This window comes from Hibiscus syriacus, unplaced genomic scaffold (assembly GCF_006381635.1).
Source record: "Hibiscus syriacus cultivar Baekdansim isolate YM2019G1 unplaced genomic scaffold, ASM638163v2 tig00111366_pilon, whole genome shotgun sequence".
In the NCBI taxonomy this organism is placed as follows: domain Eukaryota; kingdom Viridiplantae; phylum Streptophyta; class Magnoliopsida; order Malvales; family Malvaceae; genus Hibiscus; species Hibiscus syriacus.
Genome location: NW_024063071.1, coordinates 1,692,092 through 1,834,939, shown reverse-complemented (window position 1 = coordinate 1,834,939; position 142,848 = coordinate 1,692,092). Strand labels below are relative to the sequence as shown.

The following is a 142,848-nucleotide window of genomic DNA, read 5'->3' as shown; positions in this document are numbered from 1 at the left end:
ATTTTCCAGAAATCTCTTCTCTCTTTTCTTCTTCATTTTCTCTTCTCCACGTGTGAAGCCAAGCAAAGGTGAGTTTTCTCTTGAGCTGATTATGTGCTGAAATTTAAGTTTAGTTTTGATTATTAGATGCTAAGTAAGATTAAGGAAGGATTAATTTGCTTTAAAACAAAAAAATGAAGAGTTTATGAGGATTTAAAGATTTGGAGTTTTTGAATGAAATATCGAAATAAAGTTTATATTGAGAATTGAAAGTTGAATTTGACTTGTCATCAAGTTAATTAAGGGATAGGAAGTGTTAGAATAGGAATTTGAACATGTTGCAAAACTAGAATAATTTTTGCAATTACATAGGAATGACTAGATTTGAAGTTAAAGAAGTGATTATAGAATAGAAATAAGTTTAAGTATGTGTATTAAAGTTAGGAGTATTAAAGGAAGTGAAATAGGAAGGTTTGAGTTGAAAATTGATGATTTTCGAGCTTAGAATACAATTTCTGGGTAGAGGGAACCGATACCCTATGAATGGGAATCGATTCCCCCTCTTGAACGAAAAATTCCAGTATGTTCAGGGGGTATCGATTCCCCTGGGGGGGTATCGATTCCCCCCTAAATGAAAATATAGAATTTGATTCATTAAACCGGTTTAAGTTATTAACATCAAGTTTAAAGTTTAGGCTTCTGATAGTTGTTTTGAAATGATATATTTATGTAGATATTGAGCCTAAACAAGTTCCAGAATAATCAAAGGATTATAATCGAATCAAAGCAAGGCTAAGGTGAGTGCAATTTAAATTGTACTTATGTGTTTGATCAAACATTGGCTTGCGATGAGTCAATGATAGAGTTACTATGGTAAGAAGTAACTTATATAATGTTATGTGATTACTCTGTGTGCATTAGTACATAGAAATGGATGTATGTTTATATGTTACATGATTTACATGCTTACATGGAAATGCAGCATATGATATTAGATATATGTTTACACATACATGTGGTATGTGATAGAAGAGAAGAAACATGTGATTATGAGATCCATGATTACACGTACATGTGATACGTGACTGAAAAGATAAGATATGTGTTTATAAGAAAAAGAATATGAATAAGTAATGTGAACTGTTATAAATGATAATGCCCATGTTATGTGATATGAGAGCTAGGGGTATAGTTGGCATGCCAAGGGTCGAGGGTTTACCTATGTTCTTCGGGACATATGGACTGTTTACCTATGTTCTTCGGGACATATGGACTGTTTACCTATGTTCTTCGGGACATATGGACTGTTTACCTATGTTCTTCGGGACATATGGACTGATTACCTAGGTTCTTCGGAATCTATGGACTGGTCCTTCGGGACATTTATACGAGCTGTTGTGACAGCATAGTGGTGCACAACCTCAATGTACTCACATACCTTAAGTTCTCAAAAGTATACATGGTCCTTACAGAGAGTAGATAAATAAATTGATTTGCTACTATGTATGTTTTGTTGTGAAGTAGTATATGTGTTCCATGGTATGTAGAGAAATGTTCGATATATGTAGTTATACGATAAAAAGGTACTAAAAGTACTTGTATTATCTCATGTTATCAAGTATACTGAATTATATGCGACTCGATTGAATTCATAGATTGAATGTTTATATTTATGAGAAATGCATTATTATTATGTTTTTGCTTCACTAAGTCTATGACTTAGCGTGTAAGTGATTTACACGTAGGTACTGAGAAGCAGAAGGATCAAAGCTAAGTTCATAGTAACAACATATCTCTGCTCAAAGACCAGATCAGAAGTAAATTACACAGTATGTATTATTATGTGATAAATAGGTTGGCATGTAAATAAAGTAGGTAAATTAGGTATTTATGCTCTGATCGAGTTTTGTAATATTTTAAACATATTTATATAAGTACAAATGCAAAGAAATGAACTGTTAAGTTTTTACGAGTGTTATGTACAATTTACGAAAATCACTGTAGCAGGTTACTGTATTACTGTTCATATCGTATTTCACCGTTCATAAACACGTTTTTATCTAAAAATTTTATACCAAACATAATTGAATAATACATGATTGTATTTTCTTAATATAAATTCAAATGTTCAGTTATTTTACAAGAATAAAGGGTTTTAAAAATGTCAATGTGACATCTCGGACTCGTATCCAGGTCGGGTACGGGTTGGGGTGTTACACTCTGGCTCCCTGCGTTTGTTGTGGCGCAGTCTCGTCTCTGATCATTGTAATTTTGAACTTCTTTGGCTTCTTGTTTCCAGATTTTGTCCAATAATCAATCGCATTCAAGTATTCAGCCAAATGATCGCTCCATCTCTTTGTAATAATATCTCTCAAATCAGACAGTGGTATGTAATTCAACATGTTGTCATATACCATTGTCTTCAAGGATGGGAGCTGAAGCTCGACGAGAAGCCAATGACGATGTTCCAAAACAGGGATAAACACCTGCAATCATAAATAATTACGCACATCAAATAAAATTTATGAAAACCTTTAAAATATTCAAAAAATAAATACTAACATTATCGACCTCCCACCACGCAAGATAAAGTTTAGCTTTTCCATTAGCCAACTTATATGAAGCATCTCTCTGATCCTTCAAGTGAGCTGCGTGAAAAGACGTCGGCACAATAGTCCATCGAGTACCTATTTTCTTCAATTTCCTTATTATTAGAAGACGTGACACCCATGCATCAATGTTGTTTTATAAAAAAATAAATATACTAGTAATAACTTGTTTATATGGTATTATTTGTGTGTTAACTTACATCATTCATCGTCGTATATGGGAGTAACTCTTCCCAATCCAACATGCGGATCCTATTCCAGGTAATAACCTTAGGAATATCATTTGATCTTTTTATCGCATATGTCCGCATGCTGGGGAAAGCCTCAAATATCCAAATCTACAAACAATATAATACACAAACATTAGTAATTGTTAAATAATTAATTATAATTTTGGAAACATTATAATATAGAAATTCTTACCTTAAAGGCCCAAGTAAAGCCTGTCAAAGTGTATTTAGAACCATCACTCCCCAAACTTTTTCGGTCCTCAAAGGCAGACGACAACTTCTTCCAGGTAGCTTTTCATAGATATGAACCCCACGGAAACAAGTTCCAAGCATTTAGGTCCTCTACCAATAACATTAGGTCCTCGGAGATTGGTTGTCTTCCCTCTTTGCCTAAAAAGCCGACATGCAAAAGTAATAAATGGCATACTCGGACAACATCAAGGTCATTCATCTGAGTAAAACCATCTTTATCAAATAATATCTTCAAGTCGTCGACGTGTATACTCGGCTTCGACTTTGCCAGCTCAGGAAAAACCCGATATAACCATGATGGGCGGGCGATATGACTAGTGTACCGACCTACATCATCGTGTCCGAAGCGTAGACCGGTGATTAAGCAAAACTCCTCCCGCCCAAAACAAGTATATGTCGGTGCCGGAGGAAAATGAAACCATATCTCCTCATCACCACGTTGTACCCTCGGGTAGATCGTTAGTCATGGTCTGAAGAAACAAATGTGTCAACATAGCATCTCCACCTGTATGTTGCACTTTCAGCCATGGCCCGAAGCAAGTATCCTCTAACAATTTTCTTTGTAGAGGTATAAGCGTCGACGCAATTTTAGTGGCTAGGCTTAATTTATTCCTTAAGGTCAATGCAGCCGAAAAAAATTTCTACAAAAACAATAAACATACTAAGTTAGATATACCAAAAACTACAAATTATACACTATAAACAGACATGATATTAAACAGTGAAAACAAAGCCAAATATGTTTCAAACTAGCACGGTATTCACCCAAGTCATTATTCCATCATAGTTCACAAAATACATCAGATAACATTCCAGAAGTAAGCACTTATATAAACATTTAAAAGGACAACATATAGGTTTAGTGCAGGTTCAATGACAACATAAAGAGTAGTAGTTTATTCTTGAAACTTAAATTAGCAACACTGTAAAGTTAGTATTTGTCTTTATTTTTTTGTTGAAGTAATACAATTCATTCAAGTTTCAATTTGGCGAATAAAAGAAGTTTCTGAAACTTAAATTCGCAACGCGAAAATGAAAATCGCAACGCGATTTTAGTTTCGCGTTGTGAATTTGGTGTTGCGATTTAGGGTTTCTTCAACAAAAAGACAAAACAAAGACAAATACTAACTTAACATGGTTAAAGACTAAACAGTTTAACAGTATTGGCAGTAACCGAATGAATTTAACAATCTCAGTGAAATGGTTAATCTAATAATAATACAAAAATTTCAAAATAAAAATAAGAGATTAAAAAAACTAATCATCGGTGGTTGATTTTCCATTTCTGACCGTGAATGGTTGTGAGGGTTGATCTGAGAGATGGAGATAGATGGATTTCGTCAGAAATGGGGACGGATTTCGTCGGAGATGGGGACGGATTTCGTCGGAGATGGGGACGGATGTCGCCGTAGAGAGTGAGAGATGGAGATGGGACTGAGTTGTGCTTTAGGGTTTTAGGTTAGAGATGATTTGCGATAATACTGTTTACATTTGTGTTGCAAAATTAATATTGTGTTTCGCGTAAAAACATTTGACTTTCGCGTTGCGAATTTGACTATCGCGTTGCGAATTTGACTTCTGTGTTGCGATTTACGTTGCGAATTTGACTTTCGCTTTGCAATTTACATATTCACGTTGCGAAATTGGAAACTGGGTTGCGAAATTGGAATTCGCGTTGCGAATTTGTTGGTTATTTTGGCAAATCCAAAAAAATTGGTTAAATTCGTATATTATAAGGCATTTTTTATCACTGAGGTTATTTTCTCTTCTATATATGATAACCGATGTCTTCGCTACTTCAAAGGACATAAAGAGAGGTTGGTAATTCTTCACATATTAATGTTGTCATAATAGGTTGTGTTGACGAAAACGGGTAAAGAAAACGAAAGAACACGAGAATTTTACGAGGTTCGGCAATGTGCTTACGTCCTCGGTGCCTAGGCGGCGCTAGAAGTTTTATTCAATGATATTTTAGGTCTAGGTTACATCTCTATTTATAATAGAAAACCCTGGTACATAATTACAAAATCAACCCTGTACCGTACCGCGGGGGCTGCGCCCCCACACCCCCAACCCACATAATTCGTAACCCCACAACGAGACTTTTTATGAGCCATACATAACAAATCTCCACCTTGGCGAATATCCTGCCCCTTGGAAACTTCAATGTGGGTTGGGTTACCTTGCTTCTTTAACAACTCGAAACATTCAACAAGTCCAAGCAATGCTTGAACTTGTCTGTCGTAACTGGCTTGGTGAACATATCAGCGGCATTCTCATCAGTATGTACCTTCTGAAACAAAACCTCTCCAGATGCAACCAACTCTCTGATCTTGTGGAACCTTACATCAATATGTTTAGTTCTAGCACGATACACCTGATTCTTAGCCAAGTGAATAGCACTTTGATTATCACAAAGCAACTGAACTCCACCTTGTTGAACACCCAACTCCTTCACTAAACCAGTAAGCCATAAAGCTTCTTTTGCAGCTTCAGCCGCTGCCATGTATTCAGCTTCAGTTGTAGATAGTGCCACGACAGATTGAACAGTAGACTTCCAACAAATAGGCCCTCCACCAAGAGTAAACACATACCCTGTCGTAGATCTTCTATTATTCAAGTCACCTGCATAATCTGAATCCATATATCCTACAACCAAAGGATTATCCCGCTGACTCCCAAAAACAATTCCATGTCCCACAGTACCCTTTAAGTACCGAAAGATCCACTTGACTGCATCCCAATGTTGCTTACCAGGTTTAGACATGTACTTACAAACTTGACTAACAGCATGAGCTAAATCAGGACGAGTACATACCATCGCATACATCAAGCAGCCAACAGCATTAGAATACGGAACCTTTGCCATATTTTCAGCTTCCTTATATGTCTTAGGACACTGTTCTGATGAGAGCTTAAAGTGATTCGCCAATGGAGTGCTAACTGGTTTCGCGCTGCTCATCGCAAACCTTTCTAGCATTTTCTCAACATAACCCCGTTGAGATAGCCGCAGTTTCCTTGAGTCTCTGTCCCTGCAAATTTCCATTCCAAGAATTTTCTTTGCAGCACCTAAATCTTTCATATCAAATTCCTGACTCAATAAAGTTTTCAAACCGATAACATCATCCATGTTCTTCGCAGCAATCAACATATCATCAACATACAGTAATAGAAAAAATAAAAGAACCATCATCAAGGCTCTTAACATAGACACAACAATCATACTCACATCGGTTGTAGCCAATCTTGATCATATAGGAGTCAAACCGTTTATACCACTGTCTCGGAGACTGTTTCAACCCGTACAAAGATTTCTTCAATCTGCAAACTAAATGCTCGTTTCCAGGTTGAGTGAAACCTTCAGGTTGCCGCATGTAGATCTGCTCCTCTAAATCACCATGCAAAAAGCAGTTTTAACATCCATCTGCTCTAAATGCAAATCCCAACTAGCCACCAATGCAAGTACTGCTCGGATTGAAGTGTGCCTGACCACAGGAGAAAAGATTTCATCATAATCAACTCCTTTCTGCTGTGAAAAACCCTTCGCTACCAAACGAGCCTTGAACTTCTCCCCCTCTTTTTCTGTTACTACTGGTTTCTTCTTATACACCCATTTGCAACCAATCGGCTTCTTACCCTCAGGAAGGGGAACTAACTCCCATGTGCGATTGTGATTCAAAGACTCCATCTCCTCAACCATGGCTGCCATCCACTTGTCGTTTTCCTGACTAGTAACGGCATCATGAAAAGTAACTGGATCATCACTGCTAACAGTAAGTGCAAAAGATACCAAGTCTTCAAACCCAATCTGTTCGGAGGCTTTATATTCGTCCGTCTCACCCTGTCTCTGGCGAGACTATAATCCTGCAAATCATCCGTAGTGGAACCACCAGAAGTCGGTTGAGAAGTTTCTGGTTTCTCAACTGGAAACTGCTCGAAATCTACCACTGTCGTGTCTTGCTTCTGCTGCAACATATACTGTTCATCAAAAACGACATCTCTACTAATCACAACTTTCTTCGCAACTGGATCCCAGAACTTGAATCCTTTGACACCTTTCTTGTAACCCAGAAAAATGCACTCCTTCGATTTTGCATCAAGTTTGGATCTCTCATCAGCAGGTACATGCACATAAGCAGGACAACCAAAAATCCGTAAGTTATCAAAACTAACATCATGACCAGTCCATACCTCTTCTGCAACTTTCCCAGCCAGCGATGCCCTTGGCGATCTGTTGATAAGGTAACACGCCATGTTAACAGCCTCAACCCAGAAGTGTTTGGGAAGCCCCGCATTCAACCGCAAACATCTGGCTCTTTCATTCAACGACCTGTTCATTCGTTCCGCAACACCATTCTGTTGTGGTGTCTTGCGCACTGTAAAATGCCTCTGAATCCCATGCTCCTTACAGAATTGTAGGAACTATGAATCTGTGTACTCCGTACCATTGTCAGACCGCAAACACTTGATTTTTCGTCCTGTTTGGTTTTCTACCTCAGCTTTCCACAGCTTGAACTTCTCAAAAACTTCAGATTTCTGTTTCAAAAAATACACCCAAACTTTCCGTGAAAAATCATCAATAAAAGTAACATAGTACCTAGATCCACCCAAAGACGATGTCGTGGAAGGCCCCCATACATCAGAATGCACATAATCAAGAATCCCTTGAGTTGTGTGCTTCGCAGTCTTGAAACGGACTTTAGTCTGTTTACCAAGAACACAATACTTGCAAAAGTCGAGCTTACAGCTTTTGACACCATGCAACAAGTTTCTCTTGTGTAATTCTGCCATACCACGTTCACTAAGATGAGCAAGGCGCATATACCACAATTTTGTCGTATCATCACAGGACTCAACAGAGTGAACTCCACCTGCAACGGTACTCCCTAACAATCTGTAGATATTCCCTGCAGTCATCTTGCCTTTCATCACAGTCAATGCTCCTTTAACAATCCGAATGGTTTCCCTATCCTCGTCAGCCTTAGGGATAAAACCATTCTTGTGCAAAGTGCCCAAGGAAATCAAATTCTTCTTCAAGTCTGGGATATGTCGAACACCACTCAACATCCGAACGGAGCCATCGTGCATCTTAATTCTGACATCACCAATACCAACAATATTGCAACATCGATCATCACCCAAATAAACCGAACCAGAATTAACCGGCCTGTATGTCGAAAACCATTCCCTATTTGGCGTGATGTGATAAGAACATCCAGAATCAAGAATCCAAGCATCCGTCAATTGTGTCGTTGAAATAGAAAGCATATCACCCTCACTGCAATCAGAATTATCATCCTCGACCACGTTCACAGACTTGGATGAGCCATCACGCTTCTCATCAGTCTGCTTTTTCAACTTCGGACAGTCTCGCTTCATATGTCCCGCCTCCTTGCACTTGTAACAGTGAATCGTCTTCTTATCCCTGGATTTAGATCTGGAATTCCGCTTCCCGGACCCTGCCTTCTCTGGCTTCCGTCCACGATCTCGATTACCCTTGACATATAAGCTATCGGCTTGAGAGCTTTCCCCTGCATTCTGCTTCCGCTGGTTGTGAGCCAACAAGGCTGCAGTAATCTCCTCAACATTGATAGTCTCTTTCCCATATGTAAGAGTAGTCACCATGTGTTCGTAAGAGGAAGGTAACGAACACAACAGAATCATCGCTCTGTCTTCATCCTCAATTTTCACATCAAGCCGAGCCAGATCAGAAACGATTTGATTGAAGACATTCACGTGTTGCGCCAAATCGTGATCGTCCTGCATCTTCAGCCCATACAGCCGCTGCTTCAGATACAGTTTTGTCGTTAAGGATTTGGACATAAACTGACTTTCCAACTTCCTCCAAATTTCGTCTGGAGACGATAGATGCATGACGTGATACATGACCTCGTCCGCCAAGCATAATCGTATGGTTCCTGCCGCTCGCTGCTGCAATTCTTCCCAATCTTCCTCATCCATCGACGCCGGCTTTATAGGTCGCAAAGCCTTCAAGATCCCTTGCTGCGCCAATAGATCCTTCACCCTCGTTTGCCATAATCCGAAGTTACCCTGACCATCGAATTTCGCGACTTCGAATTTTGCTCCTGACATCTGATACCAATTGTTGACGAAAACGGGTAAAGAAAACGAAAGAACACGAGAATTTTACGAGGTTCGGCAATGTGCTTACGTCCTCGGTGCCTAGGCGGCGCTAGAAGTTTTATTCAATGATATTTTAGGTCTAGGTTACATCTCTATTTATAATAGAAAACCCTGGTACATAATTACAAAATCAACCCTGTACCGTACCGCGGGGGCTGCGCCCCCACACCCCCAACCCACATAATTCGTAACCCCACAACGAGACTTTTTATGAGCCATACATAACAGGTTGAAAAAGAGATCTGGTTCGCATGTGATTTGTATTTAATTCAAGCAATCAGTTATGGAATATAAGAGTCACATGACTGCCCATGTTTAATCATTAATGTTGCTTTTATTCAATATTTCAATGAAGGTTTTTACGTTAACTTCATGCAGAGTGTTTTTGAAATCTGTGTACATATCCATATATTCACCTGCATCACTTGTTTGTAGAGTTGTTTGAAAACTATGAAAACAGAAAACCTTTGGTTCTTAATGTGTCCTTGAATTCTCTGCCCTTCCTCAACCAGCCTTTTCTATTATTGATTTTCCAACAGTATTATTGTAATGAGTTTCCCTGGATCTGCTGCTGCAGAGTTGTTTCCCTCTGCATGGCTCCGGTGAAGGATAGCTTCATGTCAGGCTCTCTTGACCACAGTGTGAGGATTTGGGATCTCCGTGTAAATGCCTGTCAGGTTGGTTTCCGGTTTCCTTTGAATATTTTTGTTGTTGTTGCAAATGTTGGGTACTAAGAAGTGATTTATAAATTATGAAGATAAATTTCTTCCTTTAAGAAACAGACGTGCTTAATTGGGAGAAATGTTCTTCCTCCTTAGTCCATTCCCAAAAAGGCACAAACAAGGCAGACTGAGGGAAATTCAGTCTAAAAATGAACAATCATCGTTATCCAACTGTTTTGCTATACTATTGGTTTTGTGTTATCAATCCGCATTTCTTCATCTAATCTTACACAAATGTTATTTATGCTTACTCTTGTAGTTTTCAGGGAATTTTACACCTACGTGGTAGACCTACTGTTGCACATGACCAGCAAGGCCTTGTATTTGCTGTGGCTATGGAAGGAGGAGCTATTAAATTGTTTGATTCACGCTCCTACGACAAGGTTTTAAGTTTTAACCCATTAAGCACTTGCAAGTGTTCTGGTATATCTGTATCATGAGTTTGCCTTATTTCCTTCCTTTTGGGGATTATAATTTTGACAAGTTCGATTTATTTCTTCTAATATAGGGGTCCTTCGATACATTTTTAGTCGGCGGAGACACAGCTGAGGTTTGCGATATCAAATTCAGCAACGATGGCAAATCAGTGCTATTGACAACCACGAATAACAACATTTACGTTCTTGATGCATATGGAGGAGAGAAGGTTAGTTACCCTACTTAAACCAGTTCTACACCAGAAGTTGTTTGCTGAAAGGCCCCAGCTCACCTTTTTCTTTAGATTTGGTTTCTATCTTATACAATGTCTTGATTTAGTACTTAGATGCAAAACTTGTGCAGCAATGTTGGTTCAGTTTAGAACCGTCTCCCAATACAACTATAGAGGCAACCATTACTCCGGATGGTCAGTATGTGATCTCAGGTACCAATTCCACCTCGTTGCACCTCGAGAAGAATATATGCATTTGTGATTATGTTTGACATTAAGTTTACATTGAATAATCACGTGAAAAAACTAGAATGAAACTGAGCATGTTTCTCTGTACAGAGATACAAATTGTTGATCAGCTTTTCTTTATAGTTTGTTTGGAAACATCGTAATTTAGCTCAATTTTCACCAACTGAAGGGTCAATTTGTATACTTTTATCTTATGTACTTTATACACACACACATATATCTCATTTAAGTTCCTTTATAATAGAGTTTGTATCAATTTAGTCTCTCTACTATTAAGTGAATCAATTTTTCTTTCTATTGTAAAGATTGGTTCAAATTAATCCTCTACTATTAAGTGGATCACATTTTTACAGATATAAAATGACATTAAGGTTGGATACACGAGTCAACGTTTAAGTAATAGAGAAACAGAGCAAGTAGTGCTATATAATTCGGGTAAATAACAGAGTATGTAAGTACCAACAGGATGCACAGAGCGTAAACAGAGGTGCGCAAGGCATCGGAAGAGACGCGTTAAGACTCTACGACATGTCCACTATACCTAACAGGTCTCATGTTGTAAAAAGCTAAGTGTAGCAGAATGCTAATTTTACATAATGCAGGGCACCATCATATATCAGAGTTGTACAGAGTATATCAAGATTGAGAATAGCATATCAAACTATGACAAGATACAAAATTATATTTTTAACAGAGCAATGTAGAGTTATTGAATTACACAAATAAAACATGAATTTTTTACAATGGAATAGTTAATATATAACATACAAATAAAGTAATTAAAGTGTATAACTAAAATGTACTTTGTGAAATTAAAATAAATAAAATCGTCAGCATACTAAACAATTACTCATATATTATATAGCAAAATGTATTCCAAACTCAATACAAGAAAAACAAGAACAAAAACAAGCCCTAAGAGGCCTCACATACTGGAATATGAGATCATAACCCATCTGGTAAAAGCATTAAAAATAAGTTTTTGTTATGAATGCAACAACAGCACAAATTCCGACAAATATTCCCAGCAGCAAGGAAGCTTGTATCAAGTGGATTGCTCATTTGAGACCTGCTTCTCATTTTTCTGCCAATCAAAGTCAAATTCAAATCTCAGTTTATAGACCTTTGAATCTGCACAACATCATAACAATGCTTGTCTAGCACTGATGCAAATCAAACAAGGATTATCACTAATGGCGTGCAATCATTCACAAGTAATAAATTGTTAAGACCAATTCAGACAGAACTGAAACTTAGAACTGATAACAGACAGAAGGGAACGCATCCTATGTTGGTAAGTGCCGTCAATGATTTACGAGGCAATGTACCATAGGACAGAAAACCATGTATCAGATTTATGGTACCAGCAAAACTTTCACTCCCTTATAAAACCTTCACCCTTTCTTTCTAATTAACCATTTTTTAAGGTAAGGGTTCTAGTTACTTGAGCTAATGTGACTAAAGACAACCAACAATGATAGAATAAAGATGACAAAACTCAAGTTGGAAACAAAAAATTAGAATTATAATTGCAACAAGTTTACACACACTTATACATGCATAAACCCGTACATGCACAGATGAAAAAACTTTTAATTAGGTTAATTTATAAAAGAAAGAATCAAAGAAAAACTCAAGTGAATGAACTCCTTTTGTTCCCTAATTCCAACTAAAGCTTCCACATGTTTCACAAACCATAAAAAATAAATACTTCAAAACTTTCTTTAATTCCGGGAAATCAAGATTGTAATCTGACGTTAGTATTGTTTTCAATCATAATTAGGAAGCTACTAAAATAAATTGGTGTGTCACTGCGAGCACCGCTCAAGATCTTGCAGAAATTGTTTCAGATGAAGTAGCAGTAAATAACCTTAAGTTCCAAACCATGTAGCAGCAGACTAATTTCACCCCCAAAAGGACCCAAAGACTCCCAGTGGCATTATGTGATGGCATATGAAGATTTAACTTGGCATCAAGTAACAAAAACTTTGGGGGAATTTCAGAGATGTGTATATAGATTGGAAGGCAAAAGCATGTTATTTTGCACCCTTTTTCTTTTCATTTTCCAGAAGGCATTTATTAGAATGAATATTAAGTGGGAACAACTCAAATAAAAGGTAAAGCACCTAAACAGCAATAATATTGTTTTACATATTAATACTAGTTCCTACAACAAAGAGAAAGAAATATAACCTAATCAGATCAAATTCTTCAGGAGAATTTTCATAAAAGCAGTGTTTTTTAAGGTGACATTAGTGATTTTAAGAAGAAAGCAAATTCGAAATACAAAGGCCATCCATCCTAATGAACGTAAAGCAGCAGCGAAGAAAAATATTACTACGATAAACAATGAGCTAATGCTACATCCTACAAAACATGCTCCATGAATTTCGCATGAAATTTTCCAGTGAACCATTCATTCAAAGTCAAAGCATAAAAATGATGATAACCCAATATCAAAATAGTAATGAAAAAAATGGGGTTTGTTGAAATGATCAGATACAAACACAAAAAAGTGGGTGAAGTAGAAGAGATTACGGATTGAGAGTTGTGCCAGGCGAGGCCTCGGTAAACATTAACAGAGAAAGTGGCGGTCAGATAAATGGTAGCTAACCCTAGACCAGCTGTGAGGCCTTTGAACGCCCAATCTCCGGCTTTGCTTCCCAATCCCATCTTCTTCTCTCTCTTTCAACTCCCTAATTCGGCGTCGGAGGTTGCGTACTCTGCCCTCTGCTCAACTTCAATTAAACCTCAAAACACGGAGGTGGGTAGCCGATCCGACGTGGGTAGCCGATCCGATTTGAGGTGTCATATTAAAATCACTTAAACGACTACCATAAAAATATCAAAAAATTAAAATTTTTATTAAAATATTTAAAATCATAAAATCATTTATGAATACAAAAGTAAAATTTATCAGTATTCATAAATAAAATAAATTTTAGACTCATATGTAAAATAAATTACAACTTATATTCCTGCTAATTATATGCACCGTACTCCGTAAGCAACGTCGGATAAACTCCCTTACTAATGTCAATAGCTGCACATGTTTGATACTTTTAACCTGAAATAGTAAGTCAAAGAGTGAGCTTTGGGAAGCTCAGTAATACAATACTACCAGTTAATGCTACACGACATGCAGATAAATGGAAAACCATAAAATTTCTTTATTTAAAACAGACATATACAGGTTTTTGGGATAAGCTGGGGTTCCAATGGTAGTTCATCGAGTAAAAGCCATAAACGTCTCAGTTCATAGGAAACATTCATGGTATCAAGTTTTTAGAAGATCGAATATGATGTCTAGTGTGTTCCAACCAAAACCAGTGAAAATATATAAATCTTTTTAAAACTTTAATTATTTACAACATATTGTCAAAACCATAGTAGAACTCACCAACCGAACACCGTTATGCAGTTTCTCAGAACTGCATCCATAAAGGCTTACCCTAAAAACACAATAAAAGGAGTCAACCTAAGGGAATACCTTAGGATTTATGGGCCTACCCAAGGGTATCCTTTGGTCTGTAAGGATTTACCAGATGGATCAGGGCTGAACCTCCATACTCTAGAATCCTACCATATAAAAATCCAATAGAAATCAATTTTAACCGTAAACCGTAATATCTGGATCGTGATCCAGTAAAATCTCGTAAACATGACAATGAAATAAACCATATAAATTTCCTCCACTCGTACACCATATATATTTCCATGATTAACCCAAGGGAATGCCTTGGGATCTGAGAGCCTACCCAAGGGTCACCTTAGGTCCGTAAGGATTTACCAGTTTGATCAGAGTTGTACCTCCATACTCCAGCCCACCCAGGTAATGTCCCAATAAAACAGTTCGTGTATAACTAGTGAAGACATGAAAGTTCATAAACCAGTAAATTCCATGATTCCATAAATCAGGAACAATTCATATTTTTCAGTGAAAACCGTAATCGAAGAACACATACCATATTATCATGGTTCATAAACCAATAAATCAATAATTTCATTAAAACTTATTTTAAAACATATAAAACCATCATGTAGTACATGTGGAACACACTAGAGGATCCAAATATTTTTCAGAAGCACTTAATAGTTATTAGGAAAACATGAAATTTATTTAATTTGATCGGATTTCAGGAACGAGATCCTATTAAAAGGAATCGATTACTAATGGAACTAATCAGACATTTAACGTTGATACTTTAGAATCCCGCTATAATTCATGTCCATCAGGAAGTTGTTCAGGAACCTTTATACAGAATAATTATAGATTCAGGTTTACTGAGAGTGATTACATTACTCAACAATCAGAGGTATTCATGATTATGAATTGAATTATCGGGATTTTAAGTCCAATTGAACCAAAAGGGGTATTCAGGATCCTTTGAATCTGAGTTACTTGTGTTTTCATATATGACCGAAGTGATTTGAGCTGATAAGAGAAAAACGAAGATTCATGACATTTACAATCTATGTCGATCTATCGGATTATCGAAATAACTTGAGCTGAACAATTCTCAGAACTAATGCATGTCAACTGGTCAATTCATTGCCCTTCCAGGGTATTCACTCTTTAATACCAACAATTATTGTCCATATATCATCTTCAGGATCATCACTGAATAGATCTTAAGGAGATGAACATATATTCCAATGGTCTTTATTTCATTTTCGCATTGCAACAATATCAGGAATTGTCGATGTACTTAATTCGTAGTTTATAACCCATAGGGATAATACATCATGTAAGTTTATCACTCATACTCATCCAAATCACTTACTTAATCCTCAGTCATTAAGGTTACTTAGTTCATTTAGTAGTTAAGTCTATCCAGGTCACTTCAGAGTTTTCCAGAGTAATTCGAACGTTTTTGAATTTCGGATACATATTGTATTTCCGTTCATTTCAATTTGGTCATATAATAAAGTCATTTTGGTATTCAAGGTTGATTTGTTCATTTCAGAGTTAAGGGTATTAGTTATTCCAGGGCTTAGAGGTACTTTAGGTCATTTTACACTTTAGGAGCATTTTGGTCATTTTACACTTCAGGGGTAAATCTATAATTCCAATATAGATCCAGAATTTAATTCAATAATTTCAGAGCTCAAGTGTATCAAGATATAAGTTCTCAAGTCGTATCATTATCATAGCCATCTATTGTTCTTAACACTTTAAACGTATCATCGTTATTTCATTCAAATATATCAATGGCATACTTTCGATAAATTAGGCTTGAATGTATTCTAGTTCCTTTTGTGTTCAGGATATTTTGCTCATTTGATCATTAGAGGTTATTATAGTTATTACGAAGCTCAAGGACATTTCATTAATTTCTTTCAATTCAATCATATACAATTTTTCTGATAATTGATCCAATATATCATTTCAGAGTTTATTTTTCACCTTCCGGAGAAGCCTTGGTCTTTTACAATACAAGGGCATTTTTGTAATTTTACCTCTTACGGCTATTTTAGATAATTTCTTATCTACATAATTCCCGACATTTAACCTTTAACTATATTAATCATAGTTTACGAATCCCGAGATTGATTGATTAACTCATTGAACTTAAATTGTTTCCGATCGGTCTATAATTTCTCTTATTTGAACCTTTTGAGTCTTATCTAATGATCTATCTTTATTCTAATTTACGTCTGAGTCCGATGATAGTTATATAAACTTAATGGACCAATCATTCCAATCAAATATTTACCATCTATCCATGAGTTCTGAATAGCATATAAAAGGTAGTAGAGTATTACCTCAGTTTCTATGCCATACCGATCGACCATTTAAACTTCATTCGATCTCCCTCGAACTTGAATTCAACTTCCAATAATTCCTCAAATACAAAGCAACCAAATTTATGTCAGAAATTGAACTTAAATGAGAAACCAACTTGAATCCGAAGATAAAACATTGAAAAACAACTTACCGGGTGCGAATTTGGCAAAACGGACTTCAGATTCAGACTCAGGACGTCAAAAAACATAAAATGAGACATTTTTGAAAAAGTTAACTTTTCGATCAAAGTCAATGGGTCAAAGTTCAAAGTTAACTGGTCAAAGTCAACGGGTTGACTCGGACGAGTTGACTCAGACGGATTGACTTCGAACGAGTTGACTCAGATGGGTTGACTCGAACCGAGTTGACTCAGTGACTGGACTGGACCAGGTCGGTTAGGCAGGCGGATCGGGTCGACCCGGTTCTGAAAAATTCTCTAGACCAAAACAAGCCCCACGCGCAGGTGGTGACGACGGAGGTCGGGGTGGTCAGTCGATTCTGCCTGGAGCAATAATATACTTAAATCAATCCAACAAAGCCCAATATTCAATCCAAAACAACTTAAAATGTTCAAAACTACCTCGAAGAGTTCACTCATGTCGGCGACTGGGCAAAACTGGCGACATTGACGATGGTTTCGGTCGGAAACACATGGGGAACACCGTGCTAGAGGCAGTGAGGTGAAACGACCACCGTATCGACTGTAAATCAACGAAAATTGTGACGAGGTTTAAGTTTACCGGAAGAGCTTTGAACGATGATTCGCGCTAATTAACGGCGAGTTACACCACGATGGACTATGGGTTTTAGTCGCTGGGGAAAGCTAGTTTGACGGGTGGCGATGGAGCATTGTGATAGTGGCCAGAGCGAGTGAATCGAGGACAGTCAGTGTTTTGCTTTGGGCAAAAATTAATTTGGGGATTTAGGGATTTCATTTCTAATTTGGAGGAAAATTGGGAATTTCATCGGGGGAGGTGTATATTTTTCACTGCTCCATAAAAATGGGTAAATTCAAGACTGGTTCCTAAATTTACTGTATTTTCTAAATCTATCTAAAAAAAATTTAAAATAATAATTTGACCCCTAGATCTGGGTGTTACATTTAAAGTCTGCTTAAATAATTATTGGTTAAACTTTACAATTAGTCACCGAACTATCATAAAATGGTCTCTTAGTCACTAAGTTTCAAAAGTTCCAAAATAAACATTAAAGTTTTAATTTATTATAAAATGTATCAAATCATTATTGTCGTTAATTAAGATGACATGATATATTAACTTTTTCAAGTTCAGACATCAATTTTATCCTTGTAAAGTGAAAAAGGGTGGGCACCGTCGGATGAATTTCAAAGGTTGGTGCATAATTTCAAAGGTTGGCACCAAATGGTGCTTGATTCAATGGGTTGGCAATTTTTATTGAAAATAAAAATGGGGAAATTATATTTTAGTCCCTATATAATTTAGGGTATTTACTAGATTAGTCCTTAAGCTTCAACTATAAATACCCTAGCCCATTTAGCTTCAAAATCATCCCAAAATTATTTATTTCTCCCAATATTAAAGAGTTTAGAGAGTTCTCTTGTGAGTAGTGATTGTTTTGTAAACACCTGTAAATTTTCTTTCTTTAGTAAAAGATCTGCAGCAGTCCGGAGACGTAGGCAAAATTGGCTGAACTCCGTTATCAATTTTGGGTATTATTTATTCGCTTTTATTTCGCATTCTCACTAATATGGTTATAGGGAAATTACTCGTTTTCGTTTATTTCCTAACAACTGGTATCTAGAGCTTTTGGTGGTGAATTTTGTTGGTTTTTTTGCGAGGTTACTATTCATTACTATTCACATGAATAGTGAATTTTGTGAATAATAAAAATTTTATCTGTGATATGAATTTGTCGACGGAGGTGTTCTAATACATGGTGGTTCGCAAGAATTGTTAGAAACGATCCAAACGAAGCCAGATTCGAGTGGGAGCGATGGTTATAGACGAAGGGAAGGTGAAATTTGAAAAGTTTGATGGTGCAGACTTTGGCTTTTGGAAGATGTATATTGAAGATTTTTGTACCAGAAAAATCTATATCAACCTCTTTCAGGAAAGCAACCAGAGGACATGAAAAATGAAGATTGAGCTCTTCTCGACAGACAAGCCCTCGGAGTTATCCGTCTGACGTTATCCTGCAATGTGACTTTCAACATAGCAAAGAAAAAGATAATGGCGGGTCTTATGGCGGTTCTCTCCAGTATGTATGAGAAACCATTAGCCTCAAACAAAGTTCACTTGATGAGGCGATTATTTAATTTGTGGATGGCGGAAGGGGCATCAGTGGCTCAATACCTAAATGAACTCAACACAATCACATCCCAGTTGAGTTCTGTGGAAATTGAATTCGATGATGAAGTTCGAGCTTTAATTCTCTTATCATCTCTACCAGACAGTTGGAATGCTACTGTTACAACAGTCAGCAGCTCGTCAGGAAACAACAAATTAAAATTCGACAATGTTCAGGATCTGGTATTGAGTGAAGAAATTCGACAGAGAGAATCGGGTGAAGCATCAAGCTCCTCAACCTTGCACACGGAGTCTAGAGGGAGAACTTCATAAAGAAATTCAAATCGTGGCAGATCGAAATCCAGAGGGGAAAATCAAGAATGGGAAAGAAAGATGTTAACTGTTATAATTGTGGCAAGAAGGGCCACTTTAAAATATATTGTCGAGCACCGAAGAAAGATATCGACAAACAGGAATCTGCCAACATGACAGATGAGACAGGTGATGCCATGATTCTAAGCGTCAACAGTCCGATTGAATCATGGATCTTGGATTCAGGGGCATCTTTCCACTCTACCCCAAACCAAGAAATCATGGAAAACTATGTCAGTGGTGATTTTGGGAAGGTTCATCTAGCTAATGATGAAACCTTAAAGATCGTCGGAAAAAGGAGACATTTGATTAAAGTTGCCAAACCAGACCACCTGGAAGCTGAAAAGAGTCAGACATATTCCTGGCCACAAAAGAAATTTGATTTATGTAGGACAACTTGATGGAGAAGAATATAGTATAACCTTTTCAGGCTTGTGAATAGAAAATTACCAAAGGAGCACTCGTCATTGCTCGTGGTAAGAAGACTGATACTCTTTATAACCTCAAATTTAGAGAATGTCATTACAGTAGCAGATGCTGATGGAAAATCAAACCTATGGCACCAAAGGCTTGGCCATATGAACGAGAAAGGGATGAAGACACTTTTGTTAAAAGAGAAGCTGCGATATCTAAATAATGTAGATGTCGGACTATGTGAGGATTGCATCTTTGGCAAACAAAAGAAAGTCACTTTTGCAAAGATTGGTAAGGCAGCCAAGGCTAAAAAGTTAGAGTTGGTTCATATTGATGTATGAGGACCATCTCCAATTCCATCTCTTGCAGACTCACTATATTATGTCACCTTCATCGATGATTATACAAGGAAGGTGTGGGTTTATTTTCTAAAGAAGAAATCAAAAGTCTTTGATACCTTCAGAAAATGGAAGGTCATGGTGGAAAATGAGACTGGTTTGAAAGTCAAGCGATTGAGGTCTGATAATGGAGGAGAGTATAGAAATAATAGATTTCATAGATTTCTGCGCAGACAATGGGATCAAGATGGAGACAACAGTTCCCATAAAACCGCAGCAGAATGGTGTAGCAGAGCGCATGAACAGAACTCTGAATGAACATGCCAAAAGCATGAGGATATATGCCGGATTGTCCAAATTGCTATGGGATGAAGCTATCAACACTGCAGCTTACCTGATCAACAGTGGGCCTTCAGTTCCTTTGGATGGTGCCAGAGGAAGTTTGGAGCAAGGAAGAAATAAACATTTCACATTTAAGAGTGTTTGGTTATATTTCTTATATATACATAAATTATGCTGAAAGAAGCAAACTTGATGCCAAGTCCAACAAATATGTCTTTTTTAGTTATGGTGGTGATAAGTTCGGTTACCGGTTTTGGGACTATGAAAATCGGAAGATCATCAGAAGCAGAGATGTCATTTTCAATGAAAATGTGATGTACAAAGACAGGTCAACCATAAAATCAAGTAGCTCCAATACTGAAGCTGAAACAAAAGAATTTGTTGAGTTTGAGGAGATTTCTGGAAATGATGTTCATATCAATCCTGAAGCAGCTCAAGAAGAACCAGGCACACCAGAACTGAGACGCTCCACCAGAATTCCTAAACCAACCAGCGTTATTCGCATTCTTTACACTACTTCTTGCTGACTGACAATGGTGAACTAGATTGCTATGATGAAGCAATGCAGGTGGAGGATTTAGTCAAGTGGGAGTCTTCCATGAAAGATGAGATGTACTCGCTTATGTCAAATCAAACGTGGGAATTAGCTGAATTATCATCAGGCAAGAAAGCGCTCTATAACAAGTGGATTTACAGAATCAAAGAAGAGCACAATGGGAGAAAACGCTACAAAGCAAGATTGGTTGTCAAAGGTTTTCAGTAAAAAGAATGTATTGACTATAATGAAATTTTCTCTCCAGTCGTGAAACTGTTTACAATCAGACTGGTGTTGAAAATTGTAGCTACATAGAATTTACATCTTGAGCAGTTAGATGTGAAGGCAGCTTTCCTTCATGGTGATTTGGAGGAAGAAATCTATATGATGCAACTAAAAGGCTTCATAGAGGGAGACAAGAAACACCTGGTATGCAGGTTGAAGAAGAGCTTGTATGGTTTAAAACAAGCTCCTAGACAGTGGTATAAAAAGTTTGATAGTTTCATGGGTAGCATTATTTTACCATATGTCAAACAGATCATTGCTACGTCAAGAAGTTCGACAACAACTTCATTATTTTATCGTTGTATGTTGATGACATGCTCGTTGCAGGCTCAGACATGCAAAAGATTATAAACTTGAAGCAAAAATTGTCGAAGCAATTTGCAATGAAATATATGGGCGCTGCAAAGCAGATTCTTGGGATAAGGATTAAGAGAGACACAAAGTTGGGGACCTTGATGTTATCACAGGCTGAGTACATCAACAAAGTACTCTCTAGATTCAACATGCAAGATGCTAAACCAGTAAGTACACCTTTAGGTGTTCATTTTAGACTCTCCAAAGAACAGTCACCAAAGACGGAGGAAGAACGTACACACATGGTAAAGGTGTCGCATGCCTCAACAATTGGAAGTCTGATGTATGCCATGTTTCTACCAGACCAGATATTGCTCATGCAGTGGGAGTTGTTAGCAGGTACATGAATAATCCGGGCAAGGTACACTGGGAAGCAGTCAAATGGGTCCTCAGATATCTGCGGGGTACTACAAACAAAGCACTTTGTTTCAAAGGTGGAGATACGATACTGACAGGCTATGTAGATGCTGACTTAGCCGGAAATGTTGACATCAGAAGGAGCACTACTGGTTATGTCTATACTCTAGGAGGTACTGCAGTGAGTTGGGTTTCTCAACTACAGAATATAATTGCTCTCTCCACAACTGAAGCAGAATATGTCGTTGTTACGGAAGCTAGCAAGGAGATGGTCTAGCTCCAAAGTTTCTTGGAAGAGTTAGGCAAGAAACAAGAAAACAATGTCTTGTATTGCGACAATCAAAATGTCATCCATCTAGCGAAGAATCCGTCTTTTTATTCCAGGACGAAGCACATACAATTGCGATATCATTTTATCCGGTCTCTTCTGGAAAATGGGATTTTGAAACTTGAAAAGATTAGTGGATCTCAAAATCCGGCAGACATGTTAACAAAAACGGTGACTATGGACAAACTAAAGTTGTGTTCAACTTCAGTTGGGATGCTAGAGTAACGAGACCAGAAATGCTGATGCATTGATCGAGGTGTGAAGACAGATTAAAATTAGTCTTCAAGTGGGAGATTGTAAAGTAAAAAAGGGTGGGCACCGCCGGATAAATTTCAAAGGTTGATGCATAATTTCAAAGGTTGGCACCGAATGATGCTTGATTTAATGGGTTGGTAATTTTTATTGGAAAAAATGGGGAAATTACATTTTAGTCCCTGTATAGTTTAGAGTATTTATAAGATTAGTCCTTAAGCTTCAACTATAAATACCCTATCCCATTTAGCTTTAAAATCATCCCAAAATCGTTTCTTTCTCCCAATACTAAAGAGTTTAGAGAGTTCTCTTATGAGTAGTGAGTGTTTTGTAAATACCTGTAAATTTTCTCTCTTTAGTAAAAGATCTGCAGCAGTCTGGAGACGTATGCAAAATTGGTTGAACTACATTATCAATTTCGGGTATTATTTTTCCGCTTTTATTTCGCAGTCTCACTAATCTGGTTATAGGGAAATTACTCGTTTTTGTTTATTTCCCAACAATCCTACCCCAAAAAAATCAAATACCGATTTAGATTTTTTTTTCAATTAATTTCAAGTATGAATTTGCATGTTAAGCCTTTTGTGTTGATCTTGTAGATATTATTGAATTTTTTTAAATTATTTGATTTTTTGTTCATGTCCAAAGACCGAGCGTTGTGGAGAAATATAATCTTTCATCTTGAGCTTGATTAAGTTTTACTGGAACTTAAGTTCGATTCGAGAGAAAAATTAAAGTGATGAAAGTGATTAAATTAATGGCGTTAAAGAAAATAAATGTACATTAGAAAAAATTATATAATAATAATAATTATTTATTTTGTATCAATAATCGAAATGATAATGTATTTGATACATATATATTATGATATTTTCATCTGAATTCGAGTAACGTATACGATAAGCAGACTATGGCTCATCAAGTATGGTAACATGCATGTGTGATAGGAATAGGGGGGTCTGAAATTGAACCATTGAATAAGAGATTTGCAATCCAATGATTGGCAGCCTCGGTGAAGTGGACACCATCCCAGCTGATATATGAAGAAGGGTCTTTACATGAAGTTCCAGATATTTGAGTCCCATTTGGTAATGCCAAAATTCCTCCACATCCCACGTCGATACCATTCTTATGATATCCACAGCAAATCTTCTTTGCATCAACAAATCCTGCAAAAATAAAATGAAATAAATATGTTTTCTTTAAGAAAATATCATTAAACCCCCTCTTTTGTTAAAAAAAATCAATTAAAACCTAAAAATTAAAAAATTTAAGTAGACTCAAATTAATTTATTGAGACCCATCACTAGATGTTTAAGGATCAATATTTTCATATGTTCTGAATTTATTGTGAATAATTATTATGATATTTGAATTTGAATATTATCAAAATCTAAAAAAATGGATTAAATATATTTATATATCTAAATCAACACTATTCACTACTATCCCTATTAACTCATATTCGACATGCACTCTAAACTCATAAAACATAGCTAGTGGTAGTAATGGATATTTGATTTAAATTCAACGAGTTGACTCGACTGATTCAATAGGTTGGGTTTTTTAAGAAAATTGATTCATGTTGGGTCAATCTTAAGTTTGTGGTGAAAAATACCTCATTTGAGAATAATAGTATATTTAACATTTATATATTTATGGATAATTGCTATAATACTTATTTCTTAATTTTTTTTATGAAATCTTTTTTACCCAATAAAATGAGAATTATATATATCGAATCTGTGCGGGTTTTTAATCCGAGTCGGTGGAGCTTCCCTCAACTCGAATCAAGCGGAGCGATAAATGGAGGGCTGTTATATTTGGATTGAATTTAGATGGGCCGAAAACACGACCCGTGACCCTCCATAGCTAGTGATTACCTTGTTGTTTTGAGTTGCTGATGAGTCCATACTTTGCAGCATAGATATCTACATATGTGATTGCAGCCTGTGGGAGATCTGCCCTGAGCTTCACCACTCTATTTTTGAGCTGCCTGTTGAACTCTTTGGCGATGTCGTTTTGGGTCTTGACACATCCATTGTTATCGAGAAACCCAGGGGGAGGATTGCTGATGCCAAGTAAAGTTGATGGCAAGCAACCAATTGGACCTGTATTGTGTATCCAAAATGCTCTTGCTCCTTGTGTATACAGATGCTGTTTCATGTAGTTAATTCATTAATTTAAGTTAATCCGTAACAATTCGGATTCGATCAATCTCCGTTTAATAGAGATGTTCATGGATCGGGTTCGATCTCTATACGAGTTCAATAAGAAGAGAGCAATTTACCTGGACAGCTAAAGCCAGTTGGGTAATCATATCGGGAATTGACGCAAGAACTTGCGCATCACCAACCGTCCGCAGACCATAAGCAATGTCGTTTTGCCCAATATCAAACACATAGAGTGCATCCGCGAACTCCTTAGATCTTGGAAGAAACTGGTTCCGGCATGAATACTTTTTGTTTTCTGGACATCAAAAACAAACAAATTTTCCAAAGTTTAGCATGAATTAGTTTAAGTTGGAACAAGATCAAAAGTTCGAATCTCAACCTCGATAAAGATCCGCAGTTCGTGCCTTGAATTGATCGAACTGGAAAATCTGAACATTAAGTGCAAATGGACTTAATCCACTCTCGGCTATGGTTTTGTTCTGAGGAACAATGGTTGATCCACCCGAAGCAAAATTCGCGCCGTGCCGGAAGTTTGATCCAATGGAATCCAAGTATGAACTCAAGAACGGTAATCCAAGGCGTGCAGCTGCATATATATAACAAAAGGCAGTTCATGTGAACTTTGATCGACCGTTAATCTACAAAGTTGATGATGTTTTAAATTTCCATGTTGAAAATTATACCAATGAAATCAATCATAAGTCGGCCATCACAGACTCTTCCTGCTGGTTTTCCGAAGAAAGTTTCACCGTTGGGCCATTGGCGGGGGAAAATGGCGGCCGATATAGCTCCGGTGTCAGAATTTGAATCGCCGAAGTTGTAAATGGCTTTGAATTTGCAGGGTGATGAGTACGCAGCTACCACCATATTGATAAGCAATGAAATCAATATCCCAGAAAAGATAACTCTAGCTAACTCCATTGCTGCACTAACAAATTCTGAAAAAAATCAACTTACCTTATGCACGTACATATACCCGGAGAATCTTAGCTTGAAGAAGACTTGCTTCCAGATCAGCAAAAGAAGCACATGTTTATGCCGTTGACTTGCTTAGTTTCTTTGATAACCCCTCCTCCTTGTTATATTTTATCCCTCAAGTTGCAACACACTAGCGTATAGAGACGGACACAGACTGCATCGAATCCGACTCAAAAATTGAAAGTTTTCATCTGATCTCAATCCGATCCGATCTTAACCCGGATTTTAGATTAAAAATCCGCAACTGATACACGTAAACACATATCAACATTTGGTTTATCCCAAAAACTGGAAGACTCTAGAATTCACATGTTGCATAGAACACATGCAGCTTATGGGAAAAAAGAATTGCAAGCAAGCATTAATTGAAGCATGATCAACAATATATGAGTTTACTTTGTAAATGGAAACAATGCTTCTACAGATCTTGCCAGTCGTTCACTTTATTTTATATATGCTTCTATAGATCTAGCAAGTCATTGACTTTCTTTGCTTTACACAACTTGGAAATCATGTCATTTAAAAGATGAAATTATTTATTAAGTAATTGTTGCTATTTTTTTAGGTTTTAGGTTCGAGTACTACATATGCTGAGTGTATGAGCGTTTGATGTCAAATGGTTGAGAGTCTTTGAACAGATACTACATTGTATTCACCTTAATCTAATAAAAAACTGAAATTGTGATTGTTGGAATACTTATTTTTTTAATAAAAAAGTTTTTTTACAGGAATTAATTATTTCATTTTAAAATGAGATAAAAATTGTTGATTAAGGTGTTGTATGAAAAAATAACAATATTAAATGTTGAATAATTAAATAATTAAATTTATGTGTTAAATTTAAATTATAAATTTGTTTGATAAATGTTGAGGACTATAATATTATGACTGGATTATTTGATAAATGTAAAATTTAAAAGATAATATAGTTAAAATAAATAAATAAAAAGTGTAAAAATATTCTACATTTGAGGGATAAAGATTTATCTATTTAATATTTTTCATTAATAAAATATAATAAGTAGTTTTAATTTTGGATTATCAAACATAGTTAAAATATTAAATCATTAAAATTATTATTCTTCAATAAATTAAAATTCTTTCAATAAATTGTCAAATTTACCTTAAATCATAACTCGATTGGCATGATGGTTATTTATTTATTTTTTGTAGAAAAATGAAAACTAACTACTGCCTAAACTGAGATTCCTTCCTCATGCAAGAGGAGAGTTATTTCCACAGGAGGTTTCAACAAGATTCTTGTTTGAGCGTCTTCAACACTTGCACTTTCGCCAGCTTGTCTGCGATTCTGTTACCTTCTCTATGCACGTGTTGTAATCTGACCACCCATGCCCGCTGGATTAGCCTGCTTATGTGTGAAATTATCGATAACGATCGTGTCTGTCCGTGTTCTTCTTTATTGCGTTGAGCGCTACTAAGCTATCTATCTCGACGATCAGTTATTGTATTCCGTTGTCCCATCCGAACAGCAGTCCGATGTATACACCCCACATTTCCGCCTCTATAACTGAACATATTCCTACGAATGTTTTTGAATCCCAGTTTCCATTCTCCAGTTAGTCCTCTAATCAATCCCCCACATGCAGCTTTACCATCTGTTTTCTTCCGAGCTTCGTCCGTGTTAGCTTTGTACCACCCTTCCGGTGGTGGCATCCACTGGTAAGCTCTATTCATATTGTCCATCCTTAAGCTTTGTGGCTGTTCATTCTTTTCTATTGCTTTGTGCATTAGTTCCACAAGCCTTCTGCTTCTATCAAGAATGCTTCGGCTATCCTCCAATGGGTTATCGAAAACCACCGCGTTTCTATCTAGCCAGGTATTCCATATGATAGAACCAAACAAGTGGTCCCAATCTTTAGGGTCTTTGGCAAAATAGCTTGGTTGTGTGATGTTTAGCCTCACTCATTCTCTCATTTCCATCGTGAAAAATTCATGGGTTTTCTCTTATTTAACCAAAACCCTCCATATGGGTAGTATTACCTTACATTGTCGAAGAAGGTGGTCTGCATCCTCAAGTCGAGCTGCACATATGGGACATTTACTGTCCTCTGTGAGATGTCAACGTACTCTCTCTGCGTTCGTCAATATTTTCCCCTTACAGATTAGCCATAGGAATACTTTCACTTTTTGGATTGCATTGCATGACTTTATCGACTCATGGGTTATGTTTCCGGATCCCTCTCTCATTTCATATGTTGTTTTGATTGAGAACTGTAGGCCATCTCGTTTTGCCCATCCGATACTATCCTCTGTCAATGTTGGGAGTGGTCCTTCGATTGTTGCCAGTCGTAGACATATTTGGAGAGGTAACAGATGTTCAAACTGTTAGAAAAGTCAAATTGGGGGGCTTGGAAGTTTAAATTAGGGGCGCCAAATTCGGTGGGTTGATATCGAATTTGGTGCATTTATTATTTTTTTGGGTTTAATTACATTTTAGTCACTGCATATTTTAGGATATTTATAAGATTAGTCCCTAAATTTTAACTATAAATACTCTTACCCATTTAGCTTTAAAATCATCCCAAATTATTTCTTTCTCGCTTTCTTATGAGTAGTGAGTGTTTTGTGAACACCTGTAAATTTTCTCTCGTAGTAAAAGATCTACAGCATTCCGGAGACGTAGGCATATTGGCTGAACTCCGTTATCAATTTCGGGTATTATTTTTCCGCTTTTATTTCGCTTTCTCACTAATCTGGTTATAGGGAAATTACTCGTTAATTACCTTGCCCGGATTATTCATGTACCTGCTAACAGCTCTCACTGCTTGAGCAATATCTGGTTTGGTACAAACCATGGCATACATCAGACTTCCAATTGCTGAGGCATACGACACCTTCACCATGTATGCACGTTCTTCCTCCGTCTTTGGTGATTGTTCTTTGGAGAGTCTAAAATGAACACCTAAAGGTGTACTTACTGGATTAGCATCTTGCATGTTGAACCTGAAGAGTACTTTATTGATGTACTCAGCCTGTGATAACATCAAAGTCCTCGACTTTGTGTTTCTCTTAATTCTCATCCCAAGAATATGCTTTGCAGCGCCCAGATCCTTCATAGCAAACTGCTTCGACAATTTTTGCTTCAAGTATATAATCTCTTGCATGTCTGAGACTGCAACGAGCATGTCATCAACGTACAATAATAAAATAATGAAGCTGTTGTCGAACCTCTTAATGTAGCAACAATGATCTACTTGGCATATGGTAAAACCACTGCTACTCATGAAGCTATCGAACTTCTTGTACCACTGTCTAGGAGCTTGTTTTAAACCATACAAGCTCTTCTTCAACCTGCATACCAGATTTTTCTTGCCTGCTTGTATGAAGCCTTCTGGCTACCTCATATAGATTTCTTCCTTCAAATCACCATGAAGGAAAGTTGTCTTTACATCTAACTGCTCAAGATGTAAATTCTCTGCAACTACAATTTTCAACACCAGTCTGATTGTAGACAATTTTACGATTGGAGAGAAAATTTCATTGTAGTCAATACCTTTTTTTTTTGCCGAAAGCCTTTGACAACCAATCTTGCTTTGTAGCATGTAACACCCCAACCCGTATCCGACCCGGATCCGAGTTCGAAGTGTCACATTGACTTTTCAAAAACCTTTACTTGTATAAAATAGTGAGTAATTTAAAATTTATTATTACATATAACTTATTCAAAACCTTTATCGAACTATTCAGAGCTTATACAATATATTATCTTGAATACATGTCAACTAGAAATTTATGTATTAAAATACATATTATTCACCTTTCCTTTGATCTGACCTTTGGTAAGAAGAACTGACCTGTCTTGCTCCACATTGCTTACTCTTCTCACTTTGGTAACCTACGTGTGAAATAATCACACGCTAAGTCGATGACTTAGTGAGGCAATAAACATAAAATATAAACTATAGCTTGTAATCATGTATGAACCATTACTACTATCACTCATACCCTTATTCATGTAACAAATCCCTGTAACACATATGCAATATATATATATCATTACATATAAAAACATATACACACATATATTCCTCACTCATCATTTCTATCATTAGCCTTATTTCACTATCCATATTACTATCATTTATATGTGTTGATCATATCCTCTTGAACTTAACCTTGTTAACCAACATATGCTTCGTGTAACCAAACAATACACATATCATCATATGACTCGTGCAATACACATATCAACATATATCACAAAAGCATATTTTTCACATGTAATATATTTATTGTTATATCTTTGTCTAGCCCATGTACATTTCTGAGAACTATAGATATGTGAGTTTATAGAGGTTGTGCACTAATGCTGTCACCACAGCTCGTATAAATGCACCGAAGTGCCACGTAGAATTGCACCGTAGTGCCACGTAGAAATGCACCGAAGTGCCATATAAGGTTGTCCCTAAGGACCACATATCATTCCTTAAGAATCATATACATATGCCAAGTATCAAGTATATGTCTCAAAAGACCTCACACATGTTCCGAAGAATACATATATGTCCCGAAGGACCGCGTAGACCCTCGACTCTTGGCATGCCAACTATACCTCTAGCTCTCATGACACATAACATGGGCATTAATCTTTATGTTATCACACATTCACATATACACATAGTCTTTTTATTACATTTTTATAAGATCACACGTAGTCAAGTAGTTCATTTCCATATAAATCACACATACACGTAGATCACTTGCACGTAGAACATCTTTATATAATCATATGATTCACTTTCACTTTCACTTATCACATATACTTTTTCTTTCATATATCTCATGGCATAGATCACATGGCTCTTTATTTTATTCTCATATGATCACATAATCATGTAGTTCCCTTCTCCTATCACTTTGCATGGTTTTACATAAACATATATCATACCTTATTCATATATATATATATATCCGCAAATACATGTAAGCCCATATTTTCTTATCTTATAACTTACGTTACATATGCATGTAATCTTATGACTTATTGTTAAATAACTCAAATAACATTGTATTATTACATACTTTGTTCCATAACCATATATTTACATACCTTATACTTACTAGTTTACTCTATTTCACACATAGTCACATAATCACGTAATTTACTTACACATAGATCATTTTCATACCTAAATCATATAACACCCAATTCTTCCTCATAAAGTTATATTTTTATATTCATATAATATCATATTATCCTATAAGTAAATACTTAACTTATGGTTTGGTATCATCATTTATACTCAATTCCCTTCACCAATATATTATTCTCATATTACTCTATAGTCTAATCTTATTTAACTCATCACCTTTCTCATATAGTCATATAAATCTATTATATTGATTCTTATAATTGATCACGTATATTATTAACATGTATGGTCACCTATCATATAACCTATTTCACATTCTCATGCAATCATATAAACCATTCATATTAATTCCTATACTTATCACAATACATGTATTCACACAATCATTTAACACATATTGTATTATATATCACATTTACCCAAATCAAACATATGCCTATGATCATAAATTAATGCATTCTAATATAGGAAATAGACTCGTCGCAAGTCTTATTTCCATTAAACATCATAAACTAACTTGTATGCACTCACCTGAGCCTCACTAAGTTCCAATCCACTTTTATGCTTTCATCTCTTTCGATTAAATCTTGACTTGATAATCGTTTCGGGACTTGTTCGTGCTCGATATCTATATGATCATACATTGATACATATCAATATCCAATTGATATACTCCAATCTATCATTTCGTAGACCAAAAGAAAGGTATAATTCTATTTCCCTTGAAGAGCATCGATGCATTCTTTATGCATCGATGCATAAATTGCATTCGATGTTTCCATTTTTAAGGGTGCATCGATGCACTTCCTGTGCATCGATACACACTGAACAATTTTTGGAAATTTACCCTTGATGTATCGGTGCACCTTGAATGTGCATCGATGCACATAGCCCATAAATCCAATTTATACCCGAAAATCCCCTCTTTTCAACTTAATTACTTCATATATCATTCCATTTCGTATTCTTAACTTACTTACTCCTATTCAAACTCATTTATCTCGTCTTGAACCTTAATATCCTCTCCTCTTTATTAACTTCAAGAATTATATCAGATTTCCAACATGTTTCAAAACTCATTTTATCACTTCATATCTCTTAATTTAACCCTTGACAAGTCAAATTTATCTTCCAATTTGAGTAATGAACTCTATTTCAAGATTTCACCCAAGAACCCCAAATCTTTAATCCCTCCTAACTCCATCATACTTTGATTTTAAGATAACTTAAGCTTTCCTTAAGCTTAGTTATCATCTAATAATCAAAACATAACCTTAAAATCAACAATTAATCCATAAACAAAGAAACTCACCTTTGAGCTTGGAGATACGGGAGGAGGAATAAGAAGAAAGAAAACTCTAGACAATTCTCCTTTTCCACGTGGTTCCTTATCTTATAAAAGAAATATAAAAATCTTACTTGTCAATTGACCACCCTTTAATTCATTCCATAATTACTAAATAACCTTCATCATATTTCCAATAAATCATTGAACTATTCAATTATCCTACTTTAATCACCAATTTCTAAAACTTTATAATTTGATCACTAACCTGGTATTGAGGATGTTACATAGCATTTGCTCCCATCTTGCTCTTCTTTGATCATGTAAATCCACTTGTTATGGAGTACTTTCTTGTCTGGTGATAATTCAACTAATTCTCATGTATGATTTGACATAAGTGAGTCCATCTCATCTTTCATGGAAGACTCCCACTTGGTTGAATCCTCCACCTGCATTGCTTTATCATAGCACTCTGGTTCACCATTGTCAGTCAGCAATAAGTAGTGCAAAGAAGGCGAATAACTCTGAGTTGGTTTAGGAATTCTGGAGGAGCGTCTTAGTTCTGGTGTGCCTGGTTCTTCTTGAACTGCTTCAGGATTGAGCTGAACATCATTTCTAGAAATCTCCTCGAACTCAGCAAATTACTTTGTTTCAGCTTTGGTATTGGAGCTACTTGATTCTACAGTTGACCTGTCTTTGTACATCACATTTTCATTAAAAATGACATCTCTTCTTCTGATGATCTTTCGATTTTCGAAGTCTCAAAACCGGTAACCGAACTCATCACCACCATAACCAACAAAGACACATTTGTTGGACTTGGCGTCAAGTTTACTTCTTTCAGCAGAATTTATGTGTACATAAGAAATACAACCAAACACTCTTAAGTGTGAAATGTTTATTTCTTTTTTGCTCTAAGTTTCTTGGAAGAGTTAGGCAAGAAACAAGAAAACAATGTCTTGTATTGCGATAGTCAAAGTGCTATCCATCTAGCAAAAAATATGTCTTTTCATTATAGAACGAAGCACATACAATTGCGATATCATTTTATCTGGTCTCTTCTGGAAGATGGGATTTTGAAACTTGAAAAGATTAACGGAGCTCAAAATCCAGCATACATGTTAAAGACGGTGACTACGAACAAACTAAAGTTGTGTTCAACTTCAGTTGACATGCTAGACTAACAAGACCAGAAATGTTGTTGCATTAATCGAGGTGTGAAGACAGATTAAAATCAGTCTTCAAGTGGGAGATTGTTAAAAAAGTCAAATTGGGGGCTGGGGAAGTCTAAATTAGGGGTGTCGAATTCGGTGGGTTGGCATCGAATTCGGTGCATTTATTATTTTTTTGGGTTAATTACATTTTATCCACTGCACACTTTAGGGTATTTACAAGATTAGTTCCTAAGCTTCAACTATAAATACCCTTACCCATTTAGCTTCAAAATCATCCCAAATCATTTCATTCTCCCAATACTAGAGAGCTTTCTTGTAGTGAATGTTTTGTAAACACCTGTAAATTTTCTCTCTTAGTAAAAGATCTGCAGCAGTCCGAAGACGTAGGCATAATTGGCTGAACTCCGTTATCAATTTCGGGTATTATTTTTCCGCTTTTATTTCGTTTTCTCACTAATCTGGTTATAGCGAAATTACTCGTTTATTTCACAACATAAACCGCCTCCATTTCTAGTTGCCTGCATGATCAGCCATACTAGCCACGCTTGACTTCGTTATGTTGTCCTGCTCACTTTTTTTATGTGTAATCAGTGGCTCCAAATCAGGAATCCACTTGTCCCTCCAGAAATCAGTGTTTTCCCCATTGCCCATGATTCTGGTTAAGTTGCTTCGGACGTGCTCCCATACAATGCTTATTCCTTTCTATAGTCTAGAGCAATTTTGATTCCTAATGGTCATTGGGATATCATCTTGACATTTGTACTTCGGCCTGATAAATAGAACCCACAAGGCCAAAACACGTCTTTTCTAGCTATGAGATTGAAAGTAACTTTCATGATAAAAGCTTCATTTTTCTCCTTTAATTTTCGGAAACCGAGACCTCTCTCTAGGACTGGTTGGCATGTTTCTTCCCATTTAACCAGGGGTACTCCACCTTTACTTGCCGTTATTCCCCAAACAAACTGTCGGATTATGCGTTCCAGTTCATCGCATATTTTCTTTGGGAGCACTGCCGTTTGCATGGCGTAGGTTGGAATGGTCGCCAGAACACTTTTGCCGAGTGTAATTCCCCCTGCTAGTGATATTGTTCTTGCCTTCCAGCCACTCAGTTTATTTTGAACCATTTGCACTAGATAGGAGTAGGATGCTGATGTGGTTCTTGCATGTAATAGGGATACCCCTAGGTATTTCCCTAGATCCTCCACCTTAGTAAAACCAAATGAGGAGCTTATCTTATTTCGCAACTCTATTTGTACATTTTTGGATAAGAAGATTGTTGTCTTTTCAATGATTACCTTGTGTCCCGAGACTTCACAGAACCTTTCAAGTACTGTTTTTATAACATTTAGTTGCTCCAACGAAGCTTCTACGAATAGGATCATATCATCTGCAAAGAAGAGGTGCGATCTGGCTAGGCTATTCTTGGATGTTTGGAATGGTTTCCAATGTCCTTCGTTGATTTCAGCTTGGATTGTTTGGGCAAGTCTTTCCATGTAAAGGACAAATAGATACGGTGATAAAAGGATCACCTTGTTTTATGCCTCGCGTTGGTTTGAAAGAGTCTGACATTGATCCATTCCAAAGGATATGTGATGATGCAGTTGATATGCATTGAAAAATGAGGTTTTGAAATGCATCTGCGATTCTTATATCGACTAATATGTCATTTATAAATCCCCATTCCAATCTATAGTACGCTTTCTCGAGGTCAATCTTTATGGTCATCCACCCTTTTTTCCCTATTTTCCTTTTCATAGAATGTATAACGTCTTGCGTAATAATGATTTTGTCTATGATGCTTCGACCTGAAACAAAACTGGTCTGATTGTCCGACACCCAATCAGCTAAAAATGGCTTTAGGCGGTTTACTATGTGTAGACCCCATATTTTGTCCTCATCCCAGCAGCCCATACCTCACCCAGCCTGGCCACCAAGCCTCCACTAGTCCTTGTCTGCCTCCACTAGTCCTTGTCTCCCTCCACTCACAATAAAAAAATTGCATATGATATTGTATTTAAATCAACAAGTGTATGATTAGTTTATTATGTTAAATCTGTAAATGGCTATAAATAGCCGGATGAAGTTGTACATTGGAAGGAGGGGGGGATTCCAGACGTTTTTTTTAGAAGCAATAAACTACTAGATTGAAGGTTGTTTTCTATTTTTTATTACAGTTTCTTTATTTTTATTATTTATTTTTTATTGATTTTCTGTTTTGAATTTTTAATAGTTTTTATTTATTTATTTTCAATAGTTTTTTATTATTATTTTCGAAATAGTATGTCATTTTAGGTGTTATAAATACTAATATATTCACACATATCTGAAATTAAAAAGTAATCGAATGTTTTTATTTATTTATTTTAAACCTAATCGACCCAACTAATAGCATAAAATAATATATAAAAAATAAAAAGAGAGTCGAAAACTTACCTTTGTCGAAGGAGTGTCGTCAGGTGGGAAGATTCGAACTAAATTGTAAGGGATTTTCTCCCCATTTTTCTCAATAAAATCAAGGCAACTAAACGAATTTCAGATATGAAAACAAAAATAAAGAAATAAGGAAGAGATGGGGGTTCTGGAGATCCACGGGAAAAATAGAATTTAGGGGAAGGAGTTGCTTTTATTTTAATTTTGGGAAAACCACAAGTTAACTCCTCCTTATTTCATAGCTTTTTGTGTTCTAGTCACTAATTTTAGTTTAATACTATTTAGATCCCTTTCTTTTCCATGTGTTACATTTAAATCATTATATATAGGGTCAAATCACTCCTAAGTCCCCCTAGTCTAACCATATTTTAATATTATGGTCATTATGCTTTCGAATACTTTATTTTAGTCATTATTTTACATTTGGCTTAATTATTGTTTGGTCTTTTAATTTTTTTTGTTTCGCTATTTTAATATTTTAAATTTCTATTTTTATTTAATTTTTTTTTTGCAGCTTATTCCTAGAATTAATTTGATCCATGAATTTTAATCCTTTCCAATTTAATTTTTTTTTATTCGAATTTTCCTTTATTCTTTTTTATTTACTCTTTTTTATTTCGATTTTAATACTAACTCTTTGTGTTTGTTTGTTTTAGTTTTTTTACTTTATTTATGATCTTTTTAGGATAATTTTAATCAATCAAAGGTAAGTAATTTGAATCGAACTTTTAAATTTTAATTTTTGCAATTAAGACAACCGATAAATTAAATGGTACCGAAAGGACAGTTCAAGGGTGCTAATCCTTCCTTGACTGTAACCGACTCCCGAGCCCTACATATTTCTGGTAAAATGCAGATCAGGTAATATGGTATCCGATCAACCTAAATATTTTGTTTAAATGATCGGTGGCGACTCCTAATATTTTATTTAAGTCGAAGCCCAATTCCGGACCCACCCGAAAGGCGGTCGCGACACTATGATTTTGGTTATGGTTTTGTAGAGCACTGTATAGGCTGATTGGTAGAAATTGGTTCATTCTTTCTGGTCTTGTGACTTTCGGCAGTAGTACTAGCAGTGTTTGATTTATTTGTTCCGGCACTACTCCCTCCTTAAATATCTTCCGAATCATTCAACAAACCGATTTGCCAACTAAGCTCCAATTATTTTGATAAAAAATTGCTTGAAAACCGTCCACCCCAGGTGCTTTAAGTGGCCCCATTCCAAAACTTGCTTCCTTTATTTCCTCGTCCGTTACTGCCATTGTGAGCTTATCCCGTTCATTTGTGTTGAGTTTTGAGAAATTGCCTCTTATCTCATAGTCATCACTGCTTGTCCCATTACTTGTGAACAGCGTGGAGTAGAATTTGATTGCCATTTCCATGAGTTCATCCTGGTCAGTGCTCCATGTGCCGTCTTCTCGTTTCAAGGTTGAAATTGTATTGGTTCTTCTTCGCGCCATTGTTGATGCATGGAAGAAGGCTGTGTTACGATCCCCTTTAAGGATCCATTGAGCGCAAGCATTTTGTCGCCAAAGGCTCTCTTACTGTTCCAGAACCGATTCTAGTTCCGTTGTTAGTTGATCTCTGAGTTCTATTAAAAAATCTGAATGAGCTTTATTGAGTGTGAAGTCTATTCCTCGTATGCGTGTCAGGAGATTTCTTTTCTTCTTCATAATATGTCCAAATATGTTGGAATTCCATGCTCCAATTTTAGTTTGAAAATTTTAATGTTTTCCTCCAGCTTTCCATTTTCCTGCCATATTGATTTGATAAATTCATTGAACTTGGGGCGATCCTGCCAAGCGGCCAAGAACCGGAAGAGGCGTTGGTGTGGATTTTTCATCTCCTGTGTGGGTTTGAGCAGAAGTTGTCTGTGGTCTGATCCCAGATGATCTAGATGAAGTACCTGTGAGTTTGGGAATGTTGTTATCCAACCGATATTTTCCAGGAAACGATCCAAGCATTGTTGTAGATTCCCCCGCGACCATGTGAATTGCGGACCATGATATGTGAGAAATGACCAACTCCTGATCCATTGCTTCCAGGAGAGCCTGTCCGGTTCAGCTATCCGGTGGTACAACCAGCTCAACCGAACTCATATCAAGACATGGAAAGACTTAGCCAAGTCTTTCTTGGAGCAGTACAAGCATATCAACGATATGAGACCAGACCGGGTTATGCTCCAAAGCTTGGAGAAAAAGCATAACGAGAGTTTCCGACAATACGCACAGCGTTGGAGGGATTTGGCTGTGCAAGTTCATCCATCCTTGGATGAAAAGGAAACTAGAAAGTTGTTTGTACAGACCCTGAAGGCACCTTACTTCGGGCACCTAGTGGCAATCACATCAGGAAGTTTCTCAGATCTAGTTATGGCCGGTGAAATGATCGAATTAGCCATAAAACAAGGAAAAATTGAGGGAGGTGACTCCAGTAGGAAGTCTCTCGTGAAGAACAAAGAACGAGAGATCAATAATGTCCACACCTACAACCCAAACAAGGGTGTTACGATCTCAAGTTCAAATACCACTGCAGCTGTACCATCTGGTACTTCTAAACAGAACCAGAGAGAACCAAGAAAGGAAAGGGAAAGAGAGCAATTCGATCCCATTCCCATGACATACAAAGAGTTATACCAACAGCTCTTTGATACTCACGTTGTGTCGCCTTATCCTATGGATCCAATAAAGCCCCCTTACCCGAGATGGTTCGACGAGAATGTTAACTGCGAATATCATGGTGGTGTACAGGGGCATTCAATCGAAAATTGTCTCACATTCAAGAGGCTTGTACAACGAATGCGAAATAAGAATTGGATCACTTTCAACTCCGGAACACCAAACGTCGCTCAGAATCCCTTGCCAAATCATCAAGAGACTGGAATTAACGCAGTCACCATCGAGAAGGGCAAGAGAGTCAAATTGAGTGTTTCAGAAGTTAAAGCTCCTTTGGTTTGGGTATGGAGCCAAATGGTAAAAGCAGGGCTTCTTGCACTATATCCAGATACAGCAGGAAATGAATACGGTAACCATTGTTGTTACCACAATGAAGAAGGGCATAAAGTGCAAGATTGCCCAGAGTTCAAGACATTAGTCCAACTCATGATGGACAGAAAAGAGCTGGAGTTTTACGAAGAAGTTCAGGATTCCCCGGAAGCAGACGTTTGCGCTACCGGAGAATCATCAGAAAGAAGATTTGGTAGGGGAAGTCCATTGGTAATTACCCCTAAAGCAAAGACGACGACAACAACTCAAGCAAAGGTGGTGATCACAGCACCTCGGCCTTTTCAGTACAAGGACAGTCGACAAGTGCCATGGAAGTACGAATGCCAGGTGAGTACTTCCAAAGAATGTGATAGCAAAGTGGGCAGAGACCACTTGAGCCTTTCAAAGAAGATGTATTGGCTATCAATGAACCTATAAAGGAGGAAGAAGTTAAAGAATTTCTCAAATTCTTGAAACATAGCGAGTACAGTGTTGTAGAACAGCTTCACAACTTGCCAACGCGCACTTCAATGTTGGCACTTTTGTTAAACTCAGAGGCACATCGGGAGGCACTGTTGAAAGTTCTAAATCAAACGTTCGTGCCACAAAACATATCAGTCAGCAAGATGGATCGACTGGTGAACAATATTCAAGCTGATAATCTCATCTCATTTTCAGATGATGAGATTCCATCCGGAGGAAGAGGCCGAACAAAGGCATTACACATCACTACGTATTGCAAAGGGAATGCCCTACCAAGTGTATTGATCGATAACGGATCGGCCCTAAATGTGATGCCTTTGATTACATTGAAGAGGCTGCCAATGGATACCTCTCATATGAGAGCCTGTCCGAACGTGGTCCGAGCATTTGATGGGACCAAAAGAGAGGTAATTGGCAAGATTGAGGTGCCGCTAACGATTGGACCGGCCACCTACAATGTTGAGTTTCTAGTGATGGATATCATATCTTCCTATAACTGTCTTTTGGGAAGGCCATGGATTCATCAAGCAGGTGCAGTACCATCCACTCTGCATCAAAAAGTTAAGTTTGTTATCGACGGGGCCTTAGTAATCATTAATGCTGAGGAAGATATCGTGGCAAGTGTGACCACGGATGCCCCGTATATTGAAGTAAACGATGAAGGTGTAGAATGCTCATTTCGCTCCTTAGAATTCGTGAATGCCTCATTCGTAGCAGAAGGAAAAATGATTCCTAAACCCCGACTATCCAAGTGCACCAAAATGGAGGTCAAGCAAACCTTGGGACGAGGCGCTAAGACTGGAAGAGGGTTTGGGAAGCATTTACAAGGAAAGATTAATCCAGTCATTCTTATTTCAAATTAGAGCAGTTTGGGCTTGGTTTTCAGCCCAATTATCATGAAAAGAGGAAGGAAATCCAGAAGAAACGGGAAAGAAGATTAGCCAAGTTGACTGGAAGCGAGTTTCAACGGGAACCAATGGTATTCCCACCTCTGTATCACACATTCAAGTCAGGTGGTTATGTGTTTGAGACCACCTCATCCGATTTAGAAGTGGCTTTGAAAGATTTGAATATCAATGTCGTGACTACAGAAGATGCGGACAACGCCAATAAATCTGAAATCTACCCTATGCCACCTGGGTTTGTGCCTAGCAACTGGTCGGTGGAAGAACTACTTGTGGTTTACAAGAGTCTTTCAGAGTAATATTCGAACTATCCCTATTTGCCTATACCCGGGGCAATAGGTTATCTTTTGTAAGGGTGATAAACATTGTTTTAAATTCAATAAAAGATGCGAATTTTCTTCATGTCAAACATTTTTCTTATTTCATTTCTTCTGAAACCATTTTTCAATATCCATTATATTCTCTTTCAAATTTAATTTTGATTGTTTCGTGTGGGATATTTTCCTCTCCACAATACACATTTTCTTTCCTTCAGGTCCCCAGATAACGATAATGTAGGCACTGATGATCCTGATCCGGAGGTGGATTTTGAATCGGCCATTTGTCTTGGGGAATTCGATGAATGCGACAATGAGGAAAAGTGCAACTTACCTACCGAATTATTGAGAATGGTAGAAAGAGAAGAGAACCAAATACTGCCACATGAGGAAAAGATCGAAATCTTCAATCTGGGCACTGACGAGGATAGAAAGGAGGTTAAAATCGGTACAATTCTTTCAGATGAAGCAAGACAAAACTTGATAGTCTTACTTCAAGAGTACAGAGATGTGTTCGCTTGGTCATATCAAGACATGCCGGGACTAGACACAGATATGGTAGTCCACAAACTGCCTATCAAACTAGGATGCAAACCCGTGCAGCAAAAGCTGAGGAGGAGAATGCGACCAGAAATGCTCCTTAAGATCAAGGAAGAAGTCAAGAAGCAATTTGATGCTGGTTTCCTCCAAGTGGCCAAATATCCGGATTGGGTGGCCAACATCGTGCCTGTGCCAAAGAAAGACGGGAAAGTACGCATGTGTGTCGATTACCGGGACCTTAACAAGGCAAGTCCCAAAGACAACTTCCCTCTGCCACACATTGACACATTGGTGGACAATACAGCCGGGAATGCTTTTTTTCATTCATGGATGGATTCTCAGGATATAATCAGATCAAGATGCATCTTGAAGATATGGAGAAGACCACATTCGTCACAATGTGGGATATGATGCACAGAGAAATCGAGGTTTACGTCGATGACATGATTGTCAAGGCACAGACCGAGAATGAACATGTCGAGAATTTAAGAAAACTCTTCAAAGATTGAGGAAGTTCCAGCTGCGACTGAACCCGAGCAAGTGTACCTTCGGGGTAACATCTGGAAGTTGTTAGGATTCGTAGTCAGCAGGAAAGGGATTGAGGTTGATCCTGATAAAGTTAAGGTTATCCAAAATCTACCTCCACCACGAACAGAAAGAGGTCCGAGGTTTTCTGGGCAGATTGAACTACATAGCACGGTTCATATCTCAGTTAACCGAAAAATGTGACCCAATCTTCAGACTTCTCTTCGAAAAATAACCCCGGAGCATGGGATGAAAATTGCCAGATTGCATTTGAAAAAGTAAAGGAGTATTTATCTCACGCTCCAATCCTGATGTCCCCTATCCCAGGCAAACACATGTTCTTATATCTATCTGTATTCGAACTCAATGGGGTGTGTCCTGGGTCAACATGATGAGTCTGGAAAGAAGGAAAAGAGATGCTATTGTCTAATTTGATATCGAGTACATAAGCCAAAAAGCATAAAGGGAAGTGCCATATCAGATTTTTTGGCAAGCAGAACCGATGAGAACTATGAGCCGCTAAGCTTTGACTTCCCAGACGAAGACTTGATGGCTATCACCTTAGAAGAGCAAGTACTTCTACCTACAGTTCCTGGAGAATGCATTTTGATGGTGCATCAAATGCATTAGGACATTGGCATCGGGGCAATACTGATTTCCCCAGAAGGGAATCATTACCATTCACTAGCAATTGAATTTCGATTGCACCAACAACATGGCAGAATATGAGGCTTGTGTTTTGGAATTCGAGCTGCAATGGGGCAAAATATCAAGACCTTACGGGTATATGGAGATTCAGCCTTAGTAATCTATCAGCTCCGTGGAGAATGGGAACCAAGGATGTAAAGTGGTAGAGTATCGGAAGCTAATAATGGATCTACTCGAAGAGTTTGATGAAGTCACATTCCACTATTGCCGAGAGAAGAAAATCAAATGGCTGATGCCTTAGCTACCTTGGCAGCCGTATTCAAGGCTGGTGGGTCTGAAATGATGCCAATTGACATGCAATCGTATAAGTACCCGGCTCATTGTTACCAAGTCGAAGAGGTGAAAGACATTAAGCCCTTGGTACCATGACATTCTGCAATACATCAAGAATCGGAGTTATCCAGAGGAAGCCACCGAGACTGACAAAAGAACCATTAGAAGGATGGCAGCTGGATATGTCCTTGCGGGATGTATTGTATAAGAAAGCCATGACCAAGTCCTATAAGGTGTGTAGATGCAGAAGAGGCAAAAATGAGTGGAAGAAGTACATAACGGAGTTTGTGGAACACATGCAAATGGGCACATGATGTCAAGACAAATAATGAGATGCGATATTTTGGTCAACATGGAAAGTGATTGCATCAACTACGCTAAAAGATGTCATAAGTGTCAGATTTACGGAGATAAAATAAATGTTCCACCTCATCCACTTCATGTGATGACATCACCATGGCCTTTTTCTATGTGGGGCATGGATGTTATCGGGCAAATCCATCCGAAGGCTTCGAATGGCCACCGTTTCATTCTCGTGGCAATTGATTATTTCACCAAGGGTAGAGGCTGCTTCCTACGCTAGTGTTACTCAGTCCACTATTTGCAAGTTTTGAAGAAAGAAATCATATGTCGGTATGGTTTACCTGAAAGAATCATTACTGATAATGCTACAACTTGAAACAACAAAATGATGAAAGCTGTTTGTGAGCAATTCAACATAAAGCATCACAATTCTACTACCTACAGACCAAAGATGAACGGCAGTAGAAGCAGCAAACAAAAACATTAAAAGATAGTGGAGAAAACGACTGAGACCTACAAAGACTGGCATGAGAAATTGCCTTTTGCTTTGTTCGCTTACCGAACCTCGGTACGAACCTCGACTGGGGCACTCCATTTTCACTAGCTTATGGAATGGAAGCAGTACTACCCATTGAAGTAGAAATTTCGTCATTACGGGTCTGACAGAGGTCAAACTGGATGATGCAGAATGGGGTACAATCTCGATACGATCAGCTGAACCTGATAGATGAAAAGAGACTGAAAGCCATTCATCACGGTCAAATCTATCAGAAACGAATGATTCGGGCACATGACAAGAAGGTGCGCCCGAGAATATTACTGAAAGCCATTCTCACGGTCAAATCTATCAGAAACGAATGATTCGGGCACATGACAAGAAGGTGCGCCCGAGAATATTTCGTGAAGGAGACCTAGTGCTAAAGATTTGGCCAATCCATAAAGATTACAAAGGAAAATGGATGCCAAATTGGGAAGGACCTTATGTCGTAAAAAGGCCTTTTCCGGAGGAGCCCTTGTCCTTGCTGAAATGTACGACCAGAACTGCCACATCCTATCAATTCGATGCAGTAAAAACTTCGCTTAGGATGAAAACTCGAGATGGCATCCTAAGTCGAAAAAAGAAAAAGAAAAAAAAAGAACAAAAAAGAGAAAAATGTTTAGGTGAAAACCCGAAAGGGCACACTAAATAGAAAAAAGAGAAGAAAAAAACAAAAAAAAATAAGGTGGGTTCAAGATGAAAACCGTAAAGGGCGTCTTGCAACCAAGGATGGGTCCAAGGAAAACCCGAAAGGGCGATTTGGATTAATTCAAGAAATCCAGACATCCCGCATCTGAATCCTCTACAAGATTAACGAGTCGGAGAAAGGTTGCACTTTCCTGAACATTTGTCGCATCTTCAAAGATCCCTCGGCAAAGGTTGCGTTCAGGTCACTTAACGGCTTATCAGTTCAACAGTACCCACATTATCAATCTAAGACATTCATTCACACTTCATCATATATTTTCCAAATGTTTGTTTTTTGTTCTTTTTCCCTTATGAAAGACTCTTTTCTCTAAAATTCCCTTTTGAGCATCTTGGGTTGAATTAACCTATGATTTATTTACTTTTGCAAAAGATAATTGTAATTACTATACAAAGACTCTTTGAAAAGTACAGGTACTCGGAAAGTCGATCAAGGCTCATGCACATAATTGAGATGGTCGATAACCATTTCCAAATCAAGGATAAAAAATATCAGATTTAAATATTTGAAAATTCAAGATCGGGAATTAGAACTTCAAGATTCCAGAATCAAGACACAACAAGACAGGCAATCGAGATCGAGATTTCTCTCCAAACCCAAATAGCATATGTTGCATATGCATTTTAGGCATACCTAAGAGCATTGCATCCATACATCGTATATGCATAACTTTGCAGGTTCTAGCTAGTCAATTTCAACTTCACAACGAAGGATTGGACTCGAAACATCCCGATTTCAACTTCACGACGAAGGATATCGCTCACAAACACATTGGATTTCAACTTTACAGCGAAGGATATCCAATTCAAACTCTCACTCCACAGCGAAGGGGCTTCCCAGTTTCATTCAGAGCCAATTTCAACTTCACGACGAAGGATATTGGACTCGAAACATCCACGATTTCAACTTCACGACGAAGGATATCGTGCTTACAACAACATTGGATTCAAACTTTACAGCGAAGGATATCCAATTCAAAGCTCAACTCCACAGCGAAGGGCTTCCCAGTTTCATTCGAGCCAATTTCAACTTCACGACGAAGGATATTGGCTCAAAACTCCACGATTTCAACTTCACGACGAAGGATATCGTGCTCACAAACAACATTGGATTTCAACTTTACAGCGAAGGATATCCAATTCAAAGCTCACTCCACAGCGAAGGGGCTTCCCAATTTCATTCAGAGCCAATTTCAACTTCATGACGAAGGATATTGGACTCGAACATCCACGATTTTAACTTCACGACGAAGGATATCGTGTCCACCAGCAACATTCATCTTTTGATTGGATTTAACGTCACGACGAATGATATCCAATTAGATGCTCAACTTCACAACGAATGGGTCATCCACGATTTCAACTTCACAGCGAAGAATATCGTGTCCCCCAGCAGTAATGCAACCCCGATTTCAACTTCACGACAAATGATATCGTGCTCAACTGATTGACTTGATTTCACAACATGAGTCATCGACAACAAAAGGGATTCATTCCTCAGCCCAGTTACAGCATAACTCAAGGCGATATGAGCTATATGTCATCAAAGACCTTCGAGTTCGATTCATTCAGCTCATAGGCATATCAAACGCATGGTAGCAACAAGGAACTACCTTCTGGAAGAATTTTCAAGCCGAATCTTCAAACCAAGAAGAAGACCAAGCCCAATTCTAGGCTCAGGCTAAAGCCCAATTACAGTTACTCCCCAACAAATGTATCAAGTCTCAAACAAAAAAGTATCGGACAAAAACTGGTTGTCTTTTTCGTCTTTGCCCTATTCTTGTTAACACAAGAATGTGCAAAGAGGGGCAGCTGTAGACCCATATTTTGTCCTCATCCCAGCAGCCCATACCTCACCCAGCCTGGCCACCAAGCCTCCACTAGTCCTTGTCTGCCTCCACTAGTCCTTGTCTCCCTCCACTCACAATAAAAAAATTGCATATGATATTGTATTTAAATCAACAAGTGTATGATTAGTTTATTATGTTAAATCTGTAAATGGCTATAATAGCCGGATGAAGTTGTACATGGAAGGAGGGGGGATTCCAGACGTTTTTTTTTAGAAGCAATAACTACTAGATTGAAGGTTTTTTCTATTTTTTATTACAGTTTCTTTATTTTTATTATTATTTTTTTTGATTTTCTGTTTTGAATTTTTAATAGTTTTTATTTATATTTTTCAATAGTTTTTTATTATTATTTTCGAAATAGTATGTCATTTTAGGTGTTATAAATACTAATATATTCACACATATCTGAAATTAAAAAGTAATCGAATGTTTTTATTTATTTATTTTAAACCTAATCGACCCAACTAATAGCATAAAATAATATATAAAAAATAAAAAGAGAGTCGAAAACTTACCTTTGTCGAAGGAGTGTCGTCAGGTGGGAAGATTCGAACTAAATTTTAAGGGATTTTCTCCCCATTTTTCTCAATAAAATCAAGGCAACTAAACGAATTTCAGATATGAAAACAAAAATAAAGAAATAAGGAGAGATGGGGGTTCTGGAGATCCACGGAAAATAGAATTTAGGGGAAGGAGTTGCTTTTATTTTAATTTTGGGAAAACCACAAGTTAACTCCTCCTTATTTCATAGCTTTTTGTGTTCTAGTCACTAATTTTAGTTTAATACTATTTAGATCCCTTTCTTTTCCATGTGTTACATTTAAATCATTATATATAGGGTCAAATCACTCCTAAGTCCCCCTAGTCTAACCATATTTTAATATTATGGTCATTATGCTTTCGAATACTTTATTTTAGTCATTATTTTACATTTGGCTTAATTATTGTTTGGTCTTTTAATTTTTTTTGTTTCGCTATTTTAATATTTTAAATTTCTATTTTTATTTAATTTTTTTTTTGCAGCTTATTCCTAGAATTAATTTGATCCATGAATTTTAATCCTTTCCAATTTAATTTTTTTTTATTCGAATTTTCCTTTATTCTTTTTTATTTACTCTTTTTTTATTTCGATTTTAATACTAACTCTTTGTGTTTGTTTGTTTTAGTTTTTACTTTATTGATCTTTTTAGGATAATTTTAATCAATCAAAGGTAAGTAATTTGAATCGAACTTTTAAATTTTAATTTTTGCAATTAAGACAACCGATAAATTAAATGGTACCGAAAGGACAGTTCAAGGGTGCTAATCCTTCCTTGACTGTAACCGACTCCCGACCCTACATATTCTGGTAAAATGCAGATCAGGTAATATGGTATCCGATCAACCTAAATATTTTTTTTAAATGATCGGTGGCGACTCCTAATATTTTATTTAAGTCGAAGCCCAATTCCGGACCCCCGAAAGGCGGTCGCGACACTATGATTTTGGTTATGGTTTTGTAGAGCACTGTATAGGCTGATTGGTAGAAATTGGTTCATTCTTTCTGGTCTTGTGACTTTCGGCAGTAGTACTAGCAGTGTTTGATTTATTTCTGGTCTGTGACTTCGGCAGTAGTACTAGCAGTGTTTGATTTATTTGTTCCGGCACTACTCCCTCCTTAAATATCTTCCGAATCATTCACAAACCGATTTGCCAACTAAGCTCCAATTATTTGATAAAAATTGCTGAAAACCGTCACCCCAGGTGCTTTAAGTGGCCCATTCCAAAACTTGCTTCCTTTATTCTCGTCCGTTACTGCCATTGTGAGCTTATCCCGTTCATTTGTGTTGAGTTTGAGAAATTGCTCTTATCTCATAGTCATCACTGCTTGTCCCATTACTTGTGAACAGCGTGGAGTAGAATTGATTGCCATTTCCATGAGTTCATCCTGGTCAGTGCTCCATGTGCCGTCTTCTCGTTTCAAGGTTGAAATTGTATTGGTTCTTCTTTGATGCATGGAAGAAGGCTGTGTTACGATCCCCTTAAGGATCCATTGAGCGCAAGCATTTTGTCGCCAAAGGCTCTCTTACTGTTCCAGAACCGATTCTAGTTCCGTGTAGTTGATCTCTGAGTTCTATTAAAAAATCTGAATGAGCTTTATTGAGTGTGAAGTCTATTCCTCGTATGCGTGTCAGGAGATTTCTTTTCTTCTTCATAATATGTCCAAATATGTTGGAATTCCATGCTCCAATTTTAGTTTGAAAATTTTAATGTTTTCCTCCAGCTTTCCATTTTCCTGCCATATTGATTTGATAAATTCATTGAACTTGGGGCGATCCTGCCAAGCGGCCAAGAACCGGAAGAGGCGTTGGTGTGGATTTTTCATCTCCTGTGTGGGTTTGAGCAGAAGTTGTCTGTGGTCTGATCCCAGATGATCTAGATGAAGTACCTGTGAGTTTGGGAATGTTGTTATCCAACCGATATTTTCCAGGAAACGATCCAAGCATTGTTGTAGATTCCCCCGCGACCATGTGAATTGCGGACCATGATATCCTAGGTCCACCACTCTGGTAGAGTGAATGAATTCCGCAAACGGTCTGCTTCCGTTTGTATGATTTGGTGACCCTCCCCTTCTATCGTCTGCAATTAAAATGACATTGAAATCACCCCCTAATATCCAAGGTACATTGTCTTCCGGATTCAAGGCTTCCAGTTGTGTCCAGATTTGTTTCCTCTTGGAGCAATTTGGATTCGCGTAGACTGCTGTAAACTGTGCCCAGCTATCAGGTTCCTTATATTTGATTTTCCCGTTAATGAATTGGTTTGAAATGTGTGTAACTTCCACCTATACCTCTTCGTCCCATAATATCCAAATTCCACCTCCAAAACCATGCGCTTCTATGCGGAAGATTGTGAATATCCCATCTTGTTAATTACTTTGTCGGCTCTTTTACCACTCACCCGAGTTTCAAATAGCGCTGCCACTTTCGGTTTGTGTTCCCGAACAAATGACTTAAAATGTCTTCTGGAGGTTGGGCTAGTAGCCCCTTGACAATTCCAAAATATGACGTTGGTCATTTTAAAAGATTGAAGATGGAGGTTTACGAGCCTTACTGCTCGACTGGTAATCTAGACCCCTCCGAGTCCCTAACCATGTCATTGCTGCCTCTGTGAAATTCTGTCTTTTCATTACTTACAGGCATGTTTGTATTGCTTGGATCATACAGTTCCATACACCGTGAGTCACACTCCACTCGTGTTGATAACTGCTTCGAAGCAGTTTGTACCCATTCCGTCATTCTCATATTGTTAGCTGGTTTAGTTGTGGTTTGTTTCTTCACTTTTAATCCTTTTCGGGTAATTTCTTTACCCACTTTACTCGTGCCAGCCTTTGTTGCAGCTAGCCTTTCTCCCTACGTAGGTTTGTTCTCCATGCTTGGTTCATTAATAGTTATGGCCATGTGTTTCCCATTACCATTTGTTGTTGAACGTTTTACTGTTTCAGCATTCTGTCCCACTACCATTGGAATAACATCGACTTGGTATCCTGTCTTGTTCGGTTCCTGTGTTCTCATGCTCGATTTTGGAGTCATCTTAGAGTTGCGTTTTGGTGTCCCTGCTTGTGTTTCTGCTAAGCCTTGGAACTGCTCCCGCATGTCCTTTGTGGTTTCATGTGCGTAAATGCTAATTTCAGCCCTACTTTCCTCTCCTTCTGCTTTATCACCATTCCCGTTATCCTCCCCCCTTAGAACAGCGAATCTTGAACCTCTAGTGCTCCCTCTTTCCTTTCCAGTATCCTTTCCTGATTTGGTCGATGCAGTGGTTCTCCTCCTACGATTCTCAACAACCATCCATGGGCCAAATATGGTGGAATTTGTGGTTGATGATTGATTTTGCCCCTCACCTCTTCCATCTCCGTTCTCATTTAGTATTTGCTTCATGTGCTAGGAATGTTGTGCATTGTTCTTTCGAGTGCCCGTAAACACCACAGTGGAAACAAATCTGTTGTAAACCTTTCGTATTCTAGTTTTTGTGTGAAACCATCTATTCCAATGCATGGAATAAGTGGTTGGTTCAGATCAACCAATACTGCAAGTCTTGCAAATTTCCGCCCTTTTCCTGCCTGGGTGTTATAGTCGATTTTGATTACTTTTCCAACTAATGTGGCAATTAATCGGAACAGAGCTTTTGTGTAGTACTTATAAGGTAATCCTGGCAGTCTTATCCATATGATCACATGATGGGTGCTTTTCGGACATTGAAAACGATCTGTTCCATGGTTGGACTGTAGGATAACTTCCATAAATTGTCCATGTTCCCTCTGTCAGTACTTTGGTGTAATCCTTTTCATCCGCAAATTTGGCTAGAAAATAGTTGTTTTCTAGATCGATCAATTGAATTTCTCCGAGCGGTTGTCATAGCGCATTGATTCGGTTCAGCAGTGTCTTAAACTTAAATTTAAATTTTCAATGAAATCAATATTACATTAAAGCAATTATCTCATTAAAAAGAAGGATGTTGATGATTTTATTATAATCGGATCAGATGTTGATGAAGTAATAATACTATATTACGATTTTGATCATAATTGCGATTACAATATGGTGTGCAATAATGAATGTTTCGGACGTTACGATGTGATTTAATTTTTAAAAATCAATATGCTTTTACTGATGTAACAGAGGCACATGAACATTATAATAATTCGCTGTTGAAACTAAAAGCTGGAGACCTAAAACCAAGTTTTATGGCAAGCATGTTTAATCGGCAAAGGCGGGTCAGTAAATGAACCATTGAGTATACGACGAGCAATCCAATGATTAGCAGCCTCGGAGTAGTGGACACCATCCCAGCTGATGTATTCCCAAGGGTTTTCACAAGACCCCGCGTAGATTTCAGTTCCATTTACGTTCTGCTTTTTGCCGCAATATACTTTAACCTCATCTTCATGGTATCCGCAGCAAATATTTGCAGCATCAACGAACCCTTCCCTTTTCGCATTGCCAATCAGCTCATACTTTGCGGCATAAATATCGACATAAGTGAGGGCGGCATCCGGTAACTCTGCTCTGAGTTTGATCACTCTATCCTTAAGCTTCGCGTTGAACTCCTTGCAATAGGCATTTTGAGCTTTGAGACAGCCCTGCTCGTCGAGTTCTTCGGGTCGAATATCGTGATAATGGAGGCTTACAGGCAAGCAACCAATGGGACCTGTGTTATGTATCCAGAATGTCCTTGCTCCTTGCTCATACAGATTCTGTTTGATTATAAACAGTTGATTTTAGTACGATTTTGTGTCGATGCAAGTACTTTTATTTTGAAATGAAGATTGGGACTTACTTGAACTGCTTTAGCCAGCCGTTCAACTATATCCGGGACTGATGCATGGAAATCTGTATCATTCTTCTTCCTCAAACCAGCAGCAATGTCATTTTGGCCAATGTCAAATATATATAGGGCTTTGGAGAAGTCATTAGGTCTTGGGAGATCACGGCGATGTCCGGCGTTACCGTGCTCGTAGAAATAGCCAGTTCGAATCTTGAAATTGTCAAACTGTACGATCTGAACATCAAGGGAGAATGGACTCACCCCGTTTAACATCATCGATTCATTTTGTGGCCTAATGGTTGATCCCCCAATAGCGAAATTAGCACCGTGTCGGAAACTCGTTCCGATGGAATCCAAGTACGGACTCAAGTAAGGCAGTCCAAGATGTTCAGCTGCAAACATGAACAAAAAACGTTAACAAAAGAACCTCAAATCACTGAAATGCACAGAGAGTGACTCGAGATGGTTTTTCACCGATAAAATCGATTATAAGACGTCCGTCACTGGCACGTCCGACCGGCCTACCAAAGAAAGTCTCGCCCGGTGGTAGTCCGGCTATCCAAAACGCAGCCGACCCACCACCAGTATCAGAATTGGAATCACCAAAGTGATAAAGTGCTCTAAAATTGCAGGTTTTCAAACCCTTCAACCCCACACTTCCCACACTCAAAACTGAAAAAGCAACAATAGTAAAAATAATCAACACTTTCACATTCTCCATAGGATCAAAACAGAGTTATGAACATCCAAAGGATTAGTTTGCATAATATATACAGTGGTATCCTCGTCAAGTTTCCAACAATAGGACCGTTCATGTTATATTATTTTATAAATCACGTGTTGCGTGCAAACAAACAGCTGCATATATTATATTATATTATCGCTTAAAACCTGACAATACGTGAAGTATTGCCATTATTTTTTCTTCGATAAAGAATTTTATTCTACTCTGTAAACCAATATTATATTACAAGGTACTGGACACCATGACGATTGGACGATTGGTGAAGCATTGTTATGTATGTATGCATTTTCTAGTATTATAATCATATTTAAAAGTTATATGGTTGGACTAAAGTAAGGATCGTTTTCTTTTTCTTCATTTGGATAATTTTTTATTTAACTTTGGCAAAGCTAGGAAATTGAACTTTTATTATTTTCTTCTATAATATTAAATTTTTATTTACCATAATTGAGAGAAAGGTAAGAAACGTTCTCTTAATCTATTGACAACACATATATATTTTGTAAATTTGATTATTCAAATTCGAATCTTATAAAAAAAAATATTTTTTAATTAATAAGGTCACTCAATAGGTTTTTGTTTATATTCTAATTCAAATATATATTAAATATTTAAATTTAATCATATATTAATTCTAAGATAATTTCTTTAATTTTACTTAAAATAAATAAAAAATATTGAAAAATAAATAGATTAAATTACATTTATGTTAGTAATAAATATCCTTGGAAAATTTTGAAATTATTAAAGTTGTATTTTATATGATAAGGGTAATTCTTTAATCCAAACCTTATGTAATACAATGATTTGAATATTTTAACTTTAAAAATAATCAAGTATAAGTTTTTAAAATAAACCAACTTAATGTTTTTATATTGAGTAATAAGAAATAGTCTATTGTACCCAAAAAATAGTCTATTAATTTATCTTATTTAATATTTAAACACATTCTAATTTATAAATTCTATTATATTAAAATAATAAATATATCAATTAACTTTGTTGAAGTGTATAATTTGATCTCGTCGATCGTTGACGGTTCACTCCTTTTGTTTGATGGGAGAGTTACAGTCAATGAAAGAATGCTCGTTCGTCTATATCTTTCTATGGGAGTTTGAAGGAGAAAAATCGTGTGAAAGAGAAGATAACATATTGGAGAAGACAAATAATGTATATGAGGTCTCGAAGAGAAATATCTCATCTTCAGTCTTTTATTGGGGTATAAATACCACTTATCCCTTTACTGGCGTAAAGACACATATGTTCATTGTCTTGACGATATCACCATCATATGTTTGACTCCAATCGCCCTATAACATGGATATTTATATTTCGAATAAAAATTAAAGATGGAATCTCTCTTTCGGACCTCATCTTCATAATTTGTCTTCTCCAATACATTATCTTCTCTCTCATGTGATTTTCCCCTTCAAACTTTCACAGAAAGATAATAGGAACAATTGTTCTCTCATTGATCACGATTTTCCATCCAAATCGAAGAAAAAAAATGAACTATCAAGTATTAACAATCAACTAAATCAAATTATTTCCATTAACAAAATTAAAAGTCAACGAAATTGAGTTATGTTATTTGATTAGTAACATATCATTTAAATGAATAGACACATACACACTTAATAATACCTATTTACATGATCACAATAATTCATTCATAACTAAGGGTGCGTTTGGTTCACGGAATGTAAGATTACCAGTGGGAATAAAAGATTGCCAGGGAATAAGATTACTGAGAATGTTGTATTTTGTGTTTGGTTAGTTTAGCAGGAATGCAAGATTACCGTGTTTGGTTAAAGGAATAAAAAATTATTGGAATGTATATTTGACCAAATTGTCCTTATTATATATTTGTTTTTTTAACAAGTTGGAAAATATTTATATATATTTTCTTTAAAAAAAATTAAATTCATAATATTTATATATTTTTTTTACAAAATTGAAAATATAAAAAGGTTCAATGAAAGGGTAACATTTTATTTTAACCCCTGAAATTCATATAAAATTTTAATTATAGATTTTTTTGTAAATATAAAATAGTTTAAGGATAAATTTATAATTTAACATTCGTAGAATTTTTATTATTCAATGACAGAAGAAGGATATTTTTGAGAGAAAAAAATTAAGGGCATTTTAGTTCAAACGTCGGTAATCCAACAATACCTAAGGGAATGGAGGTAATGACATTCCCGGTAATATACAAAAAAAAATCCACTATTAGTAATAAAACATTACTGATAATGACATTTCCGACAAACCAAACAGGAAAATATGGATTATATTCCCATGGAAATCCCACATTCCTTAAATCAAACAGCCCGTAAAGTCCAATGTACAAGTCATTGAGTTTTTGATAGGGTACTCAACCCATTCCAACACGTTATGAATAAGACTTGGATCTCGCTGCACCAGCAGCCAAGCAACCTATGATCACATGAGATGCAACCCAGATCACATGTCGCTCATTAGAAAGGAAAATAAAAACAGAATTAAGTATTTACCATAAAAGGACAGTCCATATTTGGCTCCATTAACTTCATTTTCCAAACGTCTTTTTACTTGAATATCACCATTCAAAATTTGTATCTAATCCATTGATGACAAATCTAAATCAGATTTTACATTGATCCATTATAACGTTGACATTCTCAATATAATTATATTTAAAACAACACATTAAACACTATATTTATCTCAATTTCTATTTTTTATTTTAATCTTTAGATTTCAATTTTTTTTCAATTTAGTCCTGATAATGAAATAATAATAACTTGGTGCCATGTAACCCAAGGACCCGTCCTCTCAAACGTGACTTCTAAAAAGTGTGGATGACAGAACACAGCTTTATAGTATGTTAAAAAATACCATTCTAAAAATTAATCAGAAACAAATCTGAGTTTAAAAATAATTTTCTAATAATGATATTTAAATGAAAACACCTTTTTCAAAACTACTGATAATTATATAATTTCAAACATTTCCAAAATCATTTAAGACACTTAATGGAACTCTTTTTGGTTGTGTATATACAACAAATTGTATTTATCATGTATAATTTTTTAAGATTTTAAATTCGAATAGTTGTATCTATAAAGTGTATATTATCAATGCTTTTAAAAAATTATTTAAAAATTTATAAATATACGTTACATTATAAACACTCTAAATTATTAAAAAAAAATTCGAATGAGATTTACTAAGAATGGTAAACTGGGATATAATCTGGTGGCCCAAAGTGTCAGGGCTGAAGAGGGTGCAACCGTGCCCTAGGTGCAAGCAGTAGTCCCGACGGTCAGCCTAACTAAACACACTGTTGGCCCATTAAACTACAATCTTCAATTCAACGACGATGATTCTCGGGGTTTCGTTTTTCTATTGGAATTGAATCCCTTCCCCGGTATTTGTCTTCTAATAAAGATTCATTTTTTCCTCGTGGGCTTGTTTATTTTCCGCGATTCTGTAGGAAAGTATAAAACTTTTTTTTCAGCGGTAGAAGATGAGTAACCCATCAACAGGAGCCTCTTCAAAATCAAAAGTTGGGTCTTCACAGCCTTCAGAAACTTCATTCAAGCGCAAAAGAGGAGTTTTCCAAAAAGACTGTAAACACCAATTTGTTCTTCCTTTATATAATTTTCCTGCGAAACTTCTTTTGATTTCTTGTTATTTTTCATTTAATAAATTTACATTTTTCTAAATTTTGTTTCTTGTTACAGTGCAACATATGATGTATGGTTTTGGAGATGATTCCAATGTAAGTATCCTTTAGAAATTCAACACTGAACCCTTTTCATCACTTAAAATTTGTTTCTTTTTCGACCACACTTTTTATGGATCGAGATGGAGATGTGAATCAAAACAAGAAAAAGGTATTGACCCTTTTGTATGCTTTCTAACCCTTGTTGATCACCTGGGACTGTTTCTAATGTAGCAATGCTATTTGAAAAAAAGCTTAGGTGTTAAATATGTATGATGAACAAATGTCTTAATTACTTCTAAGTATTTGACATTGCTATGAAAAGCTTCTATAGAGAATTGAAATATCACAAACATATGTTAATGGTGATAAAAAGGTTTAGAGATGTGAGGATGATGAAGTTTCTCACTCAAAAGCCAACTTATGAACCATACAATTCCATTTTCTTGCATATCTGAACGTTGTCAAACCAAAGCTTTGTATTTTTCAATGCGTATGATTTCATTCTGAACTAGTAGCTATCGAATTCCTTCCCCCATGTTTCCCATGGATATTTTTTTTTACTTTTCATTCTGTGATTACTTATATTTTATTGGGTTAGTGATAATTTTGAGAAAGCTGAACGCTTTAAGTCTAGTGCGTATTTACAACCTATGCTATTCATACTTGGATGTGAGTGTTTGATATGGGTTTCTGTTTGGCATGTATATGTCCAACTATTTATGTCCGAATATGTGTTGGACATAGATACTTGAAGAAAAAAATGAAGGATCGGAATGAGATACAATTTGCAACATTGCAATGAGTTGTTCAAAAGTTTATCCTAGAAATAATGCTAATGCAAATAAGTTGTTTTAGTTATCATTGATTTTAATATGTATGTTCAAAGTTTCAACTTGCAATTGTTGTGAATTCAGCCACTTCCAGAGACTGTGGCCCTTGTGGAGGACATTGTGGTGGAATATGTAACAGATCTGGTATTTTCTTTTCCTGATTTCTATTTTTGTTTCAATGAGATGGCGTTGTTAGGAGCACGTTCTAATGTTCATATCTCCATCATCGTCTTTAGGCATATAAAGCTCAAGATATCGGATCAAAGAGAGGAAAGCTATCGGTTGAGGATTTTCTATATCTCATTCGCAAGGTAACTCACATTGTACTATATTGTTATGTACTCGGATTTGAGTTTGTGTTTATGTACAGATTTGTATCCGACATGGGTACTTTTAATATTTTCCAAGGTTTTTCATGTATTTAGGGGGTTCTTAGAGAGTTCTATTCTCATACCTACGTCCGGCTATATGTCGGACGTGAATATCGAGCATGTAGCAACATAGTTTTAATGCAGATTGTTTGCTCATGTTCTGTGCCACTTGGACTTTTGTAGCCTCTTCTATATATTTTTCCATAAATCGTTTTAACAAATATATTTGATACCATAGCCATGGGTTGAGTTACTTAGAATCGGGTGTCATGTGAGTGTCGGGTACGAGTATGTTTATCACATTGATGATGCAGGACACACCGAAACTAAATCGTTGTACGGAGTTGCTATCGATGCAAGAGGAGCTGAAGCAAGCAAGGAAGGCATTTGAGGTTGATGAAGAAAAACTGGGTACATTAGAGTAGCGTCTGGTCTGGGTGCATTCAGCCGTGTAAGAGCTTATATGGAAGTGGGAACAGAATGCTATAGATGTTGTAATCTCAAACGCTAGGTGTACTTACAATCTATGTTGTTCGGATTCGGATCAGTTTTATGAGTATATTCAATCATTCTACTATTCATATAAATCATGCATGCCAATTGCCAAATTGAGAAAATTGAAAATACATTACTATATTTTTCATATATAAAAAAATTAACAGTAAAATATATATTAATTAAAAAATATTTTAGAAAGATATGGTAACAAATATCAAATTGATTCGGTAATTAATTTACATGCATAGTAAGTATAATGATATTAATAAATTCAATAATTAGATTGTTAAAATATAAATTCAATAACTAGATTGTTAGAATATTAATAATAGAAGACCACTAGACTCCTCTAGAATTTGGTTAAAAAGAGAAGAAATATAAAATGAATTATAGTGGAAATAAAATTAATGTAATACTTAAATATCGAGGGTTAATTTGTATATATTATTATAATTTTAAAAATTTAAGTGTTAAATTTTTTATTATACTAATGTTGTTGACTGTAATATCATTTCACGTTAACTTTTTTAATAAAATTGATTGATTTATTATTTTTATATCACAAAATTATTTTGTAATTTTTTATAATTAGGATAATAAAAAGGTACTATATAGTTGGAGGATTATTTACGTGTTTGACCCTATAAATGACTTTCTTAAACGCTGTCGTTTAGTTGAATTAAAACGGACTTAATAAAGGTTACGTTTCATGCATAAGGGGACAACCACGCTCAGCAGCCACAGCAACGGCAATGGGGGAGGCAACTGAAGAAAAGAAAGGATGCGTCGGCGGGAGCAAAGAAGGGGCAAATTTGTTGGGAGGTCCGACCTTCTCGGAACTCCCAAACGGAAGGCTCAAGTGCGTTGAAACTGGGCACGAGATGGTTGTGAAAGACAAGGATTCCTATGCTCAGAGCAAACGCTGTCGTTTAGGCCTCATCGACTTTGCTTTATCTCACTCCAAGCCCCCTCTCAACATGTTCAAACAAGACCCTCTTTCCCGGTAAAAGGACCAAAACAAATCCATGCCGATTCTTTTGTGTTAATACTTTGTTCTATTTGTCTATGTTTTGGGGTTAGAAATTTGAAAATTTCCCAAAATTTTCGAGTAAAAAACTAGGGTTTTCGGATAGTTACAATTTAACCTCTAGAAATCTATATATTTTTAAGCATTTGGTCGATTACCTATGCCAAGTTTCTTTCTTGATATTCCAAATTTTCATAATAGTGAATGTTATTAGGGTGAATCCAGAGGTATAGAGCTGAGTTGAATTAAATTCAACCTGTTATAAGCTCAATTAAGTTTCATTTTCGAAACTCAAACCTGATTGTAGAAAATAACTGAGTTGTTCGAGCTTACTCGATTAAGCTTGTTTACCTAGTAAAAAGATGAGATCAATTCTTATGTTTGACTTTAAACTTTATTATTTATGCACAAGCTCGAGTTCTAGTTTGAATTGAAATTTTCGATACTGATTAAAAATAAAGAGCTCAATTAGGCCCATCGAGTTAAGCATTAAGATATTTGAATTTGGTTATTGAGCTGTTTGAGGTCGACCTCAACATAACAATGGCTGAGTCAAATTCAAATTCAAATTCAAATTCAAATTCCTTTCAAGAAAGCCTGAGTAGGTTGTGAGTATGTGTGTTTTGTTTACACCTATAGGTGAATCGTCTACCTTTGCTTAGTTTCATCATTCATGTGTTTTCTGCTAATATGATTGATTCTGAGTTTCTATTCGATTGTTTATCAGTTCGAAGTTGATTTGTAAACTAACTGGTCATACCGTTAATAAGTCTGAGGAACATATTTGGAAGCATATCAATGGGAAACGATTTCTCAATAAATTAGGTTCGAATCTTGCTCTCTGGCTAATTAGATGAAGTGGCTTTTTTTGTGTCATTTATTGGTAAATTATTGTGAACAGAACAAAAGGAAATGGAGACGGTGCTAACCGATGAAACCATGGCTGAGGAAGGTGAGAAGAAGCCAAAGAAAGAAAAAAAGAAGCAGAAGAAGAAGAAGGAAAAGGTGGTTGAAGAAATTATCTCTGAAGTTAGGGATTCAGTTGAAAATGAAAGTGATTCCGAGGAACATGAGTTCTGGATTCCTCCCGTAGGCGACCGTTGGGACTTTGATGACGGAGGGGATCGATGGGGTTCTGGTTCAGAGCCAGATGAAAGTGATGATGAAGACGAAGCAGGTGCAATTGGCCTCTTATTGTGCAGATACAATTTTTTAAAAAAAATCTACACTCAATAGTTTATATCCTATTATAATAATTTTTTTTTTGATAGAAATCCTATTATAATAATTTGCAGCATGAATTTTGGAATAGAAGGCATTTAACATGAACTTACACTAGAGGGCAGTACGGAATGTAGATGAATGATGAATAAAGTCGAGTTCCGTAATTGATTTATCTCATGAATTTCACTTGGCTTTCAGCCAAGTTTATTGATATCAAAAACCGGTTTTATTGTAAGGCTATCATATTAGAGAGCTTCTTTGCCTAAATCATATAAAAAAATATGTTGCCATTGTAAACTATCAAACTCAGATCATTCATCCGGGAATCCTGCATTTAAAAAACTGAATTCAGTGCTGGGAGTAGATGTTATGTGTGTGTGCTAAGTTCTTTGATTCATATTTCTTAATAAATTGTTACAATTTTTTCGGGTAATGTGAGCATAGAACAATTGAAACAAATATTTTTACAAGCATAGTTTGTTTTCATTGCACTTGGGATTAAAAATCTGGTTTCTTTCATCTGCCATGAGCAAATTTCGAATATTATGTCAAACTATCTGATTTTATGTCTGATCTCATAATTTCGATGTATTTCTTCCATCAGAGGACGTAGCCAAAGAATCCGGGAAGGAGTCCAAAGAGCTTTCTACACGGTATAATGCTTTGTTTTATCTTGTTTATAATCATCCTATACATCCATCATCTCTGTAGAACAATTGGTTTTTTCCTGTTTCACATCAATGCATTGTGAATCAGTATTATTTTGGGATTATTTAGTTCTCTCTTGTTGTAGAGCAAAGAGAATGTCCATAGATATTGGACCGAGCAGTTTTGCATCGAGGAAGAAGAAGAGTCGGAAGAACACAAGCTAAGTTGCACTTATGCCTTCTAAAAACAAGTAATTTGCTTGTAATTCGTCAACTGTTCTTTCGGTTTTTGTTTGCAATTCTAAGTAGCAGTTCCTCTGAATCTTAGAGGTCACATTTTGAGGCTGATTACATGAACAAACTCCAGGGTTATGTTTCTCTCTATAAACTATAAAGCACATACATTTCTTGCAGAGAACTGACCAAGTGTCGGTTACAAGTCGTAATTTCTTTTATTGCCGGTTCGAGTTGTGTCGTACTTGTATCATGTAGCCTCACCCTTGCTTTCTGGGTTCATCTCTTCCTCACAATGGTCAAGAACTTTGTGAAGTTTAGAACAATGGTGTTTTGATGACACAACAATTTTACAGCAGTAGCTGAAAAATATTATTCGCATTTGCATCTGGAAGAGACGACCAACCGACCTATGAATAGTAAACCGGATCCAAAGTCAAACCGGTTCAATTAATTTTTAAACTTGCCATTCAAATCCATTATATTATTGCAAATAATATCCAAATCTATTATCAAATTTACTTTTCAATTTATATCAATAATAAAGTTATTTATAATAAGTTATTAATATATATTTAAGTAGAGAATTTTTTGATTGAGTTTTTTGTCATCAGAATTTTTTGATTGAGTTTTTGTCATCAAATAATTTAAGAAAAGAAAAGAAAACTAATTTTTTAGAACAATATCAAACCCATCTTTGTCTTTTAGTTTTTATATACTCATGATCATTTAATTACGAGTACATTTTTCCTCGAGTGATCTGGATTGATTCATATCGTACACTTAATTTTAGTGAGTCTCTCAATGAGAAATTTCTGCATACAAAAGGCTTTGAATTCGAGACCTGTTTAAGTAATATTAAGTTGTTTATCACTTAAATCAACCCTAATTGATTTAATTACGAGTATATTTTAATATAATCATTTAATTACGAGTACATTTTTCCCCCGAGTGATCTGGATTGATTCATATCGTACACTTAATTTTAGTGAGTCTCTCAATGAGAAATTTCTGCTTACAAAAGGCTTTGAATTCGAGACCTGTTTAAGTAATATTAAGTTGTTTATCACTTAAATCAACCCTAATTGATTTAATTACGAGTATATTTTAATATGATCATTTAATTACGAGTACATTTTTTTCCCGAGTGATCTGGATTGATTCATATCGTACACTTAATTTTAGTGAGTCTCTCAATGAGAAATTTATGCATACAAAAGGCTTTGAATTCGAGACATGTTTAAGTAATATTAAGTTGTTTATCACTTAAATCAACCCTAATTGATTTAATTACGAGTATATTTTAATATGATCATTTGATCTTTTAATTTTATCAATAAGAACACTTAATCATCTTCATGATATCAATCAAATTATTTATCGTTAATATTTGACAAGAAAAAGATATGACAATTAATAACTTTATATAATTATATATCTAATCTTTTGGAGAGTATAAACACATTTAAACAAAAATAATTTGATGAAGAATATTTTATACACATGCCTTATTTAAGCGTAATATAATCCATTTTGAGTAATTATTTTAGTAGACTGATAAGAGAATTGACTCTATAAGTAATTTTAATAAATATTTAAGTAAATAATTAAGAAGTATAAATATAGATATATTCAGCCGAGGTATTGATCCACTTGAGCTTGGCCCAAAGTTCCTCAAACACTTCATTATCCAAACGCACCGTTTTCCCCCAATCATAACACAAATAGAAAATTTGTAGATTAGAAAACTAGGGTTTTTGGAGCGAAGCATAGCTAAAGAAGAAACCTTTACTGTTCTTCACTATGTTATCACCAATGAAGTTCTTCTTTCGATCCATTTCCGGTAAAAGTTTCAAAACTTTACAGATGCCCAGTTCTTCCACTTGCGAGGTTGAACGAACCGATTGCTTATCTCGTTTCGTTCCTTGTATTTGTTGTTGTTGAAAACAGGTCCCAACAGGACACTGCTTCGAGCACTGGGTCGCCGCCAGTTTTCGGATTTAACTGCAGAAAAAGCCAAGCGGAATTATGCTGACAATGTCTCCGAGTACAACACTGTCCTCACTTCTCTCAATACCAGACGAAGGTCCCGTCTTTTAACTTGTTACTTTGTCTTGATCTTATTTGATGTCTTTGTTTATAAATGGCGTAGTTTTTGCTTTACACTTTTGTTTTTAATTTCAGAAACATAAAGAAAAACAGTTGGTTTTGATGCAAACCACATAATATTTTAGGAAAAAATTAGAATTTGAAGAGTTTTACTTTGCATTTAGATAATTCAATCATTTTGCTTTTGTAGTAAACGCCTTTTATTTATTTATTCGCAATTGATCAATTATGTGGTTGTAGAGATCGAATTTTGTCCGGCTTAAGTTATTTGATTTCTATCCGTTGATTCAGCTTTGGTCAAAATGGGGCATGCTCTTAGAAGATTTCTTCTCATTTTTAACATTGTCTATATGTGAAAAACTGTTATATAATATGACAATGGTTTTCCTTCATAGAAATTTTTAAGGAAGCAAAAGATTAGAAAAACAAACTACAGCCTTATTTGTTTGTGAATTTGGTATGGTGGTGCAGGCATTATCTGTTGAGGGATGTTTATGATGATATGGTGCTGGATGGAGGCTTAAGTTATTTGATTTCTATCCGTTGATTCAGCTTTGGTCAAAATGGGGCATGCTCTTAGAAGATTTCTTCTCATTTTTAACATTGTCTATATGTGAAAAACTGTTATATAATATGACAATGGTTTTCCTTCATAGAAATTTTTAAGGAAGCAAAAGATTAGAAAAACAAACTACAGCCTTATTTGTTTGTGAATTTGGTATGGTGGTGCAGGCATTATCTGTTGAGGGATGTTTATGATGATATGGTGCTGGATGGAGTGCAGCCAACTAGAGATACTTTTGAGGCTTTGATTATGGGAACCATGAGAGGGTCACGCATGCAAGACGCACTCTTTTTCAGAGATGAAATGAAGGCCATGGGATTAGTCCCTGAGGTATTTTATGTTCTTTTTGTTCCTAACTAGTCTTTGCAGTAATTGGCTATGTTGGGCTTAGGAGTGACTGTCAGACACGACTATATGTCTGACATGGGTATCTTCATTTTTTCCCCAAAAGTTTTATGGTTGGAGAATTTTTATATGGGCATTTTAGGAAAAATGAATTGTTGGTGCAAAATTGGTTATTGGTTCCAGTTTTAGTATTCAATTTTATCATATCAAATTTGGGTATTAATTATTCATCAAATTATTTGTTAATTATTTAGAATAACTGAATTTTATTTTGTCATAGGCCTCTTTGTACAACTTTTTGATCTCAACATGTGGGAAATGCAAGAATTCCAGTCTTGCTGTTCAGGTATCTCTCTCATGTGCTTGTAGAGATATTTGATCTGTTTAATTTTAATATTCTTTTAGTAGCTAAAAATTGGTATTTCTATTTTATCTTTCATGTAAGATTCTGGAAGAAATGAAGAGATACGATGTGAAGCCAAATGGACAAACTTATGTTTGTCTTATCAATGCATGTGCGGCAGCTGGACGATTGGATCAAGTGTATGCTAAAATATCTTTGTTGCAACTTTCTGTTTTTAAGTTCAATGACTGTGCTTGGATTCTGTGATCCATGGAATGATTGTTTCTTGGGTTATGCTGTACTATGGTTAGAATGCTTTTCATTTCACAAAACAACTGTATGTTCTTACTGACTGACGAGGAAGTTTCTTCGATTTTATAATAATTAAGCTAATCTGCATGTAAATGTTTTAGGCTAGCAATAGTGCGTGATATGACTGCTGCTGGTGGTGAATTGAACAAGTTCTGCTATGCTGGACTTATAATTGCTCATACGAACATGATACCTCGATCACATGATGTAGCAGCCAAGGTATTTTTTTTTTAAATTCTATATTTTGACTAGTGTTTCATTCATTCATTCATTATTTATTTGTTTTTGTAGTTTTCTGATATTTCTCTCGCCTCTCTAGATTATTGAGTTAGCTGAGCAGTCGAAAGGATGGTCATCTGTTGAAGAAAGTGGAAATACTGGAAATACAATGCTTGGCATTTCTGAGGAAGAGTTGTACAACTTACCTACTGCAGACTTTGTTCATAGGCGTTTTTTCATATTCAGGCCGCTTACTGTGTCCCATGTTGTTTTGCAAATTCCGGTTACTTGGTTTCTGCTGTAAAATCTAGCTACGTCATGTCCTTTGAGGTATATATTCACGCATCAAGTTTTTAATTGACCTTAAACAGTTTTCAAGTTTTCTTACTTGGCTGGTATCTGTAGTCCCCCCATCAACTAGTTTTCAATGCCCCTTTTTAATCTTTTCATAAACCACAAAGCACTCTGATTTCACCAGTTTTGTTTTTCCAAAGCATGTTTTGTGTACCACATAACTTTTTTTCTGTTAATATTTTATTCATATATTTATCCATTGTCATGGTAGGCTACCGAGACTTTACTCGAGATGCTAAAAAACGATGGTAAAAATCCAGACATCTTTATTACCATGCAAATTTTGAGGTATACATTTGTCTTTGATTTGACAATTTTAATTGAAAACGGCTCTTGGGCTTTTGATAATTTTTCCTTTTTTATCATGTGTTTCTATTTTTGCCCCTTATTAGATGCTATCTGAATGCTGGAAACATCGACCGTGCTGTTCAAATTTTCGAGGACTACCTTAACGAAGGAAAACCCCCTGCTATGGAACTTTATGCAGTAAGTTTAATCATTATTTGCTAAGATGTTTTTCTTGTTGATCTTTTAGTTTTCTCCACGCTGTCTGAATGACTGCATTTGTTTCTTTTTTCTCTATCATGGAAAAACTCAATAATTAATTAATGTTTAACATATCATTTATTTGTATAGTATATCTGAAGTCCATTTTATTTACGGCAATAGAGATAATATGGAACACCTGTCTCTATTTATTTTTCACTTTGTACAGCTAGCTTGCTCGTTATTACTATGTTTTATTGTCATAAGTGGCCTTATCCTATGTTACTTGGTTCTGTGTGTGAGTTTTGGACGAGTTATGTCCGGAACAGGTATCTTTGAACTTTTCCAAGTGCTTTAATGTATTTAGAGGGTCCTTGGGAGGTCATATCTCCATACACGTCTGAAAATGTGTTAGAAACTGGTGTCGGATGTGAATATTTCAAGAAAAAATGAAGAGTTGGAACAACATAGAAGATGCCTATCTGCTTGATAACAGGACTGATGTTTTTGTATGATTAATGGTATGCAGTTCAATCCAGGTGAAGTGGGATAATTATTAAGTTACTGCAATTTCTTTGTTTGCAGACCTTCATCGAAGGAGCAATGGTTGGGCATACTCCTAGAGGAATGGAACTTGCTCAAGAAGCATTGGTATGCATGATGCACCTTAGTTCACTCGTTAACTTTCGGATATCCTGATTTTTTTGGTCATGTTAAACCCTATGGTTTTTTTTTGGCTCAAATGTGCAGGTCAATATGACTAAAGGAAACTTTTTCTTGAACGCTAAATTTGGAAGTGATCTCCTCCTTGCAGCCGCAGGAGAGAAGGTAAGCAAATACTTAAGCTGCTAGACATTTTCAGGACTGTCATCGTTTCAATATGCATAACTTGTTATGTTTTTTCGACAGACGGGTGGATACACAAACGCAAACTATATATGGGACCTAATGCAGGCTCGTAATGTAGTTCCCTCTCTTGCTGCAGTGGAAGCTTATTACAATGGCCTTAAAGTAAGCGATTCATTTAGTAGTTCGGTTAAACTGCTCAACAATGTAAATTTAATATTTATTTTGTCCAACATTGTAGGAACGCGAGATACCCGAAGATGATCCGAGATTGCAAATTGTTACTCGAACATTAAACAACTTGCGATCTAGATTTGGTATCGGACCTGGGCGACGGTAATAGATTCTGGATCATAATCAAGGGAGAACATGCTTTTTACGTTAACCAATGGTTCATTGTTGAAAGTCATGAGCGATAGTTTTTATCTGCACAACTGAAGCTTTTTTTTTATTATTGAATAAAAACTAGTAATGGGTATGTTTGGAGATTGGTTTTTATATAATATTTTATTATTTGTGGTTAATATGTAGTATTTGTCAGTTTAAAGGCAGATTTTGTTATTATGCCTTTATTTTTAAGGATAGTCTACCAACTCATGGATTTATTTTAGAATCTAAATTCAATTTATTTGGAAAATTATGGAATTGATTCCTTCCAAATATATTATTTAAATTTATATAGTAATTATACTTTTAGTTTCGTCTTCATCCTGAATCTTTTACATCTTATGCTATTATGTTAGAAGTTACAGTAGGTGTTATATTTCAACTTCAAATTCAATCTTTTTGATAGTAATAATAATAAAAAACAAAGCATCCATCCACCATGATCAGACTCGAGAGTTGACTGAATTGAGTTTAAATAGCCATTAGCATTCTTGGGACGCATCAAACATACATGTTACCGTACAAATGACAAGAATATTTATATATAAAAAAAGGGTTAGTAATTCTATATATTCACTTTCCTTGCCAAGGATATATATTGGAAGCAACGTGATTGTGATGACACAAGTAAATTGGACACATGGATCAAATACAACACAGGTTTACACGATTGTTTCCGTTTATGTCAACCACAGCACCCACTGCTCTGCGAGACCGCTCCATCTCTTGCACCAGATGGACCTTGGGCACGTCCGTAGCCGATCTTGATGCCCGATGACTGCAGAAATTTCAAACAAAATGCACTTTTATGTAAGAAAACATACTCGTCTGTCGATTAATGAAGATGGTTCTAGGTTTGAACTGCATTTAACAAGCCTGTCAATCCTCCCGTACAGAAAGTCGAACAAGCTAAACCATTTCTGACTCCAAAATTTTATAGCTATTCTCGAGATGTTTCGTGTCTAGCATGGCAAATAGAGAAAGAAACATCAAGATTTAAGAGAATGTGTCTTCAGTTCCAGACACCCCTCGGATGCAGCCAGGGGAGGGTATATGAATCTCTGGTTCTAGACATCGGACGAAGCCAGAGTTGGATGAAGAGGTGTCATGCTCCCTCCCGCTTTCAAGATCATTAATGCATATATAAGTCTATGGATTGCACGTTCAATTTATAGTATTTATCTGGTTTATCTTCAGCTATTCATTATTTATATTAAACAGAGTAATACTATATAAGCTCTGAAATTATTTCGACGTCGTATCATCCTCACATTTGTTTTTCTCGATATGATATAAGTAATCATTATTAGAAAATTTTAATAAATATATATATCTCAAGTGGAATATTCTTGTCTATTTTATTATGAATTTTATTTTCACTTAAACAAAGCAGCTTGATTATTACCTCATTGGATGCATCGAAGACTCCATCCTGAATGTTCTGAAGGATCTTTGCAGCAGTCTTTATGAAGGCCTAGAAGATGATTCGGAAATTTAATTAGAACTGTTCATTATGCCATGTCATTCTGACATTCATTTTCCTTAAACTACATGAACCAAAACTCGTGTATCCGACATGTTTGACATCGTACGGGAGTATGATTTTCAAAATATACGGAAGAACTTCGAAATTTGAGCATACCTGTGACGTACATACCCATGTCCGACATTCATTCTCGAGCCCAAGTAAAATAATAGCGCTAGATAAACAATATGATGTACCACTTAGGGAGGGAAATACATACCTCCTCAACATTTTGAGCTGTTCTAGCAGATGCTTCCAAGAACAAAAGGCCATTCTCCTTTGCAAACTGTTCGCCCTCTTCTTTGCTAACAGCCCTCCTGTGAGAAAGATCACTTTTGTTCCCAACGAGCATGATTGTCATGTTTGGATTTGCATGCTGCCGTGCATCCTCCAACCAACTTGCTAGATGATTAAATGTCTCTCTCCTGCTCAAGAACAACATTTGCAGTTCAGCATAAAATTAAAATGTTCCGGAAAAAAAACAAACCAGTCTTAGCCATTTAGCCAAGAGGGCAAAACAAGTAGCTAAAATCAAAGGTTAAGAAAAGATCTTGAAACAGACGATACAGACGCAAGCACTCATCCACAACCGTTATTTAAGCATGCTCGTACATCACAGCCTTGTTTTAACTGTTTCACTAATCTCCAACAGCTCGCAAATAACAGCATATAATTCTGAACAGAGAAAATTTTGTCTCTTACCTGGTTATATCATAGACCAGAAGAGCTCCTGCTGCTCCTCTATAGTAAGACCGGGTGATGGACCTGAAGGATTCTTGCCCAGCCTAAAATACAAACACACATAAGAGGGGACTCGAATCCATCAATTAAATGAACAATGATAAAAGAAAAGATCACACAAACAACAAAACACCTCTAACTGAGATAACTAACCCAGGCCAGGAGAATTATTACATTACTGGGATTCAGGCATTCAGCGTGTTTAGATGACAACAAGCTCGGCAAAAAGAGCTCATGGCGAGTTACAAAAACCTTGTTTGAACTTGGTTCAGCTTACTTAACAAATACCAAATATATGACCGAAAATGTAATTTCATATAAAAAGAATTCTACTCCAAAATTAATCCATAATTATCTTCCTTGGTCCTCCTGACCCTAAATTTTTCTACAGCCAAAATTCATTACTTAATACCCCCAATGGAAGACATCAAAATCAAGATTTTTACTGAATCTAGAACCTTTAGGGTCCCTGTTTTGGCTCCTAAACCTCAATTATTCGTTTGCCACAGCTAAAAAAAACTTCAAATTTTAATACCCTTTTCACCAAACAACCCAACAACGTAAAACAATAAGGGGGAAATAAAAAAGTTAGGATTTTTACAGTATCCCAAATCTGAAGCTTGACGGGTCTGCTATCAATGGTAACCATCCGAGCTCCGAATTCAACACCGATGGTTAGATCATGAACCGGTTGGAATCTCTTGTCGGTAAACTGCAAAAGCAAACATGATTTTCCTACACCTGCAACACAAGTCAAATCAAAAAAAAATGAAAGCTTTAGTAAATAACATTAGAAAAAAATTGGGAAATTTGAACCAGAGAATTAAGGTACCAGTGTCACCGATGATTATGTACTTGAAGAGATAATCGTAAGACATGGTTTTCTACGTCGTCGTGTTGAAGGTTCTTGTTGCGCCTGTCTGGAATTCTATTTCTGAGAAGAAAAGAGAGGAAGTAACGTAGAAGGAAGAAACGAGAATCAGTTTCCTCTGTGGTTGCTTTTGTTTGTGTGTTGGTTTTGGTTGATATTCACAGGCTTTTATTTATTTATTACTATAAATTCCTTTTTACATGGATGAGGGTATTTAGCAGCTACATTCCATTCCAATTTTGTAGATTTTGAGTAAATAATTGACTGGTAAAAGTTTAGAAATTGTCTATAAATCATTTTTTAAATAAATTTTTGGTACTAAAATTTTAGAAACGGTAAACTATAAATTTAATCACTTAACTTTTTTTACTCTTATTTTAGTCATTAAAGATTAATTTTTTTTAATTTATTTATTAAACTTTCAATTTATCTACTACATATAGCCACTCCTGGTACTAGCCAGGCACATATTCGGATCCTAATGCTCGCTGGTCACGCACTCATCCGGGCCGACCGCGCCTGTAACATCCCAAAAGTCGGGCCAGTGACTAAAATATAAATTTTGGGAAACTTTGTGCTCAATTTTGAAATAAGTTAAAAGTTTTGGGATTTAAGTAAAGAATTTTGATGATGGATTAAATAGCATAGATGGATAATTAAAGGGGCAATTTAGTCTTTTCAGCTTAAAGGATATTTTGTGTTTCCTTTAAATAAGAGTGGTACACGTGGGTTTTGGGAGATTTCTGGAAGCTTTCTTCTTACTCTCTTCTTCTTCTCGTAGCTCCAGCTTAAAGGTAAGTTTGATTTTTAACTGTTAATTTCTGGAATTTATAAGTTGGTTTTGAATCTTTGGGTATTAAATAAGCTTAAGGAAAGCTTATATGGGATTTAAACAATAAGATAAAGGAATTATGAAGGAATTTGCAATATGAGTTTTAAGATGAAATTTTGATATGGTATGGTTGTTGAAGTTTTATGGATGAATTTGACTTGTCATCAATCTAATTAAGAAGTATGAAGTGTTAGAATTGGAATTAGAACATATTGAAATTTTAGTATGATTTTTGAATTTCATATGAATGATAGGATTTTGAAGTCATAGAGGATTTTCATGGATATAAGTTAGTTTAAGTAATGGTATTTGAGTTTAATGACATGGTAGGGGTTTAAAATAGAAGAATTGAAGGAAAAATTGATGATTTTCGAGCTTAAAATACAATTTCTGGGTAGAGGGAACCGATACCCTATGAATGGGAATCGATTCCCCCTCTTGAACAAAAAATTCCAGTATGTTCAAGGGGTATCGATTCCCCTGGGGGTATCGATTCCCCCCTAAATGAAAATATAGAATTTGATTCATTAAACCGGTTTAAGTTATTAACATCAAGTTTAAAGTTTAGGCTTCTGATAGTTGTTTTGAAATGATATATTTATGTAGATATTGAGCCTAAACAAGTTCCGGAATAATCAAAGGATTATAATCGAATCAAAGTAAGGCTAAGGTGAGTGCAATTTAATTTGTACTTATATTATTGAATAAACATTGGCTTGCGATGAGCTAGTTATGGAGTTACTATGGTAAGAAGTAACTCCTAAAATGTGATTTGATTGGTAATTTATGTGATAATTTGTGTGATTATGGGATATGTGTTAAAAGACAATGATCTAAATGACTACATGAATCATGTGGTATAAGTTATGTGATTACATGTATGTATTAATACATATTGCTTGCATTACATGTTAATGTGATTATGAATAGGTAGAAAGGAAACAAATGATGATATAAGAATCTATTATAAGATATATGATATGAAAATAAGATAGTGAGCTATGTGAAAGAACTATGAGCTTATATGAATATGTGATATGAATGAAGCTATATGATACGATCTATGTGATTATATGCACATATGATATATGTTATATGAAATGACATATGAATAGGCAATACGTGATACATGTGATATGATATGGAATATATGGTTACACATACATGTGGTATATGACAGAAGAGAAATGACAAGTAATGTGAACTATTAAATGATAATGCCCATGTTATGTGATATGAGAGCTAGGGTATAGTTGGCATGCCAAGGGTCGAGGGTTTACCTATGTTCTTCGGGACATATGGACTGTTTACCTATGTTCTTCGGGACATATGGACTGTTTACCTATGTTCTTCGGGACATATGGACTGTTTACCTATGTTCTTCGGGACATATGGACTGATTACCTAGGTTCTTCGGAATCTATGGACTGGTCCTTCGGGACATTGATCGAGCTGTGGTGACAGCATATGTGTGCACAACCTTAATGTACTCACATACCTTAAGTTCTCAAAAGTATACATGGGCTAATACATGGTCTTTACATAGAGTAAATAAATAAATTGATTTGCTACTATGTATGTTTTGTTGTGAAGTAGTATATGTGTTCCATGGTATGTAGAGAAATGTTCGATATATATATATATTTATACGATAAAAGGTATTAAAAGTACTTGTATTATCTTATGTTATCATGTATACTGAATTATATGCGACACGATTGAATTCATAGATTGAATGTTTATATTTATGAGAAATGCATTATTATTATGTTTTTGCTTCACTAAGTCTATGACTTAGCGTGTAAGTGATTTACACGTAGGTACTGAGAAGCAGAAGGATCAAAGCTAAGTTCACAGTAACAACATATCTCTGCTCAAAGATCATATCAGGAGTAAATTACACAGTATGTAGTATTATGTGATAAATAGGTTGGCATGTAAATAAAGTAGGTGAATTAGGTATTTATGCTCTGATCGAGTTTTGTAATATTTTAAACATATTTATATAAGTATAAATGCAAAGAAATAAACGGTTAAATTTTTACGAGTGTTATGTACAATTTACGAAAATCACTGTAGCACTGTAGCAGGTTACTGTAGTAATGTTCATATCGTATTTCACCGTTCATAAACACGTTTTTATCTCAAAATTTTATACCAAACACAATTGAATAATATATGATTGTATTTTCTTTTAATATAAATTTCAAATGTTCAGTTATTTTACAATAACAAAGGTTTTGAAAATGTCCCAAAAGCCGGGTCAGTGACTAAAATGTAAATTTTGGGAAACTTTGTGCTCAATTTTGAAATAAGTTAAAAGTTTTGGGATTTAAGTAAAGAATTTTGATGATGGATTAAATAGCATAGATGGATAATTAAAGGGGCAATTTAGTCTTTTCAGCTTAAAGGATATTTTGTGTTTCCTTTAAATAAGAGTGGTACACGTGGGTTTTGGGAGATTTCTGGAAGCCTTCTTCTTACTCTCTTATTCTTCTCGTAGCTCCAGCTTAAAGGTAAGTTTGATTTTTAACTGTTAATTTCTGGAATTTATAAGTTGGTTTTGAATCTTTGGGTATTAAATAAGCTTAAGGAAAGCTTATATGAGATTTAAACAATAAGATAAAGGAATTATGAAGGAATTTGCAATATGAGTTTTAAGATGAAATTTTGATATGGTATGATTGTTGAAGTTTTATGGATGAATTTGACTTGTCATCAATCTAATTAAGAAGTATGAAGTGGTAGAATTGGAATTAGAACACATTGAAAATTTGGTATGATTCTTGAATCTCATATGGAAGATAGGATTTTGAGGTTTAAGATGAAATAAATGAATATAGATTGGTTTAAGTATGTGTACTAGAGTTAAGAATGAAAAGGGGATGATTTATGAAGTGTTTGAGAGGAAATGAAGTAATTTTCGAGTTAAAAATATGATTTATGGGCAAGGGGAATCGGTACCCATTCAAGGGGAACCGATACCCCTTCAAACGAACAAAAATTTTCAGAATGTCATGAGGGAATCGATACCCCCTTAGTAGGGAACCGATTCCCCCCTAAAGGAAATTGTGAATATGGGTTTAATAAGTTCGTTTAAGTTGCTAGTATCCAATTACAAGGTGTAGGTATCTAATGATTGCCTCAAATGTACATTTATGTAGATTCTGCGCGTAAAGCAATTCCGGAACATTTGGCAAGTAAGATCGATCAAGGGAAAGATAAGAGATTGAAATTGACTAGTGAGGCCAAGGTGAGTGGATACTAGTGACATGTAGTGTTTAATGGAAATAAGACTTGCGATGAGTCTATTTCTAGAGTAATATGCATGAAGTCATAGACATGATTATGTGTTGGTTATAACTATATGTGATTATATGTATTACATTGATTGTATGTATGCATGACTAAAGATAATGATATGATTTGTATATGCTATATGATTTATGTAAGACTTTATTATGTAATAATGGAAGAACATGGAATAAGTTATATGATAGAGTCATAAGAAATGAAATGAACATGAGAGAATAAGATAATCAAGTATAAGTCATATGATATGGTATAAGTGATTATACGAGAAATGTTAGGAGACTCTAAGAGAATAATATGAATTCAAGGGCATAAATAAGGATACATAAGTAATATAGGGAAGATTGATAGATTAAAGGAAACTATGGTTTATGTATTATAGTGAAGAGCTACAAAGTTTTATTAAAGAGTATTGTGGAAGTCATGAGAAATTGAACTAAATAAATAGATGGTTTATGTGAATAAAAAGGGAAAATGATATAAAATAAGTTATGAAATTATAGGAATATAGAAGATAAGTCGAGAGATGTAGGGAAATAGAAATAGATGTTTATTGAGGGTCATAGGAGAACAAATATATGTAATAGGATAATGAAATATAAGACTATGTGGATACATGGTTATGAGATAAAATATGTAATAATAGGAAAATATGATGAAAATGAGTTTATAAGAAGTGATATGAACTAGGTAAACATGGGTAACAGTATATGCATAATGGAAACATGAGTTGGACAAGTACCTAGTGGTATGATTTATTATGAGAATTAGTATAATGGAACTATATGAAAAGATTATAATGAATATATGAAATTGAATTAAGTAAATAGATTAAATTAGTACCTAAATAAAAATACTATTAAATGATATATGTTTAGAAATACGGCATAATTTATGATCTAAGGGAATACAAAGAAATAGAGCATAAGGTAGATAATATGATATCCGTTATTATATATCTATATGATATATGTCATCAGGTAATATGAAAGGACTCTGAAAATTGATATAAGCTAGGAGAAAGTGTTATATGTGTTATATGAAGCATATATGATCATATGTGAACAAGGTATGATATGTATGTTTATATGAATATCTGAGAAATGATCTAAGCTATAGGATATGATATGGGTGATTATGTGCACTTTGTGATATATGTTATATGATATGGATCTATGTAACTACGTGAGAAAGTATATAAGTTATGTGACATGTAAATGTGACTCATATGAAAATGTTCTATGAGTAATTGAACTATGTGTTATGTGAAATGATAAGTATAAAAGAAAATGCTCATGTTATGTGTCTTGAGAGCTAGGGGTATAGTTGGCATGCCAAGAGTAGAGGGTCTACGCGGTCCTTCGGGACAATATTCTACGCGGTCCTTCGGGATATATATATATTCTTTGGAACATGTGTAAAGTCTGGTGAGACACATATATGATCCCTAGCATATGTATATAATTCTTAAGGAATTCTATGTGGTCCTTATGGACATCATTATATGGCACTACGGTGCAATTCTACGCGGCACTTCGGTGTATTTATACGAGCTGTGGTGACAGCATAGTGCACAACCTCATAATACTCAGATACCTTAGGTTCTCAATATGATATCATGGGCCAATAAACTCATTGATACAAATTCATGAATGTTAAAGTAATATGCTTACAGGTATGGATATTGGTGATATGAGAACAATGTATGTGATATATGTATATGATTTGTGATATGATGTGTGCATGATATGATATATCTGTGATAGGGGTAATGGTATATGTTACATAGTATGCATGAATATATGTTGATGTATATGTAAATGAGTTGTATAATTTGATAGCATAAAACAGTCATGCATGATTAGTGGGTATGAATTCCATTAGAGGTTTTCTTTATGCCTCACTAAGTCTTCGACTTAGCGTGTGATTGTTTCACACGTAGGTTTCGAGAAGAGTAAAGAGTAATGCGGAGCAAGACAGGTCAGTTCTCCTTACCAAATGTCAGATCAGAAAATATATATACTGTTTATAGAGTGTAGTTGGCATGTAGTCTAAAGATATAAATTGTATGAACTCTGATATATTTTGTAAATGTTTTGAATAAGTTAAATGTTATCAAAGTTTTTAAATTACTCACTATTTTATACGAATAAATGTTTGAAAAGTCAATGTGACACTTTGGACTCGTATCCAGGTCGGATACGGGTTGGGGGTGTTACAGCACCACTGGCATGTTAGTCATGTAGAATGACAATCAGGTTCATTCTAAAAATTATACAAATTTTGTGTTATTCTTTAAAAAATAGATTCTTAAAATATTTTAAATAAAAAAATTATAAAATATCAAAATTTATTATATTATTATTGTTTCTTATAAAATGAAAACTTCTGAAACATATGACAATTAAGACAATGTCACAAACTAACCGTCACACAAACTGTGGCGGCAGCGGCGGCTCCCCTCCTTCACAACCATCACTAACCAAATCCTCCGATTCCGAATCACCCAAGTCATCCTCCAGTGGATCCTCCTCCAGCGATTCTAAATCTCCTCCTTCTCCCAGCCCTTCCAGCTCCTCTGAAAAGAGCACCGGCAGCTCCCCCACCCACCACGCCTATTAAAAGCAATGATGATGAAGCCTCTGCTCCAACTCCCAAGGCCTCAAAATCCCCTCCTTCACCACATGTCGAGGTCCCTAACTCCTCCGATGCCCCTACACCTAGCTCCGAGGCCAGCGCACCAGCACCTTCCGGTGCCGTTATTCTCGAGGTCTCTGCCGTCGTCGGTGGTGTAGCCGCTGTTGCCGGATTCTTCCTATTTTAAGCTTTGACATGCAGTTTCATGGAGGGTTTTAAGGTTTTGCATGGAATAAAGGCTCTTATTATTAGTATAATTAGGGTTTTTAGTTTCGTTGTTTAGATTAGTACGGCGTGCTTCATTCCCATCATCTTTAATATAGTAATAATCTTTTCAGGTTTAATTATTTTTCTTTGCCTATGATTAAAACAGTATAAGCCGACCACATATAAATTTATAGGTGACTGAATCTAATAAACAATCCATAAGTAAAAAAATTAATTTCCTTTTATAATGTTATTAATTAATCTAAATAATTACCGTCAAAATTAAAATATTCATTTGATTATTTTCCTAAAAACAACATTTATAATGTAAGAATATCAGCACGATGAAGTAGAACGAGAGTTCTAAGAAAAAGTCCAAACTATTTTTTTTATTAAACTAAAGGTGATTACAAAGTAGTATATGTTCTAAAGTACTCTCAATCATTTAACAATGAACGCTCAATCACCCTTGTAATATCTGGTGCTTGAACCTGTGACCTCTAAGAACAACAACAGTTTCTTTAACTACTTAAGTAAGTTAATTCGTGCAAAGTCTAAAGTAATTTAGTTATAGTTAATGATATTATAATTTTTTAACTAATAATATTATGAAAATAGAAGATTATAATATGTTAAATTAAGATTTAATGATTAAATATTAAATCATAATATAGAAAACTAAATGAAATTAAACCATATAAATCTAAATTTGTAAATTATAATCCCCCTTGATTTTTTTGGTAAAAGAAGAAATTTATTTTTGTAAGTATTAGTCAAATTAAATTATCATTGAAATGGATGTTTCTTAGATTACCATTATTCTAAATTATCATTGAAAGGATTATATCCTTGAATGGAACTTTTAGGAGTTCTTCATAGACACCATGCCATTCCCAAAATTACTCTCCGTTAAATTATTATTCGGAACTCATACTCCTCAACCTTTAACTCAATTTTTGATATTCATATTTGATAGTTGATAATCGTATTTATATAACATATCAGCCTATTAGTAAGATGATGATCCTAAATCTGACACCAATCACCTTACGATTGAGATATTTATACCTCAAAAGAGACTAAAAGAGTAACTTTTTCTTCCCTTCGAGCTCTCGTCTACACCAACCACCTTCTTCCTCCTTCCATAAAAATACTAACCAACGATCATTCTTTAATCGACTATGGTTATATATCCAAATCAGAAGAGATGACGAAATCAACTTGTTCTCATCAACAAAAATAAGAAGAAAAGGCTTTATATATAAACTAAATTACTAAATATGGGTAAAAAATACAAAAAGTGCAAAACTATTACTTAAGAATAATGGATTTCCGAAAACTATAAAACTATTACTTTTAAAATGTATATAAACTAAATTACTATTTTTTGAGGAGGAATAATTCATTTTACTAAAATATTGATTTGAATTAAAAAAATATTTAAATTCAATATTTTACTTTTAACACTTTGAACTAAAATATCAAATATCTATTTTTCTCAAACGTATTAAAATATATTTTTTTTAAATGGGACTAAAATTAATTTTTTTAATACAATAGAGAGACGAATTTAGTAGACTTAAACTTCGTCAAGATTGTAAGATACGATTTTACTTTCAAATTCTCATCACACATTATGACATGATCAACATGATCGATGAATTGGAACTAAAATTGATACAATTTTAATCGTGCATCTTTAATTTGTAAAATAAGTATCCTCCAAATATTTAAAATAAGAAAATAACGATGTTTTTAACTAAATCTTTTGCCCATTGAATTTCTTTCCCATTACCAGATAACGTTATATTTCTCTTGTATGATACATTTCAAAGTTGGCGGCGTATTTATGGTACAAACTCAATTCCACCCTTTGTAGCTTATCCTTGATTGAAAGAGCTTAGACTTGTTGATGAATAAGCAATATATTACTAAAGATCTGGCTACCTAAAACTATTCTTCTTGGCTGATTTATGAACCATATGGCTCACCATTGCTCCTCAACATTCATCTCTTTCTACTTATCAGGTCTAATGATTTTGTTCACAGGTTAACCAGTCTAACTCTAATACTAAATATCACCATCTACGCTAACCAGCAAAATATTGCACGTTTTGACACATTAAGCTTCACGGTCTGTCAGCATAAAAGTTGGCCGATATTTCCTCCACAATTCTCTCTAAGGCCACAATAATTCATTTCACTAACATCGAAGGGTAGCCGGATCATGCGAAAGGGGTTGCCCAGCTTTTTCACATTTGCAGCACGCCAGCTTATATTTCAACTTTATTCTTCATTTAGATTTCCCTCCTTTTACACATCAAAACAAAACACAGCAGTATTTTCAATTACAAACCTTAACTTCACCCAATCATCAACATGATAGTATTCTCAAATTTATAGCCAAACAAGTTAAAAATCTTATAAACTGATTGTCACATTGGGGTATAAAGAGTATAATTAGACAATGACTCAATACCAAGCAATCATCATAAAAGGAACCCAAAACAAGAAATTGTTACGACATGAACCTCTTTTAGGTAAGATCGTCTTCTTCCATTTCTTTAGCTTTCAGCTTTTCCTTCACTCGAAGTAAAAGGGTCGTCTTCCAAGAATCCTGTAATGCATTTCAAGGAAACAGAAAGCACGTTAGAGTTGGTTCTATACCACTCTAACACAGTTGTTGAACCAGATCGACCAACCAGCTGAACCAGTTGGACAAGGAACCAATGGTCCAACTGGCCTAGTACATTATAAAACCATACATAAGTTGAAACGGTAGAAAAAAGTTTTACTAGTAAAAAACCAAACAAATGACCGGTTCAATATATATCTTTATCTTTTTTCATTTTTTAAAATGATGATAATTGAACCTTAAATTTATATGAAAGAAAAACAACATTAAGTCAAATATATTCTATATAAATCATTTAATATTTATTTATTATTAAAATCATTTTTAAAATAATTAAAATCACATTTAAATGAACAAGCTAGTTCAAACGGTTCAGTCAGAACTAAAAGTCTAAGTAGTTTGACCTCTGGTCCACTAGTTCATCCAAGAAGCATTTGTAATGGAGATTGACATACCAATGGAGTCATGCTATCAAATTCCTTGACAACATCTGTAAACTTTGTGACATCTTCTTCATCGATAGCGGAAGCAATTTCCTGTCATGGAAAACAGACAAACAAGTTTTCTGTTCAGAAAAATTACTACCATTTAAGGTAAATGGATCCTATAATATACTTACAAGTTTTCTGTTCAGAGGTAAGGCAGTAACTGGATATATCATGAATGCACAATAAGTAAAATTAGAATAAAAATAAAACAAATGGCAAACCATGCCACTACTGATAAGCATTTCCTTGGGATAACTTACAGCTAACAGTTTATATTCTCGTGTTCCAGAAAAAGTTGGATCCAGTTCCTGAAGAAAGAAAATGCATACATAAGTTTAATATAACAAAAGTTTAAAAAGTTAAAGGTTTTATCATGTCAAAAGGGCTAAAGTTCAACCTGATATCGTTCTAATGCATTGGTGATTGCAACAACATCACCTTTGCAAAGTTGACAAATGCCAGCATTAAGAAGATGTCCTTTAACTCCATACTTCAACAAGTTATTGGAAAGTGACTGCCGTGCTATATCTTCATAGATCTCAATGGCTTTCTGGTATCTGGAGAAATATCACAAGTAGAGCTATTAAAAATTTTGCCAAATTCTGTATTAATGTAAATGTTTTAGCATATTAAAACACCAACATTGATTACAAACCATCGACAATACTAGAAAACTATAAACAGTGTCTACAAGAAGTTGAACACGCTTACTGTTCTATCTGAGCAGCAAATTGTGCAACTTTCTGCTTGCATTGGTTGGCAGAAGTTGATACATCTTCATTTTGGAAGAAATCAGCTGCTTTTTCATAAAAATCAATGGCCTGCTCGATGTTCTGCTCAGACTCATGTAATTCAGCAATTTCCTGCACATAAAGAAGCACCCATGTCTATGAATAACTGCATGTACCATCACCATACAAAGTTATGGCCATGGATTTTAAACAACACTATAGGCTAGTTTAGTATTATTGCAGGGGAAAGAACCCTTAGAATATAAAACCATGTGTTGGAAAAGTGTTAAAACATATGTCAAAATTAAGTGTTTAGTATTGCAGTGAAAAAGGATTGTAAGGAATTAAAATGTGTAAAAAGGACATGCTTAAAATAATAAAAGTTTGTAGATGTTAAGATAATAATCAATTTATTCTAAAGCCAGCTTTCAAACCAAAAAAGCTTCATTTTCTTAGCTGTTTAATACTTTAGTTTGGGATGTCAAACCATGATTTTAAACTCAAAATCCATTTCTTTTACCATTTAGCATTGAATTTGCAGCAAATTATAACTTTTGACATTATAAGTTGTACCAAAAACACTGCTAAACGGAACTTATGGAAAAACACAAATGAAAGAAGTCTATGAGCCAAACAATATGAAAGGCGATCACATATATGTAAGCAATTACAATGAATGATAAACTCATTTTTCCCTTGAAAGATATGCATATTAATGGATAAACAATACCTTATAATACCTTGCAGCCATGCTGAGCCTTCCGATATCACAAAACATGTTCACTGCCTGTTCCAAGCAAGATATAGCCTCTGAAAAGGAACAAAATTAGTCGTGGGCTTAATGCAGTCAAACTTCCAGAACTTTTAGGAGAAACTATGCACTCCGTACTTACCCTTTGCATTTGTTTTCTTATAGCAATGAGCAGCATCGACATAAGCTTGAGCAGCTTCATGTTTGCTGTCTAACTATAGATATATAAAACAAAAGGGTCAAACTAAATCTTAAATCAAAGTTAATTACAGAGAACCAAACCGAAGGACTTACTTTCAAGTTACAATTTGCTATCTTTACATAAGTTGATCCAGCTTTGTTCCCTTGAGAAAAGAAAAACATAAAAGAGGTTAGAATTACTGCTTTCCAAGTAATCAATTTAATCAAATTTCAAATGCACATACTGAACTATAAAGTAATTAATCGATAACCCAATGTTAAAGAAACCCTAGATCTCATATTTTCTAACAGAACCAAAAGAATGATGCAATAGGAATTAGATTGAATTATAGAGTAATTCATCAATAATCCTATCTTAAAGTAACCCTAATTTTTACATTTTCTGAACTGAACTAAGACAATGACGCAAATGCATTTTCTAATTCCGATTGCGAAGAGTAATAATATAAAAACCATCGAGTGCGACCAAATCCTATTTTCGTTCGCTTCAATAGAAACAGTAATCAAAATATCTCGGATATTTCATTTCCTTTCAACCATTCTCCGATCAACATTTCGTTTAAGAGGAATGAACTATAGATTACAGTTTCTGGGTCCTAAAACTAGTCAGAAGATCCCGAAAGTTCCATTTTAAAAAAAATGTTTAATCCATCGTTTACTCAAGAAAAAAATATAATTATTTTTTCTATAAAAAAAAGTTAACATAAAAGGTTTGCAAAGAATTACAGGATTTGGCGAGCTTGAAGCAATTGGCAGCTTTATCAAAGAGCTCGGCAGCGTCTTCATGTTTGGAGCCAAACAAACCCCAGCCGCTTAGCTTTTTCTCTGCTTTTTTTTCGAATTCTTCTCCTCTCGCCAGTTGATCTCCCATTCTTCTGCTTGATCAGAAATGAACTAAAAAAATGAGAACTCTTAAGATCTAAGCAAAATGAAAGGGAAAAAAAAGAAAACAAAAGGATATTTGTCGGGATTGACTTATTTCTTTCAAATAGGCTTAAACTAAAAATAAGTCCTTAAACTATGCTATATTTCTATTTAAGTCTCTGAACTATTTTTTTATCAAAATAAATCCTTAAACTATTATATGTAACCACTTTAAGTATCTAAAATGTTTTTTATTCAAAAAATACCTAATTTTGTGTGACATGTCAACATCCCATTGGCCAAAAAAAGTTTCTAACTAAAAAAGTGACTAGACTTAGAATGATACATACAATAATTTAAGGATTTATTTAAACCAAAAAATAATTTAAAGACTTAAAATAAAAAAGTCATATTTTAGGGGCTTATTTTTACTTTAAGCCTTTCAAATATCTATGCTTTCCCCTAATAAGTTGGCCTAAATTACACCACAAAGTCACTCTTTATTAGTAAGTTTATAATTGAATTACTCTATTTTAAATGATCAAAATCAAATCACTCAATTGATTGTAAGAATCAAATCATTACACCATTAAATCACAAATAGATTATTTAATTAGATACATTTACATTTTAATCACCCAATTATAAATAAATTTATATTTTGATCACTTAAGTTTCAATTACTTATCAATTCTTTTAAGATTTTTTTGGTAAGTTTGTGTAAGATCCATTCTTTATTAACCTAATGTTCCTCTTAAATTAAAGTTCAAACATTTTATGCTTCATGAGTATATACCTCTGATATCCGGAGATTATCTCTAAAAACCTTTTCATTTACTAAAGTTTACGACTAGCCTACATCCCCTAAATATAGTCTTCTAGTCAACTACAACACATAGATAAGACCTCTAACAAATAAGTCATTTGATAGGCCTATGTGATGCGATAGAACAAAATCCAAAATCTTATTATTAGATTTACATAGTATGTTGACCTACAAATAGACATAATAACCCTACGGTTGACACGCACACTAAAAATTACTATAAATACTCTCAATCAAGATTGGAGTAAATGATGGAGCAAATGAAACATGTCAACCTTCTTTCTTATTTATAACGACAACCCTCTTTCTCTCTTTTAAACACCTGCCAGCTAACGACTACTCTTTCATCGATTACGATTTTTTACTCAAATAAGGAAAAATAAGCCTAACGACCAATAAATCAAACTTATTTCCATCAACAAATATATAAAGAGGCAAAATTAAAAGACATACTTAATTTAAGGAAAATGTTAAAAAAATATCATTATGAATAAGATAAATTAATATATTTTAATTTCATTTATGAAACTATTTTCTATTGAATAACATTAATTATTTGTTGCCAATAAAACTATGAATGTAATTGTAAAAGTTGAGGTAATATATATTTAAGTTTAAGTTTCATCTTACATACAATGCTTTTAGAAGTATTAAATTAAGTAAAAATTTAAAAAATTTAATCACTAATTAAATCGATTTATTTATCGGAGTAATTAATTGAATTAAATTAATTTCAGTTAATTCGATCTATTTTTCACCCCCACAGAGTTTAGTATACTTTTAATTTTGGTTCAAATGCAAACAATACATTACAATAGTAACGTGGACTAAATTGAAACAAAAGTTTGACAAACCAATGTGCATGGTTATAAATTAGAAAAAATATTGGACTAATTTGGCAAAGACATATACATTTAATATTTATTGTTATTAGTTTTGGTTAAATGATTAATTAATTACTTTAGATTTTTTTGATTAAACTACTTTAGATTTGAATGAACAGATAATTTTAGTGATTAACCGTTCAATCAAATTATTTCGATTTGATTGGTTAATCAGTTTTAACAGAATTTTGTACATCTGTAATAAGTTATATTTTAATTATGAGTGAGTTGTATGCTAAGATTTTAGTTCATAGTTACTTTCTCTGGTTGTAGCTATAAATCCATTAATTATTTTTTAAATAGATTTTGTAATTCACCAACACTTAACCGGAGCCCCGATCCAATCCATCCTGCTCCAGCCTTTTGATTCGGGTCATACACAAAACAACCGGATCCGGCCCGGATCCAAAATCCAACCCAGCAAGTTCCAAAATTCTCACATACACATTTCGTACCGATCTTTCCATTTTCGTCTCGTTTCGAAACAAAGCAGAATCGCGCTGTGCTCACGCGCTCTCTCTCCGACTCGCTTCAATTTCACGATCTTCTCCTGTCACACTTCGAAGTTTAGACGACGGCGTTTGGTTTCGTCTTCTCCGATCAGGTTTCCCTTTCACATTTCTACTTCCCCATAGCTTTCCTCAGCATTCCGTCTTCAGATCAGATCAACTTTTACTTGAATCTCTGAAAGCTTTTTTTAGCTTTTCTGTTTTAGCTTTCATAATCTGAAAGCTTCTTTTAGCTTTTATAATATTTAGCTTCTCAAACTATTTTAAAACTTTTTTTGTCTTTAAATTAGCTTTAATTAAGCTAAATATCTTGATTTAGTTGAAAAGTTGTTTTTAATGAAGTAGATCTGCCAATAATTAAGCTGAATCAAATTTTTATTATTGCTTCTAGATTAAAATTTGCATGTTTATTAAAATTTTGTATTCTAGAGGCTGATTACCGTTTAATATTTGTATATAGATTTTGTTTTTTGGTGAGCAGTAATTTGAATAACATGGAAAATGAAAGAAGGAACAATAATAAGAGCGATGATTCAAGAATGCGAGGGTTTAGACCTAGTTTGAGAGCAATGATGTTTGTGGTTGCGGTGATATGGATTGGTGTAGCTGCTTTGTATGGTTTATTGAAGCCTATATCAAATGGTTGTATTATGACATATATGTATCCGACTTATATCCCAATTTCCACAATGGAGGGCGGATCATCTGCAAAATACGGGTTGTATTTGTACCATGAAGGTTGGAAAAAGATTGATTTTGCGGAACACTTAAAGAAACTCAATGGAATTCCCGTTCTTTTTATTCCGGGCAATGGTGGTAGCTACAAACAGGCAAGGTCCTTCTTTTACCACTGTTGTATTAATAGTGTGCTTCGTTGTTGTCCATGCTAAAGAACTCATTATTATTCCATTCTGTTTCCGTTTGTGAATGGTTCTAAAATGGTGTACAGTTCACAACTTTGGATGTCTTTCAGGTGAGGTCTTTGGCAGCTGAATCTGATAGAGCTTATCAAGGGGGTCCTCTTGAACGCACATTCTATAGAGAAGCTTATCTAGCTTCCAAGGAGGGAGGGAATGTGGATATGGCTGACATCCAATTACCGAATCAATATGCTAATAGGCTAGATTGGTTTGCTGTGGATCTTGAGGGTGAACATTCTGCAATGGATGGTCGGATACTTGAAGAGCACACTGAATATGTAGTATATGCTATTCATCGGGTATCACTTTTATCATTTGAACTTGTTTATTTTTTTTATAGAAGTTGGAGGTCTCATTAAAAACTCCCTTCGTATTCGTTCACATACTAAAGGTATGTTAACGAACATTGGAAGGAAGAAAAGAGTACCTCAAATTTTATTGATAAAAAACCCGATACAAAAGACACCATGGAATATCCTCTCATGGTGATGTACACCATTACAACAAACACCTTAACCTCATATAACCTCATCCAAAGCCACAGTCCAATCACCTTACTTCTAATTACACCACCAGCAGTAGGAATAAAACGGCGCAACAGAACATAATACAATTAAAAGCAACACCTACAACTATATAGACTAAAACAACCACAATTGAAGATAAACAAACTGAATCTTTGTTGCATAAGTGAAAGATGCAAGTATGCCTGGTTTACGCATACACACACATGAAATGAGATCAATGAAAAATGTTATAGCGAGAGCAAGGTTTAACGCGCATGTCTGATCTCAAATTTCTTTTTATTATGTTCATATTTAATGAAGTTTTTTTCAACTACCTCAGTTTGGCATAGAGAGTAAAATGGTGAAGCAATATCCTATATCACATCAAAGATTGTGATGCTTGTTTGTTTGACAGGGTCATACTACCAGGCCATAGAAAAATCAAATTATTTTTGTCAACTTTATTGTTGGAGGTTCTGTGACGCTAGCCCTATTCTTGCAGGTTTTGGACCAATACAAAGAATGCCGTGATGCCCGGGGAAGTGATGGTGCTGCAACAACTGGTAGCTTGCCGAAAAGTGTCATATTGGTTGGCCACTCTATGGGTGGTTTTGTTGCTAGAGCGGCAACAGTCCACCATCGTCTCAGGAAATCAGCTGTTGAGACAATTCTAACTCTTTCAAGTCCCCACCAGTAAGATCGTTGTGGATTATTGTCTATCTTTTTGCATAAAATTTATTGTTTTTCCCTTTAAGAATATGCTATTTCTATCCAGGTCACCTCCTCTCGCGTTGCAACCATCATTGGGTGACTACTATACAAGTATAAATGACGAATGGAGAAAGGGGTACGAGGTTCAAACCACTCGAACTGGGCGTTATGTATTTGGCCCAAAACTATCCAATGTCGTCGTCATTTCCATTTCTGGTGGTTATAATGATTATCAAGTATGTCTTCAATTTCCGTTCTGCCATATAGTTTGGATTAGGTTTTTTCTTGTATAAAAAGAGAAGGGTGCTTTATGACTTCACCTTTAACATATCTTGTTTGAAATGTTGAATCCTGAGTCTTGACTACCTGTACATATATACATCCTGTTCTCCTTTCTGGCTACAGGTTCGCTCAAGATTAGAATCCCTTGATGGTATTGTGCCTCCCACTCATGGATTTATGATAAGCAGTACAAGCATGAAAAATGTATGGCTATCTATGGAACATCAAATTATTTTATGGTGTAATCAACTCGTTGTGCAAGTAAGTTGAATCTCCCTTTCTAGACTGCTTCTCTCTTCCTCTATCCACTTTTGGATTGTTAGGTTGGGAGAGGGATTTGAACTAGAAACCTTCATTTTGGTTGTAACGTGCAACAAAAATTGAGGCATTGTTTCAGCATTTTATAGCGTTTCTGTTCTTGACATGTTTAATGTAAATGTCTCTTGTAGATGTCACATACCCTGCTTAGTTTGGTAGACTCCAGAACTGGTCGGCCTTTTCCTGAAACTCAAAAAAGACTTGCCATATTCACAAAGATGCTTCACAGTGAAATTCCGCAAAGTTTCAATTGGATGCTGCAACCTCAGTCATCTTGGTCTGCTCGTGTTCCTGCAAAGGATGTAAAAGACACTGCTGGTATTATCTGCCTATTAGGACATAAATATTACAATTTTATTTTTTATGAAAACTTAGGAATTCTTTTCTTAAAATTCATCTGCATGATAATTATCCTAGCCATTAAGAAGAATTTACTATCACATGATTGAACTAGAACTGCTTCTTGAAATGATAGTTCAAATATGATTCCAGATGATTGTAGTTTATGACATGCTATGTTATGTTGCAGGTCCACAAGTGCATACCTTGCCTGGCTGTCCTAGCAGTTTTCATTGGAATGATGATATCCTTGAGAGGGATTTGTATATTCAAACAACAACTGTCACCATATTGGCCATGGATGGGAGAAGACGGTGGTTGGACATACAGAATTTGGTGAGCCTTACGTCACATTCAAAGAATGCTTTGCTTTTTCTCTCAATGGATTTTTTTTGTAAGCAATATCTACCCTTCTATTGCACAAATTTTATTTCCTCGGGGTGAAAATTACTTGTAAGCTGCAAAACTTTACCAAAGCTGCTCCTCTGTTGCTTGTTCAGCCTCACAATGTATTCTCTTACATTTAGTTCTATGTCTAGGGGGCAAATGGAAAAGGCCACTTCATATTTGTTACAAACCTTGCTCCTTGTTCTGGAGTAAGAGTGCATTTATGGCCCCAAAAAGGGAAATTGTCTTCAGACTTGCCTGCCGGTAAAATGGTTCTGGAAGTGACATCAAAGATAGTGCAAATTCCTGCAGGACCAGCACCACGGCAGGTATGAATCACTGTACTGTTTGTTCTGTGAATCTGTTGTGAGTTTGTTGTAGGTTTCTTGCATCTTTTACATGTTAAACTGGAATAGTCTTGGGGAATTTCAAAGTTTTAATAACAGATTTTGTTAGTAAATTTGTTTGCAATGGAGCAACAACTTATTGAGCCTTCTGATTTCAACTGTAATTTGGTTGACATTGACTCTCCTGTTTTCATATACATTGCTACCAGGTTGAACCTGGCAGTCAGACTGAGCAAGCACCTCCATCTGCTGTACTTCATTTGGCTCCTGAGGAAATGCATGGCTTCAAATTCCTGACCATCTCAGTTGCACCTCGTCCGGTAACCTTCCTTTTACAACATCAACTACATATGGACTAGGGTTGTTTTTGGGAATTTGCTTCTCTCTATGCCTATTCATCTTAAGGATTCACCTCTATGAGAATACATTATGAAACTATCAGATACTTTTGATTGGTTAACTGTTGATAACACTTTTTAATCACTTATATTTTCTTGTTCTTTTCCAAATTTCAACCTATGGTGAAGCCTATCAAACTTCAGCCTATTCGGAAGATTAAATCTTAGTATGCATGTGAAAGATGCTTATATTTTTTGTATGCCAAAATGCTAGGCTTCTTTCTATTTTATTTTTTTTCTGTTCCTGTACATTTTAAATGGTTGTGCTGCTCTCTCATTTAACATATAGTTCAAAATAATTTGAGTAATTGTGTGTAGTGACTTTGTGGTTCTCAGACTATTTCAGGCAGGCCTCCACCAGCAACTTCCATGGCAGTTGGGCAGTTCTTTAATCCAGATGAAGGGAAATTAGAATACTCTCCTGCATCAATGCTTCTATCAATACACTCCTATAAGGTGAATGTCTGATATGCAGCCATCTAGCTTTCTAGGGTTTGAAACTTGTGCAAAAACCTGTTTACTCTAATTTCACCCAAAAAGACAACTGAAATTTGTTGGTGAATGATTTCAATGATGTGCAGGATATCTTCTTGAAGGAGGACCACCCGCTTGCTTTCAATCTGTCATTTGCAATTAGTTTAGGCCTTTTGCCTGTTAGTTTTTCTTTGAAAACTGCAGGCTGTGGAATTAAAGATTCCGCTCTTCTTGATGAAGCTGGGGATACTGGAAACACTAGTAAGAATCTTAATGTCCTTTTGTTTTAATTTCAATCCTGAAATTCTAGAATTCTTTTTGGTCACCTCATTGTCATACTTACTGATTAACCATTAAAATTTTGTCATGATCTATGATTGCTGAATATATTCTGTTGTTACTTTTTCTTGTTGGCTTTTAAATAGTTTTCATACTTTTTATTCTTTTCAATTAAAAATACTGTACTCATTAGTTTTCCTTTCTCTTTTCTGCTGACCCGTCTAGAGCTTTGCAAACTGCGGTGTTTTCCACCTGTAGCACTTGCTTGGGATCCTACATCAGGTCTCCATGTATTTCCTAATTTATACAGTGAAACTCTTCTTGTTGATTCTTCCCCAGCACTTTGGACTTCTACTGGGACTGAGAAAACAACTGTTCTTTTACTGGTAATGGCCATATCTTTCCTTGCATGCAAATGTTGCTTCCATTTCGAAATTCAGTTGTTCTATTCTTAAAGTTTAAAGCTCTTTTTCTTCCTGATACCACTGCAGCTTGACCCTCATTGTGCATATAAGGCAAGCATAGATGTTTCTGTAACCACCGCAGCTAGCAGATTCTCACTTCTATATTTTTCACAGGTGCTCCAATATAATCCTCATACTTATTATTTTCCTCCCCTGCCTTTCAATTTAGATGCTAGTTTCTATTAGTTAAAAAATTATTAGAAAAATATTGTGAATGCTGCTTTTGGAATGCTCTAGTTGAGTTCACTTGGGTGAAGATATTGTGCAATATAAATATATTGGTATTCCAAATGTTATTATCTGGTTCCTATCTTTTGATAAGTCACAGTGCACTCCTTGACATTGAAATTTTGTGCTGTAGTGTGCTACCTATAACAATTGTAAATTCGGAGGTCATCCTCTAGATTATTGTGACAATAAAAAACTATAATGTAAAAATGTGGGAGCAGTGAATAGAAGCTGTTCATGGTGAGATTCTCAATATGAATCAGATATTTGAGATATCTGTATAAATGAGTCTGGTGATGAAACGAGTGGAAGCATGTTATATAACAGTCAATAGTGTTATATAACAGTCAATAGTAGTGGATTTTTAGGCATATAAACCCTCATTGTGTAAGTGTTCGTATTATATTGTTCCAAAATTGTAAAATAAAGGATTTTCCATTATTTAAGTTTCTTGTTCTGAAGCAAATTGATTGAAGGCACCCTCCCAGTTTGTGCATATGATTGAAATTATGTATATTATGGTTATCTCTTGGGACTTTTAGTAAAGAGAAAGAAAAAAAGATGCCATATCAGATTCTAAAGAATCTTCTGCTGTTGTTTCCATTTATATGCTATTTGCACTCTATGATACTTACATGACTTTCTAATACAGATAGTTGGCTTCTGTGTCGCTGTTGTATTTTTTGCTCTGATGCGACAAGCACATGCAAGGCCAATTCCTTCTATACTGAAAGCTGTGGAGTACAACTTAAGAATACCATTCCCATTTTTGCCTTTTGTTCTTGTGCCCATTTTGTTTTCCATGTTCTTTTCCTTTCTATCATCTCAACCATTTCCTCCATTCTCTAGCTTTACCATTGTGTCTATAATTTGCTACCTGTTGGCAAATGGGATTGTTATTCTACTGATATTGGTGTCCCAGTTGGTCTTCTACGTGGCTGCGTATTTACATGTTTCCATAAAATCGAGGTCGGTTAACTCTTAACTTTCTTGTTGTATCATCTCCTGAATGTCAAGTTGATATATTTTTTGAACCATATATAAAGAATATTTGTATATATTTGAAGAAAAGAATGAAAATAAACTTGAACAGGTTTATTTTTTATTTTACTTCCAATTAGCATTATAAACTTTTTGAATTATCTCACTTTTTGATAGAGTTGCGTGTTTTCTTATAGATAGAAATCATATGATAGTCATTTCTATTTTGATGTACTACTACCCTGTGGTTAACTAAAAGGTTTAATTGATTCCAGATGGCAACTATGGGAAGGAAACTTTGGCCTTTTGTTTCTTCAGTGGTTTATGAATCTTTCTTCGAGGTTCCTTTCATTAAAGGTAAACTCTTTGCAACTATCTATATTCTATACCGACTTTGCTCGGATCTCTCAAATTATTTGGATTCATTATCAAATTGCATATACCAGAACTTTAGAAGTATAATTCTTTTTTTGATAAAATTAGAAGTATAATTCTGGTTAAATAGAATATTTGCTTTTCCATAATTCTATATAAATGGAGACCATGTCAACAATACCACCTCCAACCTCATTTAAGTCACGTTTCTCTCTAATTTTCACAATGGAAAGGTACCACCTTTATGTGAGACTTGTAAGAATGAATAATCAAAGTCATATCAGTTGATTATTACTATTTCCGGTAGTTGATGATTTATTGTCATTTGTCTTAGTTTTATCTTCACAATCAAATACTATATATCAAAATAATGTGTATTTGTTATGTTGATATTGATTTACTTTGGAAATAGGTGGTAAGGGTTCTAAGAGCCAATCCGTTATTTGTTCCGATATCAGCTGCAATTATTTTGTCGACGTTTGTGCATCCGGCGCTTGGCCTATTCATACTGCTCTTATCACATGCTTTACGTTGTCATAGTTCGCTGTGCAAGTAAGTTTATGTTAACTCTACCACAGATTTTAATGTATGCATTTCATTTTGTATTCCTTGGTAGATGTTAAACGCATTCGTTTCTTTGTTTGAGTGCTTAAGGTGATACTAAGTGTTACTCCGTTTTTTTTTTCCTGTAACAGTTCTTTGACAGCCTCATTTCGTAGCAATGCACTAAAAAAGGAATCCGATTACAAAACTGAAGACGATTATTCATCTCAGCAATTTAAACCCAAACCCGGCTCCCCTTCAAAAGAAAACAGCTCGAGTTATATTCAGACACAAGAAGATATCTTCCACACCCGTCATGGGTTACTGGTGCTGCATCTTCTTGCTACACTAATGTTTGTTCCCTCCCTGATGTCTTGGTTGCAGGTATTGGATTTGCCGAATTCTTATGCCTTTTCCTCTGAGCTTCCTCAAAATTGCATCCATTTTATTTCTTTTATCATCTTGTCGGACCTTTTTCATGGTTGCAGAGAATAGGAATGCATCAGAGCTTCCCAAGATTCCTAGATTCATTCCTTTGCATTTGTTTGATTCTTCACGGTATCTATAGTTCAGAGTCATTGTTAAATTCCGAATTGCCCTTTCCACACATCACGGGAAAGGAAGTGAGACTGAATTCGATCTACCTAATTGCCGGGTTTTATTCCTATCTCTCTGGTATGGCACTGGAACCGTATAAAGTGTTGTACGCCATGGGTGCCGTTGGGATCATTTCCTTTGCATTGAGTGTCTTACAAGCATTTACAGGAGCAACTCGATTCGGAAGACGACGACATTGGCACAGACACTAAAATCGAATCCACATTTCCGATACACAATCCGGCACCGTCAAGTCATCAAAAATGGAGTTGCAGGTACATCCAAATTCCAAACCCTCCCATCACTTTTTATAAATGAGTTTTGGGACACGGGAAAAAGAAAAACTTTTTGTTGTGATATTAAAACTGCAGGGCATTTTTATTGGCGGCTGCCATGATAAGGTTATTTTTGGCATTTCAAGTTGAACAAAGAGAGGGATGAGAGTGAGTGAACATTCTAGCAATTTTTTTGCCATATTCAAATTAGTTTGTTTTGTTTTTCTTTAGGTGGTTACGACCTTCCAGATTCAATGCTTAAATTCATCACCTCATCGTATCTGTTGCAACAATAATGCTAATCGATTTAAAATTTAACCAATATGATATTTTATAGTATCGTTAAATTTTTTGTTATTTGGTAAGGGCAAGTAAATTTTTTTTGTTAGTCTAGAGTGATTATAATATAAAATTTATTCTAAAATTTTATATTAACTGAGATTGAACGTATATAATAAACACATTTGGTCGGTTGGTTAAATTCATCTTTATTTTCTCATATTCGCTTAGGTAATAAGTTTTAGACTCATTAAGAGCATTCCTTTTACTTTTTGTGTAGTCTCCCTCCGTTTTTCTCTAGGTAGGATTAAGATTAGGTTTAAAATTTATTTATTTTTTTAAAAAAGAAAGAAAGATTGAATGTATATACGCTCTATAGATATAATTGTTTGAACCTAAGATTTTTAGAGAGAATAATTTTTTTTTAATTACCGAAAGTCGTTTAATGGGATAAAGTAAAACTATTATCATTATTAATGTTATTATTATTTGATACATTAAAAAGGTTTTTTCCGTAAGCATGATTAAAAAATTTATCTTGTTCATTTATTTATTTTTGACATTATAAATAAATATCTAGAAGTCCTCGAGAAAGTAAGAATGGTACAGGAACAGGATTTATATAGCAGCCACAGCCACATCTATCATGTTTACTGATACCACGAATGCTATTGTGGCATATATAGACCATGAATATTGGTGACAGAGAGAGCTGAACCCACAAAATAGCAAGTAGCAATTGTATCATCACATTGTGGCCACCATTTAAATCCCAAACTAGGAATTGACAAGGAGGTGCTGGAAAAAATTCTTCAGAGATAACTTAGAATCTTTAACAGCGATCTATGGTTTATGAGGAATACATTTAAGCATGGCTGTTCAGAAAATACTTGGAAATCATAACAGCAATTTATGGTTTAGTAGACGGCTAGAAGCACTGTGGTTGCATATTTGTAAACTCACAACCATGCATGTATGTATGAAGCAAAACACGGAAGATGAGAACAAACTCATGTACTAACGCCAGTTGGTTCTCAGATCTGCAAATAATTTAAACTAACACTTCCATAAACTAAATCAATTTTCTAGATTTTGAGGTTCTAGATTATCAACATTTGACCATTCTTTAGCGTTCGGAAAGAATTCCACTCACAAAATTATTTACCAAATACCATGCAGACAGTAAGTTAGGAAAAGCTTGAGCAATATCTAAGGTTCTTGAAGATTCCAAAAATCTAATTGACATTGCACTAGTATGTTTCTAGGACCATCAGCGTAATGATTAACTAGATTAAAAACCTACATGAGTATAAGAAAACAAAATAAATACAATTGCCCCATATGTTTACAAACTAGAAATCTCAAATTGTTCAAAACTCAAATTAACATATGGCAATTACATTACCTGAAAGCTAGCCAGGTGTTGTCGATGCTCAGCAAGAGTTGTAGCCAATGACTCAGCGTGGCTAATTGTGACACCATCTTGTGTACTTCGTAAAATATCAGGACCCTCTGCATCATTAGCCTTTGCCTGCAAAATAATTGTAATATCCATTAAAGCATATTAGCTCCTTACTTCAGCACCAATAATTAGGGACATGCAATCTACAGTTCCTTGAAACTGTGATGCGTGAACCACAATTTAGAATTGACAAATACTTTTAAATAAATTTAGGAAGTGCAAACAGAATATTGCATTTTTTTATTACATACCATAGCCAATATGTTGCTCACATCTCCCAAAGATGGAAAGTTTTTAAGTGAAAGGATTTGCTTGTAAATAATCAAGGGTTTGTCCATAGGAATAGAAGACACCCAACACAAGTTTCATTGCCACAACTTCAATGTAAATGTTGCAAAATGTCTAACTTCCATAAAATTTACAATTCCACAACTTTAAAAAAATATCATAGCCATCTTATATGATATAGAGACATTAAACCATCCAGAGATTCAGTGTATCACTAATGACCAAGCACTAATACAATCTAAGATATACGAGTGAACAAAAACAACATAAAACAGCATACCAGCTGAAGTGACTGTTTATGAATGCGTTGTAATGCATGCGTCCAACGTCTGATAATTTCTGCTACATCAACAGTCTGGTGGACTCTTCCATTTCTATCATCCACCCGAGAAAATGTCTCTTCGTTGACCTGTGTGTTACATTCATCATTCTGTTCTTTGTTACTCAAACCCTCAGACTGAACAGATAAGACATCTGAGCAAGGAACTTGAGAACTCTGATCCATAACTGCAAGCAAAGATGATCCAGAGATGCGGTACCTGAAAAATAACATACATGAAGGAGAGCCAAAAAGTTGCATATTTACCATCCAAAATAACATATGGTGGCAAATTACCTATGCTCCCGATGGGCTATCAAATCCTCAATAGGTCCTGAAACAAGAACTTCATGCTGACCTGGAAGAATAAGTTGAAAAAAATCAAGGGTATGAAAATCAAGCACGTTAATGATGGATGCAATAAATGAAAATACTAGATTCATTTATACTTTTGCGTGATGATATAGACTCCCACAAGCGAGTGGCCTTTGAAACCAAATGAGAATTTGGACTTGAAGTAGAGACAAGATCATCCCATAGCTCCCCTTCCAACTTCACTTTGTTCCTCAAGTCATGTTTTTCCGGTTCTTGCTGCAAATAAGTCTGAGATCAAGGTTTTCCAAGGAAAATCATTCGTTTAAGATCTTAAGTCAAAGTCATCCCTCGACAGAAAGTAAAAAAGGAAAGGAAATATTATTCAATAATTTGACAAACACTCAAAAAGAGTTCAATTGAGTGATCAAATATTTATTTACTTACATCCTCCTCACAAAGACCACGAAACTCTGCAGTCATTTCATGAGACAAATTTGACCACATTGTCCGTCTCTGCACTGCTGTTTCTGCATTTTTAAAAAAAATCTTCTCCGTTCAAGAGCTATTCTGGCCTGTTTAAAAATGTATTACTCTGGCAGGTTGAACGGGGCCACGAAGAGAAGAGAGTATGAAGTAAAGAAGTTGTTCGCCTAATTTAGGGTTCGAATGACGGAAAAGTCCAACACGAGGTGTTCCGTTGGAGGCTCCGAGCCCGATTATAGACGGATCCAAACCAAGTAGCAAACAATTAGTTTACATTGCGCTTTCGAGCTCTATCTCTCTTTTCCTTCTCTCTGTCCATTGTCATCACTCCCGAAAATTTATTTTCTCGAGAAAAATATAAGCGCAAATATAGAAATGGCTGGCTTTTAAAATCGGGGTCCGATTTTTAATTTTTAGAAAGTTAGGGGGCCTTTTCTGAAAATTTGGAATGACAAAGGAAGTCAGTTTAGCCGTTTTGAACATCAGAATTTGGGAGGGAGAAAGAGAGAGAAAATTGAAAGGGATACTGTGTAGAGGTAAATTAAAAATGGAAGGATTAATGATATTTGAGATCTTCACGTTTTTTTAATAAAACAATGTGATATATGATATTATTTTTAATCAGAATTTAACTTTTATTAATAAAAATAAATATTAATCGTTATGATATAATGTAGTAATTTACGAGATTGATGTGATAGTTTTTTGTAGATGATGTCGTGATATTGATAAAATGATTAACAAGACATTCTAGTAAAAAATTAATTAGGTCTTCGAATTAAACTAAACAATCAATTAAACTCTTTTATCACGTGGTAAATGGTTTAGATCTTAAATTAATTTTCTAACACCTACATTTCACAAAATCTTTCTTCCCGTTTGGATTATTTCACCAACAAAACCAAGAAATTTAAGTGCGAGTTTACAACCTCTTCTCCGTTTTGTATAATATTATAGGTATTTTTTTGGATGACTCTAAAATATAATCGGTTAATATAAGACTATAAATGATTAAAAAAATGATTGTCATTGTAAAATTTACCAAGAGCATAACTTTCTAGAGTAATCTGAGTAACATTTTAGGTTGAAATTGAAAATATTACGTTCTCCGTAACAAAACATATAAATTACATAATTATTTCAATTATGACTTAAAAAGTAATCATCAAAATATCGTCGATTTTAACTAAAATTGTTATCAATTGTATAACCTTTTAGAATAGAAAAAAAAAATTATGTTCAAATCTATCGTAATGTAATATTATCGGTTATAACTTGTACAATTTTTTATATTCAAGAGGACAACATTTTACATTAAAACTTATCATAAATTAATCTTAAATTAAAACCCCGTACAACAGAACTATCTAACTCCTTTTTGGGATTTTTTGTTGTTGATCTGTTAAGTGTGCTTGGATCCCATGATGAAAGAATTTGATCGCAGTGTTCAATTCTTCGGTCTTCTCTCATCATTGGTTATTAACCTCCAACTCTTTATTTTGCTTTCATATGTATGTGATGTAAATGATTAAAAAAATTCTGGTAAAACAAGAAGTTTTTAATTTATTGATCGATCAATTCAGATTAGATGTTACAAATCCTTGACTTTCTTTAAAGAATCTAATGCATCCCACTAGAAAATTAATTGTTAGTACTAAGAATATTTTTAATATATATTATATTGTAATCACACCAGGCTTTCTCAATATATATATATAATACGAGCAAAGATTCTAATTGATAACTTCTTAGATGCATATAAAATCATACCATTTCCCGCATATGGCAGCTTCTTTGTGACTGCGTAATAGCATAATGGCATAATGGAAATAGCTGAAGTAAGCAGGAAAATAGAACACGATTATGTTAAGTTCGAGTGCTGAATACGAGTGTATTCGAATACTCAAGGTTTTCATATATTTACAAGGTCCTTGGAGGATCATATCCCCGTATTCATGTCCAGATATGGGTTAGAAACTGGTACTTAAAAAAGACTACGATCAAAAACATACGAACACGATCTCAAAAAAGATAAGGAATCACAGGCTTTCTATGACAACCTAAATGTTCCTTGCTGATTTCAGATAAATCACAAACATGTTATTGCAAGCAAAATATTTAATGATTCCGACATGAGTTGTGAGAGAAATAGAAATCAGCCTCCTTGTTTCAACAGGGAGAAAACAGTGTTCTTTTTTGGCAAGTAAGTTCAAGTTATAGTTTGCACCAACATGAAGATAACGATGACAACAAATTCACACTTGACATTTATGGGGTACGCAAAATTACCATCATTCAAGCAACTGTCAAGGCCTTGATGGGTTCAGAGCGAGAAGCATGTTCTGGCCACCAGGCAGGTAAGCGACATTCGGTGATCTCGCAAGAGTAGCAGCGATCTCCCTCGATGCTTCAATCCTCCTCAGCTCAATCAGCCCCATACCCGCAGTTGCAGTTGCTTCGGAAATCAACTTCGCAGCCTCACTTTCACCTTCTGCGCGGATAATAGCTGCCCTCCTCTCCTGGTCAGCTTTAGCCACGATGTACTTTGATCTCTCCGCCTCCTGTTGTGCCACCTGCTTCTGCTCCACAGCCCTTGAGAATTCCGCGCCGTATGACAAATGTGTGATAGCAACATCAGCTAGCTCGATGTTGAAGTCCCTTGCACGCTGAGTTAATGAATTACGAACCAAGGCCGACACTTGGGGACGCTCAGTGAGAAGCTGATCTGCATTGAACTGTGCAACCACGGCCTTCAAGACCTCGTTGCCAATGGAAGGGAGCACCTTCTCATCATACTCTAAACCAAGGTGTTGATAGATTTCAGGAAGTTTCTCCACCTTAGTGCAAAAATAATATCAATCAAACACTAATCTTCAAAAAACATAACTAAATCCATGGATTCATCAAGCACAATTACACAAAAAAACTAAAATATATTCAATTTTTAAACATAACTAAATCCATGGATCCATCAATTTCAATTACATTGATATAATGAACGAACCTTTTCATTTTGCAACAAACCCATTATCATAAAATCATCCGAAAACACAGAAATTCTTTGCTAATTCATCAAACAATAAACAAACCCATTTAACCTGAAAAACAAAAAAAAAGCTAAAAAAAATTACTGGATTACCTTGGGTTTAGAAAGAACTCGAAGGGTGAGATTAACCATTTGGAGATCCTTAGTTCCAGAAATAGATGAGAAAGTGTGGGGCTTCATGCGGATATCATAGATGAAAGGCTTCTGGAGCCATGGGATCAAGAAATGGGTTCCTTCATCTGCGGTTTCCTCCAATACTCCCCTGAGACGGTCAAATATCACAGCTCTTTGCCCACCGTCGACGGTGTACATGGAAGCGTTGAGGACACTGGCGGCGGCACCGAGACCGAAAGCGGCGCGTGCGAGGTTGGTCAAAAGAGAGACGGCGGCTTGGTTGCTTCCCATTTGTCTGAATTTCTTGCTTACTTTTCAGCTGGGTTTTATACTTCAATAGCGAAAAGTGTGGGTTTTATTAGGGTTTATCTAATATATTTTTAAAAAAATAATAAAAGAATAGGCTTTTTTATCAGTTTAATTTAAAAAATAAATATTTAATATATATATATATATATATATTGTTAAAACATACGTTTAATATAAGAAATCAGTAATGACGGTAATTTAATCTTTGTGCCGGTGATTTATGAAGAAGGTTCATATAGATATTAACAAGTCACTGATTGATATGATGGTAAGAGCATTACAAAATACAAATTATTTATCCCTTCATATAGTACAAGTAGTGCTAAGACTACAAAGATAATGAGTAAAACTCTTAATTTAACTCATGACCTTTTGCGTTTGGTTCACGAAATGTAAGATTATCAGTGGGAATAAAAGATTATCAGGGAATAGGATTACTGGGAATGTTACATTACTGTGTTTGGTTAGTTTGACAGAAATGTAAGATTACAGTGTTTGGTTGAAGGAATAAAAGATTACTGGAATGTATATTTTACCAAATTGTCATTGTTCTATAATTTTTAACAAGTGAAATTCTAAATATTTAAATAAAAAATATTTATATAAAAAATTTATTTGTTGATAATATATTACTTGAGTATTTAAATATATCATGTATTATTTTAATTTTAATTAATATTAAATTTTATATAATTTATGTAAAAATATATTAAAATTTTACATCAACATTTAACTAAATGTTTACATTGTGAAAATTCTTCATAGATATTCATAATAATAAAAAGATGTAAATGATTTTTGTTATCTAAATTTTTAAGTCAAGTCGAGCTCCATTTCAGAATTTTTGAGTCGAGACGAGCTCAACAATACTCGAGCTCGACTCAGTTCGTTTACACCCCTAATATTAGTTGATAATATGGAATGGGTTTTGATGAATTCGTTTAATTGGTCCATTAATTAAGTTCAACTTTTCCATGCTCGATTTTGCACCAGAGACCTTAATTTCTATAAACATTTTAACTTTGGACATCCTAAAAACTGAAATTGAGGTATATAAATAATGTATTAGTTGATAAGACAAAATGGTTTTTTATGGATTTGTTTAATCGATTCATTAAGTAAATAAACTCAACTTTCCCCTGTTCAGTTTTGCGCTAGAGACCTGATTTTTTATAGAAAAATTAACTTTGGTAACAATGGACGATGATATGATGCTTCAACAATCATTGCAGGAAAGCAGTGCTCATGACATCCCAATGATTGAAATTGAGATATGTTAGGATATGTTTTGCTTCAACATAAAAATTGTTTTGTTTTTATGATAGCACACAAGAATTTGGTGCTACGTTTTTTTCCCAGTATGCACTAATATATGCCCATTTCAGTTCCAAAATCTAATTTGTAATAATTCTTCATTGGCAGACTTGCATAACACATATGTATGGTTTCAATGCATATACTACATAACAAAGACAAGGTTTTTACTATCAATAAGTTGCGACACACATGAAAGCGATAATTGTTAACTATCAAAGACAAGGTTTTTACTACATAACAAAAACTATCAAAAGTAATTAACATATTCGAAAGCTAGCACATTACTTGCAAGTCATATACTACATAACAAAAAGAAGTATAACATTATCCATCAAAAGTTTGTACAATGTTCAGACTTACAAAAGATAATAGCCATGACATTATAAACGTAATCATATATGTTGGCTATATTATATACACAAAAAATCCTTCAAGTCAAAACATTGACATATACTTGGCTAAGCTACACAAAAAAGTTGAGACCATATTCTAAAGTCATAATCAAAAAGAGATCGACATAATTGTAGAAAGACGACAGTCAAAATGATGGTCTAAATTGACGGCATTCAACCAATTGCTTAATCACATAATCTTGTTTGAATTCTTTTGGCAAAGAAAAGAAGAAATCTGCCTTGTGCGCATCTTTGCTAATATACTCTCCTACAGTAAGCATTTCATCAGTGGACATGCCTTCAATTTTCATGATTTCAGTGAAAATCGATATTCTTCGATCATTTCCTTCTGCCTCCTTTTTCAATAAAGTAGTAATATCCTTAATTTCTTTGGCAGTTTCTCGGTATGCAACACCGAACTTACTTATCTCCTGTACAAGCTCGGTCAACCCATCATCACTTCGAGACCTTTTCTTGCTAGCTACTTTTTTCATTATAGGGGTAGAGGCAGTAGCATCAGATGTTTGGCAAGTTGAAGCACCAACATCCTCTCTTGATTCAGAATCTCTTACTCCCTCTTCTTCAAGTAATGTATCTATAAATGCATTATCTTCAACATCAATATGTTCTACTGCATAAGCTACTATCTCAGCTGTTGTTCCTGTAGCTCTTTCTTTTCCAAATATATGAACAAAGTCATCAAAGAATGGAAATGACTTGTTTCGCAATCCAGCAGCAGTTGGATGACTCTACAATATAATAAAATTGCATATTTAATAAATCTTAGAATTACCTATGTAGATAACAAAGAGTACAAAAATAAGATAAATTCAATTAAAATACTTACTCTAACCCAATCATCAAACACATCCTTTGGTGCAGTTAAACATTTTTCTTCTTCATTCCAACCGAATCCACTTTCAATATTTAACATTTCAGATAAAGCATTGTATTGTCTTTTGAGTAGCTTAACTCTAGATTCAATATGTGGATGGGCCCTAATTTGTGATGTCGGAAGCTTGATTTCTAACATCTTTTCAAGATTATATAGATAACCTGATCTAAATGTTCCATTATCAGCTTTCCAATGTGGGTCTTCAGCCAAAATGTGTAAACATTCAACAAGTGCAACATCCTCCTCTTTAGTCCATGTCCTTTTAGTTACTAAAGACTTACCCTTTCTAGATGTCGGTTTTCCCCCTTTGAGATTCCATATTTAATGTTGACATATTGCTCTTCGAAACAATCTAAGAAGATGTATATAAAAAATGTATAACATAACATAAAACATGTTATGTTATACATATTAATCATAAATGAAATTTAAAATAGTAACATAATATAAATCAAATGTAGTGAATGACATAAGTAATGAATGTCCATAACAAATAAAATTCGAATTTTATAGAAGAGAAATACATAAAATTTAATAAAGTTTATGCCATAAAATATAAAGATGTCAAATACATGAAAGTAATGACCACTAACATTAGATAAAATAGAAGGTGAAAGTTCATACATAACATAAAATAACATCTATCCTAAAGTACGTGACGCCAACCAACTAGTAAACATATCTTCTGCTAATTTGTCTCTCCACTCAGTCCAAGCACTGCTTGGCTCACAATGTCTGATCATTTCTACTTCATTAATCTCTTCAACATGCCTACTATCTTCAGTATAGTCAGATTCAATATGATCGATTGGCATCTCAGATCTTATGAAATTATGGAGAAGACAACAAGCAGAAATGAGTCTACATTGTGTTTTCACTGGATAAAAGGATTTTTCCCTTAAAATTGCCCATCTCGCTTTCAATATGCCAAAACATCTCTCAATGCAATTCCTAGCTTGAGAACGTTTCATGTTGAAATATTCTTGAGGGGTGGTAGGTTGGTGTCTTTCTCTCCAATCATTCAAGTGGTATCTTTGACCTCTATATGGTGCAAGAAATCCCTCTCCATTCGTGTATCCAGCATCACATAAGTAGTAACACCCTATATTATTTTAATTTAAAAAGTAAATTAATATACAAAAATTGTAAGAATTTTACATTCTTATATATATATATATATTAATGACCTAATAATTTACCTTGTGGAACATTTAAACCATTTCTTCTACTAATGACGTCTCTGAGTATTCTACCATCAGCTGCAGAACCTTCCCACCCAGGTAAAACATAAATGAATTGCATGTTTGGTGTGCAAACACCAAGTACATTTGTCGCAATTTCATTTTTTCTTGTTCTGTATCTAGGTTTATCGATTGCAGCTACATTGACCTTAATATATGTTTCATCTAGAGCACCCAAACATCCCTATATCCATCAAATAAAGTTAAATTACATTATTACTATCCATTTATGTATTAAGCATTACTAATTAACTTAAAAGAAAGTTCAGAATTATGATACAATACCTTAAACCATTTCCATCTATCGTCTGTTGAATTATCTTGTATCGGTTCTGGTTTTCTAAAATGGATCGGATGCAGTTTCAAGACTGAAGCTAACACTGTATGGAGAACTCTACTAATTATTTCACCAGATCTTACTGTTTGACGTTTTAAAACTCCAATCTTAATATGGTGGGATATAATATGAAGGAAAGTAATAACCATTTCTTCTATAGACATATATCGACTCTCTTTTAACCCACCTTGACTTTGTAATAGGTGACACAATTTGAGAAATGCTCTCTTATCCATTTGACAATTATCAACACTTTGTCGATCACTTTCAAATATAATTTTTATGTAAATTAAGTGATCTAATATTATGTCTATGAAGTCTTTCATGTGCATAAGTTATTTTAGGTCGATTTTTATATTTTCTAAGAATAACTGAAATAACCATAAGCATATGACACACAATCTCCATCATTTGCAGTTGTAAAATAAGAATTGTGGTGATACGCGTCTTCTTTCGCATTGGTAAACGAGCCACAACTGTTATTATGAACAAACACTTTAATATTAGAAAATAATAATATTTAACAAGAACAATTGTTTGTCATCACAATAAAAATAATTGAACACTAATTTTTTAAGCCATCTAAAGATGATCCCTTGAATTCAACATAGTATTTTTTAATCAGAGAAATCATTAAATGACAATAGAATCAATAGAAAGACGATATTTCAAGACTTTTATTTAACCTCAATTGAACCTAAACAAATAATTAAGAGGGAAAAAAAAGAATTATTCTATGATAAAGGAGATCGAAAATTTAAAACAGTGACTGTAATTAAAAATATACTTTAACATGTTATATCAGTTTTTTACGACAATAATTGTAATAATAACGAATTAAAAGTTTAGTGACTTTATTGCAAATTTCAAATATTCGGTAACGAAAATACAAATAACCTAAAAGTTTGGACTACCAATATATTTTAGCCTAATATAACAAAGAGGGTGACAACAACAAACTAGGAAGTTGAGTGAGTGCGTTGGCGTGCATAACTGAGCTAGACGTTGAGCGTGTTAATGGCACCCCCAAACCTAAAGAGACATACCAAGCAACAACAAACCTAAAGTTTTATTTGTGCCTATGATGGAGACAAAATCAGTAGAGGACCAAGTCCAAGATGTTAACACTATTTCTAAGGTTTCCATGGTTCAACAGAGTAGGAAAACTGTAAAACAGTTGCAAATTAAGGGCAAAACTGTTGATGTTGATGATAAAATTGTCACCGCTGAGCAGAAGAAAACTACTTGTGCTTCAAGTACTGCAGAAAATTTATTTATATGTAGCAGTAATGCTTATACTGTTCTTATTTACAGAACTATTCTTTTCTCACTTTAATTTGAGTATAAGGATGGGTTATTATTTTTTGAACCTTGCTTTTACTAGGTAGGATGTAACAACCCGATTTTCAAAATAATATTTAATTAAATTTGGAGGGTTTAATTGTGAAAATTTGGCGAAAATTTGGGGACTGAATTGAAAGATTTTAAAACTTGGAGCTTGTTTTAAAGTTAAAGAAAATTCAGGGACCAAGCCCTGAATTTAACCATGGAGTGTCGGCAGACAATTGTTATATGCGTGATTTCTGTTTTGAAAAACAGAAATCAATTTCACAAATCCTTCCTCACGCACACAACTTTCAAACTCGATTCCGACGCCGTCCGAATTTCGATCGTTGTTTTGAAACCACCTTTGTGTTCATCATCGAGCGAGGAGCAAACCCTTCAAATTAATTGAAGCGAAACGCGGCCAAACGTCGGGAATTTCCAGTCAAAGTAGCGACGGTTTTGTTAGCTCTATCGCCGAGAAAACCTTAAATTCACCGCTGATCATTGCTCTGTTTACGACACCTCCCGCACCATCGTGTTCCTTGTGCCGTTCCGAGTTCACCGGTGTCAACCTTGTCCGCCGTAGACGGCGGCGCGTGAGGAGGTGGTGCCGTCAAAGATTCGGCCGATTTGAAATTGAGCTCTCCGTCGTTCAAAAATTTGAACCGATCGTTGTAAGTATCTCGAAATCGCTCAAAATAATTTTTAGAAATTTTTTCTGGATTTTTAGGGCCCCGGAGGACGCCTCACGCGCCACACGCACCGCCGTAGGGCGAGTGGCTGCTGGAAACCGGTTTAACCGGTTTTCAACTGGTTCTGACCGGTTTGACCGGTTTCAACCGGTTTCAACCGGTTTGACCGGTCTGAACCGATTTGACCGGTCTGAGCCGGTTTGACCGGTCTGACCCGACCCGACCGTTGACCCGACCCGACCCGACCGTTGACCCGACCCGACCGTTGACCGTTGATCGTTGACTTTCTTTGACCAAAACTTAAAATGGCTTTGACCGAGCATTAAACGACCGTTAATATTTTCTGAGTATACCTATCCTGATAGTTTTCGACGTGCCGAATCCGTTTCTGTGGTCCGTTTTGTCAAATTCGAATCCGAAGGTCTCCAAATCTATGGTCAAAGTGGTTGACTTTGACTTTGACCAAGAATCTGAATTTCCGAAAAGTCATACTTTATATTTTTCGACGTTCTGATTCCGTTTCCGCAATCCGTTTGGCCAAATTCAGACTCGAAATACCCCAAATTGATAGTCAAACTCGAAAAATGCTTATATACTTAAGAAGACTAGCTTTGAACAATTAAATAGGATTTGGGACTGATAGATTATTATTGTTTGAAGGTACAAGAGACTCTCCGGATCGTTCGACAGCTCGACCCAGCTCTTCTAGATCAGTTAAACCACGTGTGCCAGTATTCACCCGTTCGAAAATTGTAGCAGAGCGTGGTGAAACCAGCAATCAGTAAATTTGCTATTTGAACTTATTATCGAGGTGTGTTCCCTACTTATTATTGAACTGTTTTATTGGTTTTAATATGTGGTACACCGAATTCATTGGCTATTGTTTTATGGATGCACCAATTTAATGTGACAATTTATGGAATATGGCTGCTATCTAATTTTTGTTTTGAAATGGTATATGATTACCATGTTTTTGGATTTATGGAATTTATGTCACGGTGCAATTGAATTTTGGAATTGAAATACGATGGAATAGCTCTAATCAAGCTAACTGGGCCTAATGTGACTCTTGAGGGCCCCAAGATGTTTCATTAGGTCGGCTTTCCTTTGCTGTGTGCTTAGGGTAAGCTATATGGACTTATTGACTTGGGCTTAAGGATACAAGCTTCATAGCCTATCCTTAAGTCGGCTTTATTTTTGCTATGTGCATAAAGTAAGCTATATGGAAAATACTTTTGGGAACTACTGATGGTGTACCAGAAAAGGGTTTAAACTATGATTTTCAAAAAGTTAAACTCTTTTACGAATTTGTGAGAATACTGGACTATGATTTGTACCTATTGTGATTTTATGGAAATGTTGGAACACACTGAGCCTAGCTCACCTTTTGAAAATGTTTTCCCCTTTCAGATATTGTTGGTTAGATACCTTGGTTCGAGCACTTGGAGGATCAACATATCTCTTGAAGTAAATCAAATTGTAATGTTTTTATCTGGCAAGTTGACTTTATTTTGGTGACATGGACCTTATTTTAAAATATCGGATTTTATAATGATAACTCTTTTGCTAATACTGCTCGGTTTATTGTGATATTGAATTTGAAGACAAGTTTTAAATTAAATTATTATTTATTGGTACTATATTTACGAGTTGGATTTTGATAGTATAATTTGTTTATAATTTCATGTTATTTATAATGTGATTTTATATTGATAGAATAACGGTTTCGAAAAATGTCTTTAATAATCATAATGTGATCCACTAGACTTAGTCGAAACGCATAGGCCGGGTCTAGGGGGTTACATTTATTGGTATCAGAGCTTTTGGTTTTTAACCCTCGGACTGTGTATGAGTCTACATTGAAAATACGGTTTTGAAATATTTTACAAAACGAGTTACTAAGGCCATGTCACAAAGTTATTAAGATTTTAACTATGTTTGAGACTCCAAGTGCTTATCTAACCCTAAGTTTTATCTTCTGTAGTAAACTTGAGATCCATCAAAATGAGTGCTAGACGTAGTCGTCGAACTAGCCGTGGACGAGGTCGAGTGGCTAGATTCGCAGATCCGATCGATGAGATACGGGTAGATCCCCCATCTCCGATAGGTGATCATGCTCCTACGACCCCAACGGATCTGCCTCCTGCCGCTGGAATTGGCATGACTACACCGATAATAGGAGCGACCGATATTGATTCAGAGTCTGCCGGAGTTGCTTTGGATGAGAATTTTGGTAGACAATTTCTGCAGTTAATACAGGGAGCAGTCAGAGCTACTGGTGTTGTATCTGAGGTTCCTATTTCGCAGACTTTGATTGCCAATGGAGTTAGAACTTTTGGGGGACAGATAGGTGGAGCTCCTACTGAAGCTGAGGATTGGCTCCAGGATACAGAGAGACGCATGGATCAGTTGGGTTTGGACTCAACTAAGAGATATTAGGGTGCTGTGGCGATGTTAGATGGCAATGCCTACACTTGGTGGGAGTCAGTGACCAGTAGTGTTCCTACCGATCGTTTGGCCTGGAATTTCTTTAAGGATTGCTTTCGGAGCCATTTTCTGGGAGAGCGCTACTTAGCTCAGAGACGACAACAGTTTCAAGACCTGGTTCAGGGAGACATGACTGTTTCTGAATATGAGATCGAGTTCCTGAAGTTGCTGAAGTATAGATTCAGTATAGTACCTATAGAGAGAGATCGATGTCGTAAATTTGCCCTTGGACTCAGATACGAGCTGCGTAGGCAAGTAGTAACCCATCAGGATGAGATATTTGATGTGCTGGTGGGCAGAGCCAAAGATGAGGAAGAGGTGGAGGTTTTAGCTTCTGGTAGAGAGCGTGTTGATCAAGATCGATCTAAGAAATTTTCAGGCCCGATGGAGTCATCAGCACAGTCCGGGAAGAGGACTCGTACTTCAGCCCCTCAGAGAAACAATACACGTTTCAGGCCTGCAGCATCCTCACCTTTAGCTGTCAGTCGAGGCGGTTCCTCGTCGTATTATAATGGGCCCCTTTGTGAGTATTGTGGTAAACAGCACTCAGGAGAGTGTCGTAAGAAGATGTGTCTTTGCTATCAGTGTGGATCTAGTGGTCATTATCGGAGGGATTGTCCTCAGTTAGTTTCGTTTGAGCAGACCACTACCCAAACTCCTGTGCGTTCGCAGACTACAGTACAGACCCCAATTAGAGATCGTAGTCAAGGAAAGACTCGAGGATCAGCGTCCAGGACAGACAGTAGAGCCCGACCTCAGCAAAATAGAGGGCCAACAGCTTCTGAGGCTAGACAGCCAGCTTTGGTTTATGCAACTAGACGTCGTGATGACAGAGATGAGCCTGAGGTTATTGCAGGTACATTTACTATTTATTCTACCCCATACTTTGCATTATTGGACAATGGTTCCACTCACTCCTATGTATCAAGCTCAGTATCTCGAAACCTTCAGATTTCGATCGAGAACACTGAAAATACTGTTAGAGTTACAAGTCCAGTAGGACAAACGGTATTAGTGAATAAAGTATTCCGGCGTTGTCCTCTCGAGGTTCAGGGAGAAATTTTTCTCGCTAATCTTATGGAGCTTCCTTTAGAGGAGTTCGATCTAATTCTTGGAATGGATTGGTTGAATAAACACAAGGTAAAGCTGGATTGCGAATACAAGCGGGCTACTCTGAAGACTTCAGATGGTCGGACTGTTGTGTTAATTGGTGAACGGCGTGGTTATCTCTCCAATATAGTTTCAGCGATGGAAATTGATCGTATGATCCGGAAGGGATATGAGACCTTCATTGCTTGTATTTTGAACACCAAGGGTGCATTGTCCACGATCGAGGAGATTCGTACAGTTAGCGAGTTTCCTGATGTTTTTCCGGAGGAGTTGCCTGGGTTACCTCCTGATAGAGAGGTAGAGTTCGAGATTGAGACTTATCCGGGATCGTCACCTATTTCTATGGCACCTTATCGTATGGCTCCAAGGGAACTTAAAGAGTTGAAAGTCCAATTGCAAGAATTATTCGATCGAGGATTTATCCGACATAGTACTTCACCATGGGAGCTCCAGTTCTGTTCGTGAAAAAGAAGGATGGGTCGCTAAGATTATGTATTGACTATCGGAAATTGAACAAGATGACGGTCAAGAATAAATACCCACTACCCAGGATTGATGATTTATTTGATCAATTGCGATGAGCTACTGCATGCTCTAAGATTGATCTTCGTTCTGGGTATTATCAATTGAAAGTTAAAGGATCAGATATTGCAAAAAAGGCTATTCGCACTAGATATGGTCATTATGAATTCTTAGTGATGCCTTTTGGTTTGATGAACGCTCCTGCAGCTTTCATGGATTTGATGAATCGGGTGTTCTGACCATATTTGGATCAATTTGTGGTGGTCTTCATTGACGATATTCTGATCTATTCTCGTACTGAGGCAGAGCATGACGAGCATTTGAAGATCGTTCTGCGGACTTTGAGAGAGCATCGTCTATATGCCAAACTAAGCAAGTGTGAGTTTTGGCTTCAAGAAGTGTCATTTCTGGGGCATATTATTTCTGCGCGAGGTGTTCAGGTTGATCCCAGCAAGATAGAGGCTATTATGAATTGGAAACGACCTAAGAACGTATCTGAAATCCGTAGTTTCTTGGGCTTGGCTGGTTATTATCGACGTTTTATTGAAGGCTTCTCGATCATTGCTTCTCCTTTGACAAAGTTGTTAAGGAAGAATGTGATGTTTGACTGGGGCGAGGCACAACATGAGAGTTTTGAGAAATTAAAGGCGATTTTGACTCAAGCACCGGTGTTGATTCAACCAGAGTCTGGGAAGGATTTTACAGTGTATAGTGATGCTTCACATTCAGGACTTGGTTGTGTTTTAATGCAGGAAAGTAAGGTGGTGGCTTATGCATCCCGTCAGCTGCGGCCGCATGAGAGTAACTATCCTACTCATGATTTAGAGTTGGCAGCAGTAATTTTTTCCTTGAAGATTTGGAGACACTATCTTTATGGAGAGAAGTGTTACATTTTCACAGATCATAAGAGCTTAAGGTATCTTCTGACCCAGAAGGAACTTAATTTGAGACAGCGTCGCTGGTTAGAGCTCCTAAAGGATTATGATTGCGTGATTGATTATCACCCTGGTAAAGCTAACATTGTAGCAGATGCTTTGAGTCGAAAGACGGTATCAGAGTTGAGGTCTTTAATGGCCAAGATGAATTTATATGACGATGGCACTTTGTTAGCAGAATTGCAAGTTAAGCCGACCTTGGTTGATGAGATCAAAGCTAAGCAGCCCCTTGATAGCTCCTTGCTTTCCATCTTTGAGCAAGTAGAGCAGGGGACAAACACAGATTACGCAATTGATCAGGATGAAGTTTTATGCTTTAAAGGTAGATATTGTGTGCCTGATGATGCTGAATTGAGGCAGACTATCCTTACTGAGGCTCATAGTAGTCCATATGCTATGCACCCCGAAGGAGATAAGATGTACCGGAATTTGAGAGAGAGGTATTATTGGATTGGTATGAAGAAAGACATATCGACTTTGTGGCTAGGTTTTGACTTGTCAGCAAGTTAAGGCAGAACATCAACATCCATCAGGTTTGTTACAGCCTATCAAGATTCCTGAATGGAAATGGGAGCGTATTACTATGGATTTTGTTACTGGCTTGCCTATGACTCCTTCGAAAAAAGATTCAGTTTGGGTGATTGTTGACAAACTTACAAAGTCAGCTCACTTCATTCCTGTGCGAGTAAATTATACTTTGGATAAGCTGGCAAGGTTATATATTTCAGAGATTGTCAGATTGCATGGTGTTCCATTGTCTATTATTTCTGATCGAGATCCGAGATTTACTTCGAGATTTTGTAAGGCGTTACATACGGCTTTGGGAACAAGATTGGATTATAGTACATCCTTTCATCCACAAACTGATGGTCAATCTGAGAGAGTAATTCAGATTCTGGAGGATATGTTGCGGGGTTGCGTAATCGATTTTCATGGTAATTGGGTGAACTTTTTGCCGTTGGCTGAATTTGCTTACAATAACAGTTATCAGACCAGATTCGTAGGCACCCTATGAAGCGCTCTATGGGCGTAAATGTCGCACTCCGATCTGTTGGACTGAGTTGCGTGATAGGAAAACGTTGGGACCTGAGTTTGCGAGAGACGGAGGACACAGTCAGATTAATCCCATGACCGTTGAAAGAGGCATTTGATAGGCAGAAATCTTATGCAGATCAAGAAGGAAGGATATACAGTTTGAAGTGGGATCGGGTCTTTTTGAAAGTTTCACCCTGGAAGAAAAGTAAGATCGGGCGTAAGGGTAAATTGAGTCCAAGATTTATTGGACCATTTCGTATCTTGAAGAGGGTAGGACCTGTTGCATATCAGCTTGAGTTGCCTTCTGAGCTAAGTCGTATTCATGATGTCTTTCATGTATCAATGTTGAGGAGATACCGTCCAGATCCAGGTCACATTATTCAGTAGAAGAAGTAGAGCTGAGACCTGATTTGTCATATGAAGAGGAGCCCATTCATATCTTGGAGAGAGATGAACGAGTTCTTCGGAATAGACGAATTCTAATGGTCAAAGTTCAGTGGAGGAATCGAGGCCCCTCAGAAGCTACTTGGGAGACATTGGAGTCATGGAGGCTCAGTTTCTCAACTATTCTCATAAGGTAAATTTCGAGGACGAAATTCTTGTAGAGGGGGAGGAATTGTAACATCCCCGATTTTCAAAATATATTTAATTAAATTTGGAGGGTTTAATTGTGAAAATTTGGCGAAAATTTGGGGACTGAATTGAAAGATTTTAAAACTTGGAGCTTGTTTTAAAGTTAAAAAAAATTCAGGGACCAAGCCCTGAATTTAACCATGGAGTGTCGGCAGACATGTTATATGCGTGATTTCTGTTTTGAAAAACAAGAAATCAATTTCACAAATCCTTCCTCACGCACACACTTCCAAACTCGATTCCGACGCCGTCCGAATTCCGATCGTTGTTTGAAACCACCGTTGTGTCTCATCGAGCGAGGAGCAAACCCTTCAATTAATAGAAGCGAAACGCGGCCAAACGTCAGGAATTTCCAGTCAAGTAGCGAAAACCTTAAATTCACCGCTGATCGTTGCTCTGTTTACGACTCCTCCCGCACCATCGTGTTCCTTGTGCCGTTCCGAGTTCACCGGTGTCAACCTTGTCCGCCGTAGACGGCGGTGCGTGAGGAGGTGGTGCAGTCAAAGATTCGGCCGATTTGAAATTGAGCTCTCCGCCGTTCAAAAATTTGAACCGATCGTTGTAAGTATCTCGAAATCGCTCAAAATAATTTTTAGAAATTTTTCGGGATTTTTAGGGCCCCGGGACGGCGGTGCGGAGGAGGTGGTGCAGTCAAAGATTCGGCGATTTGAAATTGAGCTCTCCGCCGTTCAAAAATTTGAACCGATCGTTGTAAGTATCTCGAAACGCTCAAAATAATTTTTAGAAATTTTTTCGGGATTTTAGGGCCCCGGAGGACGCCTCACGTGCCACGCGCCGCCACAGGGCGAGTGGCTGCTGGAAAACCGGTTTAACCGGTTTTCAACCGGTTCTGACCGGTTTGACCGGTTTCAACTGGTTTGAACCGGTTTGACCGGTCTGAGCCGGTTTAACCGGTCTGAGCCGGTTTGACCGGTCTGAGCCGATTTGACCGGTCTGACCCGACCCGACCGTTGACCCGACCCGACCGTTGACCGTTGACCATTGACCGTTGACTTTCTTTGACCAAAACTTAAAATGGCTTTGACCGAGCATTAAACGACCGTTAATCTTTTCCGAGTATACCTATCCTGATAGTTTTCGACGTGCCGATCGTTTCTGTGGTCCGTTTTGTCAAATTCGAATCTGAAGGTCTCCAAATCTATGGTCAAGTGGTGATTTGACTTTGACCAAGAATCTGAATTTCCGAAAGTCATACTTTATATTTTCGACGTCCTGATTCCGTTTCCGCAATCCGTTTGGCCAAATTCAGACTCAAAATACCCCAAATTGATAGTCAAACTCAAAAAATGCTTATATACTTAAGAAGACTAGCTTTGAACAATTAAATAGGATTTGTGACTGATAGATTATTATTGTTTGAAGGTACAAGAGACTCTCTGGATCGTTCGACAGCTCGACCCAACTCTTCTAGATCAGTTAAACCACGTGTGCCAGTATTCACCCGTTCGAAAATTGTAGCAGAGCGTGGTAAAACCAGCAATCAGTAAATTTGCTATTTGAACTTATTGTCGAGGTGTGTTCCCTACTTATTATTGAACTGTTTTATTGGTTTTAATATGTGGTACACCGAATTCATTGGCTATTGTTTTATGGATGCACCAATTTAATGTGACAATTTATGGAATATGGCTGCTATCTAATTTTGTTTTGAAATGGTATATGATTACCATGTTTTTGGATTTATGGAATTTATGTCACGGTGCAATTGAATTTGGAATTGAAATACGATGGAATAGCTCTGATCAAGCTAACTGGGCCTAATGTGACTCTTGAGGGCCCCAAGATGTTTCATTAGGTCGGCTTTCCTTTGCTGTGTGCTTAGGGTAAGCTATATGGACTTATTGACTTGGGCTTAAGGATACAAGCTTCATAGCCTATCCTTAAGTCGGCTTTCTTTTTGCTATGTGCATAAAGTAAGCTATATGGAAAATACTTTTGGGAACTACTGATGGTGTACCAGAAAAGGGTTTAAACTATGATTTTCAAAAAGTTAAACTCTTTTACGAATTTGTGAGATTACTGGACTATGATTTGTACCTATTGTGATTTTATGGAAATGTTGGGACACACTGAGCCTAGCTCACCTTTTGAAAATGTTTTCCCCTTTCAGATACTGTTGGTTAGATACTTTGGTTCGAGCACTTGGAGGATCAACATATCTCTTGAAGTAAATCAAATTGTAATGTTTTTATCTGGCAAGTTGACTTTATTTTGGTGACATGGACCTTATTTTAAAATATCGGATTTTATAATGATAACTCTTTTGCTAATACTGCTCGGTTTATTGTGATATTGAATTTGAAGACAAGTTTTAAATTAAATTATTATTTATTGGTACTATATTTACGAGTTGGATTTTGATAGTATAATTTGTTTATAATTTCATGTTATTTATAATGTGATTTTATATTGATAGAATAACGGTTTCGAAAAATGTCTTTAATAATCATAATGTGATCCACTAGACTTAGTCGAAACGCATAGGCCGGGTCTAGAGGGTTACATAGGAAGACTTCTCTAACAAAGAGCAAGAATAGACCTGTGAAAACTGCAACCCCTGCTTCACAAAAAAGGCTAAATTTGCAGTTTCACCGCAGAAGTTAGTAGATGGTAAGAAGGGTGGCCATACAACAACACCGCATGTAACATCCGCAATACCGGGTTAGTGACCAAATTGTAAAGTTTCAGAATTTGGTGACTAAAGTATAAGAATGAAATAGTTCAATGATTATTGGATATATATGATGAAGGTTATTTAGTAATTATTAAAGAAAATAAAGGGCAAAAGGGTCAATTGACCAAGAAATAAATTAAAAATGGGATTATAAATGCACGTGGAAAGGGAGAGAATTCTCCAGAGTTCTCTTCTCCTTTCTTCTTCTTCTTCACGTGGAAGCCAAGAGCCAAAGGTAAGTTTCTTTGTTTATAATTGAATTGTTGATTTTAAGGTTGGGTTTTAATTATTAGATGATAACTAAGCTTAAGGAAAGCTTAAATCATCTTAAAAGCAAAGGATGGTGGAGTTAGGAGAGATTAAAGATTTAGAGTTTACAAATGAAATCTTGGAATAAAGTTCATTTCTTAAATTGGAAGTTAAATTTGACTTGTCAATGGTTAAATTAAGAGATTTGGAGTGATAGAATTGGATTTAGAACATATAGAAAATTTGGTATGATTCTTGAATTACATATGGAAGATAGGATTTTGAGGTTTAAGATGAAATAAATAAATATAGATTGGTTTAAGTATGTGTACTAGAGTTAAGAATGAAAAAGGGGATGATATATGAAGTGTTGAGCTGAAAATGAAGTGATTTTCGAGCTAAAAATATGATTTCTGGGCAAGGGGAATCGGTACCCATTCAAGGGGAACCGATACCCCTTCAAACGAACAAAAATTTCCAGAATGTCATGAGGGAATCGATACCCCCTTAGTAGGGAACCGATTCCCCCTAAAGGAAAATTGTAAATATTGGTTTAATAAGTTCGTTTAAGTTGCTAGTATCAAATTACAAGGTGTAGGTATCTAATAATTGTCTTAAAATGTATAATTATGTAGATTCAAAGCCTAAACGAGTTCCGGAATCATTGACAAGTAAGATCGATAAAAAGGGAAGATAAGAGATTGGAATGGACTAGTGAGGCCAGGTGAGTGCATATTAGTATTATATGATGTTAAATGGAAATAAGACTTGCGACAAGTCTATTTTCCATAGTAAAATGCATGAATTCATAAATAGAAGTATATGTGTATGATTCATACGTGTTGACATGTATTGTATATGTATTATATGGTTGATGTGAATGTGTGATATGTTATGATGATATAAACCATATGATATGATAATAAATTATATGAATATAAAAGATAAGTTACGTGATAAGATCTTTGATATATAAATGAAATATTACTACGTGAATACATGTTATGAGATAATTTAAGTAATAACATGAGAATATGGTAAAAGTGAGTTTATGAGAAAGGATATGAACTAAGTAAGCAAAAGTTACAAATAATATATTAACCAGGAGACTTGAACTTAAGTGATACTATGAGCATATAAGATAAGATAGAGGAGAAATATTCATATGCTTAAATAAAATTATGATACATTAGTTGTAATAGAAGCTATGGAGTGATATGAAATGATTATAGAGTTGTACGGAATTGAGTTAAGTAAATAGATTAAATTGTACATAAAAGAAATAATAGAAGTATATTCAGGTTTATAAGTATAATGTAGGTTAGGTAATGTAAGTGTATACTAAGAAATACAGAATAAGGTAGATGATATGATGTAAATTATATATGAATTAGTGATGTAGGAATGAGATATAAATATGCAATAAAACTTATGTTATATGATAAATATGAACATATGAGAATAAGAGATTAGATAAGTGACTTGGTGATAAAAGCTATATGACCATGGATTAGGTAAATATGAATAATTTAAGTGATATGTAACTATGAGTATTTGAGTATGTATCCATGTGAGTTGTTTCATGAGGTTATATGAAATATATTATGACTATGTGAGTATATGAAAAAGAATATAGGTACATGCAGTTATATCGAAAGGAGTTGTGTAACCATGCTTGATATGTATTACATGTATGGGAATATAAGAGAATAAAGCATAAACTATATGAAAAGATATGATTCATGTGATGTGAACCATGTGAACATATGAGAAAGTGTATAAGTTATATATATTACATGATATATGTGATTTTACAATAAATGACATGAGCTATGTGATTACATGATTATAAGAGATCAGACATGTGATAAAAGATAATTAATATGCATGTGTGAATATGAAATGATATAAATGACAATGCCCATGTTATGTGTCATAAGAGCTAGGGGTATAGTTGGCATGCCAAGAGTCGAGGGTCTATGTGGTCCTTCGGGACATATATGTATTCTTTGGAACATGTGTGAAGTCTGGTGAGACACATACTTGATCCTTGGCATATGTATATGATTCTTAAGGAATGATATGTGGTCCTTCGGGACATATATGTATTCTTTGGAACATGTGTGAAGTCTGGTGAGACACATACTTGATCCTTGGCATATGTATATGATTCTTAAGGAATGATATGTGGTCCTTATGGACATTATTATATGGCACTACGGTGCAATTCTACGCTGCACTGCGGTGCAATTCTACGTGGCACTTCGGTGCATTTATATGAGCTGTGGTGACAACATTAGTGCACAACCTCCATAAACTCACATATCTATAGTTCTCACATATGTACATGGGCTAATCAAGAGATATAAACAAATATATGTTAGTGGTATGATAAATGTTATAGAAATGATATGATGTTGTGTGTGTATAGTGTTTGATTGAAAAGGTTAAGCATAAAAGTAGGTGATTACATGATAAACTGTTAATGATGAGTTATGTGTATGTATGTATTTACTGTAATTAATCTGATATGATTTTATATGATACGAAGAAAGCATGTAATTTGGTATAACATGATAGAACAGAACATGCATGTATTGATATATGTTATAAAGTGCATTATAAGTTTTTTTATTCCTCACTAAGTCTTCGACTTAGCATGTAATTGTTTCACACGTAGGGTACAGAAGCAAGAAGAGAAGAGAAGAAGAGTAAGACAGGTCAGCACCTCCCTTACAAAATTTCAGATCAGAAAATAGAGGATTTAAATGTTTTTGGTTATTTTGAGTATAGTTGGCATGTACTAATTGGTTGAATTAAATATGCTCTGATTGATTTTGGTTATTGTGGTCAGTTTATGTAACTAAACCTCTTTTACTTTAATGAAATGTTTTAAAAATTCTTTGAATTTTATCAAGAGTCAAAGTTTGAAAAGTCAATGTGACACCTCAGACTCGTATCCGGGTCGGGTACGGGTTGGGGTGTTACACCGCATCCAGGGAAGCAGGCTAGGAAATATTCAACAAAGACTCCAAAGTCTAGCGGTCTAGGATCTCACAAGAAGGCAAAACATGGTGGCAAATGAGGTTGGGTTGACATGCTCTAATTTACATGTCTAATTTTGAGGGAGTGAGGCATCTCTTGTCTCGTGTTTTTTTATAGAAGATGGCTAGTCAATGGGAGATTTAAGGTTTAAACAAACTTTTGCGGTTGTGTTTCCCTTTAATGATTTTAAGAACATTATGTTTTATGGTGTACTGTTTGCCTCAATTTTTGTCTGGTTTTATATAGGAGTTCTTCGAGATTAAGGTTTATGTTTTTATTCAAGGGGAATTTTGAACTTAGTTGAAGTTTAGCTTATTTATGTGTACCCCTTCAAAATATTATTCAATGTTATTCAAACTATATAGATTGAACATGGTTTAATATTAGTTCTATAAAAAAAAAAGACATTGATAGCAAAGATGTTAGTACTGAAAATGGAGTTACTCCTGTGAATCAAAGCGAACCATGGACTATTTTGGCCCATAAGATGCCGCAAAAAGGGTAGATAACATATAATCCTAGAACTATGAGACGAACACCTCCTAAGGAGAATACAAAGTTTGTTAAGATTCTGTCTTGGAATATCAATGGGCTTACAGCATTGCTGAAACTAGAAGGATTTTATGTATTTGTGGTTTAAACTTCTGGGTAAACTCTGTTTTTTTCCATTTCAGTCTTCTATATGATAAATAAGATAAGATACGTCAACCTATGCTTGTTACCCCCGTTGTTAAGGGAACTAACCCTAATCTTCTAAGAAAAATGAAACTTGACATTAATGAAAAGAGACAAGCAATGGACATGTTATAGTTTACAACCCCCTCTTTAAGACTATTCAAATATCCTTGCTTTTACTTTACAGTTTACAACCCCTCTTTAAGACTATTCAATCTTCCATTAAAGCTCAAATATTGCACATTAACCAAAGACTTGGTCCCAATTCTACAGGGAAAAGCAAGGAGAAAATTAGATTTTGGGGGGGGGAATAGAGTTGATGAACCCGACAAAGCTTCCACTGGTTTCCTTCCTTCTATGCAACCTATGTATACAACAAAATTATATATTGATCATTCAACAAACATTTGTAATGATATAATAATAATCATCATCTTTTTTTTTTCACTCCTTCAATCTCTCTTCTGATATTTCTGCAGGCAAATGTTTCCAACTCAGACTAAAAACTCATCACTCTCTTGACTTATACAAGGTTACCTTTATCTAAGCCTTGTGTTCTACTGCAGCTTCCTGTAATTAAAGTTTGGCTTGAACTGTATAATGTTTTAGTGTTTTTATAAGCTATATTATTGATATATTGTCGAATGATCTATATTTAACTATTTTTTAAAAAAAATTACTAGCTACTAGTGATTCTCTTCAGTCTCTTCAATTTCAAAATCTAAATGAGAATTGTTGCAACAAATTCTGACAGAATGGATCCAAGCAAAATATCAACTATAACTATATTTTCAATCAAAAATGGGTTCGATCAAACAGTACAAGATTATAAAAAAATGGTAGAATGGATCCAAGCAAAACAACAACTATACTAGATTAAGATAAACCCTAACCTGAAAGCATTTTTTTGAAAAAATGGGTTTGACCAAACAATACTAGATTAAGATAAACCCTTACCCGAAACCATTTTTCTGGAAAATTTAAACAAGTCAAAAATTGTAAAGAAAGGGAGAGGAGAAGAAATCTTACCAGGAGAACCGATGAATTTTTCGCAGAGGCAAGGGGAGAAGAAGATACACAGAGGCAAGGGGAGAAGAAGATACACAGAGGCAAAGAGAGAAGAAGATACGCAGAGACAAACGGGGGAAAGAGGATATTTTAGCCCTTAACACACGGAATAAAAGAATACCTAACATCTACGTGGGAATAACATTTCCGGAAATACACACACAATATTTACTGTTGAGAAATAAATATTACCCTCACTTGGAAATTTTACCCAACTAAACATGGGTATCCTCTACCAGGAAAAGAATATGCCTACTAGGAATTCTAAATTCCTTGATCCAAACGGATCCTTATAGGCAGTGTATTGATCTTTAGAATACATATGATGGCATGACGTACATAAATACGAAGGGACAAATCTCTAGAGCATTTATGAAAATTCAGGCACACACATGGTCTATTAGCATACAATCGCGATGAAAAATAAGAACAAATATAACATGATCAATAAGAATGTTAGTTTACATAATGAGATTTTGGTTCATAGAAACGTACTTAATCAATTATTCAATAAATTATATCTTATTTTTTAAATTCTGGTTAATAGTCCAAAAGACACCCGAATGAAGCTGTTATATCAAAAATTAAGTTAATAAATTATGACTTATTTTTCTAAATTCTGATTAATAGTCCAAAAGATGCTCGAACGAAGGTGTTATTTCATAATACTAAATTAAATTTTTTATCATTTCCTATTCTTTTAAGATATATGAGAGATTAAACTCATTGAGTGGTCTCAATTGTTAAAGGAGATGTTATTCTCATTTGAAATCTTAGATTTGAGTATCTGCGTCTATATATATATATATATATATATATATATATATATATATATTATAAAACCTGTATCTTCTATTTATCATTATAATGTTGAAATTCATTTTCCTTTTGTGTCCAGCTTGGTACCATAAATATCATGTATTACCTTCTTCTAAAATATATTTCATAAGCTTTTTCTCTTCTAGTTTTTTTTCATCGGTAAGTTGTTCGTCTTTTTTTTTTATCTTTGTTTAATCGACAGCGACACTAATTTTAATATTGATTGTCGATCGTTGAGATTTTTTATTGTCTTTTTATTTTCTTATATTACATCTTTATTTTCTTTTATTTTCAATAAATCTGTCTGTATGACACGTTTTCTTCTATATTTTGGCATGTTTTTTCGATTGTTTGACCGATATTTTCACTTATTTTTTTTCTAAGGGTTGATTTGTCATCGCCACGACTGATCAAGATGACACATATATGTGATATAGTTGATCTTCCATGTTTTGGACCATCGGATTGTATTTGGATACTCATTATGCGTTCATAGATAGCTTTTCACGTCGCGTGAGTCTAATTTGCGGTTTGTCGGTGGTCTTCCATTAGATTGTTCTCCTTTTGTGGTTCGTTTGCCGATGTGATCAGATCTGTTTGTATCTATCTTTGTTCGAGCTTTCTTGGTTAGGTTTTAATTTTTCCTTGTATGATCGTTATGTAATCTTAAGTTATTAGTTTTGTTTCAATGATTATAGGAAATTGTCCTAATTATGTGTTTAATTTACGACTATAATTGTAAATTTTTATTGTAATTTAGGATATTTATTATTTTAAATAAAATTAGTGATTTTTATTAAAAAAATATTTCATAAGTATTTTTACTTTCTACTATCTTCACTTCTCTCTCTAAGCTGAATATTACTAGATTTTTTCTCTTTCTCGTTGTTCTACAGCAGTATTTGTTGAATCCCGGAGAATACGCATTCTTGCAAAATATTCTGAAGGTCAATTGTGTACACCTCGTACAACTCTTACCCTTTTAATTTTTTCCTTCAATCCCTCAATTTCTATTATAGGAACAAGGACGTATATGAGGATATTGATGAGAAGATGGTGTGCTTGAGGATTCAATTGATGAAATTTGCAACACCAGAGACCTTAATGAATGACTCAAGATTGCAGAATCGGGTGCTGTTATACAAGAGCAGTGGATAGCTCTGGAAATGCATGTTTTCCAAGAAGCTAGCAACATGGCCGATGCCTTAACGGATCAAACTGAAATCTTATGTTGCTATTGCATAACACAGTTCTACCAGATAATTTCATTTTTAGTCGTATATATACAGAAAGACCAACAGTTTATTCCTTACATTACATATATGGAATTATTGATGGCTAAATCTTAGGCTTTGCAATAGGCTGAAAGACCAGTTCTATCACCTCCAGGAGCGACCTGGGTCGAGTAAAATCTCAAAAATTCTTCAAAGTCAAAGGGTTTGAAGAGCATGGGATTTTTATTATCCACCAGTTCTTCTGGTGCCTTTACTTGGTATCCTCCTCTCGGAGAGGCAAATAACCCCACGCTGTACCTTGCCTTGTCCCCCTTCATCATGACACGATGAAAAGTAGGAGACAGTCCATCATTTAACCATATCTGCAAGGACTCTCCAACCATGACTATGAAAGAGTTGGGCGAGTGTTTAGCGTTGATCCACTCGCCATCTTTGTTTTGAATCTCCAATCCATCAACCTCGTTTTGATGCAATAGGGTCACCATACTCTTGTCGGTGTGAGCCAACGCCCCAGCGGTTGGCTCGCTGGTTTGGGGAGATTTATATTTCAAGAGCTTTAGCATGTAATTGGTGTTGTCAATGAGCTCATCTTCGTACTGCTCAACACCAAAAATCTCCAAAATCATCCTCTTAACTGTCTTCTCTAATCTTGATGCCAGCTCTGTGAACAACACCAGAGTTTTACTGCCAATTCAACACCAATGAATTAATATATTTTAAGCGGTAAAAGAAAGGGTAAGTGGAAAGAGTTATTAATATGAACCTGAAGCTTATGTTTCCTTGAGGCCACAAGGTGGTAGTCAGGCGTTGTTCGATGTTTTCGGCAACCCGTGCTTCATCAATCGTCATGCTTTCAAGCGACCCTGATGGATAATCAAAATAACCACGAAAGTGCTTGTCGGAAACGTAGAGTTTTTTTGTTTCTGAAGGCAAGTCGAAGGCCTCTTCCATGGCTGCAAATACTGCATCTCGAAGCTCCAGCAACTGGTCCAACGAAGCCTCGAAACAACCGTACTCCTTCAGTGCTTCACGGACTTGGTGTTTCACCGAATCCCATTCAGGGCTGCCCGGTTTCAGGTTTTGATTTGAGAAATCTATAACCGGAAGCTTAGCCGGCGTTCCTGAGCTCATCATTTTGTCGATGCATACAAACAAATAATGGAAGACTTAACAATACGTTTGCCTCGTTAATGTCTACGTATAATGCTTGAATTTATACTCGGATAAATGAATAGTTATCCAACTTTCAGAATATTTGTATCGACTATACAACAAATGAAAGGTTAAAAGGAATGATTAATATATATCTCGTCTCTTTATATACAGCAAATACACAACAAAAAAATACTATAACATATAAACTTTTAATTAAGCTCTGCTTCGTTTTCTTCTTAATTTGCTCCTTATTTTCAGTTTAATTCAATTATTTTATTAAAAAAAAGAGCATCTACCAAATAAATAATTTTAATTTATAGAGATTCTTTGCAATTAGAAAACAGTAATGTATAAGATCACAAATCAGAATCAAATAATTTTATTTAGATTGATGTGAATTATTTCATCCTATCATTGTCTTTTTCCTTAACTAATTATATATTTATTTTTATTAAAATAATTGTGAAAACCACAATCATGACAACTCCAATAACAGGAGTTCATCTTGGCAGATGCAATAACACCACATATTCCAAAAAGAAAAACCTACAGCAACAACCTGCCAAAACCAGGAGCAATATAATAGACAGACCACCCTTGATAATTACTATTTAATTAAGTAAAAAATATACTTGTTTTTTATAGTTATAATCTTGCGTATTTTCGAGGGTATCTATTAGTCTCGTATATTTGTAGAGACGGATGTAAAAATTTACATTAAGGGTATTAATTTAATAAGTTATATTAAAGTTTTAAAAGGTACGAAATTATAAAATTTTAGACGGTGTAAAATTAGATAATCAATAAAAATATAAAGAATATACCTATAAGTATAAAGGAATTTAAAATTTCTAATGGTATAAACACCTAACACCACTCTGTTCATCCATGTGATGTCGAAATTTCCAAATCGTTGGGATCAAATCATCAAATTTAGGTGATTATTGTGTTTAATGCTGCCGAACATTTTTGATTCATCTTCTTGTGTATTTTTAATGTTGGCTGAGTATTTGATCGAGTTGAGTAGAGTAAAAAATTTTTGAGTTGATGCGTCATATTTTATGACTCGAACTTAACTTGAAATTTTTTCGAGTCCAGTCGATACGAGTTTCTATACTAATTTTATTATAATTATTTATAGTATTATAAATTTGTTCCAATTTTTTAATTTTTCCTAACCATATATATATATATATATATATATTTCTTCATATTCTTTTCACATTATAATGTTATTTAATATATCATTCTTTTCACATTATAATGTTATTTAATATATCACATACAATTTAAAATTATAAGATATATTTATAATATTATGTTTCAAAGAATGTATTTTGAGGATAAAAGATTGATGGAAGAATAAAAGGGTCAAAGAATTGATGTGAAGAAAGAATTTGTAAATAATTGTAGCCAAAAGACTAAATTGAGTAAAATGCAAAGTTAAAGAACTAAATTTAAAAAAAAAGAGTACATTTTTAGTAAAAAAAAATAAGAATTGAAGTTACATAGGTATTTTATAGTGGTAGGGGAGCATGTGGTTTAAATTTGGTCAAAAATGTACTTAAAATTAAGGATGAATTAAAGAATGCATAAATCATGCAAATTTGAGGGACTAAATTGAAAAAAATAAAAATTTGTTATCAAAAAGTGGAATTGAAAGTACAGGTATATTCTATGATGGTTTAGGAGCATGTGGTTCAAATTTGATAATAAATTGACTTCAAATGAATTAGTAATTGAATGAATATGCAATAAGAGGCGAAATCGTAAATATGTCAAATTACTCGTACAAATTTTGGTTTTTTGAATTACTTGAAAATTTGAAATTTTAACTTGAATCAAACTCGAAAATCAAATTGATAACTTGATTTGACTTGAATAACTAGAAATTGAAAAAATATTCAATTTTTTAATCAAATCAAATTTTGCTCACCCTTACTTATAATTATAAATTAACCCCTACTTATATTTATAAATTAATTGTTAGATTTCAGTTATTAGTTGGTTAGGTTGTTATTAATCTGTTAGCTTGTTAATTAGATTAATAAATGTTAGTGGATGTATATAAAGATCTTAGCCTTGTAAACTATTATTATGATGAATAAAATAGTTGAAGAACATTTCCTGTAAAAATTCCTTTTAACATGGTATCATGAGTCAGTTAGCTTCCCGTGACTTTTTTCTTCTCGGTCAAAATTGATTTAGGGTTTTTTTCTTCTCTTTTCTCCTCATTCGCTTCCATGGAAACTTCAATCATTGATTTCAATCACCTGTTGTTCTTGCATGCCTCTGATGCACCTGGTTTTCTGCTTGTTTCGCATCAACTTCTTGGTATTGAAAATTATGGTGTATGGAGTAGATCCATGAAGATTGCTCTGCTTGCAAAGAACAAATTAGGTTTTGTCACCGGTGATATGATTGTCGGAGAGAAGATTTTGACGAATCATTACATTCACAATTGGAGAGGTGTAATGCTCTCGTTTTATCCTGGATCCTCAATATAGTAAGCAAGGAGCTCTCGGCTGGGATCGTTTTCGCGTCCAGCGCCGTTGTAGTTTGACAAGATTTGAAGGAAAGATTTGATAAGGTTGATGGATCTCAATCATTCTTCCTTCATCGTGAAATTGCACTCTTACCTCAAGGTGATTCTACAATCTCAGCCTATTTTACCAGATTAAAATTACTCTGAGACGAATATGAAGCTTTGGCTCCGATTTCTCCTTGCGATTGTGCTCTTTCACAACGCATATTTGCTCACTACACTCAACAGAAATTATTTCAATTTCTCATGGGTCTCAATGAGACGTATACTACTGTGCGAAGTCAGATCCTGCTTATGCAGCCATTGTCGTCTGTAAATCATGCGTACTCGATGCTTGTTCAGGAGGAATCGCAGAGGATTCACTCTTCTGTTCTTTTTCTGATTTCTGAAGTTTCAGTTATGTATTTTAATTATGCTGGGAACAGTGACATGAAGAAGTTCTCTGGTGTGTGTGTGATCTCTGTAAGATTCGAGGGCATAAACGTGAGAATTGCTATAGGCTAATTGGATTTCCTGCCGATTTCAAGTTCTCCAAGAAGAAATGAAGTCAGGTGGCTTTGGCTTCTACTAGATCTGCTATCGAATCTCACAATCAGACGAGTTATGAGTCACAACAAGATGTTGCATCCACTGTTCCTATGTTCACACGAGCTCAATATGATCAAATCCTTCACCTCTTGAACAAGGAACCTTATGTGGATCCAACAACAAATGTTGCAGGTACTGATTCTGCAAATACTAGTCTCTCTTTCAATTGGATATTAGATACAAGTGCTACTGACTATATGTTATCTGACTTTCAAAGGCTAATATCTCCTATTCCATGCACATCAGAATCTAGATTTGTATATTTACCTAATGGCCAAACATCTCCCATAACACATACAAGTTCTTTTTACCTTAACCAGGATCATTCCCTTCCAAATGTCATGTTTGTTCCCAAATTTTCACATAACCTCCTATCTATTTCCAAATTAACCAAAGAACTTAATTGCAGTGTTTTCTTTTACCCTAACTTTTGAATTTTACAGGATCACTCCACTAGAAGGATGAAGGGGATTGGTAGAGAGTTTTGCGGGCTATATTTTTTTTATTATACTACTTTTGGTTCTGGTATTTTTTCTGTTTCTCATTGTAATTCTTTTTTTTTTCTTGTATTCCTGCCTTTGGGTCTTCAAATTGTATGAGCCTTTCAACCATTAATAATACTGAGCTTTGGCATGCTCATTTAGTGTAACATCCCAAACTACGGGTTAGTGATTAAATTATAAAATTTCAGAATTTGGTGATTAAAATAAAATCATTGAATAGTTCAATGATCTATGTGGAGATATTTCCTGAAAGTTGTTAGTAATTATTAAAAAAATTAAAGGGCAAAATGGTTATTTGACTTAGAAAAGAATAAAATAATGATATATATAGGGATAAGGTTGAGAGATTTCTCCATAAATCTCTTCACTCTTCATTCTTCATTTTCTTCTCTTCTCCAACGTGAAGCCACAAGCCAAGGTAAGTTTGATTTATTTTGGTTAATTCTTAAAATTCAAGAGTGGGTTTTGATCCTTAGATGATAATTAAGCTTAAGGAAAGCTTAAGTTATCTTAAAATCAAAAGATAAAGGAGTTAGGGAAAATTAAAGATTTGGAGTTCTTGAGTGAAATCTTGAAATAGAGTTGATAAGTTTTTGAAGTTAAATTTGACTTGTCATCAACTTAATTAAGAGACATGAAGTGATAGAATTGAATTTAGTGTATATTGAAAATTGGGTATGATTATTGATTTTTATATGGAGAATAGGATTTTGAGGTTTGAGATGTGATAAATGAGTAGAAATTGGTTTAAGTATGTATATTTGAGTTACGAGTATGAAAGTGAATGAAACATGAAGAATTGAAGTTGGAAATATTGAATTTTTGTGTATGAACAGTGATTTCTGGGCATGTGCATCGATACACTTTGAGTATGTACCGATGCAGTAAGACAAATTTTGAAGGTGCATCGAGACATTAAGGAGTGCATCAATGCATGGGAATTTCGAAGCTATTTTTGTGTACCGATGCACCCATAGTGCATCGATACACCCCTAAAGGAAAAATGGAATTTTGGATCATTAAACTAGCTTGAGTTATTAACATCAAGTTATAAAGTTTAGGTTTCTGATAATCGTCTCGAAAATTATGTTTATGTAGATATTGAGCCTAAACAAGTTTCAGAACAACCAAAGAATTAGGATTGAATCAAAGAAAGGTAAGGTGAGTGCAATTTAATTTGTACTTATATTATTGAATAAACATTGGCTTGCGATGAGCCAGTGACGGAGTTACTATGGTAAGAATTGACTCCTAAAGTGTTATTTGAATTTTGATTGATATGATGATTATGTGTGCATGAATAGATGAGTATATGGAAATGAGTATGTGTAATAAGTGATACTGAATTACATGAATAAAGGAAAATATGACATAAGTTATTTGACATTGATACATGAAATATATGTAAGTATGTACATGAATACATGTATAAATTTATATGCTATGTGATTATATGCACATGTGATACAATGGTATATGATATGAAATAAATATTTACATATACATATGGTATGCGACAGAAGAAAAGAAATATGTGATTATAAGATCAATGATTACACGTACATGTGATACGTGACAGAAAAGAATAGATATGTATTTATAAGAGAAATAATATGAATAAGTTATGTGAATTGTTATAAATAATAATGCCCATGTTATATAATATGAGAGCTAGTGGTATAGTTGGCATGCCAAGAGTCGAGGGTTTTTATTTATGTCTTTCGAGACATATGGACAGGATTACCTATGTTCTAAGGAACATATGAACATTTTACCTAGGTTCTTCGGGACCTATGGATAGTTTTCGATGTTCTTTATGACCTCTGGATACGTCCTTTGAGACATTTATACGAGCTATGGTGAAAGTAATAGTGCACAACCTCAATGTACTCGAATACCTTAAGTTCTCAATAATGTGCATGGGCTAATAAAGAGACAACAACAAATACAATATATGAGATGTATATGCTTTTGGTGATATGAAATATGTTACATGAATTATATGATGTTATGTGTGTTATATGATATGTAGAAATAATAAGTACAAAATCATACAATAATGGTAGAGATCATGATAATGATAATATATATATGCATGTATGTATTCTATTATATGATATGTTTTATGGTTTTTATTATATGTTTTATATGTCTCACCAAGTCTATGACTTAGCGTGTGATTGTTTCACACGTAGGGTTCGAGAAGAGGAAGATTGATAAAAGTTATGCAAGACAGGTCAGTTCCTCCTTTCCAAAGATCAGATCAGAAAAGAAATGTATAATATGTATTTTGTAATAAGGAAATTGGTTGGCGTGTAAATAAATGATTAAATCTGATATGTTCTAATCGGTTTTAAAAAGTCATACGATTGAGTTTTGTAATGTTTTAAATGCGTATATGTAATTGATAAATTTTATACGGATTAAAGCTTAAATTTTTACGAGTTTTATATACGTTTTACAAAGTTACTGTAGCAGTGCATCGATGCACTATAGCAGTGCATCGATACACAATTTTGCTTCGATATTTTTTGCGCATCGATACACTGTAGCACTGTTCATGGTACTGTTCATTAATGTTCACGATACTGTTTATATCATATAGTAATGTTCATAAATACGTTTTTGCCTTAAAATTTTATAACGTACATAATGCAATAATATATCATCGTTTCTTAATATAAGTTTAAATATTATGATATTTGGTAAGAATATTGTTTTAAAAAGTTAATATGACATATCAGACTCGTATCTGGGTCGGTTACGGGTTAAGGTGTTACATTTAATGGTATCAGAACTACGGTTTAGCCGATTCTAAGCTAAAAATGAAGTCAAAAGTGTTTTAAAAAGTATACAGGCCAACACAAAGTAAAAAAATTTCTGATATGATAGTGTAAGGAGTATAATATCTTGATAATAGAGTTAAAGTGTTATGTTATATTAGATGTATGATCATGAGAGTTCCAAAGTGAAACACAAGGCAATAGACTGAAGGTAATAGCATTCATCTGCACTGGCCAGGTAGGAAGAAGAGTGAACACCTCAGGGAGTACCTGTATAAGATTAGAGAATATTTTATGATGTGAAATGATATTTTGATGTGTTTTCAATTTTCCACTTCTTTAATTCATAGAATGAATGTATCGAAATAGTTAAAAGTGTTAAGAGCACCCGAGCTCAAGAGTTAATTTGAAGAAGGTTCTGTTGTTACAGACCTTTAGTTAAATGATATGAAGATAATGTTAGAAGGTTTCATTTCTCCAAAGTGGAGAAGTTAAATTGAGTAATTTCGTTACTACGTTGGTAGGCTAGAGTATGGTGGACAAATGTCACCATAAGAATGTTAAAATATAAGACAAATGAAGCTAGAATATACGAGCTTGAAGCAAGGGAATTACACATGCATGTGTATGAGTATAAGTTTAATAAGTTTAACAGATTTATTGCTAAGATGATTCTGATTAAGAAGGATACATGTGATTGGTTGTTTAGGGCTTACGCCTTCAATTAAAATTGGTTTTGAATTGTTTTTATTTCAAGAAATGGTTAATCGCGTTAAAGCTCTAGCAAGATCTCAGAATGAAAGGATTGGAGAACAAAAATATCAGTTGATTAAGAAAATTAGTGCTTCATAGAGTTAAGCACCATCAAAGAAATGTAGAGATTCTGGTTTTCAATTTTAAACCAAACATGAATTAGTTGTATTCTCCGCTAGAGAATAAAACCAATCGGTTCAGACGGATTGGAAATTATAGTATTAAAGGAACTTTATCGTTCTAAAATAGAATAGTTTCTTTACAGCATGGACAAAATAAAGTGGAGAAGATTGTTGTTAATTAGAGAATATTAAAAGACCAAGGAATGGTTTAAGAATATGTATATCAGCGATCAATTATAAGACAGAGGTAAATGGAATGGTTGAATTCGAACCAAAAGAATTATATTATGGATGAATGAGAATAAAGGTTTGATAAGTGAAGGAAATAGAGGATGAATTATTTTGACTGGAAAGAATATATATATATATATATATGGATAGTTTGATGAAGGTTTACGTTTTGATTGAAAGAAATAAGTTGACTAATAAAGTGGTGTGATAGTGAATGTATTAAAGTTAAAGGATATGTATGTTTGAAGGAAACAAAGGATTGATAGAAAAGTTAAAAGGATAAAGAGAGATAAGTATAAATGATATGAAAGGAATGTAAAAGCATAAGAGAAAAAAATAATGAAAGAATTAAAGTAATGAAGTGAAGTTTATGGTAGCACGAAAGATTTACTGAAGAGGTGATATGTGAAAAGGAATAGTAGACGTGTATATGGTATTGTGTATAAACAAGAGTATGGATATGATAAGAGTTTATACTCTAGAAGGAAAGAGTTAGCGATGGCTAACAAAATTATATGATGGAAATGTATTGGAATTATAAGATATTATTAGGATATGATAACCAAATATGAAGTGGATTCGGATACAGTCATATATATTGATTATGTGATGTGATGTGGTGAAGGAGATAAGGATTTATATGTTTAAGAGAAGGTAAAGAGTAATAGAAAACTTTAAGAATGATGATATCGGTGATCAATTTATAAGAAAAAGAAAGTTACAACTTTTGATTTTGAAACAGAGGAATAGTACTGTGTGTAAGAAAAAGTTTTAGTTTGAAAAGTTGAGTAAGATACCGTTGAGGAAAATTGTGACAGAAAAGAAGGTATATGATAGGATTGATAAGGGTTGTACCCTATATTAAAAAACTAAGGATTGTGTTCAGAAAAGTGAATGTGCAATCAAATAATATTAGAGGATTTCTCCTATTCTAAAGTGGAGAATTTAAAGGAAGAGGGTTTTATAGAAATAAAAGAGGATTATCAAAGTTAAGAAGATGCGATAAAAAAATCGGTAATCAGGAATAAGCACAAGAGATATGAAAAGAGTATGAGAGCCTGAAGAAAATATATAATCTATGTTACAAAAAGATTTTGAATTTACGGCGGAGTAAAGGGATAAGGAAATTAAATGAAAAAAGAAATTAAAGGGTTGAGTATGATAAAGGTTTTATGGAAGTGTATGTGATAAGTTCGATATAGAAATACGAAAAGTGTGCAAGGGATGTGAAAAGATTGTTTGATTTTATAAAGTATATGTTTAATTACGTTTGAAGAAGATTTAAAGTTAATACCTTTTATTATAAAAAGGTGATTATTCCTTGAACAAGTAAGTGAGATTATATGAAGAAGAAGAAATTGTGTATTGTAATACAGACAATAATTAAAGAATGAGTAAATATTTGGTTTATGGTGTAAAGTAATTAAAGAATGATGAAGGAAATCAATTGATTCATAATATTGAGTAGTAAGGATTGGATGTTACTATTTATGATGAGTGATATTATATGGAATTTTAGAAAGATCAAAGGAAAATGCAGAATAGAAGAGAGAAAAGACATAAATAAATTGAGGTTACTTGTTACTGTTTATATGATAAGTGACAATAGATGAATATATAAGGGGAAAAATTAGTTGAAGAACTAAAAAAAAGTAATTAAAGGAGACAACATAAGAACATTATGAGATATGTTTTTATCAATGTGTGCAATGAAAATTCAAGGACAAATTTTCTTAAAAGGAGGGGAGATTTGTAACATCCCAAACTACGGGTTAGTGATTAAATTGTAAAATTTTAGAATTTGGTGATTAAAATAAAATCGTTAAATAGTTTAATGATTTATGTGGAGATATTTCCTGAAAGTTGTTAGTAATTATTAAAAGAATTAAAGGGCAAAATGGTCATTTGAATTAGAAAAGAATAAAATAGTGATATATATGGGGATAAGGTTGAGAGATTTCTCCAGAAATCTCTTCACTCTTCATTCTTCATTTTCTTCTCCTCTCCAACATGAAGCCACAAGCCAATGTAAATTTGATTTATTTTGGTTAATTCTTAAAATTCAAGAGTGGGTTTTGATCCTTATATGATAATTAAGCTTAAGGAAAGCTTAAGTTATCTTAAAATCAAAAGATAAAGGAGTTAGGGAAAATTAAAGATTTGGAGTTCTTGAGTGAAATCTTGAAATAGAGTTGATAAGTTGAATTTTGAAGTTAAATTTGACTTGTCATCAACTTAATTAAGAGATATGGAGTGATAGAATTGAATTTAGTGTCTATTGAAAATTGGGTATGATTATTGATTTTTATATGAAGAATAGGATCTTGAGGTTTGAGATGTGATAAATGAGTAGAAATTGGTTTAAGTATGTATATTTGAGTTAAGAGTATGAAAGTGAATGAAACATGAAGAATTGAAACTGGAAATAGTGAATTTTCGTGCATAAACAATGATTTATGGGCAGGTGCATCGATATACAATGAGTATGTACCGATGCATTAAGACAAATTTTGAAGGTGCATCGAGACATTAAGGAGTGCATCGATGCATGGGAATTTCGAAGCTATTTTGTGTACCGATGCACCCATAGTACATCGATACACCCCTAAAGGAAAAATGGAATTTTGGATCATTAAACTAGCTTGAGTTATTAACATCAAGTTATAAAGTTCAGGCTTATGATAATCGTCTCGAAAATTATGTTTATGTAGATATTGAGCCTAAACAAGTTTCGGAACAACCAAAGAATTAGGATTGAATCAAAGCAAGGATAAGGTGAGTGCAATTTAATTTGTACTTATATTATTGAATAAACATTGGCTTGCGATGAGCCAGTGATGGAGTTACTATGGTAAGAAGTGACTCATAAAATTTTATTTGAATTTTGATTGATATGATGCTTATGGTGCATGAATACATGAGTATATAGAAATGAGTATGTGTAATAAGTGATACTGAATTACATGGATAAAGGAAAATATGACATAAGTTATTTGAAATTGATACACGAAATATATGTAAGTATGTACATGAATACATGTATAAATTTATATGTTATGTGATTATATGCAAATGTGATACATGTTATATGATATGAAATAAATATTTACACATACATATGGTATGCGAGAGAAGAAAAGAAATATGTGATTATAAGATCAATGATTACACGTACATGTGATACGTGACAGAAAAGAAGAGATATGTATTTATAAGAGAAATGATATGAATAAGTGATGTGAATTGTTATAAATGATATTGCTCATGTTATATGATATGAGAGCTAGTGGTATAGTTGGCATGCCAAGAGTTGAGGGTTTACTTATGTCTTTCGAGACATATGGACAGGATTACCTATGTTCTAAGGAACATATGGACAGTTTACGTAGGTTCTTCGGGACCTATGGACAGATGCCGAGGTTCTTTATGACTTCTAGATAGGTCATTCAAGACATTTATACGAGCTATGGTGACAGCAATAGTGCACAACCTCAATAAACTCGAATACCTTAAGTTATCAATAATGTACATGGGCTAATAAAGAGATAACAACAAATACAATATATGAGATGTATATGCTTTTGGTGATATGAAATATGTTACATGAATTACATGATGCTATGTGTGTTATATTATATACAAAAATGATAAGTACAAAATCATACGATAATGGTAGAGATCATGATAATGATAATATATATATGCATGTATGTATTATGTTATATGAGATGTTTTATGGTTTTTATTATATGTTTTATATGTCTCACTAAGTCTATGACTTAGCGTGTGATTGTTTCACACGTAGATTTCGAGAATATGAAGATTGATAAAAGTTATGCAAGACAGATCAGTTCCTCCTTTCCAAAGATTAAATCAGAAAAGAAATGTATAGTATGTATTTTGTAATAAGGAAAGTGGTTGGTATGTAAATAAAGGATTAAATCCGATATGTTCTAATTGGTTTTGAAAAGTCATACGATTGAGTTTTGTAATGTTTTAAATGTGTATATGTACTTGATAAATTTTATACGGATGAAAGCTTAAATTTTTATGAGTTTATGTACGTTTTACGAAAGTTACTGTAGTAGTACATCGATGCACTGTAGCAGTGCATCGATACACAATTTTGCTTCGATATTTTTTGTGCATCGATATACTGTAACAATGCATCGATACACTGTAGCACTATTCATGATGATGTTCATTACTGCTCATGGTATTGTTCATACCGTATAGTACTGTTCATAAATAAGTTTTTGCCTCAAAATTTTATAACGGACATGATTCAATAATATATCATCGTATTTTCTTAATATAAGTTCAAATATTCTGATATTTGGTAAAAAATTGTTTTAAAAAGTCAATGTGACATCTCGGACTCGTATCCGGGTAAGGTACGGGTTGGGGTGTTACATTTAGGGCATTCCTCTTTCTCCAGTTTACATAAAATACCATATTTACAATCTTATAAGTTTCATGCTGATTGTATCCATAAGTGTTCTATTTTTCCTCTTGCTAAACTGTCTAGGTTACCCTTTCCTCAAAGTATTTCTAGAGCATTTAAACCCTTTGATTTAATACATATTGACCTATGGGGGCCTTATAGGATTTCTACTCATAATGGTTATAGGTATTTTCTTACCATTTTTTATTATCACACAATGATATCTTGGATTTTCTTGTTGAGGCTTAAGAGTGATGCAATCCACTCTTTAAAACAGTTCTTTGCTTATGTGAAAAATCATTTTTTAGTCATAATTAAGTTCAGTAGAAGTGACAATGGTTCTGAGTTCTTTGTTACTGAATGTTCTTCTTTCTTTTCTTCCTTGGGTATTGTTCATCAAAGCTCTTGTGTTCATACTCCTCAGCAAATTGGTATTGCTGAAAAAAAGCACAAACATTTGTTAAAGGTAGCTAGAGCTCTAAAATTTCATTCCCAAGTTCCTGATAAATTTTGGGGAGAATGTGTCAACACAGCTTGTTATATAATTAATATGTTATCTTCTTCTTTTTTAGCTGGCAAAAGCCCTTTTGAACTCCTTCATGGTAAACCTCCTAATCTTTCTCATATGAGGATTTTTGGATGTTTATGTTATGATACTCAACCAAACTACAAAGATAAATTCTCTCCAAAAGCAATACCTTCTATCTTCATGGGCTATTTTGCCACTCAAAAAGGATATCTCATGTTTAATCTTGAAAAACAAACATTCTTTGTTAATAGAGATGTAAAGTTTCATGAGGACATTTTTCCTTTTAAGTTTCCTATTTCTTCTTCTTCATTATTTTTTCCTGTTCAAGATGTTTCTGATTCAGACTTTCTGGTCATGCCCTTTCACACTACTCAGCCCAATTTTTCTTTTATACCTTTTGTTTCTTCATACCAGTCTGCATCACCTCAAGCTTCAACAAATGATTCTGTTATACCTCAACCTATTGTTTCTGATGATTCTTTATCAAGTAGCATTTCTATCCCTCCTAGACAGTTTACTAGGGTCAAAAAACAGTCTGTTTGGTTACATGATTATGTGTAATCCTACCAATCTTCCTCTCTTCCAGGTACTTATCCCATTTCTAATTTTCATTCTTATTTTCATATCTATGTTAAAACTCAAATTTATCTTTCTTCTATCTTTTATTTGGTTGAACCTAAGACTTATAAAGAAGCCATTCAAAATCATGTATGGATTAAAGCCATGAATTAGGAGATTTTAGCTTTGGAATCCAATAATACTTGGTCATTGGTTTCCCTGCCTTCTAATAAGACTCCTAAATACAATTCACATGGTGAAGTGGAAAGGTTTAAAGCTCGTCTTGTTGCTAAATGGTACACTAAAAAAGAATGGGTTGATTCTGTTGAGACCTTCTTTCCTGTGGCAAAATTGGTCACTGTCAGGACAGTTCTTGCTCTTGCTTCCATTCATTATTGGCATTCTTTTCAGTTGGATGTTTATAATGCTTTCCTCCAAGGTGATTTAGTTAAGGAGGTATACATGTCATTTCCTGAAGGTTTTTGCAGTCAGGGGAGACTAGGGTGTGCAGACTGCAAAAATCCTTGTATGGACTAAAGCAAACTTCAAGACAGTGGAACATGAAGCTGACAGAGGCATTTATAATGGCAGGTTATTCTCAAAGAAGTTTGATTATTCATTGTTTACTAAGTCACAAGGAAGCAAAATTGTCATAATGCTCATATATGTGGAAGATTTTTGATAACTGGAAATGACAATGGGTTGATTGAAGAACTCAAAGGAATTTTGAACAGAAATTTCAAGATGAAGGATCTTGGTGAATTAAGGTATTTTCTTGGTTTGGAAATATTGAGATCAGAAAAATGAATAGTTATAAATCAAAGGAAGTGTGCCTTGGAGTTAATTGAAGAAACTAAACTAGGGGGTGTTAGGCCTGCTGCAACTCCTTTGGAGCAAAATAAAAGGTTGTCATCAGAATATGAGTTGTTAAAAGACAAGACAAGTTATCAAAGGTTGATTGGGAATTTAATTTACCTTACTAACACAAGACCTGACATTACTTATTCAGTGCAATTACTGAGTCAATTCATGCAGCAACCAAAGAAATTACATTTAGAGGCAACTTTGAGGGTGGTCAGGTATGTTAAAGGTAGTCCAGGTCAAGAGGTGTTGCTAAGTGCAAAAAGTCAGTGCCAACTTCAAGCTTTTTGTGACTGAGATTAGGCAACTTGTCCAATGACTAGAAGGTCAGTAACATGTTTTTGTGTGAAACTGGGAGACTCCTTGCTGTCCTGGAAATCCAAGAAACAAAACACAATTGCAAGGTCATCTGCTGAGGCAAAATACCGTAGTATGGCAATGACTGCTACAGAAATAGTTTGGTTAACAGGTATGCTAAGTGAACTCGGGTTCAAGAACATAGGAACAGTAAAGTTGATGTGTGATAACAAGGCAGCTCTTCAAATAGCAACAAATCCAGTTTTTCATGAAAGAAAAAAGCACATTGAAATTGATTGCCATTTTGTTCGAGAGAAAATTCAAGAATGAATAATTGAAACTGAGTATGTGAAGACAATAGATCAGCAGGCAGACATTTTAACAAAAGCCTTGGGAGTTTAACAACATGAATACTTGATTTCCAAGTTGGGGTTAATTAACATCTTTAACCACCAACTTGAGGGGGAGTGTTAGATTTTAGTTATTAGTTAGTTAGGTTGTTATTAATCTATTAGCTTGTTAGTTAGATTAATAACTGTTAGTGGTTGTATATAAAGATCTTAGCCTTGTAAACTATTATTATGATAAATAAAATAGTTGAAGCACCTTTCCTGTAAAAATTCCTTTTAACATTAATCTATCAATTTACACTAAATGTTCAATAAGGAAAAACTTAGAAGGAGATCATTCCCGTCTTGAAATGGAAGAGCGTTTAAACTAGTTTGAATTTAAAGCTTTCTTGTATTATCATTCGATAGTTTCTTTAATAGAATTATATGATAGTTGATTGATCTCAAAGTATAGTTCTATAAATATAAATTTGTTCAAACCGTTCGAAAAAATTGATTTTTTTGGAAACTTTGAAACATATTTGTAATGGGTAAAGATAGAAGTTCGAATCATAAAATTATGATTTTATATTCTATTTTATAAGACCTTTACAACAATATATCACATGATTAAACTTGAGTAATGAATAAGAAATTGATTCTCACATAAAACTATTTATGAATAGTTTTCTGAATTATGTTGAATAAAATGAGAAGTTTATATACCACATTAGTAGGATACAAGTGTTGGAGATATTTATATACATGAACTAATTTGGATATTGTAGAACCTACAAAATAAGACTCTACCTCGCGCACGGAGAGTACAATTCGATGTGAATCTAAAACTGACGTAGTTGGGATACATTTGCACGACGTGGACGATAAAAAATGTTCGGATCAATTGAGTAACACGTAAATTTTTTTTTTTTTGTCATTACCCATTATTGAACCGAACACATTGATAGATATAGAAAGACCAAGAGCTTGATCACACAATTCCTTACATTACATATAACAAATGTATCTATACCCAAATCTTAGATATTTCAATAACCTTTAAGATCAGGTCTAGCACCATAGGTTATAGGATACTTTTCAAATCACAAGTGTGTAGGGGTATTTTACATCAAACCTTAATCGGGTAAGTTTCTATTACCCTATTATTTTTATCTTTAATATATATATATAGAGAGAGAGAGAGCGAGACTCAAATCTTAAACACCGCAATAAGCTTGGAGATGAGATCCAAAATGACTGAGAGAGACCTGGGCAGAGTAAAACCTTAAATATTCTTCGTAGTCAAAGGGTTTGAACATGATGGGATTTTTGTCATTCACAAGCTCTTCCGGAGCCTTTACATGGTACCCTGCTCTGGTGCCTGCAAATAATCCCACCACGTACCTTGTCTTATTCTCCTTCATCAAGACATGGTGATAATTCGAAGACAACCCACCATTTAACCATGCCTGTAATAATATTATTTGTGATTAATGGCTTTTTTTGAGTTTTAAACAATGAAGAATGTATGATGAATAAGTGACATTACTCTGAGGGACTCTCCCACCACAACTATGAAAGAGTTTGGTGAGGGTTTTACATCCATCCATTCGCCATCTTTGTTATGAATCTGCAGTCCATCAACCTCATTTTGATACAATAGAGTCACCATATTCTGGTCGGTGTGAGCAACTATGCCACTGGTTGGCTCGCCATTTTGGGGCGCTTTATATTTGCTGAGCTTTAGCATGTAATTCGTGTTGTCGATGAGCTCATCCGCGTACTTTTCAACGCCAAAAATCTCCAAAATCAGCCTCCTAATTGTCTTCTCTAATCTAGTTGATTGCTGTGTGAAAGAGACCAGAGTTTTACTGCCAAATGAACGCCGATTAGTTAATATATTTGAATTGAAAAAAGAAAAGGGTTAGTTAACTGAAAGAGTGATTATTTTTGAACCTGAAGCTTATGTTTCCGTGAGGCCACATGGTGGTAGTCAGGCGTTGTTCGATGTTTTCAGCGATCTGGGCTTCATCAATCGTCATGCTTTCAAGCAATTTCGATGGATGCCCATAGTAGCCACGAAAGGGTTTGTCCGAAACATAGAGCTTTCTTGTTTCTAAAGGCAAGTCGAAGGCCTCTTCCATGGCTCCAAATAGTGCATCTCGAAGCTCCAGCACTTGGTCCAACGAAGCCTCGAAACAAGCGAACTCCTCCAATGCTTCACGGACTCGGTGTTTCATCGAATCCCATTCAGGGCTGCCCGGTTTCAGGTTTTGGTTTGAGAAATCTATAACCGGAAGCTTAATCGGTGTTCCTGAGCTCATCATTTTTATTATGTATACAAACAGATAATGGAAGACTTGTCTGATTAATGTCTACATATAATGCCTGAATTTATACTCAGATTAGTCTACAAAAATCAGAAACTAATAATGAATTAAAAAAATATATTAATATTTTTTTTTGTCTTTTTATATACAATAAACAAATTTCTTTACCATTAGAAAACAGTAATGTATAAGATCACAAATCAGAATCAAATAATATTATTTAGATTAATGTGAATTAATTATCTTATCCTATCATTGTATTTTTTCTTAAATAATTATATATTAATTTTATTAAAATAATTGTAAAAACCACAATCATAACCACTACAATAACAGGAATTCATCTTAGCAGATGCAATAGCACATATTCCTCAAAGGAAAACCTACCACGGCAACCTGCCAAAATCAGGAGCAATATAATAGGTAGACCATCTCCTGATACTTAATTATATGTTTATGGCTTAATATAAAAATAAGTGTCCAAATTATACATCGAAAAATGTTTTAGTATATAAAGATTTTTTCACTAAAAATAGGTGTCTAACATTTTTTCTGTTACCATTTTAGGTGTCCGGGAGATAACCAATGTTAAAAATCTCCATTAAGTGACACGTGTAACATTTTGGTAATTTTGATTATTTTTATTTAAAATAAAAATAAAAATATATTTAAAAAAACTAATTTTTTTCAAAACTTAAAAGAAAAACCCAAAACTTTCAAAACTTTAATTTTAATCCCTTTGCTACCGCCAACCACCACCAACACCGTCAATCGACCGAACACTCAACAACGTGTGACCGGCCAACCACCCGCGATGAAAACCCCATACTTTCGGAATCGTTCGAACACCAAATCCCCCTAAATCTATAAATTCCTAAAAATAAGGGATTCAAAACCCTAAAACAAAATCTTTAATTTACATCATTTTTTGGATGTTCGATCGGTTGTGAAAGTATAGGGGTTTTGGTCTTGGGTGGTTGGTTGGTCACACATCGTTGGGTGTTCGGCCGAATAAAGGCGTTGGTGGCTGCCGGCGATGGCAATGGGATTAAAATTAAAGTTTTAAAAGTTTTGGGTTTTTTAAGTTTTGAAAAAAATTAAGGTTTTTTTTAAAAAAATAATTGTTTAAATAAAAAATCTCAGAATTATCAGAACGTGACACATGTCATTTAACAGAGATTTTTAACAACGGTTAACGTCTGGGCACCTACAATGATAACGGAAAAAACGTTAGACACCTATTTTTAACGAAAAATTCTTTAGACACTGAAACATTTTTCGAGACATAGTTTAAGGACTTATTTTTTATATTAAGTCTATATTTATATACAATATTAATATCGGTCGGACTTAAATTAATATTAAAACAGTTTTTCTTATTAAACTAATATTAAAAATTAATCGAATATTAACTCAACAGGAAAATTATCATATCATTATGAAAAAAAATATAATATTGATTATTTTACAAATTTACAAGGTAAATTTCAACAACTATTTATTTCTTTTTATTCACTACTTTCTTTTTAAAACATATATATCACATATATTTCTGAAAAATAATAAAGTTATAAGTTAATTTACTAATTTACACTAAATGTTCTTAAAAGAAACACTTAGAAGGAGCCACTTCTCTTCTTTCTTTCTTTTTTATCTCTGAATCTTAAAGGCAATTAAATTGTTTTGCTTTTCTTTTTCATTTTGTTAACATACGACGAGGATATTAATTTTAGTCTTCATCGTCGATTGTGTATATTATGTGTTTTACATTTATTTTTTATATTACATATTTATTTTTACTGTCTTTTTCTAGTTTCTAATTAATAATTTTATTATTGTCACATGTTTTCTTCTATCTTTATGACACATTTTCAGTTGTTTGACCTTTTTTTGATTAATTTTTTCAGGGTTGGGTTTGACATCATCTCGACTAATCAATATGATATTTATTTATTATTATGATGATTTTTCTTACTTTGGACCTCGAATTGGTCTTAGAGATACAGTCTGTGTTCGTAGATAGTTTTTTCACGATACTAGATTCTGATTTGCGGTTGTAGAACATAATTTTCATTTAATTCTCAAATATTTGCTGCTTCATTATTCAAATTCCTGATCACTGCAATCTTCTTCTGGTAGTTTTGTTTCTTGTACTAAATTATTTCTAACAAACTGCATCAATAACTTTGGGTGTAAGTTTTACTTTTCCAGCATTTTTTTGTCATTGCTCAGTGATTTTCCAATTCTTAACAAAAAAAACTGCAGTAACAGGTTCAAAACTATACTCCCATAATTGAGCAGAACACATTGAGACATATAGAAAGACCAAGAGCTTGATCACACAATTCCTTACATCAAACCTTAATCGGGCAAGTTTCTTTTACCCTATTATTTTGAAATGCATAGAGAGAGAAAGACCTAGAGAAGAGGGTTGATCACACAATTGGATATACATGACAAATACTTGTGCCCAAATCTTAAACACTGCAATAAGCTTGGAGATGAGATTCAATATGACCAAGAGAGACCTGGGAGAAGAAAAACCTCAAATATTATTCGTAGTCAAAGGGTTTAAACATGATGGGATTTTTGTCACTCACAAGCTCTTCCGGAGCCTTTACATGATGAAATAAAATAAATTAGGCATAATGTAAAAAATGTCTTTAACGTTTGATTAAATAATTATTTTCGCCTATATTCATTTTTGGAGCATGTTGAACCCCCCAACAGTTCATTTTTAGTATAGAA

At 34.8% G+C, this 142,848-nt stretch overlaps 14 protein-coding genes across 22 annotated transcripts; 5 read left to right on the top strand and 9 right to left on the bottom strand.

Annotated features, from left to right (window-relative positions):
* Window positions 1-4,842: 4,842 nt before the first annotated feature.
* Window positions 4,843-10,785, top strand: LOC120159480 (protein ANTHESIS POMOTING FACTOR 1-like). Its single transcript, XM_039170073.1, has 4 exons — window positions 4,843-4,887; window positions 9,792-9,891; window positions 10,203-10,319; window positions 10,445-10,785. Exons 2-4 carry the CDS (start codon window positions 9,808-9,810, stop codon window positions 10,598-10,600), a joined length of 357 nt encoding a protein of 118 aa, XP_039026004.1. The 5' UTR covers window positions 4,843-4,887; window positions 9,792-9,807; the 3' UTR covers window positions 10,601-10,785.
* A 12,527-nt stretch (window positions 10,786-23,312) lies between these two features.
* LOC120159433 (GDSL esterase/lipase At5g14450-like) lies at window positions 23,313-25,600 on the bottom strand. Its single transcript, XM_039170027.1, has 5 exons — window positions 25,324-25,600; window positions 25,020-25,226; window positions 24,757-24,935; window positions 24,350-24,623; window positions 23,313-23,635 (listed from the first exon to the last, which is right to left on the bottom strand). Exons 1-5 carry the CDS (start codon window positions 25,559-25,561, stop codon window positions 23,385-23,387), a joined length of 1,149 nt encoding a protein of 382 aa, XP_039025958.1. The 5' UTR covers window positions 25,562-25,600; the 3' UTR covers window positions 23,313-23,384.
* Window positions 25,601-49,908: 24,308 nt separating this feature from the next.
* LOC120159442 (transcription initiation factor TFIID subunit 13-like) lies at window positions 49,909-57,209 on the top strand. Of its 3 annotated transcripts, XM_039170038.1 has the most exons (7): window positions 49,909-49,919; window positions 53,518-53,529; window positions 55,314-55,416; window positions 55,531-55,568; window positions 56,429-56,488; window positions 56,581-56,655; window positions 57,030-57,201. In XM_039170038.1, exons 3-7 carry the CDS (start codon window positions 55,314-55,316, stop codon window positions 57,138-57,140), a joined length of 387 nt encoding a protein of 128 aa, XP_039025969.1. In that variant the 5' UTR covers window positions 49,909-49,919; window positions 53,518-53,529; the 3' UTR covers window positions 57,141-57,201. The 3 variants fall into 3 exon arrangements, with proteins under 3 accessions (XP_039025969.1, XP_039025970.1, XP_039025968.1); XM_039170039.1 differs by lacking the exons at window positions 49,909-49,919; window positions 53,518-53,529 and having other exon boundaries at window positions 55,184-55,416; window positions 56,429-56,476; window positions 57,030-57,209; XM_039170037.1 differs by lacking the exons at window positions 49,909-49,919; window positions 53,518-53,529 and having other exon boundaries at window positions 55,196-55,416; window positions 57,030-57,196.
* Window positions 50,428-51,827, bottom strand: LOC120159441 (GDSL esterase/lipase At5g14450-like). The gene is made up of 3 exons (XM_039170036.1): window positions 51,532-51,827; window positions 51,070-51,449; window positions 50,428-50,986 (listed from the first exon to the last, which is right to left on the bottom strand). Exons 1-3 carry the CDS (start codon window positions 51,776-51,778, stop codon window positions 50,462-50,464), a joined length of 1,152 nt encoding a protein of 383 aa, XP_039025967.1. The 5' UTR covers window positions 51,779-51,827; the 3' UTR covers window positions 50,428-50,461.
* Window positions 57,210-57,934: 725 nt separating the features above from the next.
* LOC120159459 (surfeit locus protein 2-like) lies at window positions 57,935-60,524 on the top strand. Of its 2 annotated transcripts, none has more exons than XM_039170056.1 (5): window positions 57,935-58,216; window positions 58,968-59,065; window positions 59,142-59,417; window positions 60,069-60,117; window positions 60,258-60,524. In XM_039170056.1, exons 1-5 carry the CDS (start codon window positions 57,966-57,968, stop codon window positions 60,334-60,336), a joined length of 753 nt encoding a protein of 250 aa, XP_039025987.1. In that variant the 5' UTR covers window positions 57,935-57,965; the 3' UTR covers window positions 60,337-60,524. The 2 variants fall into 2 exon arrangements, with proteins under 2 accessions (XP_039025987.1, XP_039025986.1); XM_039170055.1 differs by having other exon boundaries at window positions 60,057-60,117.
* Window positions 60,525-62,084: 1,560 nt separating this feature from the next.
* LOC120159551 (pentatricopeptide repeat-containing protein At4g35850, mitochondrial) lies at window positions 62,085-66,408 on the top strand. Its single transcript, XM_039170124.1, has 13 exons — window positions 62,085-62,188; window positions 62,296-62,431; window positions 63,187-63,349; window positions 63,645-63,710; window positions 63,810-63,907; window positions 64,121-64,238; window positions 64,339-64,521; window positions 64,804-64,880; window positions 64,985-65,078; window positions 65,664-65,729; window positions 65,829-65,906; window positions 65,988-66,089; window positions 66,166-66,408. The coding sequence occupies exons 1-13, from the start codon at window positions 62,149-62,151 to the stop codon at window positions 66,262-66,264; spliced, it is 1,320 nt and encodes a 439-aa protein (XP_039026055.1). The 5' UTR covers window positions 62,085-62,148; the 3' UTR covers window positions 66,265-66,408.
* Window positions 66,409-66,897: 489 nt separating this feature from the next.
* LOC120159455 (ras-related protein RABB1b-like) lies at window positions 66,898-69,574 on the bottom strand. The gene is made up of 6 exons (XM_039170047.1): window positions 69,410-69,574; window positions 69,179-69,318; window positions 68,539-68,621; window positions 68,057-68,261; window positions 67,717-67,785; window positions 66,898-67,089 (listed from the first exon to the last, which is right to left on the bottom strand). The coding sequence occupies exons 1-6, from the start codon at window positions 69,453-69,455 to the stop codon at window positions 66,997-66,999; spliced, it is 636 nt and encodes a 211-aa protein (XP_039025978.1). The 5' UTR covers window positions 69,456-69,574; the 3' UTR covers window positions 66,898-66,996.
* Window positions 69,575-78,638: 9,064 nt separating this feature from the next.
* Window positions 78,639-106,027, bottom strand: LOC120159414 (alpha-soluble NSF attachment protein-like). Of its 3 annotated transcripts, XM_039170002.1 has the most exons (11): window positions 106,022-106,027; window positions 90,771-90,791; window positions 81,969-82,112; window positions 81,336-81,385; window positions 81,184-81,256; window positions 81,021-81,100; window positions 80,271-80,422; window positions 79,957-80,116; window positions 79,820-79,867; window positions 79,527-79,607; window positions 78,799-79,053 (listed from the first exon to the last, which is right to left on the bottom strand). In XM_039170002.1, coding segments are annotated over exons 2-11 (870 nt in total). In that variant the 5' UTR covers window positions 90,772-90,791; window positions 106,022-106,027; the 3' UTR covers window positions 78,799-78,972. The 3 variants fall into 3 exon arrangements, with proteins under 3 accessions (XP_039025934.1, XP_039025933.1, XP_039025932.1); XM_039170003.1 differs by lacking the exons at window positions 90,771-90,791; window positions 106,022-106,027 and adding an exon at window positions 78,639-78,746 and having other exon boundaries at window positions 78,968-79,053; window positions 81,969-82,179; XM_039170001.1 differs by lacking the exons at window positions 90,771-90,791; window positions 106,022-106,027 and having other exon boundaries at window positions 81,969-82,179.
* LOC120159412 lies at window positions 84,262-93,096 on the top strand. Of its 4 annotated transcripts, none has more exons than XR_005519352.1 (20): window positions 84,262-84,420; window positions 84,786-85,155; window positions 85,299-85,544; window positions 86,254-86,444; window positions 86,527-86,698; window positions 86,868-87,005; window positions 87,194-87,380; window positions 87,592-87,737; window positions 87,941-88,117; window positions 88,345-88,455; window positions 88,870-88,989; window positions 89,115-89,268; window positions 89,512-89,672; window positions 89,778-89,864; window positions 90,631-90,947; window positions 91,235-91,316; window positions 91,747-91,886; window positions 92,030-92,261; window positions 92,366-92,749; window positions 92,981-93,096. XR_005519352.1 is itself a non-coding variant. In XM_039169999.1 (19 exons), exons 2-19 carry the CDS (start codon window positions 84,820-84,822, stop codon window positions 92,684-92,686), a joined length of 3,318 nt encoding a protein of 1,105 aa, XP_039025930.1. In that variant the 5' UTR covers window positions 84,262-84,420; window positions 84,786-84,819; the 3' UTR covers window positions 92,687-92,938. The 4 variants fall into 4 exon arrangements, 2 of the variants coding, with proteins under 2 accessions (XP_039025930.1, XP_039025931.1); XR_005519351.1 differs by lacking the exon at window positions 92,981-93,096 and adding an exon at window positions 92,846-92,943; XM_039169999.1 differs by lacking the exon at window positions 92,981-93,096 and having other exon boundaries at window positions 92,366-92,938.
* On the bottom strand, window positions 94,238-95,916 carry LOC120159550 (AUGMIN subunit 6-like). The gene is made up of 6 exons (XM_039170123.1): window positions 95,857-95,916; window positions 95,547-95,700; window positions 95,395-95,455; window positions 95,059-95,317; window positions 94,434-94,559; window positions 94,238-94,327 (listed from the first exon to the last, which is right to left on the bottom strand). Exons 1-6 carry the CDS (start codon window positions 95,914-95,916, stop codon window positions 94,238-94,240), a joined length of 750 nt encoding a protein of 249 aa, XP_039026054.1.
* LOC120159415 (prohibitin-3, mitochondrial-like) lies at window positions 98,033-99,406 on the bottom strand. The gene is made up of 2 exons (XM_039170004.1): window positions 99,035-99,406; window positions 98,033-98,732 (listed from the first exon to the last, which is right to left on the bottom strand). Exons 1-2 carry the CDS (start codon window positions 99,344-99,346, stop codon window positions 98,202-98,204), a joined length of 843 nt encoding a protein of 280 aa, XP_039025935.1. The 5' UTR covers window positions 99,347-99,406; the 3' UTR covers window positions 98,033-98,201.
* Window positions 101,220-103,270, bottom strand: LOC120159549. The gene is made up of 4 exons (XM_039170122.1): window positions 103,168-103,270; window positions 102,624-103,070; window positions 101,921-102,168; window positions 101,220-101,822 (listed from the first exon to the last, which is right to left on the bottom strand). The coding sequence occupies exons 1-4, from the start codon at window positions 103,268-103,270 to the stop codon at window positions 101,220-101,222; spliced, it is 1,401 nt and encodes a 466-aa protein (XP_039026053.1).
* Window positions 106,028-122,182: 16,155 nt separating the features above from the next.
* LOC120159548 (probable 2-oxoglutarate-dependent dioxygenase AOP1) lies at window positions 122,183-123,244 on the bottom strand. Its single transcript, XM_039170121.1, has 2 exons — window positions 122,836-123,244; window positions 122,183-122,756 (listed from the first exon to the last, which is right to left on the bottom strand). Exons 1-2 carry the CDS (start codon window positions 123,204-123,206, stop codon window positions 122,183-122,185), a joined length of 945 nt encoding a protein of 314 aa, XP_039026052.1. The 5' UTR covers window positions 123,207-123,244.
* Window positions 123,245-138,987: 15,743 nt separating this feature from the next.
* On the bottom strand, window positions 138,988-140,126 carry LOC120159439 (probable 2-oxoglutarate-dependent dioxygenase AOP1). The gene is made up of 3 exons (XM_039170034.1): window positions 139,727-140,126; window positions 139,320-139,641; window positions 138,988-139,239 (listed from the first exon to the last, which is right to left on the bottom strand). Exons 1-3 carry the CDS (start codon window positions 140,095-140,097, stop codon window positions 138,988-138,990), a joined length of 945 nt encoding a protein of 314 aa, XP_039025965.1. The 5' UTR covers window positions 140,098-140,126.
* Window positions 140,127-142,848: the final 2,722 nt, after the last annotated feature.

Bases quoted from the DNA above. Each gene is read 5' to 3' on its own strand.
- LOC120159433 (XM_039170027.1), bottom strand. From the start codon at position 25,561: ATGGAGTTAGCTAGAGTTATCTTTTCTGGGATATTGATTTCATTGCTT. The intron at 24,624-24,756 runs GTAAATTGCTCT...TACATGAAACAG, and splicing joins AACTGGCTTTAGCTGTCCAG to CATCTGTATACACAAGGAGC. The intron at 23,636-24,349 runs GTAATCACTAGC...TTATTTTTGCAG, and splicing joins CAGCAACTCAAAACAACAAG to GATTTGTTGATGCAAAGAAG.
- LOC120159455 (XM_039170047.1), bottom strand. From the start codon at position 69,455: ATGTCTTACGATTATCTCTTCAAGTACATAATCATCGGTGACACTG. The intron at 69,319-69,409 runs GTACCTTAATTC...CTTGTGTTGCAG, and splicing joins CATAATCATCGGTGACACTG to GTGTAGGAAAATCATGTTTG. The intron at 67,090-67,716 runs GTAATAATCAAG...AAATTTCTGCAG, and splicing joins TCTTCGATGCATCCAATGAG to TCATCGGGCATCAAGATCGG.
- LOC120159550 (XM_039170123.1), bottom strand. From the start codon at position 95,916: ATGTGGTCAAATTTGTCTCATGAAATGACTGCAGAGTTTCGTGGTCTT. The intron at 95,456-95,546 runs GTATAAATGAAT...TTATTCTTCCAG, and splicing joins GTCTATATCATCACGCAAAA to GTCAGCATGAAGTTCTTGTT. The intron at 95,318-95,394 runs GTAATTTGCCAC...GTTATTTTTCAG, and splicing joins ATAGCCCATCGGGAGCATAG to GTACCGCATCTCTGGATCAT.
- LOC120159439 (XM_039170034.1), bottom strand. From the start codon at position 140,097: ATGATGAGCTCAGGAACACCGATTAAGCTTCCGGTTATAGATTTCTCA. The intron at 139,642-139,726 runs GTTCAAAAATAA...TTCATTTGGCAG, and splicing joins CACGGAAACATAAGCTTCAG to TAAAACTCTGGTCTCTTTCA. The intron at 139,240-139,319 runs GTAATGTCACTT...ATATTATTACAG, and splicing joins TGGTGGGAGAGTCCCTCAGA to GCATGGTTAAATGGTGGGTT.
- LOC120159551 (XM_039170124.1), top strand. From the start codon at position 62,149: ATGTTATCACCAATGAAGTTCTTCTTTCGATCCATTTCCG. The intron at 63,908-64,120 runs GTATGCTAAAAT...TAAATGTTTTAG, and splicing joins GCTGGACGATTGGATCAAGT to GCTAGCAATAGTGCGTGATA. The intron at 64,239-64,338 runs GTATTTTTTTTT...TCGCCTCTCTAG, and splicing joins CACATGATGTAGCAGCCAAG to ATTATTGAGTTAGCTGAGCA.
- LOC120159480 (XM_039170073.1), top strand. From the start codon at position 9,808: ATGGCTCCGGTGAAGGATAGCTTCATGTCAGGCTCTCTTGACCACAGT. The intron at 9,892-10,202 runs GTTGGTTTCCGG...TGTAGTTTTCAG, and splicing joins TCCGTGTAAATGCCTGTCAG to GGAATTTTACACCTACGTGG. The intron at 10,320-10,444 runs GTTTTAAGTTTT...CTTCTAATATAG, and splicing joins ATTCACGCTCCTACGACAAG to GGGTCCTTCGATACATTTTT.
- LOC120159415 (XM_039170004.1), bottom strand. From the start codon at position 99,346: ATGGGAAGCAACCAAGCCGCCGTCTCTCTTTTGACCAACCTCGCACGC. The intron at 98,733-99,034 runs GTAATCCAGTAA...TTTTGCACTAAG, and splicing joins GAGTTCTTTCTAAACCCAAG to GTGGAGAAACTTCCTGAAAT.
- LOC120159548 (XM_039170121.1), bottom strand. From the start codon at position 123,206: ATGATGAGCTCAGGAACGCCGGCTAAGCTTCCGGTTATAGATTTCTCA. The intron at 122,757-122,835 runs GTTCATATTAAT...TTGAATTGGCAG, and splicing joins CAAGGAAACATAAGCTTCAG to TAAAACTCTGGTGTTGTTCA.
- LOC120159442 (XM_039170038.1), top strand. From the start codon at position 55,314: ATGAGTAACCCATCAACAGGAGCCTCTTCAAAATCAAAAGTTGGGTCT. The intron at 55,417-55,530 runs GTAAACACCAAT...TTCTTGTTACAG, and splicing joins AGGAGTTTTCCAAAAAGACT to TGCAACATATGATGTATGGT. The intron at 56,656-57,029 runs GTAACTCACATT...TTGATGATGCAG, and splicing joins TTCTATATCTCATTCGCAAG to GACACACCGAAACTAAATCG.
- LOC120159414 (XM_039170002.1), bottom strand. The intron at 81,386-81,968 runs GTAATTCTTTGC...TCTTTTCTCAAG, and splicing joins CTTCAAGCTCGCCAAATCCT to GGAACAAAGCTGGATCAACT. The intron at 80,423-81,020 runs GTATTGTTTATC...CTTTATGTGCAG, and splicing joins TGGCTGCAAGGTATTATAAG to GAAATTGCTGAATTACATGA.
- LOC120159549 (XM_039170122.1), bottom strand. From the start codon at position 103,270: ATGCAATTCATTTATGTTTTACCTGGGTGGGAAGGTTCTGCAGCTGAT. The intron at 103,071-103,167 runs GTAAATTATTAG...AAAATAATATAG, and splicing joins TGGTTTAAATGTTCCACAAG to GGTGTTACTACTTATGTGAT. The intron at 102,169-102,623 runs GTACTTTAGGAT...TTTTGGCTGAAG, and splicing joins TACTAGTTGGTTGGCGTCAC to ACCCACATTGGAAAGCTGAT.
- LOC120159441 (XM_039170036.1), bottom strand. From the start codon at position 51,778: ATGGAGAATGTGAAAGTGTTGATTATTTTTACTATTGTTGCTTTTTCA. The intron at 51,450-51,531 runs GTGAAAAACCAT...TCATGTTTGCAG, and splicing joins TCTTATAATCGATTTTATCG to CTGAACATCTTGGACTGCCT. The intron at 50,987-51,069 runs GTAAGTCCCAAT...ATAATCAAACAG, and splicing joins GGCTGGCTAAAGCAGTTCAA to AATCTGTATGAGCAAGGAGC.
- LOC120159412 (XM_039169999.1), top strand. From the start codon at position 84,820: ATGGAAAATGAAAGAAGGAACAATAATAAGAGCGATGATTCAAGAATG. The intron at 87,006-87,193 runs GTAAGTTGAATC...TGTCTCTTGTAG, and splicing joins GTAATCAACTCGTTGTGCAA to ATGTCACATACCCTGCTTAG. The intron at 90,948-91,234 runs GTCGGTTAACTC...AATTGATTCCAG, and splicing joins CATGTTTCCATAAAATCGAG to ATGGCAACTATGGGAAGGAA.
- LOC120159459 (XM_039170055.1), top strand. From the start codon at position 57,966: ATGGGGGAGGCAACTGAAGAAAAGAAAGGATGCGTCGGCGGGAGCAAA. The intron at 59,066-59,141 runs GTTCGAATCTTG...TATTGTGAACAG, and splicing joins ACGATTTCTCAATAAATTAG to AACAAAAGGAAATGGAGACG. The intron at 59,418-60,056 runs GTGCAATTGGCC...ATTTCGATGTAT, and splicing joins TGATGATGAAGACGAAGCAG to TTCTTCCATCAGAGGACGTA.